This window comes from Candoia aspera, chromosome 13, assembly GCF_035149785.1.
Source record: "Candoia aspera isolate rCanAsp1 chromosome 13, rCanAsp1.hap2, whole genome shotgun sequence".
NCBI classification, from domain to species: Eukaryota; Metazoa; Chordata; class Lepidosauria; order Squamata; family Boidae; genus Candoia; species Candoia aspera.
In genome coordinates, this window is record NC_086165.1 from 6,992,930 (window position 1) to 7,115,954 (window position 123,025).

The following is a 123,025-nucleotide window of genomic DNA, read 5'->3' on the forward strand; positions in this document are numbered from 1 at the left end:
TTGTCTGTCTTGGATAGTGGCTGTTCCAGTTCTTACACCGTATGTTGTAGATGACTCCTGTTTTTTTCTTCTTGGGCTACTGGGCCTTTTGGGTTGCTTAAGATGTTTTGAAGAGTTTTAGTTGGTTTGTGTGCTGGTGATGTTACCTAAACCAGTAATGGAACGTCTGCAAACCAACAACCAAGTTTAGAGAGCGCCAAGGACTCCACAGTTCAACCCTGAGCTACAGATATTCTCTTCTATTGTAACTCTATTTTGTTAGCATGTTGTTCTTTCCCTTGCTACCGACTTGGGATTGGTTTCTCTGAACCTGGGCTACATTCTGGACCTTGGGTTTGGATTTCTGATTTTACCTTATGGAACTTTTTGGGGAATATCCTGTTCAGTCTAATCCTTGGCATGCGTAAACCGGCACAGATCCTACCATGAAGGATGCCACTGACCTCATTCCTTTAAAACACAGATCACAACTGATAAGCACGTGACCACAACCTGCAGAAGCTTAAGAACCCATTTTTCCCCTTAGTAGCACACCCCAAATGGATCCTGGCCCCAACCGCTCTTAAGAGTATGCTCTTTGACATGATGTGCAAAGCCTAGTGCAGCTCTCGAGTTCTGGAAGGTTGTACACTGGGGTGTAGAAGACCACACGCAGCAACAGGAAGTGCGTAAAACCATTCCGGCTTAAAAATCCCCATTCCCGAAACTCACTATGAACTAATGAAAAACACTGTAAGCTTTCCAGCTCTGGTTTTTAAAGCAAAAAAATAGGCATTCCCTGACATCAGTTCCAAAAGGGACTTTTCTAAAACTGTCCTGTTCATAAGTGAATAAAGCATTAATGTTTACAATAAACTCTATGCATTGGATGGAAATAGAGGGGGAGAGAAAGAGAGATGTATTACGACCAAAAAAAGATGTTTACTATGAGTTGTTGGCATAATTGAAGATCTTAGTAAAACAGAATACCCCAAAAGGAATCTCAACAGCACTTAATAGTTTAATTGCAAAATGCTAGCTGTGTAGCATCCACCTGTCTGGAATTTCAGGAGGCTTCTTGGCACAATCTGGAGCTGATAATTAAAATATTATCTGTGATAGCTTATTCAAATAAATCAAGGAATATAGACACTCAGAATAATTTAGCTGAGTATCCTGCTTTCCATACTTAAGACCACCTCACATCAAATACTCTCAAGGCAGTTAGTTCACAATAATAAAATCCAATACAAAAATGCAATAATGATGAAAGTAAGCACCACCACATCTCACAACCAGAGATAATTCAGCAGCTGGGGAGGCAGCAGCTTCCAAAAGACAACTAAGAAAATATTTTTGAAGAGATGCACGCCATGGTGGAGTCAGGAAGAACCATTTGGGTCAAGGGTAGTGTGCTCATCACATTTTTAAAGACTGCAATAGGGGTCAGTGTGATACTTGTAAAGTCACAGTGTGCAGGAGGTTGAACACAGCCTCATCGACTGCTAAGGCTGCTTGAAAGTTGGCACTGTTACCACCGACCAACCTTCTCACGTTCTGCAGCTTGTGCGGCTCTCCACCTTCTGGAATGGAGACCAAAGACACTGGACTACAAGGCCCATCACTCCCCACAACATCAGGGGCTTCTTGCCAGCGCAGTCCTTACCCATTCAGGACCAAGTCTGAGTCGGGTTCAGGAACGAACCCGGTTTAACCCGGGGTGGTCGGAAAGCGGCGCTCTGAACTTCAGGGACTATGCTGGGTGCAGAGGGGGCGGGCACGGCTGCTCTGCAGGACACCCTATCCCATGTTTCGCTGGGGCCATGGCCAGGGTCCGTGCCATACCTGCCAGGCCATGCCATGCCATGCCTGCCACGCCATGCCCGCCACCCCGAGGCTGAAAAGACCGCCAGATCTGCGTTGCAAACTCCCCACGACCGCTGGATGCAGCGCAAACTCTCTCCACCGGGCGCGTCCAGCCGTTGGCCGCCCCGCTGGCCCCGAGCTGCCGGGGCAGGGCGGCGGGGGCCGGCCCCGGGGGGGTAGGCAGGAGGGCGCCGCGCCACACCGCGGGGCCGGGGCACCGCCCGAGCCGCGGCCCGCAGGCCAACCGGCCGGCCGGCCGCCCTCGCGGCCGGGGAGCGAGCGCGGGCCCCGCCGCCGCTGGCGCGAGCGGGCGCCCAGCCTCGCCTCGGCCCGGAGGCCCCGCCCCGCCCGCGCGCGGCCCCTCCCGCGCCCACCGCCGCCATGTTGAGGCGGTCGCTGCCCGGCGCTGGGTGAGGCCTGTGCGGGCCCGGGCGGCGGCGGAGCCCGTGGCGGAGCAGGCTGGTCGGTAAGTGCGGGGCGGGCGGCTCGGCGGGGCTCCCCGCGTCTCCCTCCCGCGGCGCCCGGCCGGCGCGCTCCGAGGGCGCCCGGCGGCGGGCCAGCCTCCCGGGGGCGGCGCGTGGCCGCCCTCCGCCAGGCGCGGGGCCCGCCGCGGGAGAGCCACCGCTGCCCCGGGGCCCGGCCGCCCTGTCAGCCCACCCCGGGGTGGCTGGCCCTGCCCGAGGAGACCCGCCCGGCTGGGGCATGCCCGGAGCCCTTCGCCCGGTGGGGCAGGGGGCTGGCAGGGGGCCCCTGGCGACAAGCCCCCGGTCGGGCCGGGGAGGGGGCTGCGCATCCCCAGCAGCGCGACGGGCGGCTCAGCGCGTCCCGCCGGGCCGGGCTGGCACAGGCGGCCTTCCGCTGTCTCCGGGGAAGGGGTCGCCTGCCATACCAGCCTGGGTCGCCCTCTGCCCTGTCCGGGGAGCCGGGGGCCCCTGGGGGTGGCATGGCCATCCGTGGGCGGTGAAGCTCTGCAGCCGCTGTTGGCAGCAGGACCCCCTGAGTAGCTTCGACATGTAAGCAGGGTGGTTGTGCCAGCCTGGTGCTTCAAGACCAGCATCAACTTTTGTGGCAGATGCCAGACTCCCCACTGTATGTTTGTCATGTTATTATCATCATCGTCGTCGTCGTCGTCATTGGGCCACAAGATTCCTTGGGCACTGTTGTGCCCGGTATGTCCCCAAATCCCATGTGCTGAAGTGCGTCTTCTAACCTGGGGACCTGCTTGTCACCCCTGCATCCATCGCAGCACCTTATCCTGCCATGCTCCTGTCTTTTAAGACTCCCTGGGTCATCGGTTGGCCACTGTGGGACTTGAATGCCATGGTCCGATCAGCATAGTTTTCTTTTGTTTTTTAACATTCTTAATATTCTGCCACCTATAGAAGATCAAGTACAGTTTGCAGATTGGCTCTTGGGTTGGTACATCTGGCACATACCCGGGCTGTACTGATAGTACATATTTATTTTATGGCTTTTCTAGGCCGCCCCACTCCCAGCGGACTCTAGGCAGGATAGACTTGGCAAAGGGGGGCCATGCTCAATCCAGAATTCCAGATCTATGCAGAAAACCCCAGGGGAGCTGTCCATATTATGTTTGTTCTTGTCAGCCTGCTTCTTTTCCACAAAAAACATCTTTTATTAAATGTTTCTCTTCCTGCTACCATGCCATAAATGTGAGTATACTGAGTACTCTTCCCAGCACTGAGTTTTCGAGCTGCAACCCGTAATATTTATGTGTGCTTAGTAGAGGAATAAGAGACCACCATATCATGACTTTTTTCCTCCCACCATAGAGGAAACCTGTTACATAATGGGCTTCAGTTCACATGCTGCTAAGCATTTCAATTAGCTAGTAGAAAATGTCTTGAGGATGCCAACCCCCCACCCCAACTGAAATCTACTCTAGTTCCTACATTTCTGCAGAAAGACCAGCTAGGTCTGATGGAATATTTGCAGTCCAGTATTAAACTTGCTAAGAATGAAATCTTTTAAATGCCACTGGATTTTCCTTACGGGTAAAGTTGTTGAATTAGCCACTGTTTTCTTAAGAACTCAAAGTACGTGCATACAGTATAGGGCTGTTATGAGTCTATTTTAGATAGCTGCACTATATTATCCCAGTATGTGTGATACCAATATTTTGTTTGTTTGTTTGTTTATTTTATTTTTATCCCGCCTTTATTATTTTCTATCAATAACTCAAGGCGGCGAACATACTTAATACTCCTTCCTCCTCTTTTTTTCCCCACAACAGCAACCCTGTGAGGTGAGTTGGGCTGAGAGCGCGTGACCAGCCCAAGGTCACCCAGCCAGCTTTCATGCCTAAGGCGGGACTGGAACTCAGTCTCCTGGTTTCTGGCCCAGCACCTTAACCACTAGACCAATATTAGGGAGAAGATGTACATGAAGCTAAGACCTATTGGAGATTGTTAAGACTGTCTTTAACTGAGCTACAGTTTGGACTGGGAACTTATGATCTGATTGACAATACTGCATAGTTCAAAATTTGGAAGTGCAGTTCTATACATGTTCATTGGGTCTTATTCCCAAGTAAGGAGATTGTAGCCGCAGGGTGCTTGGTATATGTATATTATCTTTTTTCGGGGAAGCCAGAGGAAGTGTTTGTTGAGTTGCCAAGCAATTTACACCTTCATCTGTGGACCAAACCAAGATGTGTTTAACTTCAGCAAGGTGGCAATATCATTGACTTCATGTGGTTGTCATATGAAGATAGACCCATTAGATGCAGCATAATGACCTTTGTCTGAAATACGTTGACCAAATTCACATATTACCCTAAGTAATGGTTTATTGGACAAGCTGTGGTGACTTGGATCATACAAGCAGTAAACCATGGTTCACAAACACAGTGGCTGGCTCACACAGCATGGAAAGCCAGAACCAATTTGAAACCAGTCATAGGGAAGGTTAGGAAAAAAGTCCAAGAAAATATCTTCATGGAGGCTTAGTAGGATATTCTTGGCTGCTTGTGAATTCAACTTTAAAAATACATCAGAAATGCCTTTGAACAAGGAATGTTTGTCCTGTTTATGATTTTATCCTTGAACTATTCCTTTTAAATTTGTGCTGATAAAATATTTTGTACCAGCCAAGCAGTCCTTCACTGGGCAGCCTTTTTCATGTTTTCAGCCTGCTTCTGATTCAGTTTTGTTGTGTTTTTTCTACCCTTCTATTGCTGGGGAAAAATTAGCAAACTGTGAGAATGCCTGGGTTCTCACAAACAGCTATAATGTGGTTTGCTTGTTTTTGGCTTAAGTTGATGTTGAAATTACTCATTATGGATTAGTGTGTAATGTGCAGCCCATTATGACCTATTCATCAAATTGTGCTTATAAAACCTGGCTTAGCTTTATGTGAATACAGCCAGAAAATGAAAATTACCAGTGTTTATTAGGAAACACTGTAATGTTTCTGCATTGTTTGCAGCTAGGTGCTTTCCTTCCATCTATACTGAAAGTATCAGATCCCTGCTCTTGTTTTGCCCTAACATTCATATTCTCTAAAAGACAATTTCACACATGAAAAGAATTTCACAAGCCTGCTGGAGATTTTACATCATTGCACCGGGTTATCTGACATGAACGCATCAATGAAATTGTAACATCCATTTTTTGTGGGGCTTTGTCTGGTGGGAATTTGTGTCTCCTCTTGCTGAGCCATAGGTGTTGGTTGGTTACAACAGTATTGTACTATCCATAACTCTGTTCAATTTCATCTTGATTTCATGAGGTTATTTAGCATTTGGTAGATGGGAAACTAGAGTAACTATGAGGTTTTGAGAATGCTGTCCTGGCAAAGCAGATATAACAAGCCAGTTGGGGATGAACTTGAACTCACCGATAGGGCGCTTGCTCTGTATGCAGAAAGCCCCAGCTTAACCATCTCCAGGCAGGTTATCTATCTAAAAGTTCAGAGAACTGCTCTTGTCTGACTCCAGTTCATGCATCAGGTTAAGCTGTGGTTTGTTTTAAACATGGTTCGTTGAAGAAAACCACTACTGTATATTTGGGTTGACACAACACGCTAAGCTAAAATCAGACGGACTGCATCATAAGTATGGCGTAGTGAGACTAGCCCTGTAGCCACACTGAGATTATAGACACATTTATTTTTGTCCCCAATTTCAGAACTTAGGGTAAAATTGGAGAATGTACAGCAGCAGGCCACAGTCTAGCTGTAGATGTGTCTGTTCAGAAATACCGTACTTGCCACTGGGCTCTGTGAAATTGAAATGGTTAAGTTTGGCTGGACTTGGAATGTTAAGGTGATGCTTTTCAAACTGCAGTGGCCAGAGTCTTGTGAGAATATTTGAACTGAGGGGGTTGTCAAAGACTCCAGCAGCCTTTCTGATATGAGCATAAAAGCTGCATTACATCTGATGTTAATGACAAGATTAGCAATCATAGGGTTTTTTTTTTAAATGAAATGCCAGATGCAGGAGGATGGGAGCAGTAAGTCACTGGCACTGTGGCCCACAGGGTGCTCAGGTTTAAGCTTTCCCTCCTCACCCATTAGCATGGGAGAAAAGGCCTCCCTTTGGCCCCCGTGGGAGTTAATCACGCTGGGGGGTGGTGATAATGAACTTTCAATTGGAAAGTGAAAGTTTAAAGTTCTCTCTCCCTTAGGTGGAGTGCTGAGGGCTGTTTCCGCCCCTCCCCTCCCCTGGCAGCAGGTTTTTTAATTTTTTAAATCCAGCAAGGTTGTTTACTGATGGCGTTGCAAGCATGGCATGAAGTTAAACCCTAAGCATGCAATTCCAGTGGCTTGTGAGTTTGCAACAGGAAAATGGAAGGCTTCCTGGTTCCTGTACTGTCACAGTTGACCGTTCCAGAGGGAAGGTCACAGAGACTGGCTCTTCAGGACCTTTGTACCATCCCGGGCAGAAGATTTTTTTTCTTTAGGCTTCGGCAGGCCCTGCGCGTGCAACATGGAGAAGAAGGAGATAAAGCGTGCCCATTGTTTCACAGCCCTCTGGCAGCCAAGAGGGAATTGCTGTGATGCAGATTTTGGCAGGGCTTCCCCTGTGGCTGTGGACCGACTGCAATAGTCAGTGTACGCAGCGCACTTTGATTTCTTCACTCCTTGGCTTGGCCCAAACGGGCAACAAAAGTCACGCTGACAATGCCAAGAGCAAGCAAGGAACAGCAGAACAGCAATGCAGGGTAATGATAGGAAAGGGATGAAAGAAGAGGAAAGCAGCAAGGAGTAGAGATGTCTGTTCTACTGGTGGGGGCGGGGGTAAAATAAAATGCAGCAGCCTAGCTTCAGTGGGGAAGTTCCAGCATCAGTCTCTACTGCATACATCCAGGCCCGCAACTAGGGTCTCTGTCACCTGGGGCAAACATGGATTCCACGCCCATTTTGGCGCCCCCCCCCCCAGTGCGGTGCCAGGGGCACATGGCCTGCTTCCCCCCCCCCCCAATTGCAGCCCTGCATACATCTTCTAGTAATGTTTATTATTGCCTTGAAAAAGACGCTTCAGGAACTTGCCTGGGAATGTGGGGAGAGATTGCCTTCCCATTCTTCTCAGATGCTTCTCCTGCTGCTGTGTCAGTTTCAGTGTGGAAGATTTAAAAAAGAGAAATTTCAGAGGAAAAGGGAATGGCTTCCTCTTCCCTTTCAGTGACACTGCCTTGTATGGTGCAAAGAAGAGGGTGAAATGAACAGGGGACTGCTGGAACATGCATGGCACCTTCTAGGTATGTTGGGACTGAAGCTTCCAGAGTTCCCAACCAGCATGGCTGAATTCTGGCTGCAGAATTTGGGAATTGCTGTCCCAGCACTTCTGGAGGGCATCAGGTTGGAGAATGATATGACGACTGTTTGCAACAGCAGGAAAAAAGCAAAAATCACTCAAAGGACTAAAACAGTTTATTGTGGCAGGGCTCAAGCTTTAGTAGACTGGAATCTGCTTCTTCGGATGAAGCAGATTTTGATCTACGTGCTAATCCAAAAACAAACAAACTGCATTATAGCCGTGCATGATGCGTGAATTAGTTAACAATTGGCACTCTTATCATGTTCATTCTCCAGCTAGACGATAGAGGCAGTTAGTGTCCCTGAGGACAAGCTGAAGCGTAGGAGCAGCCTTCCTAAAGCAGGACTTTTTTGCAAGCTAGAAATTATAGGGATTGAAAGCTAGCATGTCTGGAGAGTATCAGGCAGGGAACGTCTTTGCCAAAATACGAAAGCTGGTGATGCAGCCCTTGACTTGTCTTCCTAGTGTCACTTGTTAGGACTCGTGACTGCCTGGGTCCCTTTCAGCCCTACAGCGCTACGTTTGTGGAACATGTACATTCACAGTGACTCCTCTGACGAACTGTTTTTGATTTGTAGTTTTCATCATGGGGGACATGAAAACTCCAGACTTCGACGACCTGCTGGCTGCGTTCGACATTCCCGACCCAACCAGCCTCGATGCCAAGGAAGCCATTCAGGCAGCTGGTGAGGAGAATGACAGCCATCTCAAGCAGACAGGGATTGGCATAGACGAAAATACCTCTTTGTCCCATGCGGCGCCAGCTTCGGATGTCCCAGTCGTGAGTGTCATTGTAAAGAACACCTGTCGCCAGGAGTCGTTCGAGGCCGAAAAGGACAGCAGCCACCTTGGACCGGGCCTGTTGCACAATGGATTCCGTGGCTCAGACCTGCCCCTGGAGACTCACAGCTATGGGAAGTTTGATTCGTCTTTCATCAATGGGGATGGCTTGAGGAACTATCCAGAGAAACTGGAACAGGCTAAGTCAGAGCCTTTGCCCACGTTCAGTCAGTTCAGTCCAATCTCCAGCCCGGAGCCAGAGGATGTGCTCAAAGAAAACAGTATTGTAGACAAACCTAAACATGCCCAAACTCCTTATTTCCCACCTCACCCCATGTATATTCCATCAGGGTCATCCGTGTTAGATTTGCTCAGCAGGACCCTGCCCGAGCCAGAGTTTAGTAGGTTTATGTCAACTGGCCCATCTCTGCTAGATCTCTTAAGTAAGAAACTGCCAGAACCAGAGCTGAGCATGTTTGATCAATACTGTAAACGAGATCCAAAGACGGAAATGCACGGGCTTCAAGAGAGTAGGGCAGATGTCACCAGCAAGAGGGAACGGGACAAGAGCCCAGAGAAGTGTGACGGGCCTGGCAAAGATCTTACGGACACGCACAGTACCTTTAGCGAAGGGCTGCCCCTTGACAGCTTCCATGGCAATAATGTGGGGGAAAGCAAAGGCTCTGTGCCCGAGACAAACTTCTCTTCGTCAGTCCCGCCCCGCCAGCGTCTCAAGCCCACTCACTCCAAACTGTCCTCTTGTGTCGCTGCCCTTGTGGCCCTCCAGGCCAAGAAGGTTGCGGGCATCTCAAAGGAGGATCAGCCGAACGTGGCGAGGGACCCTCCTGGCTCCTTCAAGGATGGCATTAAGGGAAGCCCCAAAATGCCGAAGTCACCAAAGAGCCCCAGAAGCCCCCTTGAGATGGTGAGAAAGGCCAGCAAGCAGCCCGAATCTCCCCGGAGCGTGTGCAGCGACAGCAGCAGCAAAGGCTCTCCTTCGGTGGCGACTGGCTCCCCCCCAGCCATCCCCAAAGTCCGGATCAAGACCATTAAAACCTCTTCTGGTGAAATTAAAAGAATGGTCACAAGGATCTTGCCCGAGGCAGACGACTTGGGCAAATCTCCTCAAGAGTCTCCCGCAGATGGCTCGGCGGCCGAAGAGTTCGTCAAACCCTTCCCTTCTCCAGAAGCAGCCTCTTCCCTGGAAGCTGAGCCAGGCAAGGAGTTTGCAAAAGCCACCGCCCCGGAAGCAAACTTGGCAAGCCCCCAAGTCAACCCTTTGAGTGCAGACGTCCCCATCAGCAGCCTCCCCAGCGCGTCACTCTTGGCCAGCAGCGGCGGCGGGACAACGAAAGCAGGCATTGCGGGACAGCAGTCGGGCAAAAAGCAGCAGCCGGGCATTGTGGCCCAGCTCTGCAACCCAGCCAGCCTCCTCCCGAAAGCTGTGCACCTGGCCAACCTCAACCTGGTCCCACACAGCGTGGCAGCTTCGGTAGCTGCCAGGTCGTCCGTGCAGCGGCGCGGCCAGGCCCAGGTGACCGTGCCACTCATGCAGCAGGTGAAGAAGGCCGCCCCACTTGTTGTCGAGGCATTTAACAAAGTGTTGCATGGCGCCAATCCAGTGCCAATATATACGCCCAACCTCAGCCCTCCCCTTGACAGCAGTATTCACGTTCCTGCCTCCGGGTACTGTTGCCTGGAATGCGGTGATTCATTTGCCTTAGAAAAAAGCCTCACCCAACATTATAGCCGGAGAAGTGTTCACCTTGAAGTCATGTGCACTCAGTGCTCAGCCATGCTGCTTTTCTTTAACAAATGTAGCTTGCTCAAACACGCGCGGGATCACAAGAGCAAAGGCTTCATCATGCAGTGTTCACAACTCTTCATGAAACCCATTTCTGTAGACCAAATGTTCTCACCGGCTCCCACGAGCTCTTCAACGTCTTCAAGTCCACCGACCGCACGGTTGGCCTCTCTGCCGCATAAGTCCTGCGCTGCATCAGGAAGTGGGACCGGGAGCATGGCAAATGCCCAGCCGGCACTGCCTCTGTATACAGACCCCTTGAGACTTATTCGTTATGGATTAAAGTGTTTTGAATGTAATAAACAGGCATTGGACTATATTGCCCTAGCAGCACATTATCAGAGGACCTCAGAAGATAATGAGGGCCTGGTAAGTCACTTTTGGACATCTGAGCTAATATTTCCCCCCTTTGGTTTCTTATCACTGGCAAAGAACCTCAAGCACACATTAAGCCAGGAGAAAAAAAATGAGTTGTGCATCTTTCTAGCATCTTAGGATCTATATTGCAAAATAGGGCCCGCAGGATGTCCAAACACCAGCAACATCCTGTTATCTTATCTGTGGAACCTGCCAAATTGAATTTAAAAATTAAAACATTAAGTACCTGAAAACTTACCATATTGTCAAATCTCAAGAAATGTTGGAGAAGAATGCCAAAATCTGAGAACTCCAAGCTGAGGTTGTCAAAACCACCTGAGATCTTGTAAGATTTCTGCCAAGTTTTTAATTATTTTTATCTTGGTGCCCACTAAAAGGTTGCCAAACCTTGATCTATATGCTTTATCAAATCTTAAGCTGCATGTGGAAAATAAGCAGTGGGCACAATCATTGAATGACAAACAAATTCAGTCAGGTGCTCCGGGCTAGGAACATGTAATAAAACCCACTACCTCTTTATTTTCTCAGTACATGGAGGTAAGTGGTGATTTCAAGGATCCTTAAGAATGTTAATTTTGTAGAACCTATTTACATAGCTTGAGAGCAGTTTGGTGTAGTGGTTAAGACATCAGGCTAGAAACCAGGAGACCATGAGTTCTAGCCCCACCTTAGGCACAAAGCCAGCTGGGTGATCTTGGGCCAGTCACACACACTCAGCCGTAGGAAGCAGGCAATCGCAAACCACTTCTGAAAAACCTTGCCAAGAAAACTGCAGGGACTAGTCCATGCAGTTGCCCAGGATAGGACACGACTGAAGAGATTAAAAAAAAAAAATGTATAGCTTAGCCTTGTCCAAATATGCTTGACTTTAGCTACCAGGATTCTTAACCAGAAATATAATAGGTTGTATTTCCTTGGAATTCTGAGAATTGTTGTCCCAATTCAAGGCCAGGGTAGTATAGTAGTTAATGTTTTGGGTGTGAGGAGATCTGGGTTCCAGTCCAGACTCAACCATGGAAGCTCCCTCGGGTACTTTGGGCCCGTGACTTTCTTTCAGCCCATCCTATTTCACAGAGAAGGTTGTGGGGAAAACAAGGTGGAGGGCACACTGGGTAGGCCACTTTCAACTCCTGTATGAAAAGAGGGATATGAATCAAAGAGTGGGTAAATGTGGAGGACCTCAAGGTGCAAAAGACTAGGTTACACTGTGTTTTTGTTTAAAGTTTTTATTAGTACTTAAAATACGGAAAAATAACCTCAATAGAGAACTGTTCATTCTCCACACCTCCCTAAAATTTTCCTGGTGTCTATCAGCTGGGGATGATGGTTGGATCCAACTTACGGAGCCAGGGCTGCATCATGGGAATTTGTTCTCACTTTTATGTAGCAGCTTGCTCTGCTTCTCTTTTTGATACTGTCCATGATATTGGCCAATGTTCATTCAAAACTGTTAGTTAGATCTCGGGATTCAGCTTTCATCAGTAGATGATTCACTGGATGTAACTTGGGTGCAAGCTTTAACTTACAAATTTGCAAACCAGCCATTAAAAAAAAAAGTCATAGTCAGTAAATACCGATAGAAGTATTTTATTGTTTTGTAGGCAAAAAAAATTGCTTTATGTTTTTTTTTTCTGCTATTTAGGCCTTAATAAAAATGGAAAAGCAGAATTAAGACTAGAATTTCAAGCACAGTAGCCTTAATCCTTAGACTACAGTTCTTGGCACACTAACCTGGAAGTTGAGTCTGCTGAAATCACCGTGGTATTTCCACGTAAACGTAGATTGTTAAGGTTACTGTTTGACCCAGATTCTTATATCTGAATATTAAAACAACAGTGGGACACATTACAGCTTCTTTCACTGTCCACTGTAGATCCTCCTCTCTACCTGATTTGCCTGCTTTTAAAAATGCTCAAAGGCCTGAAATCCACAAAAATTCCATTTCTAGGAACACTGGGCCTACTCACAATTGCCACATCAAACCCTGCATTTATATGTAAATTGGCAATACGTTAAAGCAGGGTTCCTCAACCTTGGCAACTCTAAGCTGTGTGGACTTCAACTCCCAGAATTCCCCAGCCAGCAAACCAAAGCCGGCTGGGGAATTCTGGGAGTTGAAGTCCACACAGCTTAGAGTTGCCAAGGTTGAGGAACCCTGCATTAAAGAGGAGAGAAAACGAAAACTTCAGTCTCTGTGCCACATAGCTCAGCCCACCACATCATTACTGTTTTTCAGGCCTGCAACCTAGTTAAGCAGCAGTGTCCTACTGTTCCAGCTCCCTTATTTATTTTGAGTGTTTCCATAATGTGATGGGTTAGAAATATTAAAACAAATAGTTCAAGCCTGAAATAACTGAATTTGAACATTGATGGAGTCAACAACAAGCTCTACCGTGCCATCTGAGGTTTTGTTGTGTTTCAGTTGGGCAGTTCTGCCAACCAACCATGCATGATTGGGCTGCCTGTTTGCCACTGTCTTTGGCCTTCTAGAAGGTGTATTTAGTCACAAAATGGGGTAGAAGGGGATCCCCTATGTTCCTTACCCACCACCGCCTCCACTGCCTCAACCTGGAGAGCCAGTAGTGTAGTGGTTAAATGCTAGGCTTGAAACCAGGAGTCGGCGAGTTCTAGTCCCACCTTAGGCATGAAAGCTGGCTGAGTGCCCTTGGGCCAGTCCCTCTCTCTAAGCCCAACTCACCTCAGTGGTTTGTTGTTCTAGGGGAAATAGAGGAGGAAGGAGAATTACGTACACTACCTTGAGTTGTACAAAACAAAGGTGTGATATAAATCCAGTAAATAAACAGATCCCACTTTTCAGTTAAGTGGATGAAAGGCCAGGCGTGATCTAGCGTACATATTGATACAACCTTGCTTTTAATAGTATGTAATGCAGCTGTTAATTACATAATTCATTCTAGAAAACATCAGCTTTAAGAAGGATGGGAGCTTTGCAGTTCCTCCTCTTCTGTTGGATTTTGCATGGGAGCTTTTCAGAGATCATCCCAGTTCTGTGCTGCTCTCCTCAATTTGTATTTGGGAGAGATACGGTGAGGACCTGGTTAGCACAATCCATGAATAGTAGCGTTAACCAACAGCGGAAGGCAAGTGGGAGGAGATTGTGTTGTGTTGGAGCCCTGATGGGGATGGAAAAACATGCAGGTCTCATAGTTAAGGCACCAAGAGGTGCAGTTGAAATGAAAGGGATCAGCCAGCCCTCCCACCCTTAGTTTTCAGTTGTATGGTTGTTCTGAGCTAGCCCCTTTGAATTCGTTGTTTCAGTTTAGCAAAATGTTCAGGTAACAGTTCCGATGGTTTTGACCAATTTCCTGTTCGTGCTCAGTTTTCCTCTGTTTGTATACGTTGAAAGTTACCTCTTTGTAGAAATGTGGTCTTCAATGAGCTGCGCAAGTGTGTCAGGCTAGCATGCAACTTATTTTTATATCTTTCAGCACAAAGCAGTATTATAATTGTAGTCTTACCGAGGCTAATCAGCTTCAAAAACTCCATCGTTTACAGGAAAAGGTAACAATCTATATTGTGATTCTTCATAACTGGTAACGAAAATAAGATTAAACAGGTAACTACAGTAAGACAAAACAAGTGTTACATTCAAGTGGGTGGTAGTGGAGCAATCCAAGTTTTGCACATAATAACTATATTTCCATGGAGCAGTAAACCAAATTTTGACTTGCTTCCAAAAAACGGGTCTGGATACACATTGCTCTGTTCCCAATGGGCACAGCTAACTAACCCAAATAGGTCCATCAGTAGCTTCCTTGCCCTGTCATAGATGTCAGAACTCCAGTTTGTTTCTGGCTTCTGTCTTGGAGAGGAAAAAGGCAGAATCTCTAGTATGTACAATGTAGTAACCAAAGCTAGATGGAGTTACCTGATTTGTATCTCAGGTATGCAGACTAGTGATGAGTCACAATTCTGAAGACCTTGGCTTTCCATCACAAGCAAACAGAGCAACTGCTCTTTAGTTTCTTAATGTGAAGAAACTATATACCATGATTCCGTACAATTAAATTTTTTGGAATATTTGTGAATCTATTTCAGATTTTTCCACGCTGTTGGCACATTACACAGAGTTGGGCAACCCTTTCCATCTTCGCTGTCAGACAGTCTCGTTGAGGAGCCCATTAGTGGAGAGGTTGATAATCCAACCTGAATTCCTAGTTCATGCACAAACTTACCCATTCCAGCAACATAACCGCCCAGAGTCCCCCGAAGGGAGGAGATGGGCAGGGACAAATTGGATAAATAAACAAACGTGGGATGATCGTATTGTGTGCTTCAATTAGGATGCCAGGAATCAATTTTGAACAGGTGCAGTCACTGAATTCAAAGCTTTGAACAACTAAGCATGAATCATTTGAAAGCGAGGGTAAGAAAAATCTAGTAATGCTTTATGTCAATATGTTAATGGTTTTCAGCACTTGGGAAGTGCTGAAGTTGTATTTAATGATTATTTCAAAGAGATCCATTGAGAGGGAGCGGGTATTTGTGAGAGAACTTGTACATGCATGTGTGTAAATTTCAAGGGATGATTTCAATAAGGAGATCACAAGGCTGAAGATTTTTGTTCAGCTGTATTGACAGGCACTCCGCTAGGCAGATTTGGCAGCAGAGCCATGCCCAGGGAAGCTGTTATGGGCTCCACAGCTGGAAAAAGGAAATAGCATGGGCCAACCTATTGGGACCATGGGAGACTGTGTCCAAGTCAGTGGCTCCTAATATGGAACAAGTAAGACACTGATAAGGGAGCACTCTCAGGGGTGTGAAGCTGCTTAAATACTTCATGCATACTTCAGTTGGGATATCTGTGTATTAAATCAGTCCATGAATGATTTTCTAAGATTAGGGGTTCTTCATACACCTTCATTTAAACGACAATGGAAGGAGAGTTAGGAGTAGACTGTTCCCCAGGCTTGACATTTATTATAACTTTAAGCTAAAATGCAGACATAATGTGGTTGAAATAGAACTACATGTGATATTCTCAAGAGTAGCAGAACATCTGTCTTTTGTCTTTCTTTCCCCCATGAAGTTACATCTGTGAAGCTCCACATTCCAGCTCCAGATTGTTAGAAGCTATAGTCTTGAAAGCTGTTTCACTCCTCTGTTTCTCTCTTCTCTCTGCCTCTCCTTCAGTCCAAATGGCTTTAATATATTGTCTGATGGAGAATTGGAAGCTGTATCATTGATTGGTGATGCTTCAGTTGGTGCAAAGACAAGTTCTAAAAGGTGTTGCCCTACTGTGATAGATAGATGGGTGCTCTTCAGTGGATTAGCATGGCTGGCTGTGTTGTTTGTGTATCACGTAAAAGCAGCAAGGAGACTTCCATCCTTCGCATTTTGGCAGAAATATAATGACCCAGAATCTTTGCTGCCACAGGATCATGCAGTGAACAGTTCTTTACAATCTGAAGGCCCCTGGTGGGTCACAGTGAAGACAATCTGTGATATGGTGGTAATGCTTATGAACCACCTTCATGCAAACTGGAAAGCCATTGTATTTGTTTTGAAACTCAGAAAACTATGGTATAGAAAGGGAGGGAATAAATGGGACTTGTAAAACAGGCGCATGTAAATGCCCTTGATTTAATTCATTCTCCTCAAAATGTATTAGTTGCCTTTCTAATAGCAGCTGTCAGGGAGCTTGCAATAAGAATACAATGAAAAATAAATACAAGGGCAAAATAAAGCAATAAATTTAAGTATCTGTTAGAAGCATCACAAGTGAAAAGCAGCAGAGATAAAACTAATTAAGCCACACATTTTGGACTGGTTTTAAGGAATGTTTCTTGGGTTTGGCTGTATTTTTTATTAGCTTTTAATCAAGGCAGTTTAAGCACATTACTTTTTGTTTGTCTGTGGGAGTGCTTTAGGTGACCTTTATTTTCGGAGTGTTTATGCTACCTTTATCAGCCTGCTTTGATGGGAAAAAGATACATAGCACATAAATAATCATGATAAGATTATTGTAGCACCATACAAAAGAATTAAATGTTGCGGGATTAAAAAAAACAGTGTCGTATGGTAGCAAGAATAAAATGGAAAGAGTGCTGGATATGTTTTTCTGGGAGAGTATTCCAAAGCTCAAGGTTGGGGGTTGAGTTGGATTTTCTGTTTCAGAAAATTTTATTAACGTTCAACAGGCTAAATAGGTGTTATATAACTACACCCTTACTCTGCAAACTGTTTAGGCAAGCGGTCAATTGAAATATCAATTTACAACAGTACAAATGAAAGCGTAATTTCAGTAGATAATGCTCACGCTGATCATTCTGTCCTTAACTCCTGGCCAGCAGGACTCCTTTATATTTTGCTATAATTGTCATGCATTCCAATTTCTCTGTCGAGGTTGAAATTAAGTACCTGATTAAACCGATACGCTTTTTCTCAAACGAGACATACAGAGTGGCGAGGAAGGGATGAAAGCGTGTTCGCTCGGGGGGAATAAATGAACGTGCAGCTTCTTGGGGTTTGGCGTTTGCTCAAAGAAAGGAAAACTTCCTCTAAGGGATTGGAGCTCTCATCTACCTCTCTATGCTGGACACACTTCAGTGTGGTTTTGGGACAAAAGCTGCCAGTCAGAAGCTTTATTTCTGAGTCTCGCCTCCAGCAGACCAACAGCAGGCAGTGCAGGGTTTGGGCAGTGAATTGTTTGCCGTTGTTTCCCTTTTGGTCAAACAAAGGGACCCTTCAGGCATCGCCCACCCTAACCTAGAATTTTAAAGATCACAACTGAGCTGGCCAGCAAGTGACTGCTCCCCTTCTTGCCAGTGAGAATAGCTGAACAAGACAGGGAGCCTCCCTCTATGATTTGCTCAGTGCAAGAGTGAGCAGTCGTCTGGTGGCAATCTTCTGTGCTTCATATTTGGGGGAGATCAAGGGACTGGGAGGGACTCTGCTACAGATTCGCAGCGGTTGTAGTTGGAAGAATTTCAAGAAAGGTAGGGTGATGAACCTAATTATTTAGCTTTGATCAGTAGTTTATTTCTTCCTAACTTGGGGCAGGGGAACCAAGGAAGGGAAGAGGTTTGCTTGTTGTGGCTTTTTAAGGCATCAAAGAGCTTCATTGATTTCATCTGGAAGTAATCACCAGGAATTGACTAGGAAGGAAAGCCTTAGGCACGAAAGCCAGCTGGGTGACTTTGGGCCAGTCGCTCTCTCTCAGCCCAACTCACCTCACAGGGTTGCTGTTGCTGGGAAAAGAGGGGAAGGAAGGAGTACTAGGTATGTTCCCCGCCTTGAGTTATTTATAAAAATAATAAAGGCGGGATAGAAAATAAATAAAAAATAAAATAATAATGATGGGGGTTGTAGTTTCACACATCAGGAGAGGACCAGTTGGGAAGAGCTGCTTCACAAGATATGGTTTTGGACAGCAGAAAAGGCACCATCTCTCTTTTCATTCCAAAAAGTATTTACGGAAGAAAGCTAAACTCTTGCCTTTTCAAAGTTCTTCTAATCCTGTTTTAGGGCTGTCAGCATCTGGGCATTGTACAGAACACAGATGTTGATTGGATCTCAAGAGCCATCTGGAATGGTGGGAATGATTGAGTTGCACCAGGTGGCCATGCTTACATTGAGGAACTACTATTTCTTGGGTGGTGTTATTTTTTTGACTATATGAATCCTGATGCTGGAAAGTAGAGTGTAAGCTGCCCAGAGATGGTTTCAATCGGAATTCTGTATAAGCCTTAGTAAATAAATACAGATAAATAAATGTGCAGGCTAATGGAAGACTGATTGCGTGACCAAAAGGGCAAGACAGAATGAGAGGCTGCTACATGCAAGATGGAAAGGCTGAGTGCGGTATAATTGGCAATGGTGTTAGCCTAGGAGTGGAAGACCCAGTGTCAAGCTGGGCAAGACCGAGGAATTAAGAACAGCACAGATTTCAGTAACATATCTTTAATGCTTGTTTGAAGAAGATACATAACCTTGGAAACTGTAAGAAGAATTTCCCAGCCTCCTTTACAGCGAATCAAATACGGCAGAGCCTCTTTGAAGGAGTCAAAAGAGTTCTTCCCAGGTTTTTGGCCACCTGGGCTGAGTGGCCATTCAAGAGACTGTGAACTCACTCTCTATCTCTGGATCAGCCTTTCTCAACCTTTTGACCCTGGAGGAGCCCTTGAAATAATTTTCAGGCCTCAGGGAACCCCTGCATGTTCAGGCTCAAATCTATATTTGTTTCATGAGTAGGCCTTCATATATGCATTAACAGTGTTCTTAAAATGAAGACTGAAACATCTTTAATGTGAAGCTGGCCGAATTTGAAATAATTTTTTAAACAAATTATGATCTCCCAGGGAACCCCCAGTGACCTCTCGCAGAACCTGAGGGTGCCACAGAACCCTGGTTGAGAAACCCTGCTCTGGATTGCTTAATGCTCCTTCCCCCTCCATTCCTCGCCTCGCCTCCCCATAACCTTGTGCTGCTGAAGGCAAGGCAGGGCAGAGCTCAAATCCATCGATAAAGATGCCTCTTTTTTTCTCCCTCCTAGACATGTCAAGTGTGTCAGATGCTGCTGCCGAACAAATGCAGTTACTGCGCTCATCAGAGAATCCACGCCCATAAATCTCCCTATTGCTGCCCCGAGTGCGGGGCCATTTGCCGGTCGGCCTATTTCCAAACCCACGTCAAAGAGAACTGCCTGCATTACTCCCGCAAAGTTGGTTACAGGTCAGTGCTAAGTCGGAAGAACCCAGGAAAAAGCGACGGGCCGTTTAATGCATCTGAAGGAGCCAGTGAGGGAGGACAACATCAGTTCTCCCTCCTCCTGGAGCTGCTTTGGCATCAACTTGCTTTGCACTAAGGCCACTTGGACATTTCCACACAGCAAAAGCCAGGGAAGGGGCTTTTCCTGACCCTTTGGAAATGCACCTCCTTGGCCGAGTTGCAAGGAAGTTGGCTGAAATAAAACGTACTGCAAATGACAGCTTCCAGACCAGTGCTTCTCAACCTTGGCCACTTTAAGATGGGTGGACTTCAACTCCCAGAATTTCCCAGCCAGCCATGCTGGCTGGGGAATTCTGGGAGTTGAAGTCCACCCATCTTAAAGCGGCCACGGTTGAGAAACACCATTCTAGGCAGATTCCAATAGTCCCACTTAAGGATGCATTGCTGTTTTTTAGGGGAAAATTGACACTGACCATCTTTCTTTTTTATTTGACCACATGTAGAGGAAACTCCAGAATAGCCTATAACAGGTGATTTTGCTAGTCTTAGCACCTGTTAAAAGGGGATCTTGTATATACTGTATTTTTCATCGGCTCTCTCTCTCAGAAGCCTGAAGCTCGCAATGAGTTAATAGTCTCACAATTACTTATTTGTAGCAACTGCAAATTGAGGTTCATTCTGGTGTAGGAATGACCAGCAGAGAAGGAGTAACACTTAGCTCGGACTAATACTTTCACTGTGTCTGCTGTTGGCCCCAGGGAGTTGTTATGGGGGGGTGGATCTCATTTTTTCATACCCTCTTACTCCAGCTGGCCACATCTCCACCTCTAACTTCTCGCCAATATCCCTTTCTGCAGCCGCCTATATCGGTTGATATCCTACAACCATGAACGTTCACGGCTTCTACCAGGTCGCTTGCTGAGGATCCAGCAGAGCAAACCTGGGCCTGTTCCCATTTCCTGACTATTTATAGAAATGACGCTGGCAGATTTTTGTGGCTCGCAGGCTGAGTTTTTCCTCTTGTTCTCCCCAGGTGCAGCCACTGTGGAGTGGTTTTCATGTCACAGGCTATGCTGAAAGTCCACATTCACGAGAAACACTGTGAAGTCTTCCACAAGTGTTCATTCTGCCCCATGGCCTTCAAGTCTGCAGACAGCACCACTGCTCACATTACCAGCCAGCATCCCGCGGAGCCCCACAAGACATCTCAGTAAGTGATCTGTTTGGGTCCGTGGGCTCGCTCTGCACCATTACAGTTCTGGAGTTTCTTTTCATCTCCTAGTCTGCCTCCTCCATCTGATTCCTTGACAAAGGCTGCCCCCCAACTGACCCATGTTTCCAGGAGTCTCTCTGGCCCACGTGTACGTGGGAGATCTTGATTTCAGTTTTGTGAAACGTGAGTAATAGGATCTGCAGGTTCCCCCCACCCCCCTTGGGAGAACTGGCAGGTTACATTACAGTCTTGTTTGCTAATGATTTATTAGCAAATAACTAAGTTATTTGCTAATAAATCATTAGCATAATAGTTATTTATTAGCAAGGAACTATTCTTTGCTAAGTCTGACTATTCTTAGTTGGGCGGCCCATCTGTTCCTGAGACTACCTTTGTGTTTGCACATAACCCAGGAGTAGTTTACTATAGTCAGTGGGTCCCCCTTAATGTTCTGCATGGTAAGTGCCAGCTGCTGCTGCTGCCTGAGCTAGAAGATCTGATGCCGCTGTTCTGTTCCAAAAAGGAGATGCATTTCGGCTTGGTCCCCACTCCTGCTACTGAACAGTTTTGTTAGGTGTAGGAAATGGGTAGTCCACCAAATGATGTAGGAGGGCAATTTCCACCACTGTTTTTGCTAGCTAGGCCTGATGGGAGTTGAGCAATAACCTGCAGTCCAGACACGGCCTGCCCTGCGGCAGCTTAGATACCAGAGGAGCAGAATTAAAAACTGCTTGTGGTCCAGGGTGGTTCAGAACAGAGGAGCAGCATTTGAAGAGCTTCCACAAGGAAGCAGCTTCTCCTTTTGCAAGGGCTCTGATGTGATTCATTCAGGAGAAGATTCATTCAGGCATGTCTCTGTTTGTAGAGCCCCTTGAGTCCGTCGTCATCATCACCACCACCAATTTATTGGCTGCCCAACTCAAGTGGACTCTGAAATACGTGTATTTCCAAGACGTTTTGCTTTTCTTGATTCGTGCATTCCCGAAAGGGCATGTTCTTATTTTTCACATCCAACTGTTTGTTCCAGGGTGATCTACAAATGTTCTTGTGAGACAGTCTTTAACAAGAAGAGGCTTCTGCAGGAGCACTTCCAGCAAAATGCCAACAGGCTGATGGTGGGCGTGTTCAAGTGCCCCCACTGTCAGCTGGTGTATATGCAGAAGCTGCAGTTAATGCAACACGTCAAGGTTGGTAGCTCAGGGCCTTTCCCCCACCTCCACAAACCCTGTCCTGCCTTCCACATTTTAGGCTTACCCATGAAATGTTGGCAGAATGCTGGGAAAGCCTTTAGCCCAGGAGAGATCAGAAAAGTCACACACACCAGGCATATCTATAAAAATAATTTATTTACAGAAAGCAAAACAAAAGCAAAACATATTTAAAGGACTTAGCTCTCATTGAGAGCTACCTGGCTTGCTACATGTCTGTAGAGAAGAGAAAGAGGAACTGAAACACGTCCGGGCAGGTTCCTCCCCCCAGGTGCAATAATTAACATTCGAAAAGGGGGCAGTTGAATTCAACCTCTGCACCCGGCCAAAATGATTAGAGACAATAGCACCTTAATCTGTTAGTAGGAAAACCATTAACATGAAACACTTTTGCTGCCTTTTATTTCCCCACATCTGATGGATGTTCTCCCATCAGCAGGCTCTCTTCTTATTTGGCTCTTAAGATTTAGGTTGCTTAACTGTAATTAAACTGTAAACCATAATCCACTGGATTTACAGAACAAGCTAAGCGTATAAATTGCAGAACATAGTGGCTGGGCTCGCACAGCCTGCTAGTCCAGACCAGACACATTACAATTTAGTATAACGCATGAACCAGGACAGTGTCCTAAAATCACCTTACTCTTTCTTTTTTTGCTTGTTTATTTAGTCCCTCTATTTATTTACATGATTTATTACATTCCACCACAATTCCAAAGGACTCTTGGTGCTTCACAGAATATCCAATAACAATGCAAACATCCATGGTTGGTTTAAAATGAGCATGTAAAACATAGTCAAGCCCAGTAGCCAGCAGTTTGTAAACCTCACCCAAGATAATGTCACACCCCAAACCCCTGCAGAAGAGCTCTTTTTTCAGGTGCTTCTGGAAGGCAGTTCAAGGGGAAACATCCTCATTACAACTGGGAGGCCATTCCAAAGCAGCAGCTCCAAGCTTTGGCTCCCACCACCTCCCAAAAGAGGGGAATCACCAGCAGCTTTTCCCAGCAGATTCAGGCTGAATGCAGTCCTGAAGGTAAATTTAGAGAAAGCGCATGGAACAACTCACCCAGCAATGAATTGCTGAGGATGTCAGTAGCTTCTCTATTTCTAGATCTACCATCTAGATCAGGTTACCAACCAGAGCTGGGTGTTATAATTGCATTATTTATTTGTTTGTTTGTTTATTTATATTTCATATGTTGTCACCGTCAATCTCACTAAGAGCAACTCTGGGCGGTTATGTATATATTATGTATATATCGTGCCAAGTGTACTGATTTCTGGTCCATGTCTGGGCCCAGTTCAAAGATCTGGATGACCTTCTAGCTCCATCACAAATGCAGAGAATGGAGATGCATTTGAAGCCTGTATTAAAACTGTTTAACTCTTGCCTCTTTGAACTGGTTCAGGCCAGAAATAAGCTGGGTACAGCTTTCCCAAATTCTGTGCCCGGGCTAAGGCAAATGTCAGCGAGGGGGCTTGAACAAATGGGCCTGAATATTCTCCTTTCCCTGGGCCTGCACAACGTAATTCATCCTTGCCTGTTTTGATCTAACCATGGTATGGCATTACGGCTAGACTGGCAGATTACAGCTAAGCAAGCTCTTCAAACAAGATGGCAAATTTTTTGAGTAGTGGTGGTGGAAGGGAATGTTTTGGACTTTTCCTTGTTTTGTTTTGTTTTTTAAACCTACAACAAATGGTAGTTGGATGATGATATATGTAACAGTTGCCTATCCTAAAACACTCCCAGACTCACAAGCAAGAGCTTCACAAGATCTGATTTATTTAAGAATAGTATGCAAGTACAAAGAAAGCTGAGAATGGGAAAAGCACGCCAAATACAAACTAAAAAGCCCTCGGTACAAACGAAATCCCTCCCCCCGTAGAACCTTCCCAGGCTCACAATCCCAGGTGCTCCAATGGCTCCTGATGGTGTGGTGGAAAAGTCCTTGAGCAGCGCACATAACCCAAACACATTCCATTAAAATAAACATAGATACAAAGCTTGGCAGAAGGTTTCCCAGCAGCTCCCTCCCAACATCAATGCGCGTTAGCAGCATGGCATGTGAAACGTTACGATGTACAGTGCACATTGAAACAGTGAACATGACAATATATTGGGGGTGTTTCATGAGAAAATTTGGACCATCTCCCTGCTCTGGCCTTTCAGTGTCCATCTGCTTGCTAGTTGAGCTTGATTCCTTGACTTTCACTAGAGCATCCATGGGGTCCCTGAAAATCCCGAGGATTTCACCAGTACTCGGCAGAAGGTCGAGACGACAGCGAGCGGTCCCGTCCTCCCAACGTCCAAGGAGCTGTCCATCGTCAACGGTACTTCTCAGCCAACCTCTTTGCCCACAAAAGGCACAAGTCCAGAATCCAAGCCAAAGTCCAAAACTTGCAGTTGGACTTGCCGGGAGTGTTTGCAGTGGATCCCTGATCGTGAGACTTACGTGTCCCATATGAGGAAAAGCCATGGAAAGGTAACAACCCGCATAAAACAGGAGCATCTGGACCTTCTTCCCACTGTTTAATGTAGTTAAATTGGGGGAGATGGGTGGTAATAGAAGTTGAAGACTAAATAAATAAAATAAATAAATAGTTGCAGCTCTTCTTCCACTTCCTATCCCTGCTGTGGAAGCAGGAATGAAAGGAAGGTGCCTGCTTGTGTTCCTCCCCTTTCTCCTATTCTGGTCGTGGGGTGGGAAGCAGTAGAACCACATTGTCCCTTTCTCTCATACGGCAGCAAGAAGCCCTCTGCAAAATCAAGACCTCAGCTTATGCAGAGTGAAGTCTGGCTGTTACCCCTGTCAGGCTCAGCCCAAGAACAACAAAGAGGCAGTCCGTTCAGACTCCAGTTCTTTATTTGTTCACACCCTATAGACAGAATCTTGCCAGACTAAAGCTACTCTACCTGACCTCAGGGGAAATAACCTGGGAGAGCTCTAGAGTGGGGCCATTCTGAACCTCTTCGTTTTCCTACCATTGCCTCCCAGACTGTCCCTCCGCTTATCTCCTCTACCTCCTTGGAATGTGCTCCCTCCTTCCTAGAACCAGCAGCACCCCTGAAATCCACCACATCCCTCCAACCACTATTTTGCCCAAGTTGAAATGAAACACAGATAGTCCTCGACTTACGACCATTCGTAGCAACCATTCGAAGTTACAACGGCGCTGGGAAAAGTGACTTGCCACTGGTCCTCACACTTAAAACCGTTGCAGCATCCCTGCAGTCACATGATCGAAATTCGGGCGCTTGGCAACCAGCATGTATTTACGACAGTTGCCGCATCCCAGGGTCACACGATTGCCATTTGCACCCTTCCCAGCTGGCTTCTCACAAACAAAATAAATGGGGGGAGCCAGATTCACTTCATGACGTGGCAAAAGTCGTAAAAGCAGGTGCAATCATGCGATGTCTCACCTAATGACCGCATCACTTAGCAACCAAAATTCCCGTCCCAGTTGTGGTTGTAAGTCAAGGGCTACCTGTAGGGAGTCCTCTCCTTTCAGAACTAACCCTTCCAATCCTCCTGCAGAACATGAAGAGATTTCCCTGCCGGCAGTGTGAGCGGTCGTTCAGTGCCTCCAACAGTCTGCACAGACACGTTCGCAATAATCACGACACAGCAAAGAAAGTGTACCCTTGCTGGTGAGTCTGAGAAGGAGGAATGGTTCTTACTCTGGAGCACAGTGTCACAGGGTCAAACCTGCTCCTGCCTGTTCGACTGAAGGATCATGTGCCAGTTGCGCTCGATTGTTTTAGTTTCCAGGCGACCCTGGGACAAGATTACGGTGTTTTCATAATAATGGGAGCGCTTTAGCTCTCTCTGTTGTGCGTTCAGCGTGTGCTCTCCCTGTTTAAGCGAGGGGGGCAAAAGCTGCAGCAACTGACTTAATTTCAAGGCCTGTTGCAAGTGAAGCATTTGCAGTCCTAGCAAGGGCAGCCTAGCACCTTTTCCAGGGCAGCTCAGTAGGTGGAGAAAGGGAGTATCCTCAAGAGAGAAGGAGAGGTTGATCTTGAAGGGAATATGACCATCGGACAGAAACTTGCCCATCCTGGATTCAAAGCAGGCGTTAGGCATTCTTTTTGCAGCCAGGGGCTGCATTTTTTTTCTTTCCAAAGGAATTTTTTTATTTCCAAAGCTTGCAGGTGACACGTGCAGTGATACTGGGGCAGGTGAGACCAAAGTAGCAGGGAGTGATGATTTGGGGACAATTTAAGGGACAGAATAGATGTGTAAGCCTCACCTAAGCCCCCCCCTCCCCATTTGGGGAAACTGAAGAACTGGGCCACTGACAGCCGCAATCTGGAGTGTTTGGGAGGAGGCCTTGGCCAGCCGATGGAATGCAGACAGCCCATCCACAGTTAATGTTGGTAGAGGCCGTGTGTCGCAGCAGCCAGGATGTTTGGCTTGGAAGAAGAGTCCTAGGTTAACCTGAGACACAGCGAGCTAGACGCTTACATTCCGCTCTGAAATCCTTGAAGAAAAGATAAGCTACTCATGAGACAACCAGATAAACTCAGTTCTTGCAGGCCTAGCTGAACTATTCAAACAAGTATTCAGGATGAGAGAAGCGTTCCGTTTTGGATTATGAGTTCTAGATCCTTGCTTAAATGCTCTGCTTTTCAGCTTCCTAAGAAGGCGCCTGCCTGAATCCTGCTAGAGAGTCACTTTGTTAATTTTCTGTTATTTTTCCCTTCAGGTTATGTTTTAGATTTAAGCGCTCATGGTTTCAGAATAAAATAACAACACAAGGGCTGCATCTTTCCTTCCTTCCTTCCTTCCTTCCTTCCTTCCTTCCTTCCTTCCTTCCTTCCTTCCTTCCTTCCTTCCTTCCTTCCAGATTTTATCACCACCCATCTCCCCCCAAAAGGGGGACCCTGGGTGGTTTACAATAAAATTAACATTAAAAAGCATAAACATACAAAAATACAAATACAAATAGCCAAATATAAATAGAAGATAAAAATAAGTACAAAATCTAAGTGGTGATAAGATCTGATGCAGTGAGGAGGGCTCTACGGCGTCAGCCACCCCCAGAAAGAACTATTCCCCTTCCCACCCCAGGCGAGGCGGCACAGCCAGGTCTTCAAGTTCTCCTGGAAAGCCAGGAGCGAAGGGGCCTGCCTACCCTCTGGGGGCAGAGTGTTCCAGAGAATTAATTAATTAATTAATCTCCAGGAAAGCAGATTCAACTTCAATTCGTGGCTTGTTGTTTTTAATATGTCATTAAAATATATTATTTAGTATATTTTAGTTACTCAACAGAAAACAGCTCCTCTAATTTAGGGTGCTTTCTGGCAATTATTCCTGTATACCACAAGTAGTTCCCTTCCCAGTAAAAGCCACTTTCCATCGCTGATTCCATTTTGTGGTTTTAGAGGTCCCTTAATTAACCCATCCCAACAAGAAACAATACTTTCCAAAGCCAGTCTTAGAAAACCCATGTTGGCTACAGAAGATTCCGTTTGGGGAAGGCTGTTCCACATCAAACAGCCCCTGCCCACATCTGTTTCTTTGTTTCTTTGTATCTTTTCTTTCTTTTCTAACTGCTAGTGTGATTTAAATCATGTTTCTCAGTCTGACCAATGGGGATTCTTCCTTTGTGGGGCTAAGATTGCAACCAGGAATACCAAGGCATTATTTTAAACCTCCTTCACTGACAACAGACTAACCCAGAACACAGTGCAAGATTACGTCAGTGGGAGCTCTTTCAGAAATGAGAACATTTGAGCTAGAATGGGAACAGGTTAGTGCTCATCCCTGCTATTCTTCCTGTAGAAAGCATTTTAAGGAAAAGGGGGGGAAAAGGCGTTATCTTCATTGAAGTACAGATGTTGGGCAAGGAGAGAGAGGAATTCTGAGTAGGTGTTACTTTAATTGGTGCATGTGAACAGAACGGTGTAGCAGGTATCTGTTGATCTAATCCTGTGATTTTAAATGCCTCCTCTCTGTGGCCTCCTGCGTTCCTGCCACATGCTAGCAAATGTGAAATTGCAGTTCCTACCAAGATCCCAGACAAAACATTAGCCTTCCATGGCAAACCTTTGATTTCTCTCTAGAAAAGGAGCCATTCTTATCACTTCTGAAGAATGACCCAAGGTCACCCTGGGTATCCCTGGAATCCAAAACTAGCTTCCAAGCTACTTGTGGTAGAATCTTTGTCTCTGTATGTAGCTCTTAGAAGCGGGTCCTGCTCATGGAAGCTTTTGCCGTCAAATCACGTCCTCTGTGCTTGAAGACTCTCTCCCAAACCAGACTTAGCTCACAGGTTCATCTGCTGGGAAAACTGCACGGATGTCCTTCAAGGATGTATTCAGAAGGTTCAGAATAGATGCAAAGTTGTAATTCTGGTCTGTGACCGTATTAAAGATTGATTGATTGATTGATTGATGCAAAGTCATGGTGCACATGTTGGCCTAAGTCTAAGATTTGTTTGTTTGTAGCAAACTGCGTTGTGTAAAAGCACCTTCCCTATCCAGGATTGAGACAAGGATGTCACACTGTGAAAACGTTAAAACTGTAGTATCCCAATTCACACCATTCCAGAAGTAAGAATTCTGCAGTTTCCATTTCCAGCATTTGGGAATCAATTTTGAGGCGTGCCTTCTGTTGAGTCTTATGAAGAGAGACTGAAAGAAGAAAATCAAGTCCTGTTCTCTGTCGTTCTAGAACAGTGTTTCTCAATCTCAGCGACTTTTAAGATGTGTGCTAGGAGGGAATGTCCACAAACCTTAAAGTTGCTGAGATGGAGAAACGCTCTTTTGAGAATTCAGGATGTGGAATCCTGGATTGAAGTTACGGGAAGGCAGATTGCAACCAAATGGTAGAAAAAGGGCTTCCTCATTGCCAAAGGAGTTTGACATTGGGGCCAGTTCCCCAGAAAGATAGTAGGCTCCTCTTCCATGGATATGTTCCTGCAGAGGCTGGATAGCTGTAGGTCTCTGGTGCTCTCGTTCGGACTCCTGTCTTGATCAGGGTGATGGGCTTAATGATCCCAAGGTTCCTTCCAACTCTAGGCTTCTGTGAAAACGGGGGGCCGCAGAGTAAAAACAAGAGATGCGGTAGCGAGGGATGAGAGTGAGAAATCCAATCGTACTGATGGCATTTCTTTCGTTTTGTATTTTGAAGGTACTGCACAGATGAAATTCAGACATTTCCTCAGCCGTCACTGCTGGAGAGTCACATGAGCCTCATGCACGGCATCAAAAATCCAGATCTTTCCCAGATATCCAAAGACTTGACAAAAGTAATCTGCAATGCTTTATTTAAAATACAGAGGTGGGGTGGCTAATGTTCTCTCTCTTTGGTTTGCCTTCCAAGTTGCCCCCCGGTTCTCTTTCCAGGAGGAGCACAGTTCTTTAGATAAGATGCAGAACTGTATCTTGTGGGCTCTACACACAGTGCCAGCTCTATCAAAAGATATTTCTTGTAATGGAAACTCACCCATTTCCACAATCACCTGGGTGTAATTTAACTCTAGCCTTAAACAATCCCTTAATGGTACAGACCAGGGTATTTGGTTCCAGGCAGACCCAAAGTGCACTGAAGGCTTTTATGTCTCAAGGAGAGCTGTCTGAAACCACCTTGTAGTTTAACGTGACCAGCATAGACGAGGCAGCTTTCTTTCAAGACCATCCGTGTAAGGTCCTTCTTAACTAAATGAAAATCCTAGGCTGTTACTGACAAGTGACAAGAGAGTGAGGCCTGAAGAAACCAGATTAATTTTGACAGCAGAGTCATTAAGGAGAAAATGACCAGACAGATTGGAAGACAGGCTTAATGGCTTCTGTGCACTATAAAATAGGGAATGATAGCCTGGAGAATCACAGACTGAAAAGTTAGTCCTTAAGGCACTCTACTGCGTTTGACTTCGCTTATCTTCCTAGCCAAGTGCTGGAGACAACAGTTTGGTTAATTATATTTAAGTTCCTTCCCTCCCAAAATGTTGCCCCTGTCCTTAGAACTGAGAGAACGGGTGAAGGTATTTTCTACTCAACAGGAGTGCAAGTAGAGGCCAATCAAAAGAGGGGGGTCTGCTGTACTCATGACAAAGGGGGTATGGCAGAGCACTCTTTTTTCATTGTCTCCTCCTCGCCACCCATGCCACCTTTGGATGACTACATTACAAGCCAAACACTTCCATTGACCTAGCAGAGACGGGGGTAACCAGGGGGCCTGTAATTCCACTCATTACTCATAATAGCTTGGGGTGCCATGGACAGCTTGGTGGTGGAGTGCAAGCAGGAAGAGATGGGATTCTTATTGCTCTTAGTATTGTTTTGATGGTGGGCTACGGATTGCATCGCAGATCGGTACAATAAGCATACGCGGTTTGTTTTGCAGACAAAATCTCCAAAGAGAGTAACAGCAGACGGTTTGAGTCAGATGGAAGCTACTGCATCAGGATCAGGTGATCCACCAGCAAAGAAACTGAAGGCAGCCCGCTGGAAATGTGCAAAGTGTGGCTTTGCTACAGCCACAGAGACTGAATTTCTGGAACACATACCTCGACACAAGTCAGACAGTTCCACTTACCAGTGCCTGCTCTGCGGTTTGTGTTATACGTCCCACCTCTCTCTGAACAGGCACCTCTTTATTGTTCATAAAGTAAAAGATCCAGAAGAAGAAGAGGAGGAGGAAGAGGAGGAGGAGGAGGAAGAGGAGCCAGAACAAGAGGGTGGAAATGAGGTTCCAGAAATGGAGACAAGAGAGAACGGACTGGGGGAGGCCAATGGGGAGACAAGCCACGGCAGTGCGGAAGGGGACTTTTCCAAGAGCAGAGACTCGGTGCGCAACCCTGTGCCCTGCAGCAAAGAGAAACCCAATTCCCAGAACAAACCCACAAAGTCTCCCCCTACTTAAGAGTGCGCTCGGCTTCCCCAGAAACATTGGTTGGAGCAGGGGGGCACTCTTCAGCGTGCTGTTGATCTGATGAAATGGGCACCGCATTCCATTCACTTTGATTAGTAAGGGAAATTGGAAAAAAGCACCAACTGCCACCATCTCCCTAGCACTGAATGTGTAATGGAAGGGGAGGGAAGAGAGAGAGATAGATTATGGGATGCCCACGGCTGCCTGAACTGCATCAGGCCCTTCAGGGTAAGGAGCACTTTTTCACATTTCCTCCCCCCACCCCAGCAAAAAACGAAGCATTCACCTGCTACGCAAGACTTTTGCCTGTTAGCTCAGCCTCTTTTTTCCCCCTTTTTTAGTTAAGAATGCAGCCCTTTCTCCCCCACCCTCATAGCCCCAGAATGCCAGGAATCTCCTCTGCACCACACCACCCCTCACTGACGGTTCTTCCCTTTCAAGGCAAAAATCCTCCAAGCCTCAAAAATTACCTTTCAGGCACTCTGTGAATATGATTTTGAAGCCTGCCTTTTCTAGAGGACATACACTTTCAGCACTAGTCACTGGCAGGTGTTTTGTTTGATTTAATTCTTGAGAAATAAAACATTACAGTTTCCCCAGCAGTACCCACGTTTAGCTGTACTGTGGCAATGCAGGCCTTTCAAAGCTGGGGGGTGGGGGGGCACTGTGCTTAATCTTTGTTCCAAGTGAAATCAGTTGCATATCTTCTTGAGTATTTGCCCCCTCCCTCACACACAGACACACACAGTGGCTTGGAGTGATGATTATGCATGGCAATGGATTCTAGGACACCCTTCTCTGTTGCACCTACGACCTTTTCATAAAAGTTGGGGGCACAAACGTTTAAATACCTGCCCAAGTACTTATTGATGTCTGTAGTAAGAGTAAGAAAAAAAGAAAAATGGGAGGGTTGCACTTCAGCTGTAGACAGCATCCATGGGTGACCAGGTCATTCCTCTTCCAAGGTTAGCACCCCCTTCCTCATGTTGGGGAGCAGCTTTGATCACTGCCCTGGCTGTAAATGATCAGCATTGCTTTGCAGCTTGGTTGAAGGGTATCAAGAAGCGGGGGGGAGGGGCAGATTGGCTTGGTTGGTTATCCTTGTATTGTCCCAGAAGACTTTCAGTTGTGAAACAAAGATTGCAGTACAGAAGAAGCCAGAGGTCTCTCTTGATAATGCCCTCTGCATTCAGTTACTTTGCTGTTTCAGAAAATGAAAATAATTGGGGCTAACGAAGCACATCCTTTCTCTCCCCACCCCTTTCCAATGTTTGCCTCAGTTGGCTGCCACCATCTCTCAAGATGGCTTTCCACCCTCTAACATCAACTCATTCCCCCATCTGGGGCCTCTCCACCCCACCCCGTGTGCTTTTTCTCATGCTTCGTGTAATATTTACTTTTTTTTTTAATACGGTTTTTAAGTTTCAAGTCGGAACCCTGCTCATTGTTTACTATAAATAATTTAAAAAGAAAAAAATCCCCTATTTATCTTATTGCATTTGAATTGCTCACTTTCTCGTCTGGATGTGTTTTGATAAAACCCTTTGTATTTTTTGATACCGTGTACATTTTAGTCTAGGGAATGTTTTACAAGGTAGCCTAGCTATAGTAACAATAGCAGGGGGCGGGGAGGATATTCCTCCCAAGCCATCACATATCTATTTAATCTGCAGTGGCATCTGTGCCTTGCTATACTGTTTACTTCAAAGTATTTCAAATAAAACCATCTAACAATGAGTGGCTTCCAGCCTCCGTTCTCTGATACTGCAGCTCTTCAGATCTACAGTGGCCTTTCAGTCAAAATGCTGGAGATTCATAATGACATCCCAGATAGGGACTTGATCTCAGTGCCTGAGGCTGTAGTTCAGAATCTATCTGTTTGAGAAGAACAGCCCTGGAGAAGGATCTGCTCTGAAGCAGGTGCCTTCCGCAGCTGCATTCAGACAGCATTCAGCCGCAAGCAAATAACTATATTTTAGCTGATCATGTTGCGTGAACCCAAACTGCGTGGTCATAATGTGTTGCGCAAGCCCAGAAAAGTCAGGTGGAGAGAATATTAATTGGTGATCCATCAACTGACTAAATTTGAGTGTGGGTATAAATATTTCTGAAGCATGAAGAGAAGATGGGGGAGATAATTCCAGGGACACCTTTTTCCACCTTTTAGGACCAGGCTTAATATTTAAGTCTGAGGGCTGCAAAGATTGCAGGAAAACCACATGGCCCAAGAGCAGGCTGGATTTGTGGGGGGAGGAATTCGTTCTTTCACTTAAGCAATGCCTTAAAAAAGAAACACTTTTAAAAATCACAGTACAATGTTCATCGGTTTCCCACTTCAAATAGAGCAAAACTCTGCCATTGCTTTTCACCAGCTCTAGTCATAGGCAACTCAGAAGAGGACAGGATGATGGCCAGATTATTATTGACTATTTTTATAAACACCTGTGTGAAAAATAGTTTGCTTCTCTAACTAGGCCGACTGCCATTCCAACTGTAAGCAGTATCAACTGCAGCAGAATTTGCATTGCAATTCATACCTTCTAACCTTTACCCTCACTTGGGATTGGAAACTAAGCAAGGCTTAGATAGAGTACCAGGGCCGTCATTTAGTCTAGGACAGTGTTTCTCAATGTTGGCCACTTTAAGAGGGATGGACTTCAACTCCCAGAATTCCCCAGCCAGCCATACTGGCTGGGGAATTCTGGGAGTTGAAAGTCACCCTTAAAGTGGCCAACGTTGAGAAACACTGCTCTAGGAGGTTGAAAAAAATTCCAAAGATAATGGCAGATCACTTTAGGATTCTAGCTAAGAAGCCTAATCTTAAAGTCACCAGGACTCTCAATCTATTGTTCAAAGGAGACCTTTATTAACCTTATCTAAGAAATTTGAACTGCATTAATGAAGAATTTGCAGGGGAACTTTGCTGCATTGCAACAAGGCACATCAGGTACTTCTAGAAATGCCTCCCTTTTGCACTAAATGCACCCCTTCCTCTCCAGGACGCCTTCCCCTTATTGCAACTAGAGTTTAAAGGGAACACTTCAGTGCACACATATTTCTAGTCCTGTCCTCCAGTCCCTTACATCTCCCCTTGCAAAGCTAGAAATGGGTCTGGATAAATCACCTGAAGGGGGTTTCCATTGCAGTCTTCATAGGTTTGTATCCTGACTTCCAGCTCTTAGTTTACTTATTTGACTTTTATCCCGCCTGTATTAGTTTTCCCTTGTAGATGCCTTCAAAATGCTACAGCCATAGGATATATTCGGAGATGTGAGGGTTAAGAGGCTTCTTTGGGGCCAGATAATCATGCTGTGCTCCAAAAACTATGCTTTTTTTTCATGGCCTCCTGTGAATAACAAAAGACACCCCAGGGTGGTTGGTGTTTGACCGTAAATAAATGTTGATTGACTAACACGCCAGCAAGAGAGGAAAGAACCCGGAAGCCAGCTGGAATCTGCAGGCTGGGTCTCCTGTTTCTTTTAAAGAAGACCGGAAAATCCCTTTCTGCTGGAGCCAGGTAGGTTGGCTAACAGCCATCCACGAAAGAGAAAGGACTATGCGACGTCTCGGGTGGTTTGAGCCAACCAGCCACTCTCCCTAAGCCGGGCTGACGGTGCAAAGTCACTGCAAAGGCTTCCCTTGCAAACCCCTGCGCTTAATACAGGGAGATGCCGTTTCACTGCCCCGCAAAAAGAACAGCTTCTGTGTTCGCAGCTTTTTTCAGGGTGAGAAAAAAATTCTGAAAAATCTTCCTTAAATCTGAAATCCGATTTTCAGATTAAAGGGAAAACAAACACAGGGAGACTCCACAGCAGTAAAACAGCACGCGCCTCTGTGGAAAAACGCAGCTAAACCTGCCCAGGCCCCGCTCCTCGTGCAGTCAACTCTCATCACAACCGGAAATGACGTCCCTCCAGGCTTCTTAGAGACCTCTCGGGAAACAGCGCTCGTTCGGGCTGGTCTAGCGCCTCGAACTCTATGCTTCCCCCCCCCGGAGCAGCTCAGCCGGATATCGGTCTCAGCGGCCGGAAGTGGAAGTGGGGGACGCTCGGGTCTCCCGGCGGCAGCCTGCTCGCCCACCGCGATGCTGTCCGTGGACTTTCTGGACGATGTTCGGCGGATGAATAAGCGGCAGGTTCGGCGGGCCCCGGGGGCGTGGAGGCGGTCCCGGGGGAGACCCGCTCTCGGCTGTGCGGGGGGCTGCAGGCGTGCCGTCGTCCTGTCGCTGCCTAGTTGAGCGCGGGGTGGGGGAGCCCCCAGTTGAGCGATGGGGGGATAAAAACCGGTGTTCGTGGTGGAAACATCACGTGACCAAGCGGGCCTGGCCCCTTTTGCTGCTGGTACAGCCCAGCCTCCTTCCAGGGGCGTTGGACTACAGCTCCCATCCTCCCCAGCAGGCTTGGCCGTGGGTCAAGGAGCATGGAAGGTGCAGTGCGACGTACCCGCAGGGCATCCACGTGGGGAAGGCGTAGGGGCCAAAAGAGCCAGTGGAGGGGGCTGCTAATATTCTATCCTTTCTATATGTGTGTGTGTGTGTGCGCGCGCGCATATATATTGTTTTGGAGAAAATAGGAAGGAATGTTAAGTATGTTCACCGCCTTGAGTTATATATTAAAAAGGCAGGATAAAAATGTAATAATATGATTAATATGTCCATGGTTGCTTGATTTGCGCAGCAGAAAGAGCAGGCAGGCTGGCAACCCTGGTTAGGAAGGAGACGGAAAACAAACCAGGGGCTTGTCATCTTCCCAATCCAGATCTTCCCAAGGAGATTTTTTTTTATCCCATCTTCTTTATGTATAACTCAAGGCAGCAAACGTACCTAATACTCCTGTGCCTCCTGTTTTCCCCACCACAACAAACCTGTGAGGTGGGCTGAGAGGGAGGGACTGGCCCAACATCACCCAGCTGGCTTTCATGCCTAAGGCAGGCTAGAACTCACCATCTCTTGGTTTCTAGGCTAGCCCCTTCACCGCTACGCTAGACTGGTTCTCCACATTATTGCAGGAAGGGAGCATCTTCTGTCTCCTTTCAGGCCCTCGATGCTCTGCAGCCTCGTTTTGCTTCACATTTCTCCTTCAGGGCAATCGTTCCCTGGGAAAAGTGAGTCAAGAGAGTAAGGGGTTGACAGAGCAGCTGTGGGGCTCTGCTTCAGAGGATTCCCCAAAGGCAAGTTTGGTTTCAGCCATACTTAAGAAGTCAACTCAAATAGCTTGTGCCTGGTTGAAGTCCCCAGTGGTCTTGTTGACTGTAGTAGGACTTCTAAACGGTGGCTTGTCATTTGGAGGGGAGGGCATTACCTTTGAAGATGTGCCTGAGGAAGAGCACTGAACATGGGTGTCTTTGTGTTTTGCAAAGGACTATCTTGAGTTCCCAGTGATAATCCTTGTCCCCTCCCTGCCTCCCAGCTGTATTACCAGGTCCTGAACTTTGGGATGATCGTTTCCTCAGCGCTGATGATCTGGAAGGGGTTGATGGTGGCCACGGGCAGTGAGAGTCCCATCGTTGTTGTGCTTAGGTAAAATGCTTCTGGGAATCTCAGGCTCAACCCCTCTTACTGTGTGAGATTTGGAAGGGAGAGGCAGCCCTAATGGCTTGGGGAGGCATTCAGCTTATGGGGAATCTGCTGGACATGCCTTCTGCTAATGTAGCATGACCTTTGAACGAGTGTGATCTTGACAGAAGGGCAAGGTTTAAGTTTACAGCCCGTATTTTTACAAATACTGTATTGGAAAACAGGTCCTACTTGAGCTACATTGCCACCCTTCTGTCAGAGAATCTGCTTTCCCATATTTGTTAAAAGACAGGCTATAAACTGAAAACATTTAGGTGCCCCTTGTTCAGGGGATGCAGTCAAATAATGGTGTTGATCCCTGACATGGTAAGTTTGATTCTTCCTCGGGTAATGGTTTTGGCTGATTTTTTTATTGTTCTCAAATGCCTCCTGAAAGTCAAACTTCTTGCAAGATCTTAAAATAAGTGATCTCTGATTTGTGGAGTCCTTGGTGCTCTCTGAGCTTGGTTGTTGGCTTGCAGACGATTTGTTGCCCGACTAGGCAACATCTTCAGGTCCCACTGAATTAAGGTCCCTTCTGACTGAAAACATTGCCTAGTCGGGTAATGAAAGGTCTGTAAGCCAACAACCAAGCCCAGAGAGCACCAGGGACTCCACCGTTCAACCCTGAGCTACAGATATTCTCTTCTATTGATATCTGATTTGTTATCGCTTTGTAAAACTATGGCAGTGGCCATAGTTTAAGGAAAGCACATTTGTTCTGATCTGGCAACAGGCAATCTGTTTTGCCAAAACTGCTTGTTCGTATAACTTTCCCAGAATCTTGTAACACCCTAGGTGCAAGGCTGAAATCAATTCTTACTACAAGTTCTTACTTCCTGTCCATTGAGTGCTTGTGGTTTGAGGTCTGTAGAGGAATCCTGGGAAAGGCTCCTACATTTTTAATTTTTTTTCCGGGATGTCAAAGCAGTATGCATAGATCTTCCTCCCTGTCCTCCTTTTACCTTCACAAAAACCCTGTGAGGTTGAATAGGTCAAGAGAGAGCGATTAGCTCAAAGACTTCCATGGCTGAATGGGGATTTGAATTTGGGACTATCCTGCCCAATTTTAAATGCTGCACCGGGCAGGATAATATTGACTGGATAATCAGTACAAACTTGATTGTTCTCCATATATTCTAAGCAAGAGTTCCTGTAGACAGCTGCCTTTGAAGCAGCTGCTAGCCTTATAGGGACAGTGATACAAACAGATTCCAGATTATATCCTCAAAAGACATATATGCATTCAGCACAAAGCCCCACAGTCCGCCCCTCCCTTTTTTTTTACAGAAATGAAAAGATAATTCCCCTGCCTTTTCCTTGCAGTCGAGTTGACATGACATCAAAGAGAAAACAGACAGGGAGGAATAGAACATCAGGCATTATTTGTATACTTCAAACAAGGGGGGAGCTGTTACTGAGTACAGAATGGGCAAGCAGAACTGCCAAGAAATCTGTTGTGGAAGGCAGCTGGCAGGGAAGATGGAAAGACACAATCAATGTGCAGCATCTTGGCTTCTGTCGTACAGGGCGTGCTACCCTCCTCTGTGCCAAAAGATCCAAGGGAAGCCTTCCTGTCTAACTCCTCTAGTAAATGACCCTGTGGTACGTTCCTGCTGTTTCTTCCAACTGATGAAGCCCACTTGCATGGCTTAGGACTTTAAGCCTCCCAGCTGCTCCATGCCAGAGGCCCTCCAGAGCACTCTGTGTTTCCATTAGTTGTTTGTTTGTTTGAAACTTGGGCTTCCCATTTCTTGGGAAAAATCCCATCATAGCTACAGGTTGCCCTTGACTTACGATCACAATTGGGACTGGAACTTTAGTCGCTAAGCTATGGGGTTGTTAAGTGAGACATCGCGTGACTGCACCTGATTTTATGACCTTTTGGCAGCAGTTGTTAAGTGAATTACTGGGTTGTTAAGCGAATCTGGCTTCTCCCATTGATTTCACTTGTCGGAAGTCGGCTGAGAAGGTCACAAATGTCAATCATGTGACCCTGGGATGCTGCAACCATCATAAATACATGCCAGCTGCCAAGCGCTCCAGTTTTGATTGTGTGACTGCAGGGATGCCATGATGGTCATAAGTGCGAGGACCGGTCATAAGTCACTTTTCCAGCACCATTGTAACCTCGAACAGTCGCTGAACGAATGGTCGTAAGTCGAGGACTACCTGGTCTGTTCCCAGTGGTTTCTACACATCCGTTAACATCTGGCAAGAGAGGCATGCTCCGGGTCCTGCCCACCCTCTGGAACATCATCCCTCCAGAGATCAGACTTGCCCCAACTCTCCTGGCCTTTTGCAAGGCATTAAAGACCTGGTTTTACCATCCAACCTGGGGACCTGATAATACAGGTGTTCCTGGTTGGGTTGATCGTGGGATGTTGTGATTTTTCTCAGCTGCTATTTTATGCTGTTTACCAATTTGGTTATTGTTTTTATTCTGTTTTCAATTGTTAGCCACCCAGAATGGTGTGTATGAGATGGGCAGCCCTATCAATTTATTAAATGAATGAATAAATAAAACTAGTGCTTTGAGTCTTTCCCCACACATTTTTTCAAAGCTTTTATCTTCCGCAGCTCACCCCACTGCGTATCTTGCCAAAGCTGAAGGAGGGGGCGAGGCAGCTACCACGGCGCCTTTCTCCTTTTGCCTTTGGATAGCAGAGGAGCTGAGTGACTGCACACACCACACATGCACGGTGCTTAAAGTTCAGCTTCTTTCTCCACAGGGCTGGATCAATCATTTCAAAGGTTAAGGATTTTGCATTGCTTTGCCATTTTCCAAGTAATGTGCTGGTGAGAGAGAGTGTCGGAATAACATGTGCAACAGAGGAGAGCTAGGAACGCGAAGGGGAAATATGCAAGTATTTATTGGAAAGTTTGCAAAGGTTTTTGCTGTAGTGACCTTCTCAGGGTAACCGGTGGCGTGGGGTAGATAGTCGTACACCTAACAGTCTCTTTAACCGTTGAAAACTGACTGGGCTGTTTTCCACCTGAAGGCAAAATGTAGAGCTTGAGGTATTTTTCTTAACCATTAATGCTTTTCCCTTCCAGTGGCAGCATGGAGCCTGCATTTCACAGAGGAGATCTCCTGTTCCTGACCAACCGCATCGAAGAGCCGATCCGAGTGGGTGAAATCGTGGTCTTTAGGATAGAAGGAAGGGAGATTCCAATTGTGCATCGGGTGCTAAAAATCCACGAAAAGTACGTCTCAGGTTTTGGATGGTGATAGTTGCAGGCGTCTGTTGCTGTGTCAGTTTTCGCTGTGTCCTTTCACAAGTGGTGGCTCCATTTCAGTCTTCACCATGGCACAGAGGATCAGAAACCAGCTTTATTTTCATCCATTCCTTCTCTCCTGGTATTCATAATTCTGATCCTTTTTTTGTTGTTTAATGAAACTACACTGTACCTGAGCCAGCAAACGGTTGTTACAATGAGCCCCTCCAGCCAAGATCATAGACCTTGCTTAATGACCATTCGTTTAGTGATGGTTCAGACTTACAGTGGTGCTGAAAAAACCGAATTACAACTGGTCCTCGCACTTACAACCGTCGCAGCATCCCCACCATCACATGATTGTGATTTGGGCACTTGGCAGCCAGTTTGCATTTACAGCCATTGGAGCATCCTGCAGTTACATGATTGCCATTTTTGAATTTCCCAGCCAGCTTCTAGCAAGCAAAATCAATGGGAAACCATGTGATTCACTTAACGACCAGGTGGTTCACTTAGCAGCCGCCACAAAAAGCTTGCAAAATTGGGTCGGATTCACTTAATGACAACTTTGCTTAGCAACCAAATTTCTGGTCCCAATTGTGGTTGTTAAGCGAGGACTACCTGTACACACAACTTGTCTGAGTTTGGAACCTTTGTTTGGAAGGCTCCTTCGAGCTACAGTTTGCTGGTTTAGTTGCAAGTGCAAAACGTGGTTCAATTAAACAAGGGATCTTCCATCACACTTGGTCAACGAGAGCAGAAGATCGAGGAAAGTGACGCCTGAATGCAGCTAACAGAGTTTGGAAATCATGTGGAAGAACTGACATGAATGGTGTTACTTGAGGGGAGCAGATGCTAAACTTGGACTAGCTTTATAATCCTGGATTAGGTATGGGGTCAGCACCATGGCTGTTCTACACTTCCACCCAGCTTCTCTCATTTTTGTATTCTGTTCTTATTGTTATGGTTTGAAAATAGTATTACATTCACCCAGCCTTGAGTTGAAGCTGTGCTGGAAATGAACTCAGACTTCCCGCCTTAAGCATGTAGCGCAAGAGTTATGGCCAAGTTCCAGGGAAGGGATGGGTAACCAGGCTCCAGTTCCCATCATGCTTGGCCAGCTTTATCTCTGGCAAGGGGTTGTGGGGACTTTAATCCAAAAGGTGTGGAATATATAGAAATTGCCACGAAGGTCCTGAAATAAGGAGAAAGAGGGATGATCCCAGGCATCCCCACTCACACTCCCCAGCTGCAACCTCAGGGAAAGAAACCAAGTTAAAACCTTGATCCTGCCGATGGCTGTCATGTGATGTACTCGCCTGGCATTGTCATTCCTCCTCACAATGGGGTTGTGCCCTGCCTTGCCCATAACTGCTGTCCTAACAGTTCGAATTGGATTTTTTTTTCTCCCTGTGCCAGACAAAACGGCGACATCAAGTTTTTGACCAAAGGTGACAATAATGCGATTGACGACCGGGGCTTGTACAAGCAGGGGCAGCACTGGCTGGAGAAGAAAGATGTGGTTGGAAGAGCCAGAGGGTGAGTGAGCAGCCAGCCAGCTGGTGGCACTGCGAAACGGGCATTCCATCCTAGCGTAAGCAGACTCTGCCGAGATCAGCGGTGCCCCCTGCTTTTGCTCGTTGACGCCCCTGTTCGTTTCTGCCCATTCACCAGCTTGGGAAGATGTTATTCCTGGAACTGTGCTTTTAACTGTGTGCCATAAAGCCTGTCTTCCTTCTGCAGCTTGGTTATGGAGAAATTTGGTCCTCTGGTTCTGGACCCCCCTGTTTCTGCATAATGTGTTGTTTCTGAGTTTTATGAAGGCCCTTTTTTTAACCTGCATGTGATTTGGAGGCAGAGGGAGGTGTCCTGCTGTTTATAGAAAAGCCTACATCTTTTGCTCCTTCGTTCCCCTTTGTCAGTTTAGCCTATAATCAGCCCAGAATGTTTTGGCCCGTGTAGTGTCCAAAGAGGATGACTTTGTTTCTCCGTTTTAGATTTGTGCCATACATTGGAATAGTAACCATCCTAATGAATGATTACCCTAAATTCAAGGTAGGACTTTCTGTTCATTTGCTCTCTTGGTGTGATCCATTGCACTGGCGAACCAAAACGTCGTTCAGACATTGCATGGAGGCGGGTGGGTTCAGGGTCTCTCTCAGCAGAGTTCTGCTGAAGGGTCCCAAGCTGGCCCCGTTCTAGGGAGTGCAAGCAGCTGATTCTCAGTGGTGGTTTGGTTCAAATGAGTACTGCCTCTGGCTTTTGCAGGTCTTGAAATTTTGTTTTGCTTGGGAGGTAGGTTGGGGGTTGACGAAGGCCAGAGAACGTTTACAAACAAACAAAAAAACCCACCGTAAGCTTCAAGAGAGGCAGGTGAGGCACAGCACACCTCCCTAACACTTTTTCTGAAGTTTAAGCTCTTCAAGGAACGATGCATTGTCTAAATCATTGGTCTTGCATCATTTAAAGCCTGGGGTCACTCTTTGGGTCCATGCATCCTACCAAGTCCTCCTGTGGTTTCTTAAGTTTCATCTTAGCCTAACGTGTGAACCCTGCATTCTAGTTTGCATATGGGTTATGGGTTAGCACGGTGCTGAATCCAACCACTGGGGGCTTGTTCTAGAAACCCTGATTACACGAAAGCATAGCTTCGTGCAAGACGTGAACTGAGATGGCAAAGCTGTACCCAAATTGTGCCATTTTGGAGGTTTTACTATTTGTTTTAAGTATCTTCCTGCCTCTAGAGAAATAATCCATTACCATCACATTTGGGGGGGGGCAGAGGGAGAATCTTGGATGAATCCTATTGTTGGAACTTTGAAGCCGAGAATTTCCATGAAAACCTTCTCATGCTGAGGCCGTGTGCTATGAAGCAAGGGCCTGGGAAATTCCTCCATTGCATTTGAAACAATTTGAGTGAGTGCTCCAAATGTTTCTGTCTTCTTCTCCCCCACTCCCCAGTACACCGTGCTTTTTCTCCTGGGCTTGTTTGTCCTCGTTCATCGAGAGTAGCCTGTCACCAAGGTCGTCCGGCTGAGGCGGACCTTCCTTCCGAGTAGACAGGGGGATGTGAAGAGTGTCCATTTCGCTGCTTCGTAATCCGAGTTGGGTCTGGCACTGGGTTTCGTTTTCTACAACTGCTGCGTCACAGGACGGTTGATCTCAGTATTTTGAACAGTTTGTCACACTTCAGCATTTTTGTACATCAGTGAATTTTTATATTAAAAGTTTTAAGCCAAAGCCTTCTGCCTTTTTCTGAGTTCACGGGTCCTCTTTTCAACTGACTTCGTTTGCAAGTAGGAAAATCAGACTGGTTTTCAAGATGCCCCCCTGGACAATCTGTGTTCCTCCAGATAAGAATAAAATAATCTGAGGACCAGTGAATCACAACTATAAATTCCAATTTTAAAATGATAGGTGTGTGCCACTTCTCCACTTTTGAGTTGATAGGCCTGGGACCAAATGCTGGCTTTTTCATTTTAGTAAGAAAATGCTGGAGAAGATGTACAGGTAGTCCTCGCTTAACGACCACAATTGGGACGGACATTTCAGTTGCTAAGCAAAGCAGTCATTAAGCGAATCCGACCCAATTTTATGACCTTTTCTCTGGCGGCCAGTAAGCAAATCATTGCAGGCGTTAAGTGAACCATGTGAGTATTAAGCGAATTGTGCAGTTCCCTGTCGAAAATAGCGATCACAGGACGCTGTGATGGTCCTAAATGCGAACTGGTTGCCAAGCGCCTGAATTGTGATCACGTGACTGTGGGGACACTGTGATGGTTGCAAGTGTGAGGACTGGTCATAAGTCAGTTTTTTTCAGCACTCTTGTAAGTCCAAACCATCACTTAACGAATGGTCATTAAGCGAGGACTACCTGTACACCAAATGGGCTGCTCTGATGAGGAAGAGCCAGAGCATCAGGCCTGGGAAAATCAGAGCATCATAACAGTTCTCACTACATTTTGGCTTTGGTGATTATGTGGCCTCTGATGCAGTTTCTCTTACCACCTCCACTTTTAGCAAAGCCACTGTAAAACACAGCCCCGTGGGCGGCTTAATTTTATCTGATTGTCACTGCCATTGAGAAGGATCTCGACACTTCCCTTCAGCTGCTGCTGACTCAAAGGACCCTTTAGCACCTCAGGCATAACTGGGTCATCGTGGGAAGTTAGTGGTTTGTGGAACCCTGGTCAATTGACTCAGCCGCTTAGCCAGAGGCCCTCAGTCTGTCTGTCGGGTTGGTTAAACCCCACCATCACCAGTGAGACAGCGGCCCCGGTCCTCCAGAGCTGACCTGAAGACAGATCAAGAAACGTGCCCTGGACTTCTTACTCTACTCTTATTCCCCCAACAACCTCCTTGCGAAGTAAGCTGGGCCGAGGACAAGTTTAATAATCCGTGCTGTCATTTGTTGGTCAAGCTGCATCTTCCCCCCTTTTAAATCCCAGAGATGCTGCATTTCTTTTGTGCGTCTTTTTTTTTTTTTTGCAGTTCTAATGCAAATGTCGCTAATCAACACCTTTGCAGCACCAAATGGAAATGCTGATATTATTTTATACTCAAGGGACAGCTAGTTGCTGTGAAGAGAGGTGTTACCCCTCAAAAATTGCTGAATAACAATTATCTTTTTTTTAAAAAAAAGCATTAAAGCACTCTTTCTCCCACATCTCCATACACACACATTTCACTTCTAAGATGCAGGATTTCAGAAAGAGCAAAAAGTATTTTCTGCCCACCCTCCAGTCTTCTGGAAGAGGTGTTGCTTTTACATCTTTGAGCCTCCCAAATTTTTAGACCAATCTTTGCTGATGCTGTGCCATCATGTCGGTATTGACTCTTAATGAGCATATAAGTAGATTTCCCCTGGAAAACCCTGTACCCAGTCTGGTCCTTCAGATCACAAATCTTAGCAAAGCAACCTGAACATGTTTGTAGTTGAGTTAAACTTCGGTTTGTATTGGGTTCCATGTTGGTAAGGGCTAGGCTTAAATGTTTTTGCGGGATTTTTACTAGTAGGTGGCTGTATACGTTCAGGGAAGTAACACCAAGAGTTACATCTACCCATCCTTAAAATGGTTTCTCCAACCTCAGCAAACACAGCTAAGAAACAGCAGGAAAGGCTGGGGGGTGGGGGGGGGAATCACTTTTTTCTCCTCCCCCTCCTCCATTTTTCCCCCGGAGCTGCTTGGAGAGGAATGGATGGATTGGATTTGGAGAAATGGATCCTCCTCCTCCTCCAAAGGTGCATCTGGTTGCTTGGGAAGGGAGTTGGAAACAGGTCGAGGGCTGAATGCAGGCCCTCTGCTTCTTGGTGCCCGGCCCTGTCCTGCTGTGCTTGACAGCAGTCTTTCCCACCCCCGGCTGAGTTTCCAGGAATTAAACCTGGATCCTTCACGTGCAGTCCCCCTAAGCCATCATCTGCTTCCTGATTGCACTGGGGAAGTGGGCTGCTTACTGAGCCATAGTTAACTCACCGCTCGGTGTGATTTCACATAGGCATTGGCAGGAATCCTTGACTTTTGGCAAGCATCTTCTCCAGCCCTTCTTAGAGCCTGTTCATTGCCCCTATCAGACCCCACCCCTTTTCAAGCAGACCAGTTCCATGTTTGCCCCACAGATACCCCCATTTCCTGCTTCTTTGGGTTTATCGGATCTCTCCATTTCCTTCCCGGGTTATCTTGTTGAGATGTTCTGGAGCATCCAGTCCGGCTGGGGCGCTTCCAGTAATTGATCCAGGACTGGGAGTGTGGGCTCTCTCTGGCTGCCCAATAATTGGGGTCCCTTAATTCCACTCCCTGCACCTCTTCCCTCTTATCCTTGCGATTAGAGCCCTCTTTTATGCTAGCCAAGCCACCACTGACAGCTAAACCTCCACACACACACACACCCAAAAAACCTGCAGGCCTTTAATCTGCTTCTGCACTCTGCATGCCCACGCGCAGCCTAATCCTGAAATGCAAAGAATCCGTTGCTTCTAGAACACAGTTTAAGAATGAATAATCCTATCTTGCTTTGTTTGATCTTTGGGCAACTCTGCAGCTTTTTTATTCAGAGCCAAGTATGTTCCTTAAGACAATATTCTCCCCAAGGCCCTGCGTCTGAAGCCTAACATGGAATTGAACTGCCCAGAGAGAGCACTGGTGTGAATAAATGTACTGTAACTTTACACGCTGCAAAGGAGGAGGTTGCAAAAATGTGGGCAAAGGAAGGCAAAAGCAGGATGCCAGGAGGGTGACCAAGTGGTTTCTGGCCAGAAGAACCCATGACTGAGAACCACGTCAGCCACAGGTTGGGCCATATTAATTGGTTGCTGCAGAAACAATGAACTCCCTTGTGGCATCTTTTAAGGCGAATGCGTTTATTACAGCGGATGCTTTCATGGTGAGGAGTTGGCTTTACTGATGGCCCGTAGCAAAAATTAAATCTCCCCTGATTCCAGCTCAGCTCCTGGAGCCCAGGTGCACCCAGTCAAGGTTTTTGCTTGGCAACAGTCTCTAAAAGGAAGGGGCTTTTGCAAGATTGTGGGAATGGTGGGAGAGAGGAATAGCTTGCGCTGGGTTCACATTCCCCCAGCCCAGCCCAGCCCAGCCCAGGTTCCCAGCATAAGCCTTCAGGAAATGTTCAGGCATCCTGCCTAGAATGGAGGAGGGGGAGGGGGGCTCCTTTGGGGGTTTCAGGTTCCAGCTCCCGGTTTATAGGGCAACTTCAAATCAAGGAGCTAATCTGGAAAGGACCTAGTGTTTAGTCCAAGGCACTGCCTCCTACAGGTACCAAGTTGCTCTGTGTATGCTCAGAGGCATTCTGTTCTTTTGTGGATACCAAGATTAAGCCGTGGCATTCACAAAAGAGCCAAACTTTGGGGAGCGCTGATCAAATGTCTCTCCTTCAGACAGGGCTGCAACTGGGGGGGTGGGGGGGAAGTGGGGCATGTGCCCCGGGCACCGCGCTGGGAGGGTGCCAAAATGAGTGCTGGGGGGGGTGCCAAAATGGGCGTGGAATCCATGTTTGCCCCGGGTGACACAGACCCTAGTTGCAGGCCTGCCTTCAGACTCTTTTGTCTTCTCTTTTCCCTTCCCTTCCCTTCCATCTTTCCTCTTTCCTTTCCTTTTCCTTCCTTCCTTCCCTCCCTTTCCTTTCTTAGCCCTTCCCTCCTTCCTTTCCCTTCCCTTCCCTTCCTTTCCTTTCCTTTTTCTTCCCTTCTCCCCCTCCCTTTTCCCTTTTCCCTTTTCCCCTTTCCCTCTTCCCTCCCTTCCCTCCCAAGCCACCCGGCCAGAAAGAGGGCTTCCCAGGCTCCTTTTGAAGCTCCACAGGTCGGCGCGGACGGCCCTTCCCGTCGACTCTGAGGCGTCGCCCGGGCCACCTCGCGGCCCTCCAGTCCCCGCCCCTGCAGCCTAGCTACTTAAAGCGGGGACGGGATCCGAAGGAGGAGACGGCGACGACCCGAGACGGGCTGGCAAAAGCCGGGCAGAAAGGCGCCCCCGGTGGCAAGAAGAGACCCATCAGGGCATCCCTCCGTCGAGCCATGGCCAGAGCCGGACTCGCCAGGAGCCGGAGCCTGCGGGTGGGCGGCGTGGCGTTGCTGATCCTCTCCGCCGCCTTCTCCGCCTCGCCTTCACTCGCCGAGAAGAGGGACGGGCCCATCCGGCTCAGGGAGAACCTCTGGGCTACAGGTACCGCTCCTGCTGCTTCCGACGGGGCGCCCGTCCCCGGACGGGCGCCGTTACAGCTGCCCATGGTGCGCATCAGCGCTGGGCGCCTTCGAAGAAAAGCGCAGCTCCTTGCTTGAGGCGAGGGGGCGGGCAGCGGGTCCGATGGGGGCGCTGGGGGCTCTTTGGGATCAGCCGGGCACCCCTAAATCTTGGAGGACGCCTCCAAGAGAAAGGAGAGGATGAGGGCGTGGGAACAGTCCTTTAGGATCCCCGCCTAGCCTGGACGCCGGAGGGGCGCAGAAAAAGTGCAGCCTCGCACAAAGTTGAGCGACGTCGCAGCCTTTCCTGCGCTACTGTGGCGAATCGTGCGGCGAAGCTGCCTTTTCCTTATTTCAGGGCTTCCCTTTGGCACCCTTTTGCCTTTCTTAGGCGGCAGAGACTGCCCTAAGAGGGTACTCCATCGAATACCTGGATCGTTACAGGCACGGGGTGGGGACGGGGTTGTTAAAAGCGCTACCCGGTGCGGGAACGCTCCCTTCAGCACCCGCAGGAGGACAGCTCCGAAAAACACCCTCGTCTTTGGGATCGAAAAACCAATTGATTGCCCATTATTTGAAGCAGGGGGTGGGCGGGGGTGGGCAGAGGAGCTGCTAAAATTTGGAATATCTTCGGATCCATCTCTCAAGCCTGACTAATTGGCCAGGTCTCCCTCCATGGACCCCGGTTAGTACCCTGAAATTGCCAACCTGCTTCCTTAGAAAGCAGGGCAGGAAAGCAGATTGTGTGCTTATATGAGCAACTGTAAGTTCAGGGATCTCTCTTCTTTTTCAAATGGGCATGTTAATAATAATTTTATTCAACGTCATATGTGTGTGGATAGATTGAGCATGGGATTCTTCCTCAATAACTCCAAATTTAAAAGTGATGGAATATTAAAAGCAATAATATTGTCCTTTAAAAAGTTAAACGCTATTTCTCCGGCCAACTGATAAATAATAAACTAAGCAGCAATCCTGCTTTGGGGGCTGCTGGTGGAGGTAGGGAAACAAAGAAGGATTAAAAGAGAAGAGAGCAAGGAAGGAAAGATGGGGAGGGAAGGAGGGGAAGGAAGGGAGGGGTGGGAAGGGAGGGAGGGAGGGAAAGGGGGAAAGCAAGAGGGAGGAGAAGGTCTCTCTAGCTGTAGAACAACTGTGTAGATTGACTCCAAAATACCAGGACATATAAAGGGGTGATTATGGCAGCAACAAAAAGGAAGTGGCCTGGTGAATCTCCCAGGAGAGCTTGGAACCAGCCCCATGTTGATTCATTTCATCTAGAATTCTACACCTGTGTGTAATTTCAGGGCATTTTATGGGGAAGAAGAGTCCCCTGAGCCCCACCCCCCTCCACTCATCATCCTTGGGGAGCGCAGAGCCCAACCAGATCCCCAGAGACTTCAGCCCAGCAGTCACTAGCATCATAGATGGAGCGAAGGATCTACTGACCAGAGAACTTCTCAAAATCCTTTTGCAACAGAAGCTTCTGGAGGAGAGCCAAGAGGATCCCAAAGAGCAGGTGAGATCCCTCCAGTTTCCTGCTTGGAAGGAATGTGCAATTGCCAGGATTCCACAGAGCTAGTCATGATGCCCACCCTTACTTTCTCAGCCTCCAGGCACCTTCATTCACTGCACATCTCTCCTATAACTCCAACTATGCCCTTCTCAGGGAGCTGATCCACTGCCAAGCAAAATGCTGGAGGGCTGGTACTTGGCCTGCAAGCTCCAGTTGGGTCCTTATGGCTGCAACATCTAGCCTAGCTTGTGCATTCTTCTTTCTCCCTCTCCCTCTTCCTCCTCCTCCTCCTCTTTCATCTCCACCTCCCCTGCCTTCTCCCCCTCCTCCCAGCTGTTCATAATCAAAGAATTGCCCAACTATGAGACCAACACAGATCTCTTAAAAGAAAAGTTTTCTTTTCTTTTTTTATTCCTGCCAGAGCTTGTTCCTGGTGGGACTGACTTGAAAAGGAACATGCAGGAAGCTTTGCAGGAAGTCTAAAAGAGGCTGAAGGCTGCTTGGAGTGAATGAAAGGCACTGAGAGAGCTTTCTGAGAAAGCTTAGATCCAAACAGTTGGAGAGCCAACCACATAGGCAAGAAGGGCTTCTCCTGAGCCAGAGTCTTGATCCATCTTGCCCAGGATTGTCAACCTTACTGGCAATGTGGGACTGGACCTGGATTTTCTGCAAACCACACAAATGCAATGGCCCTTCCCTAAAAATAAGGTGAAGTTCCTAGTCCCCATGATCCTGAATGAAATACTGATTTGGATGAGAACCATTCCACCACCACCACCCCATTTTTTCAGCCAAGGGTTTTGCCACTCTTTCCAGAGATAGGAATTGAACTGGGAGTTTTCTGCAATGAAGAACATGAGCTGCATTTTTCTGGTCTATTTTAGTCCTAGGTCACATATCCTCCATGCTCCCAAAACGGTAAATCCCCAGCTGCTTTATCTCACGTCAGTCCACTGTCATAGGCCTCTTTCTTTGTTTACTGCTATTGTCCTATACAACAAACAGTGGAGGCTGGATCTGTCCATTGTGCAAAACCATCCTGAGGTTTCTTTGGTCTGGGGGGGTCCTGGGTTGGAAAGGGGCCACAAACAGCCAAGTGGAAAAGCCCACTTTGGTTCCTCCACAGGATGGGGAAGGCTGCCTCCTTTGGGCCTCCAGAGATGGCTGATGTGCCACCTGTCCTGCTAATTGGTCACCATCTACTCTCGTTCCCCACTGCAGGAAGTGCCGCCATTAATGAAGTTGCTGGCGAAGTACATCTGATGGCAGAGAACCAAGGAAGATGTGATGAACTGTGGCAGAAAGGTAGAGATGTTCCAGAAGGCCTTTCTCAATCAGATGTAATTTTTTTAAAAAGTACTAAGTATGAAAAATATAGAAAACACCTACTGATTCCATGTGCCATGGTTGCTGGGGAGAAGGGGATGGGAGAGAGAGATTGTCCATAAATGCCCAACTTTACATGTTGGAAAACAAGGTTTTCAGTAATGTGTGGACTGTGCAGGTACATCCTGTAGTAAGAATTGTGCTGCAGTATCACTTCAGTGACATGCAGAAGAATTCAAAGATTGCCAAGCTGAACACATTAGCTTTTCCAGATCTTTTGCGTGAGGTCAAAGGAACAAGATTTGGGGTCTGCTGCAGAACCTAAAAAGGAGAGGTGACTGAAGACCAGTCATCCTCATTCCTCTATTAGCTGGGACTCCAGACTCTTTGCTCATTTTGGTAAATATAGCCCACCAAGTAACCCTTGCATGCAAAAAGGCATTTACTTCAAGAGACATGTGCAGTATATCCTGTTGGAAGCCATGCCATGGAGCTACGGTGAAGCTTCATGTCCAGGGGGAGGGTGAGTGATGGTGGGAGTAACTTTGGGGACCTGGTTCCAAACTCTGTGACCAACACAGTGAAGATGGCAGTCTTCATTCCCAAAGTCCATAACCCTCCAAAGACATCAATCATCTCCAAATTTTTATTAAAAAATAAGTTATCTGCAGTAACACTGCTGACAAAATACAACGAGCTACAACTGGGTCATAGAAGACATTTGCTAAGGCACCCTCAGGACTTCCCCAGTGCTCCCTAGGAGAACTGTGCTGAGCCCAGAAATGCACAAGGATAGCTCCCACAGCCAGGAATGGAGTTAGTTAGCCCAGAAGTACTTGAGAAGCCCACTTCTGACTGGGAACCAGGCCACTCTGTTTGGAGATGCCCATAAGGACGTTGGCAGAACAAAGCAGAGACAATGGTCAGGCATGGTATTCATCCAAAGGGGCATTTTGCTAATGCTTCCTGATGAATGTTTACCCAGCCCACAGCACCAGATCTGCTGTTGGTTGCTAGAACACTTAGCTCCTAAGGACAGGAGGAAGACCCTTTTGCACATGTATGTTGCCTCCAGTCCTTCTGCTAAGCCGGATTTTAGATTTAGACTTTTTTTAATTCCACCTTTATTATTTTTTATAAATAACTCAAGGCGGCGAACATACCTAGTACTCCTTCCTCCTCCTCTTTTCCCCACACCAGCAACCCTGTGAGGTGGGTTGGGCTGAGAGAGGGGGACCGGCCCAAGGTCACCCAACCGGCTTTCACGCCTAAGGCAGGACTAGAACTCACAGGCTCCCGGTTTCTAGCCCAGCACCTTAACCATTAGACCAAAAAACCTGAACTCTAGGCTAGGGTGATCCAGGCCTGCAAATCTACAGGTATGAATATTTGTTTTGTTTTGTTTTGCTAGGCATGAGATGAAACCAAGTATCCCAGCAGCTCCCCCCCCCCCTTTTTTTTTTTTTACATCTACAGTGCCTTCCAACAACGTGAAGCCGATTGACAAAGACCTTTGGCCAGATACAACTCTGTAGAGAGGAAATAGCTACCCTCCATTAAACATTTCTGCTCACTCTCAGTGCTGCTCTAGTCTTCCTAAGTCCTGTGGTTGGGGGGCCCGGGAAAGGCTGTGTTCTTCTCAGACAGCAAAGACGACTGCTTTTTCGATTGTATATTGCTGTGTGGTTTGTATGCTGCAAGCCACCCAGAGTCAACTGGAGTCAAGTGGTGCCTAAGTCAAATAAAATAAATATTCAGAGTTGGGGAAAATCTTGGGCCCACAGCATGGGGAAGAGTCTCCATCCAGCAGAAGCAACCCAAGTATTTTGTTGTTGGAGAGAAAGGGCATGTCCTCCAGTCACAGAAGCTCCTTGACACTTGGATTCGAGTCTGTTGGGATAGGGCAGCATCTTCCAGGGCTTCTGAGTGCAACAAGCCAAGGGCAGGCTGTACGCCATACACGTCACCCAACTTTTTCCTCCCACTTTCAGTATCTGCTGCTCAAGGCATTTGCCTTGCTCTCTCTAATGATAGGGCAGGCCCTCAGGGGCAGTCAGGGGCAACCCTAGCAAATGGGGTACCCCAACGGGATCTGCCTGTGCACACTCCCCTCCTGCTAACACTAGGGCCATCTCTCTTACTGGCACCACTCCTTTCCTGGTATGGCTGGTGTTGACACCAGAGCCTCCAGGAGAAGTGCTTCGTGATTGTTCTTCAGACACAAACAATACATTAAGTGAGGCTGATCTACCAAGGCCGACGGTGGCATGAAAAGGCCAGGTCTGGAGTCAGTTCATAAGAGTGCGTCATTGCTTCTGGGTGGCTTGGCCAGGACATTGCACAGTCCATGTCCCTTTTGAAAGACCAGTTCAAGCAAGGCCCATGCCAAGTTTTGCTTTACGTGTTCTTGATGGTCAGTTTGAAATTAGGCTGAGAAGAAACCGTCTGGGTCTGATGGAAGTAGGGGTTGATGTACACCTCGCCCAGCATCCCTTCATCATCCTCTTCATCCTCGGCCAGGTCAAAGAATGCTTTCAGGATGTTTGGCTGGGTGAAGTGCAGGACGATCACCACTGTGCCAATAAGGAAGCAGAAAAGCCCTGGAAGAGAGGAACACCAGCAGCGTGAAACAGGGGCGCCCTCAAAACACCACCCAGCCCTGCTTTCCAACACATGGTACAGATAACCAGGCCAGGTAAAAGGCTAACAAGTAGATTGGCACCACTTGCTGACTCTGGTTAAACTAAACTAGCTTAGAGTTACGGGGTTGGCTTCTGTTTTGATTTAGTGAGTTGTGTGCACCCAACCTGTTGTGATGCACATGAAAAATGAGCGGTGCTTTGATCACACCATCATGGCTGCCACCTTGACTTTCCTGACCACATCCTGTGGACTCCCCTGCTCCAGGTAGATCAGCCCACCCAATGTCAGAGGAGACTGTCACAAGGAAGACCTCTTGTCTACTCAGCCTATTTCACAAGGTCAGTGTGAAGATCAACAGAGAGAAACGGTTGCTACTGTGAGCACCACAGATTAAAAAATTGCATGGCAAGGAAGGGCCAGAATTGTTTCCTCCCTCCCTTTGGGATGCTCACCTGTGGCCAGAGTGAGCCAGAAAGACACCCCATAGGCCAGGTTCAGGGTCGCCAACCCAAACTGGATGATGCACCAGGTGTTCCTCCCCGTGGAGAAGGACAGGAGTGCGAAGATGAGGAAGGCCCCGGTGACGAGAATCATGTAGCCGCCATACACTGGGACCGGCATGGAGAAGAGCATGTTGGAGACAAGCCACGCACAGAATGCCACCCTGCAGTTGCAAAGAAGGAGCCACAGTAGTTAGAACTCGGGGGCAGAGGAAGTCTGGGGTTCAGATCAGGCCCTTTCCAACTGGAAGGGCGTCTGCTGGAAATAGGAACGGCATTGGGCAGAATACTTGGCTCCACCCGATTCCCTGCTGACGTGCTGAGCTCAGATTCCCCCGTCACCATCCAAGTGTGTTGAAAATGCAAGGGGGGTTGTTGTTTCCTTTGGGGTTCTGTTCTTTTGCCCCCCACATTAGCCCTAAACCAAAAGCTCAAGAGGCAGCATAGATTGGAATGGGTCTTTCCCCACTAGCCTTGCAAAGGGGGTCTCTTTTTCTATGCTCTTTGTGGCTCCTGGGAGATGAAATCTTGCCCTGGAAAGAAAATAATGGGGCAGGGACTTGGTGGGAGGGGGACAGGCAAGGGGGCATTACCATGAAGAGGCTCCCTCCAACAGGGGGGTGGGTTCATGATGGGAAATGATCAGAACGTTTAGGATCTGTTTTCACTCAAGGCAGTACAGGTAGTCCTCAATTAACGACCCCAATTAGGACCTGGATTTTGGTTGCTAAGAGAAGCAGTCATTCAGTGAATCTGACCCAATTTTACAATTTTTTTTGAGGCAGTTGTTAAGCAAATCACCGCAGGCGTTAAGCGAACAATGTGGTTGTTAAATGAATCATATGGTTCTGCATTGATTTTGCTTGCCAGAAGCTGGCTGGGAAGGTCGAAAACACCAGTCATGTGACCATGGGACCCTGCGATGGTCATACATGCAAACCAGTTGCCAAGCACTCAAATCATGATCACGTGACCACAGAGATGATGCAACAATCGTGAGGACTGGTCATAAGTCAGTTTTTTCAGCTCCATCATAAGTTTGAATCATCACTAAACAATTGGTCATTAAGCAAGGACTACCTGCAGAACCAGCCACTTAACCTCATGAGTTACTTCTGTATTCTGCCTTTCCCCATACGTGGCTGTTCAACTTCACTGGACTGAAAGTAGTGGAGGAAGAGGTTAGACTGCTGTGAGATGAAAGAGCGTCTGCTTGGGGTTTGGCGGAGCCTTCAGCCCTGGGGGAACCTGGGGATCCTTTAAAAACCCAGCTAAGAATTGTATGGGGAGGGGGAGGGAGAAGAGAACTTCCTAACAATAGGAGCTGTTCAGCAGAGAGACTGTTGGTGGCTTCAAAAGGTGGTGGGATTTCTCTGAGCAGCAGTTGGATGGTCATCTGTCAGAAACGTCAACCTGGCCTGGGGCCCAAACTCCTCCCCTCTTTCTAGTTTCTGCCTGGATGAATCCACCTTTGAGAAAGAGAGTCCTCTTACCAGAGGGTTGCAGACGCATAGTGACCTGCCACACGGTAGACACTGTTCAAGCCGCAGGGGCTGTGCTCAGTAAACTTCTCTGCCACGTAAAGGATGGGACTGGGCAATCCCTTCTGAAGGCCTTCTTCAAACTCCTTGTCGTAGTCGGCCCCAAACCACCACAAAAACTGTTCATTATAATTGATGGTTTCGTTGAGCTGATCCACGGGTTTTCCTGCAAAGAGGCAGGGGCACATATCTAAACATTCTGAAGTGCTTCCCACACCCCTTTCCTTCTGCAGGCTGAGATACATTTTATACACTGGTAGTCCAGTCTGCTGCAGTTCTCCCTCCTGTCTCCCAAGGTCATGCCCACAGACCATTACATTGTGTCAGCCTTCCCTTCCCCACCTCTTAGACCCTTCTCTTTGCAGCCCTGCAAACTCACCAACCAGGGTGACGTTGACTCCCATCAAGCCAACATGCAGCCCAATGTCTGCATGGACCATGGCAGAGCTGAACGATTTGTAGCTGGCATTGGCTGTCACCTTCCCAGTCTCCCAGTCGGAGGTGAAGTGAACGGCTGCAAAAGACAGAAATCTCTCCATGAGTCTCAGGAAGGGAGCGGCTGAGAAGCTCAGTAGCCCAGGGCAGGATTTCTAAGCCCATTCTTAGTTCATCGTCCCGCATCCCATGAATTCTGGAAAGAATTCCTGGTGCGCTTGTGACTGCGCACCAGGAAAAAGGGCTCCATGTCCAGCCAGGAGACTAATGCAGGCTGAAATGAAGGTACTGTAGATCAGTGTTTCTCAACCTTGGCAACATTAAGATGGGTGGACTTCAACTCCCAGAATTCCCCAGCCAGCAAGGCTGGCTGGGGAATTCTGGGAGTTGAAGTCCACCCATCTTAAAGTTGCCGGGGTTGAGAAATACTGCTGTAGATACTAAAAGAAGGAAACCAGGACTTACCCACAATCACTCCTCCAATAAAAAGGCTTGAGATGACCCGAACAAGCCAATACAGCCTCTGTTGACAAAGAGGTCAGGCATCGTGAGCAAAGACTTACAAACCACAGATCCCAGAGCCAGGTCCCCGCTTGCCCACAGGAGAGATGGGGCTAGTCACTCTCTCCCAGCCCAGCCTACCTCACAGGGCAGTTGTTGGGGGCTGGAATGAGAGGATAGCCTGCTATACACCCCTCCTTGAGCTCTCCAAGGAAAGGTGGGATAAAAATGCAATCAATCAAGTGCTTGGATCTCTGGGCATGGCAGTGGCAGTCTCGATCTATGTTTGATCCCCTGGGAGCCCATCAGTGGATCAGCGGCAACTGACCCAAACAAATCATGGTTCCTATATCAACAGGTAATAAGAATAGCTCCCCCCACCCCACCCCACCCCACCCACCTCCAATTCTCTGAAAGGGAAAAATATCTTAATTTTTGATTCTTCAAACAAAGAGGTTGTTCTTGTCCACAAAAGTTCCCCCTTTCCGGATCTTGATCCGATCCCTACTGACTCTCTTTTTGTAGATATGCTTGTATATTTTTGTATATTTTTTCCGCTCCCAATGCTGACAATTACATTAAGCTATGGTCTGCTTAATCTGGTGCATTAAAGACCAGGGGGCAGAAAAACATGGAAGAACCCTACATTTTAGGCTGAAGCAAGCAATTAGCAGGCCTTTTCAACGAAGCCCACTCTACAAGAAGCAAGAAATGCGCTTCTGTAGAAGTAAAAAATTCTTGCCAAAAACATATCGCTTTTCTCCCCACTTTTAGGTTACGGTGTAGATCAGGGTTTCTCAGCCAGGGTTCTGTGGAACCCCAGGGTTCTACAAGGGGTTCCTAGGGGTTCCCTGGGAGATCATGATTTGTTTAAAAAATTATTTCAAATTTGGGCAACTTTACATTAAAGAGGTAAGCTGCATTCATTATTTTTAGTTTAAGAATGCTGTCAGTGCATATATGCAGTGAAACAAATACAATAATTATATTTGTTTCATGGGTATGTAATATACCCATGAAACAAATATAATAATTTTTGAAACTTCTGGCCTATACTTGAACCTGAATGTTCAGAGGTTCCCCGAGGCCTGAAAAATATTTCAAGGTTTCCTCCAGGGTCAAAAAGTTGAGAAGGGCTGGTGTAGATCATTCTAGCTGAAGCAAGTTACTCAGGGCCAGAGAAGTTGTAAACTCCAACTCTTCCCTATAGTTCCTCCTTGCCACTCAGTGTACCCCCATTAACGCCTTCACATGGCCCATTGAATCTCTTACTGAACTAACCCATTTTTCTGGGTTCACCCACTGCACCAAAACCAAAAAACACAGCCAATTGGCTGGATTTGCACAGCTTACTAGGCTGCCCACCAGCTGAACCCAGGCTAACTCTATAGAGTTAACATGGGGGTCTTTTTTATTGGCTGGTTAAAAAGTTGTGGGAAAGTGGTCCCCGACGCTTCCTTCCACACCCACTTGAAACAAGACAGGCTCAGTACTCACCGCTCTGCCTCGAATTCCAGGCAGGATAAGTAAAAAGCTGAAAGCGATAACCAAAAAGACGATGATGACAATGATGAGGTCGACATCAAAGACAAAGGGCTTCCTGGACTGGGGGTAGAAGGGGTAGATGCCATCAAACAAGGTCATTTTTGGCTGGAGATCTGGAAAAGAGATGAGAGAATGGTCAGCCAGATGCTCCCCACCATCACGGAGGTCGTCGAAATCTGGGCGGAAGATGGTCCGTGATCCTGGCAAAGGATTGGGAGGGGGTCAACTCCTCTGAAGTTCTTGAGGTTCAGCTGAGGACTTTCTGTGCCTGGGGGAAGCCTCCGAGAAGCCCAGGGGAGCTCCGGGTTTCCGCACTCTCCACCTGGTGTCCAGGAGTTCGAAAGGCACTGCTACAGCCAGGGGAGTCCTCTCTCTCCAAGCTGGCTTTTCGTGAAGCTGCCCGTTGCCGGAGAAGCCCAGGGCGAAGGAACTTCGGAGCGAAAAGGGCTCCCCATGACCGACTTACTCCCTGAACGCCCTCCCTGCCAGCCGCCTCCAAGCCACCAGGAGGGCCCCCAACCCTCAGGTGGAACCGCTTGCCACGCTTTCCACCCGCAGCAGCCTCAGCCCGGCCGCGGCTCTTGAACAGAAGAGGTCCGGCCGGGGCTCAAGGCTGCAGAGATGGATGGCTGGCAGGGGACATGAGCACTCTTCACATGCCCAGGGGCTTGTGTCCTTCTCTCTCTCTCTCTCTCTCTCTGAATCCAAGGCCAGGGGGCTGGGGAGAAGGAGAGGCTCCGGCCAGACCAAAGCTAGTCGGGCTTTGCGTCCAGCCTGGCTCAAGCCCCTCCCGGCCTGCGGGCAACAGCCGCCGGGGGTCTTACCCGCGAGTATTCGCCTGCGCCTTCTAAGGAGATCGGAGCGCAATGCAGGCGCCCAGCGCAGCGCCCGGCTCTTATATAGCCGAAGCGGGGGTGGGTGGGGGGTCAGATGGGATGCAAATGAGGGGGATCTCCGGCCACGCCCCCGGCAGCTGGCTCCTCGGACCGCCGCGACGGGGCGGGCGGCATTCCAGGAGGGCTGTGACAGCCACAGCAGCAGCAGCGGCGGCGGCGGCGTGAGCAGTAGCGGCGCCGGGATCGCACCGGACGCAGGTGAGGCGGTGGCTTTCCCGGGACAGGTCTCGCGAAGCCGAGCCAGGAGCTCGGAAAGGCCCGGCTGGGGGACCCGCGAGGCTTTCCCGCCAGAGGCAGCCCTGCGCCTGCACGCCTCCCCGCCGCTGCGCTTGCCAACACGCGGCGCGCGGGGGTTGTGCGGACCGAGCTCCTCTCCGCCTCCCCGGGAGCTTCTCCTGAGTCGCGGAGAAGCGTGCCGGGGTCTCCCGCCTCCCGGACTGGGTCCCGGGCTGTCCTGCTTGCCTGCCTGCGGGGAGGAACCCAAGTCCAGCCTCCTGGAATTTGGCGGCGGGTTATTATTTGAGCCCGGAAGCGCAGCTTCTCTGAGGTGGAAAGAAATCTTCCCGTCTCGGGGTTGAATTCGCAGGCTGAGCTGCGGACGGCGTGGAGCCAGGAGCCCGATGCGGGATCCCCTCCGTCCGATTTCATCCTTCATCCTCCGAGTCCCCTAATGTCTCCTTCGGAGTTAGGATTCTTAAGCCGAGGTAGCGAACGCACGTGCGAGCGCACTCATCCTGTCCCTCGGGCTTGCCCTGACATAAAGGCAGAAAGTCCCCATTCCCATTGCGACACCCGCCAGAGTTGCGGACCTTCTAGTCCTGCTGGATGTCCCTTAAATCGGGATTCTGTAGAGTGCCCGGCGGGAGAACAGTGGCATAAAGTGGGGCGGGTATCCGGCGCTTGTTTAAACGCGCCAGAAAGTGGATTCGGAAGTTCTGATTGACCGTTTTGGCTTGACCGGGACTGGCCAGGCGTTTCTGGCGGAGAAGGGCTTGGACTCGGCTGCAAAACCTGAATTCAGTCTCAGCACGGCCCGTTTTAGGCTGGGAGAGATTTTACCTGACCAGATACGTTTCCTGGCTGGGGATGATAGCGATTGCAATCTTAACACATCTGGAGAGCAGCAGCAGCTTAAGAAGGCTGTTGTTGGGGATTTCAGCCTAAACTCTGAACCCATTTGACCCACTCCTCTGTTCTCTTGTATCATTGACAAGTGTCCCAAGGTTTCTGTAACCTCTGCCAGGTTATTGCCAGATTCAATTTTTATTTCTAACTCCCCCCCAACCTCCTTTGCTAGAAGTTATCTGAGAAGTATTTTCCCTAGGTGGAATTGCCCACTCAAAAATCAGGATTACTCACCGCAGCCTTTGCTTTCTGACTGTGGCCACAAATAACCTGCAGCCACAGGTAACAGGAGTGAAAAAAAATTGGCAGGAAAGTAGCGGGGGGGGGGGGGGGGGGCTGGAGAACACATGGCCAAAAGGAAAAAGTGGGGTCATTTTAAAAGAATTGGGCACAAACATCCCTGTTTGTGTGACACCCCAAATTGCCTAAGCGGGAAGCGGCTTCTTATGGGAAGTAGATTATGTTGCATAACAGAGGGAATCCATTTGGGCTGGAGGTAGAATATCTGCTTTGCATCAGAATATATCCCCCCACCCCACCCCCCAGAAAGACCCCTGTCTGGAAATCACAGCCAGTAAATGGAAGAAGGGAAGAGAGATGTCCTGCATGCTCTTTTGCTCCCCAGGATTCACCACAGAACTCCAAATTAGAGGTTGCAATGCTCAGACTTCAGACAAGGCTCCATCCTATCCCGGGGCCGTGAATGTTAGAAAAAGCCATGAGTCTTGAATGAAACGACAGTGCACTTAGGACCTCAGCTGAGGGTGTTTTCAAAGTGACGGTGACAAACACGGGTGCTGTACAAATCTGCTTCTTGTTCAGAAACTGGCATAGTCTCATTGTCCCTGCCGAGAGTTCACTCGGTAGAAAATCCAGATTGCATGAGCTGCCAAATGATGCGTATGGTGGCCCCAGGCTCTACGAAGTCAAATCACAATCAGATCTGATGACATCTGCAAGGAATGTTCTGAATTTGGGGAAATTTGGTTTCAGCCCTTGTAACTACATATGTCTACCCCGGCGTGATTCATGCCCTGGTTATTTTTTTTTAGATGTATTTATCAAACACAATTAAACTGCCAGGTTTTCTTCCCTATACACCCTTCTGGATCACTTTATGTAAGTTGAGGATGTCAACAGAAGAGAATAGTAGCTCAGGCTTGAAGTGTAAACTGTGGAGGGTTGAACTGTGGAGTTCAAATTGAGGGTGTGTGTGTGTGGCCAGCAGGGAGATGTGGGCTCCGTGTGCAGAAGAGATGCGTGAGCAAAGCAGAGCAGGAAATTCAAAGTGTATGGCATCTACCAGCAGCTTAGGCAGTAATGTTAGAGGAGAAGGAAGTCATTTTAACAAGCTGCGCAATCTTGTGGATTTAGAATCCACAACTTTGCATGTCAGTTCTTGTGCAGCAAACCAACATCATTAACGCGCTAGAGGGAAAAGGGATTGGCAGTTGTAGGTGCACAAAAATTAAAACAACCTGATTAGGACTGTTGAGAACCTTAGTAGTTAAGGCACCAGGCTAGAAACTGGGAGATCGTGAGTTTTAGTCCTGCCTTAGGCATAAAGACAGCTGGGTGACCCTGGGCCAGTCCCTCCCTCTCAGCCCCAAAGCTAATGTGGTATAAAGGTAGTCCTCACTTAGCGACTATTTGGTTAACGACCGAAGTTACAACGGCACTGGAAAAAGTGACTTACAACTGGTCCTCACACTAATGACCATCACAGTGTCCCCACAGTCATGTGATCAAAATTCAGGCGTTTGGCAACTGGGCCACACTTACAATGATTGCAGCATCCCAGGTCACATGATTGCCATTTGTGACCTTCCCAGCCAGCTTCCAGTAAGCAGAATCAATGGGGGAAGCCAGATTTGCTTAAAGATCACATTTGCTTAATGACCACAGCAAAAAAGTTTGTAAAATTGGGTGTGACTCATTTAATGACCACATCACTTAGCAACAGAGGTTCCACTCCCAATTGTGGTCATTAAGCGAGGACTAACTGTAGCAGGGAAGGCACTGGATTAGAAGCTGAGTAACTGTGAGTCCTAGTCCTGTCATAGGCATGAAGCCAGATGAGTTACTCTCTCTCTGCCTTAGGAAGAAGGCAAGGGAAAACCACTTCCAGCAACATTGCCAAAAAGAAGATGGAATGGAATAACTTGGAAGGGGGAAAAGCTGGTTGGCTGGCATTCTGGAAGGACAGTTCAGGCTGCAATATTTTCCTGCCTTGTTTGGAGGCCAGTCTTACATGAAATTTAAATATGATCTCTTTTTTTTTAACCCATTAATATGCAGAGAAGAGAAATAAGCACAATAGGTCAAAAACTCTATCTCCACGTTCAGTTGCCATATATTTGCTCTGGGGGAGAGCAAGCAGGGGCTGCTGAAAATATGTGCAGGGCCTGTGGTCAGTGTGGTGGGCAAATCATCTGACTTAGCCAGATGATGATATTGGATGGATAAAGCAGAACCATGAAGGCTGAAATCGCCATAGGAGCCGAACAGAAAGTAAGTTGCTCTACAGAAGGAAGCATCCTGAGTTCGGAAGGAGCACATAGATTCAGATTCAAAAGGCTTTTTAATAATTCCGAAAGCTGAAAGCTCCCAGTCAAGACCCATCTGCCGGGGGTGTTAAAAAAATCAACTGTGTGACCACATCTTAAAGTGGCCAAGGTTGAGAAACACAGATCTAGATCTTGTAAATGATAGGATGAATCAGTGCTTTTTAGAAAACTTTAGGAAACTCTCAGAATCCAGTTAGTTTGGACAGAGAAAACCACATTTTAAGGAGGCCAACACTTGGTCCAGCTATTTGAGTATTTGACAGCAAGCAAAGTCATAGGATTTTTAAGCCCAGGGGTCTTTCCTTTCATATCTGGATCAAGGCTGGAACATTGCACATGCTTGCACCCTACTTGCCCTTTTCAAAATAGACTCCCTATACACACACCCAAACACACACACACACACACCTCCTTGCTACAGCTTCATCATATTTTTCCTTTACTTTTTTTCCCCCCACAATGTTCAACTGCTCAGCCGAAGAGAATGTTTACACTTCAGACATTCTCGCCAGGAGATACTTTATTTTCAAGAGTCCGTTTGCATCACAGCTCAGTCTCTTTTTAAAAAAAAATGTTTGTGGGGTAATCCAGCTGAATCTTTTGTTTGCAAAGACTCAAGCCTTCTCCTTGGCCATGTCCCCACTTGCACCTAACAACAATGCAAAGACATCCCGGATGTATCTTACCTTCTTCTAGGTCTGCGTGAGGTTGGCTTCATCCCACAAGTGAGACAGGCTTAAGGCATCCTTAGCTGTTCTGGCATTCAAGAAGTCTTCTCCCCTTTATTCCAGCAGAGTGCAAGGGTAGCCTCAAGGTGTGCAAAATCAGTTAGGCATTGCACCCCATTTATCTTGGGGAGTCAAGGGTTAGGGTCAGGCAATAGGGAGAAAAAAGGCAGGTGAGAAATTGGCAACGAGGACAGCCAATGTCATCTCCGTTTAGGTTTCTGTCTGCTCAAGGATGGATGGAGAGCCCTCTAAGTCAACGGTGGGGAAAGGCCCTTCAAGGGATTTTTACTTGCCTCCTTAAGTCCGTGTGGTTGGGAAGAGCTGCTGGCTCGTTAAGTGTTATTGAGTCTCTTTCTAAATTCTCTTTCCACCACTGAAAGGTTCTGCTTCTAGTTGTACAACAGCCCCAAGCAACCCTCCCAAATGCTCCCCTCAAACCAGGGCAGACTTGCCCCCCCCCAAAGTAGGCTTTGTCCATTTTGCAACACTGTTCCCCTGCCCCAAACAGACACACAGACACACATTGCCCTGCCTTCCAATGCTCTACGCAACCCCAGCAGCTTCCAGACACCATGGACTTTGGGGATACTGGCCACAGATTATGACAGTGCATAGGATCATAGTGGAGTTGGAAGCCCCACAAGGATCATCTAGCTAGGGTTTCTCAACCAACATCCTGCATGACCTCCTGGGAGGGGGCCATTCGAACATCAAGGCTATTCCAGGCAGAGGGGGTACAGCTTGCAGACTCATGTCCCCTTAACATCTTGTGGGAAGACAGATTCCACCTGGAGTAGAGGCTCCCCAAAGTAGCAAGGATGAATAACTAGCATCTTGGGCTGGGCCTGGAAGCCGAATGGCAACCAAAGGAGCCCTTGCCATCTCAGTGTTACTCTGTTGTAACAAGTCTCACCCTTCAGCAAGCAGGCAGCTGCTTTGTTGGCCAGCTGTGGCTTCCAAATGGCCTTCAAGGCAGCCCCATGTAGAGCACGATGAGACATGAGTTGTCCATCCCAGTCGTAGGTGACAAGTGGGATCCCTCTCTTGCAAACCGGAAGGTTTCTATGTGCTGAGCCAACTGGCAAGTAGTAACATTGGGAGGGGGGCGTTATTGACACTTCTGAATTTTATTGGAGGCCAGTTGTAATGGTATGTGGGAAAGACCTTGGGAGATGGGGGGCCAAGAGATGCTGCCAAGGGAGCGGTCAGATAAGAGACAGCTTAGCCTGCAGCTGAATAGTGGGTGGGACAAGAGGCTCAGAAGAGACCCTCCCTAGTTTCTCAGGCTGTAAAGGAGATGGGGGGGGGAGAGAATTGTACTTTCAGACTTGCAAGATTCTGTCAGTGCAGAATCCCAGCTTTCCAATAAAGTAGATTTAGATCATCTGGTTGTGATTCCTATCTGGTTTACCCTGCGAGGCCAACCCTAGTACCATTTCTGTACTTGGTTTGAAAGGCTTCTCCTTGTCCATTATTTTTCTTAATCCACCACCAGAGGGATTTAGACCTTGCATCAGTTTCTGTACCCTCCATTCCTGGGTACAGCTAAGCACATCCTTCCTCCCTGGATCACCTGTTCCTCAGAGCATCTGTTCCTTGAAGGTCACATTCCTATCCGTGTCCAAGTCTGGACTCTGCAGTTGGCAAGGAAGCAACTTTGAAGCTGCCAAATCTGGATGGTAAATCCCAGAGTCTCTTCCTCTTCCCCCACCCTGAAGGAATTACAGCATTAGAATGCCTTTAGATTAGAGGTCCTATATTTAGCAAAAGGGGGAAACCCCAGTGTCTCCTCTAGAGCCTCTCTGCTTCCTCCTTAGAGAAACCAGTTTTTCCCCTTTTGCATTCTCTTTTTCTTCCCATTTCTCATTTTGCACTCCCCCCACCCCCCGACCTTCTCTTTACAGGTAATCAGGCGGGTTCTATTCCGTAACCCAGTGAAATCAAGTAGATTCTTATCTCCCTGAACGTGGTTGATGCAAGGAAGGCCAATTCCAGCTACTGTAGCTGCTGAGCAGGATTTCAGTGGGGTAAAGATTTCTCTTTGAGATAGTGATGTGCCCTGAAATTTCTGCTCACTCGTTCCTGGCAGTGTGTCTTTGCAAAGCTTGTGAAATAATCTGACCCATCACCTCCCCACATGCCGAGTATTGAGTATTTGTAAGAGCGGTGCCAAACTGTGGCCAGAGGAAGGGGGCAGAGAGATGGGGTGGAGTCCCTTGCAGCCAGTTTAGTGGGTTTAAGAAATGTGATGTCAAATGTCCTCAGGCAAAGCATTTCATATGCTGAGAGTTCACAGAAGTATTCAATTTATTTGGGAAAAGCCAGGTCGGGCTTTTCAACAGGAGGGTAAAGGTGGATGAGTCATATGCCAGGGTCTGCAATGGGCAGGGCTGGAACCAGGAGTGGGTGGGACTATGTAAACAATCAATTAAACATAAACTCCTTTACAGCCTTGCAAAACTCACGTGCTTGGCTATGGGCTTTACAATACTGTGCAGTGGTTCTGAAGGCCTTCCACAGGTTAAATGGAGTGAAAAAGTCCTAAACTCAGCAGTGCTGAGTTGGGGCTTAGGGTGGGTTTTGATTTGGATGGTGGTGGTAGCAAGGTGCTTCAGATACATCACTCACACACACACGCACACACACAAGGATCTGGCTGTCTCACCCACATAGTCAGCCACCTGTGTAGCGCGACTTAGCTCAGTGAGTTTTGAATGTTTTCACTTGAAGGCTGGCCAAAGTGTTTAACTGCTAATGATGCACATGGGAGAGAAAAAACTAACTTAGGAAAAACAGGAGCAGAGACAACATCATTTTAAGGGTAAACTGGGAAATTCTTCCCTCTTTCTATTTCTGCACTGTCTCAAGGACATTGGTGGCTAATCCTGTGCACGCACCCCACCATACACCCAAGATGCTTAACTTGGTAACAGAGTTCAGCTCTTTTCCACATTCCCAAAAGATCCTAAAACGTGAGCTAACCAAAGACGCTGGGTTCATGCCCTAGGCATCCATGCCTAACTGTAATGATACTAAATGACAGTACAGTACACCCATTGTGATGTTGTGATGCAAGCCCCACCCTTTCATACAGTACTCGCATCGCAACACTGCACTGAAGTATGTAAGGGGCAATATTTGCATCACAATCTGCATTTTGTGACTTAGTTCCTCCCTCCCCAGGGACATTTATGGTTTACACAATTACAGAATATTCTCAAATCACCCTCCCACTCCAAAGCTAAGCAAGTTAAAACTACTGTAGCTTGTCGCCTGCATGCATCCATCAGTTCTTTCCCTGATGGGTTAACCGGGTTGTGTGAAACCCGTCAGAGACTTCTCCATACCAACTAAATAACTACAGTTTGGATCAAACTTCTCTTAACCTCCATGAGCATTTCAGACATTCAAAATTCTTAATGATGGGATACTGTTTCATCTGTTTTCCCTCTGAACTCTGTTGGCAGGCAGAACACAGAAAATCCATCTCCTTCAATCTCTCTCCCCACCCCCACCCCACCCCGCCCCCAGTTTCTAAAGAGGGCTTAGAAAAGTACTCCCTAGGCCAAGGTGACCAATCAGCCAACCACTTCTCCATTCAAGTATCCATTATTATTTTTAAAAAACACACACACAACAAGCTACCTCTTGTTATTTCTACTCAGTTCTCTCTAACTTCATAAATGGTTACTCCTTGGACTTGCTTCCCCCATACACATAGACACTTTTTTGTATTTTTTCCCCTAGTAGTTGAAGACTACATTTTCCTACCTCTCCAACACTGGCTGGCCCACTCCTTTTAAAAGAAGGAAAACTGACTGCTCTGTTGTATCAAAACTGCTTCCTTGAACCCCCACCCCCCAAACCCTATAGATGAGTCCAAACTTCAGACCTGCTGGGTCTACCCATCTCCTGAGTACAGAGTTATCCAGCATGTCTCCAGATGTAATGGTATGCGGGAATGACCTTGGGAGACAGAGAGAAGAGATGCTGCCAAAGGGACAGTCAGATAAGAGACAGCGTAGCCCACAGCTGCATAATGGGTGGAGAAAGAGGCTCAGAAGGTACCCTCCCTAATTTCCTGGGCTGTACAGGGGATGAGGGGAGAAACGTACTTTCAGATTTGCAAGATTCTGTCAATGTAGCCTTACAATAAAGTAGAATTAGCTCATCTAGTCATGTTTCCTGTCTGGCCTACCTGGTAAGGCTGACACGGGTTATAGAACTGCCTCCACCAGCCAACCACGCCTAGAAATGCTCTCTGAGTCCTATTACTGCGAGAAAACTCTCTTTGCAGGCACAATTTTATAACTGTAGATAATTACACCCAACGTCTAATGCTAGGCCTACTTCAGCCAATATAGTTAGAAGATAGATCTGTTGTCATTCATATTTACCGTTAATTATAGGAAAAGAGTTCTATATATAATTGTTGGAAGGGCAAGGTTGCATTGGCAGAATGAAATAATAGTTGACATTTTTTAAAGAAGCAAAAAAAGAGACTTCAAATAACTTCATTGCTGCTGCAGAGAAGATACAGAAAAATAAGCATTTTTCTTATAATAATTAAGAATAGCTATGCTCAGTCAATTATATTTCTTCTCAAACTCATGCACTGGAGTCTTAAATGATCGCTTTTCAGAATGAAACGTTGAATTTATGGTTACAATTGAGTAGTGAAATATATTTTGGAGAGGAATAATAATAACTCACTTTGCATGAATAAGGTCCCAGGCTTCAGGTACTAGACCTCATGATGGTACAGGAGAGAAATCAGTTGGAATTATGAGCTTAAAGTTGAAGATTAAAGGGGAAAAAAGCTGCCAGGTTCACATCAATCTTCCTGAACATCCTTTTATCCCAATATTTAAAGCCAAAAATGTCCAGATCTTTGTGCAACCCAAACATGAGCTAATAGAAAACTAACATGTGAATCACATTAATATGAATCACTGCATGTGAATAACTGCCACAGACAGATGCTCCTAGCATGGCTGAAATCATAACATGACAAGAGGTGGATACAAAAGAGGTCAGTTGACCTGCCCAGATCTGAAATTAAGGCCTGTGTGGTTGGCATAATATGTTCCTGGGGGAAACCTCACTCATTTTATGGGCAGCCAATTTATTACCAACCCATCTTCTGTTGATGCTCCACATCAGACACAATCAGCACAATCAAACAGTGATGGAAATTCCTCTCTGGTGAAAACAGCCATTGTTGTAAAAACAGCAGGTATAGCTGAAATCTGCTCTGAAGGAGCTGGATACAGACTTGTGTACATAAAAATGGAGCAAAATGCTTTACGTCTACCACATAGAATTGGGCCAAACTAGAAAGAGGTGTGATTCATATCTTACATTGCAATAATGTCTGAGGGTTGTAGAATGGAAGCCCAGCTGTATTGTGACTTAGGGGTATAAGGACATGACTTAGGGGCCATGACTTGGGATCAGGACTCAGGGACATAGGAACTCTGATCACGCTGATCAGCAGTTGCTCTCTGGCTTTTCAGAAGGGAGTTCTCACAACCAAGAAAGCTAGACTCTCCCAGTCTTATTAACCGGATTTATTGAAAGGAAAAAGGGAATTAGGTTAGAAAACTGGATGTACGTGTTTTAGCATTCCATTCACCAGAAAGTTCGTTAGGGTTCTTTGACCATCTTGGTAACCATTTCTCGAAGCAGTGGGGAGGTTGTTTCATGCTTCCCTGATAAGGATGAATATGCAGACATTCTGAACCTGTAATCTTTTGCAGACTGTTTCCCCACTAGGGTGAGAAAGTGTGTGTGTGAGTGAGATGCCCAGTGAGCATCACAATTACATGGAAGTCCTCCTGCTCCAGGTCTAATACCTTGACCACTGCACTAGACTGGATCTCAACCTCAACCTTCTTCATTGCACCTGTGACAACAGATTCCACCTGTCCACCTAGCCAGCCCTCTGTTTCTTTCTCCGTTGCACTTTCTTTCTAACAGAGAGAAGAGTTTAAACATATTGTAGAAAGAAACTGAAGCTGTGTTTGGCTTTTTAATTTCTCAGGCTAATGTATATGGCGAGAACGGCTCATTAATTCCAACCATTACTTTCTGCTGCAGTTTCTTTTTGCAACTTTCCAGGCTAGGACTTGTAAGATAAAACATATCTGGACCCTCAGTGGGGAAAGAGAGATAAAGTCCTTGGGTGGGGCATAAAAAGTCAGTAGAGAAGGGTGACCATTCCTTCCTCTGTCATCTTTCTCCTCCTAATAGTAGCTCTAGATTTGCAACAAAGAATTGGTTGCCACCATGTTCTTACACCCACTGGCACATGCCATGTTGCTGAGCCATCAGATGTAAAAACATATTTTCAGATCATTTCTTTGGAAAATGATGGCTGGCCCTGGGTGGTGGGAAGATCCAGAGTTGTGCAGTCAATGACTTTATGTCCCTTACTGTATTTATTATCAAGGTGATCAAGGGCAAATCCCTTTCTTTCCACTTTCAGGAAGAAGTCCAACTTCTCCCCCTTCTCAAGAAATGGGGACAATTGAAAAAAAACCCAGTCTTCTTGTTTGGCTTTTGCTGACTTTGACACATTTATGGCACAGTGCAGGTAAGTTAATCTAATTTTTTCCACCAACTGGTTCCCCAGATCAGAACAAATTTCACCACCATCTCCAGAATGGTCACTACCATCATCCACTGAAGGTGTTAGAGGAGCTGTGTGGGAGCAGACCAGCCATGGTTTTAGCATAGCTTTCCCACCAATGCCATCCAGATACTTCTGAAAAATCACATGCAGGATGTGGGAACAATTGTTCTCACCCGTGTTTTTTCTCAGCCTTCAATACTAGAAGCCACAAAGGACTGACATGGCTACCAGCCACTGATGAACATTAGCCAGTCCAGTCTGAAAACACATTTTATATTGCGGATTTTTATGATTGCTGTTTTAATTGATTACTGTAAACCGCCCAGAGTCCCCCAATGGGAGGAGATGGGCAGGGACAAATTAGATAAATAAATAAATAAAGTTGCTTGCCACATTCTTTAGAAGTGCATTACAGTATAGAATTCAAATTCTGTATGAAATCTGAAAATTCCATAGTTCCATTTTGTACTTACACAAAGAAGTTCATAATTCAATTCCCTGATTCTCCAACAATTCCATTGCCAGATTCTTCTGCATCCTTTTATATATTCTTTGCATGAGTTTCTCTTCCAGCCCTCTTCTTCATCTATCATCATCATCATCATCATCATCAAATAGTCCCAAGTATGATAGCCTTCCCTCCCAGGGAAGCTCAATTCAATCCCATAAATTTTTTATTTGCCTTTTGGAGGGGACCTGAATTGGAGTCCATATGACAAGCTTGATATGCATAGCAATCTCATTACATTTGGGATGAGGTTTTTTGTGTGTTTGCTTAACTGATATTTTATTAGATGGAGGCTCAAACACAGATAGTAATGTCAAGTTTTCCATCAGTTAATATAGAGAAGTGGGAGAGGGATATAACCTAGTTAGAAATAGCCTCTTGGCTTTTTCAAGAGGCATTATGGTTGAATTTTGGCAGTCCCCATTGAGTAGAATACAGTTTGAAAGGTACTCACTTGAAATAATCATCCAGTATCCAGACCTTCTTTCTAACCAGAAGGGGGCTGTTATTGGGTTTTCAATGCTCTAATCAAGATAAAGAGCCAGACCAAAACATTCCAACACCTTCTAATGTGTTGATGTCAGTGTGAGAGCTGGCCTTGATTTTCACTGGAATTCAACTTTATTCCCAATCACTTTGTTTTCAGAAGTGTGTTCTCCCTTGCCTGCTTTATTTCCAGGTGCCCAAGAAAATATCCACTGGGAAATTCAACGTTATGATGGCTGGTACAACAACCTCATGCTTCATAAACACAACTCAGCAGGTGAGAAAGATGCAACTGATCTTCCAACCTAGAGGAACTGTTGGTTATTTAAGGCTGAAGTTCTCAACATGAGTCCCATTGATCTTAGTGGGCATTATCTCTGAGCTTATGGATCTTCACCCAGTAGCTGATCATCAGCCTCCAAGCTTGTACCTCAGTTTTAGGTATCCTAAACTATCCTAAATCTTTAACCATGTTATTTTGGAGTAAATGTACGTATATGAGATTGCACTATGAACCCTGTGATTACACAAGACTTCTTCAATCATAAGAATTTAAATATTCTCTCAAGTGACCTGCCCCAGCCTCCTGTTCTCCCACTTTACTGGGATGACCATTTCCAGTCATCACAAGGAAGTGTGGCCAATAAGAAAAACCAGTTTTGCATAAGATGTGCATGTCTCTGTAGATTCAAATTCAGAAATGGACACTTAAGTAAAACAGACACCTCTTCAAACAGAGGATACCTTCAAAGAGATGAATGGAAAGCAGGACCCACAGCAATTCCAGTATCCATTACTCAACAGGGAACTGTCTTCTGACAGCCCTTCATATAGTTGTCCTGTGTGATGTACATCTACAGCAGAGGTGCACACCCCTCATCTGGCCCCTCCTAAAGCCTTGGCTGAACGCTGTTCAAAAATCAGCTCTGGATTATAACATTTAATGTCACCAAAAGGGGAATATATTCAACACACAGGGGAGAGGATCATCCCTTATCCTGTTAAATGTTATTTTCATGATGTTCCAATTAAATGAAATCAAATTAAGTTTTTGTCCTGGTACGTTATTCAAAAGCCAACTATAGACTTCTGCCTATGCCAGAAAAGGGGTATTGAACTTTAATTTTCTTCCAAAAATCACCTGCCCATTATCCTTTCCTTGTTTCTTGTGATCCTTCTGCCATCCTTTGCCCCATTCCCACCTTGAAGTGACACGCTGATTTCCTCTCCTAGGTTCACAATGGTCACATCTGATTATTGATTATGTGCCATCAAGTTGCTTTTTACTCCTAGCAGTCACATAGATAGATTTTCTCCATGACAACCTGTCCCTTACCTGGTCTTTCAGGTCTTCCAATGGTGCACTCATCCATCCACCTTGTGGCTGGTCATCCTCTTCTTCTCTTTCCTTCCATCTTTCCCAGCATTAGAGCCTTCTCTAGAGAGCTGGGTCTTCACATAATGTATCCAAACTAGGATAATTTGAGACTGGTCAATTGTGCCTTGAGTGAGGACTCTGGGTTGATTTGATCGATGATCCATTGGTTTGTTTTCTTGGCTGTCCAAGTTCTTCTCATGATCCTTTTGCCATCCTTTGCCCCATTCCCACCTCAAAGTGACATGCTGATTTCCTCTCCTAGGTTCACGGTTGTCCCGTCTACTTCCTGCTAACTATGCAGACGGTGTATACCAGGCCCTGCAGGAACCTCATGTCCCCAATGCACGCAGGCTGAGCAACGTGGTGGCCCAAGGGAATTCAGATAAGCTTTCTCAGAAAAACAGAACAGTGCTTGGTGTTTTCTTTGGTAAGCAAACATCCCTTACATTCCAATTTGAAAGGATGTCCTGAACAGGTCCAAAGCAAAAGGGCCAAGTGGGGCAGAAGTACAGTATAGTACTGAACTGAATTCTGCATGGGAAGCCAGATAAAACTAAAATCGATGAACCCTATGGATTCATCCATCAGTCAATTCCTTCTCCCAGCATTATTTTGCAAATCTATGCAGTTTTTAAATCTGTATAGTGTTAGTTCCGTTAGTTAATCTGATTTGTTAGTTCTAGTCTTCAGACCAGAAGTGAAGTGATTTTTAGACCTTGTTGATGCTTATATAGTGTTCTGTTTTGGCTTCAACCCTCTGTTGGCCACCTTGAGTCACTGTTGTGAGATGGGCAGCTATATAAATGGTTAAAGAAACAAACAGATTGCACGGGCTGGCCTAGCACAACATGTTAAGCACCAAGAACCTAGCCAAGATTAAATTAGCCAAGCTTTGAATGTTGTGCAGACACATCCAGTAGATTTTCAATAGACCTGTTTAAGTATGTTGCATGTACCAGGTACAGACAAATATATGTACATATTTCACAGCACTGCTCTAATATTTGTTTTCTTGATGTTACTGAAGATTGTTTGCTTTTCTGGGAGTGACTTTCCTTCTTTCCTTCTTTCCTTCTTTCCTTCTTTCCTTCTTTCTTTCTTTCTTTCTTTCTTTCTTTCTTTCTTTCTTTCTTTCTTTCTCTCTAGAGAAGGTATACCTCATCCATTGCAACTAGTTTCTCTAACCTTCCTGATTTTGGGTATCTGGCAGGATTCCACATGCTGTCAGAGATTTCAGAGGCCGACAATCCAGGCTGTCCAGCCGAATTCCTCAACTTGCTGATCCCTCTAGGAGATCCTGTCTTTGATCCCAGCAGCTCTCAACAGGTTGTCCTGCCCTTCCAGCGGATGCGTTGGGCTGCAGGAACAGGACGAAGCCCCAACAATCCCCGAGAGATGGTAACAACATCCTTTGCCATCCGTGCCATGTCTGTTCCTCCTTTTGCAGGTGGTTGTCTGGGAAAAAGGGCAGGTGCAGGGCGGTTCTGAAGATTCCTGTGATGGCACATCATAGGAGAGCAAGCCAAATTCTGTCAAAGGCTGGAATGTTCAGGATTAATTTGTTTGGTTTTTTGCTCTGGAATATATATTTTTAAAAAATGTCTCAAAGGCTACGCCTACATTTAAGAAAACAGGAAGACCAGATGAAGATAGGGGCCAGAAATGAGTAGAATAGTCACTATAGCAACTTTTGCAATCTGGTATCTTCTGGATGTACTGTATGAGACTACCTTTCCCATCATACCTTCACAAAACAGACGGTCCCTTTCTTCTCCAAGCAGAGGCTGGCAGGTATGATGAACCTGAGTTGGAACTGCTTCTGAAATCTAGGTGTGGCTTGTTAAAGCAAGCCAGCTTCACAAAGCATGGTTTGAAGCTGGTTTAAAATTAATCCCTGGTTGAGCAGCAAAACAAAATGCAGTTTACTGAAAAGGAGAATGAAAGATCTGGTCTTCCTTCCTGAGCTAGATGGGTTTGGAATCCAATAAGTGTCAGGGTCAAAGAGAAGACCTCTTGATGGTTTCCAAGCATGAGTAAGGAATATTCAAAAAGCCTGGCATATTTTGGAAAGATCTTCAGCCTTTTTCTACAAGCTGGACACTGTCTAGAACTACTCTCCCAATCTGCTTTTTTTTTTTTTGCTGCTCCTAAAATCCCCCAAAATCACGCTACCAAAATTCACAGCAAATCAGTGAAAACTGAAGGAGGAGCATTTTCTCATTGTTCCCTGGGAGAAAATTAAGGAATATGTTGTGCTGAATGGTTAGATAAGACATCCAAAATGAACAAAACCATAAAAACTAGTCCTTAAAAAAAAGAAGCCCTATCTTGCACCCACATGACCTAGCAGATGCATTCACACAACATGCTAATCTTGGTTAGTATTAACCTTGGTTAGATGGGGGTCTAGGATGTGGTGGGAACCCAGTTCAGTGCATTGCCCATGCTGAGAAAATGAGATAATTCAAAAACAGATTAAGCATGTTGCAGTCTAACAGGAGCAGTTGGTAAGAACACATAATTGAAAGAAATGGAGCATATTTATAAGCAGAGAGGTACAGATTTCAGCATCACCATTAGGTCCAACTTTGCTGGGCTTTGACTACCTTGTGTGAAGTTGCTTTCTTCAGAAACCTTATCAAAAGAGTCAATTCACCCAACCCACCCAGTTCAGAGACTGAATTGGAGTTAACTGATTTCTCTACTCTCTCCATCCCATCTTCCTTTTTGTTCTCCAACAGGTAAATGGGGTGACGGGCTGGTTAGATGCCAGTGCCATCTATGGCTCATCACATTCCTGGAGTGATTCTCTGAGGAGTTTCTCCCAAGGAATGCTGCTTCCTGGAATGAAACGTGGTTTCCCAAAGCAGGCAAAAGGGAACAGCTTGATGTGGAAGGCTTTGGATCCATCTACCGGGAGGGGTGGACCACAAGGCATCTTTGGTAAGGAAGTTTGGGGTCATCAGCAGCTCCTTAAGAGGCTAGAAAAAAGGGAGGGAGGTCGGGATGGAATCCCAGAGCATTTCTTTTCAGGTCCTCATTCAGTTTTCTGTAAAAACAAATACTAATAGAAAGTTGGGTGTGTATTTGAGGATTCTAGAATGCTTGGAGGTCAATGACAACTCAACTGTTCTGTGCTAGAGCTTCCAGAATAGGGGATGACTTCTGAGCACATTCTTCCGTCAACATCTGACTTTACTACCTAATCCTTTCATGGAGGGAAGAAATCTAGAGGTCAGCACAAAACACAGTGGCCTTTTCCCACCTGCATCTTTGCAGAGTGTCCTAAAAATTATATCACCATCATCATCATCATCATCATCATCATCATCATCATCATCATCATCATCATCTCTTCTCTGATATCTGGCCATGAGGATTCACCTTGCTTTTATAGATCTCTTGGGTTCTTTTTAATAATGATTCCTCCTCCTCCTCCTCCTCTTCCTCCTCCCCCCCTCCCCCCCTCCTCCTCCTCCTCCTCCTCCTCTTCCTCCTCCCCCCCTCCTCCCCCCCCTCCTCCTCCTCCTCCTCCTCTTCCTCCTCCTCCTCCTCCCCCCTCCTCCTCCTCCTTCTCCTCCTCCTCTTCCTCCTCCTCCCCCCCTCCTCCTCCTCCTCTCCCCCAGAATTTGGAAATGCCAAAGGAAATGAGAACGTCTTCCTGCAAGCCATGAGCATTGTCTGGTTCCGCTATCACAACCATTGGGCAGAAAAACTGGCCAAGCAGAACCCAGGCTGGTCAGACGAGGATGTATTCCAACATGCACGCAAGAGAGTCATTGCGACTTACCAGGTAAGTCGAGTATGGGAGAGAGAGGAGAGACAGAAAGCGTATTTAGCTTCTTGGATAATCTGCACCTCCTGGCCCACACCTTTGCCCTCCACACGGCCTTTAAGGGAGAGGCATTAGTTCAGAAGCAGAAGACACATTTTACCTACAGAAGGTGCTGAGTTCAATCCCAACCAATCGTCGTTTGGGAATATCGCGCACAGAGCATTGGAAAGTACTTTCTTTGCTTAATATTCTGGCAAACGGCTGTTGTTTTGTTATTGGCCTGTTGTTTTTGTCATGATCCTTCAAGTCGGTCTTGATTCTTGGTGACTACATGGACAGAGTGGTCGGCCAAAGTCACCCAGCTGTCTTTCGTTCTCCAGGAAGGACTAGAGCTCAACTCCTCCTGTTCCTAGTCCAGTGCCTTCAGCCACTACGTCAGACTGGCTCCTTTCCTGGCGATGTAGCACTGGCCTAATACGGCATGTAGTTCAGAACAGCATACATTGGCTCATCTTACAATGTCTCGTGACCTTCTCATTGTTCTCCTAGAATATTGTGCTGTATGAGTGGCTGCCAACCTTTTTGGAGAAGGAAAACATCACACGTTACGAAGGTGAGGAATGCCAACAGAACAGAACAGATGCCAAATGGAAAAGGACAGGAGACTTGCATTGGCTGCGTGAAGGGGAAGGAAGATAAGGGTATTCTTGTGGATATGAGTTCAGCTTTCTGTAAAAACTGAATTGTTTTTTATTGTAAACCGCCCAGAGTCCCCCACTGGGGGAGATGGGTGGTAATATAAATGCAACTAATAAATAAACAAATAAACAAATAAACAAATAAATATGAAGAACTGCCTTAGCCACATCTTCCTTGATTTTATAAGTTTGTGTAGAAAAGGCTGGAATCCATTGTCATTTCACAGCCTATATGTATTTGCAATCCTCTGGGTTTTCACCCTATATAAGAATACTAAATTGCATTAACATCCCAAGATCTTCCGTTTAAAAATCAAAACATCACAGGGGGTGTCAAAGAATTCCCTTCTCTACATCTTCTGAGCTTCAGTAAAATGCTTCGAAGTACCTCTGCACCAGGCTGAAAGACAGAATAGGCAACAAGGTGCCCTCCAGGCTTTCAGGGTATAACCCCTCCCCATTGGCTATGGAAGTTGGAGTCCTGTATACTTAGACAGTACAAGGTAGAGAACACTATATAATAGCTTTGTCCTTTTGCAGTTATCTGTCTTAGTTATTTATAGCCTTTAGATTATCCATTGTAAAATTAATTGTAATTTTATATGATTCTTTTGCATTTTAATACCTGTACTCTCTAATTTTACCTTAATAATTTTATCTTTACCTTATTTCATTCTATCAATCTGACTTTTTATTTTTATTTCTATTTTAGCATAATTGATATGTTATTAGTTCTACGCTGGTCTATAAAAATTGATTGATGGATTGATATATAATAGGGTTCTACATATCCTTGCTCTATCAATACCAGTTTCTGTTCGGCCAAGCACACAAATCCCGCTAAGGCAATCTAGATGGACTGGCTGAATATCTGTGCAGTGGGAGGTATAATTCTTCTGTATTTAATATGCCTTTTGCTCTCCCTTGTACCACGCTTTGTGTTGTAGGTTACAAGCAGCATGTGGACTCCAGGATCTCTCCCGAATTCCTCGTGGCTTCTGCACTCTTCCTTGGCACTAGAGTTCCATCTGGAGTCTATATGAGGTAAGAAAAGCAGTTTTTTGAAAATAATAGTGAAGCCAGAGATAGAGAGATGTCTAGAACTACAGTTTTTAAGCTTCACAAAGTAGTCAGTCACACCTGACACTGTGAAATCTAAGCAGGAAAATTCAGGCAGGCAGGCAGGCAGGAAGGAAGGAGAGGGAGGGGTGAGTAGGTAAAATCCAGACAAGGTGAGCATGCCAGGCATGGCAGCTCAAGGTAGAAACCCTCTTCCATACAGAGCAGAGAAAGGCAGCACCATGGAAAGCTCCATGTGTTTGTTGTTTATTCGTTTAGTCGCTTCCGACTCTTCGTGACTTCATGGACCAGCCCACGCCAGAGCTTCCTGTCGGTCGTCAACACCCCCAGCTCCCCCAGGGACGAGTCCGTCACCTCTAGAATATCATCCATCCATCTTGCCCTTGGTCGGCCCCTCTTCCTTTTGCCTTCCACTCTCCCTAGCATCAGCATCTTCTCCAGGGTGTCCTGTCTTCTCATTATGTGGCCAAAGTATTTCAGTTTTGCCTTTAATATCATTCCCTCAAGTGAGCAGTCTGGCTTTATTTCCTGGAGGATGGACTGGTTGGATCTTCTTGCAGTCCAAGGCACTCTCAGAATTTTCCTCCAACACCACAGTTCAAAAGCATCGATCTTCCTTCGCTCAGCCTTCCTTATGGTCCAGCTCTCGCTTTTCTCCAGCGGATAACAAGGCTGGATTCACACAATATCCAATGCAGTTTCTCTAGTTCTGGCTTAAGGTTTTGCGTGAATCCAGCCATTTTAGTTTATAATGTGTCAACCCAGCCAGCCTTGGCTTATTCAAACAGCCATGGTGAACCAGTGTAAGCTAAGAACTCAACCACTGTCAACAGAGTCTCCTGCTGCACCTTGAAAAACCCAAGACTTGGATGGCACGTCAATAGGCTGTCTTTGCAGATGGAGCATTATCAGAATTATATATCTCATAAACCCAATAGCCATCTGGCTGGCTTCTTCTTTGTCTCTTCCACTCTTGCTGTCTTTCGCCAATGGGTGTAGGCATTGTACTGATCTCCCACAGAGAGCCCTAATCTCATTTCTTCTGATTCTTTTTAGGAATTCAAGTTGTGATTTCCGAAATGTGTCTGACATAAATGGACAGCCCTCTCCAGCCCTCCGTCTATGCAACAACTACTGGAGCCGGGAGGTAAGGACCTTCGGAGCTATACAAGAGCAACTAAATATGCATTCCTAGTTGAAGGTGCTCAAGAGATGGAGATTGCAAGAAAATGTATTGAGTAAGTGGATTCCTGGTGAAATATTCATGTCATATGAAAAATTACAAATCAGAGGTGGATCACTTGGGTTGCATGCAACAGTCCCAAGTTTCAATCTTCAACATCTCCAGGTGGGACTGAGGAGGTCACCTGCCTAAAATCCTGGACAGCCTTCATCAATATAGAAAGTACTAGAATAGGTCATCAAATGTCCTGCTTCATTATAAGGTGGCTTCTTATACCTCTAGTTCAGTTGGTGATTTCACTAAGACAGAAGCCATTCCCAGGAACCCAGGACATATCATCATTGTGAGCATTGCTCCAAAGATCTGACCTAGTGCTGACATGTCTTCTTGGAGCTGACCAGGTATAGCTTTGCAATAGACTAGTACTTCATGCAAAGTGTTTTCTTCTTGGTCAGAATCCTAACCTCCAGACAGCTGAGGATGTAGATGATCTGCTTCTGGGAATGAGTTCTCAAATTACCAAGCAGCAAGACAACACTGTGGTTGAAGATCTCCGAGGTATATCTTTTCATCCATCTATTGGAATGCTCTCTCTTTTGATGGTGCTCAAAAAAAATGGGGGAGGTTTCATTCCTTCTGCAAAGCTGAGGGGGGAAAATGTACTGCAGCCCTCAGAAATTTGGGGTGGACCATCTTGCCTCCTGCTTGTGGGGCTTTCAGCTAATTTGCTTGCCTTTAATGTCATGATTCCTTTGTTCTTTACCTTTTTTCTTTATCTGGACATTCTTCCATTTTGCTCCACTATGGATGTTCTGTCTTGTTCTTCTTCTCAAGATTACTGGTATGGGACGGTGAAGTACTCCCGAATGGATTTTGTGGCGAGCTGGATCCAGCGAGGAAGAGACCTTGGATTATCTACCTATAATAAAGCCAGGGAGTTCTTCCAACTGCAGCCTGCTAAGGAATGGAAAGATATTAACCAGAAGAACCAAACGGTACCATGTCAGAGGAGTTAAAATGGACATGAGATGGGGTGGAAGGCGGATAGAAAATGAGCGGCATCTTGTCCATTGAAATCAGGCCTACTATTGCTTCCCTTTAAACCTTAAATAGATGTAGAAGCTCAAAAGCCATGAAGGATCTTTTCTTTACATACGAGAACAATGCTCGACATTAATCTGACTCTGTGTTTTTCCCACTACTCCACATAAGAAAAATGCTTGACAGCTATTGTGCTATTGCACATAGATCATTAAACCAACTGTGGGAAGATCATGCTACTCAATGGACAAAACTTTGACCTAACCCAACATACATCTTGACCCTTTTTCAATCCCTCTCCAGGTATTTAAGGCACATGGACTCTTCCAACTGATACAGACTTCAGTAGAAAACAGTTCTCCCTGTTATTCGTATTCCTTAAAATTCCCAATAGGTAGGAAACAGAAGCTAATGCAGCTTGGTCCTCTTCTCTGCCTTCTGTTGGAGTGAGCAGGAGGTTTGTTCCAGTTCGAACAGCAAAAGCAGTGGAGCCAATCTGAACCAGATCAAGCCTCTAGCATCCACTATTTACTCTTGAAAAGCCATTCATCCAATTGTACTTATTTTATTCTGGTCACAAGGGTCTCTTCCCATTTTGTACCTGGTACCAAACTAAAAAGGGACAATAATCTCCCCACCTCTTTTAACTGTTCAGGCACACCTTCCACTCATTCAGCCTTAAACCAAATGGTCTGTTTACTCCTAGATCCTTGAATTAACCGCAAACCTGTATGGTGGCAGCCCTGATCACCTGGAGCTGCTTCTTGGAGCGATGCTGGAAGAGGATGAGGCCCTTTTCCGAGCCATCATTGAGGACCAGTTTGTTCGCCTACGAGATGGAGACCGATTCTGGTTTGAAAACACCAAGAATGGGTAAGAAGTTATCCCATCAGAAGATCATTTAATTTAATCCTTCGGTTTCCATCCCTTCTTTCTTTCCTCTGGGAATGTATGGTGAGAGGTTGCCTCACCTTTTTTTTTTATTTTCACAATGACTTGAAAAGGTAGTTTAGGCTGAGAAATAGTGACTGATCCCAAACCCACCCCAAACATTTCATGCTTGAATGAAGATTTGAAGTTCAGCCTCCCAGATCTAACCTGGCATTCTAACCATGTCATTATGGCTGTATTTATGCTTAACACACTGAAGGTCTAGCTGATGCATTCTCCCAAAACGCTAAGCTTTATTAGTGTCAAACTTTGTTAGGGCTTTTTTTTTCCTTTTTTTGTCTGTGGCTTAGCATGTTATGTGAAACCAGCCCCCCAGTTAGTTTAAATTTTCAGATTTATAGATAACGTGTTAATTGAATATGAGGTTAAGCATGCTATGCGGATATAGCCTTTCATAATGGTATGTGGGAAAGACCTTGGGAGACTGGGGGAAGAGATGCTGCCAAGGGAACAGTCAGATAACAGACAGCATAGCCCTCAGGTAGATAGTGGGTGGGGCAAGAGACTTAGAAGATTGATGCTGGCCCTGCAGGGCTAACCAGATAGGAATCACAACCAGATGAGCTAAGTCTACTTTATTGGAAAGCTACATTGACAGAATCTTGCAAGTCTGAAAGTACAGTTCACCCCCCCATCTCCTTTATGGCCTGAGAAACTAGGGAGGGTCTCTTCTGAGTCTCTTGTCCTGCTCACTATCCAGCTGAGAACCATGCTGTCTCTTATCTGACCATTCCCTTGGCAGTGTCTCCTCACTCAGTCTCCCAAGGTCTTTCCCACATACCATTGCATCTTTGTGGTTCTCCATTATTTCTAAGCAGCTGATGGTCCATAATGTCACCATGCTATTCCTTTGATGTGCCTACAAGATTCTGAAGGGGTCTCCATTCAAACAGCCAGTAGAGCTTGTGTTGAGAGATGTTGGCCATTCTAGCTATAAGCTGGCAACATCTGGAGAACCATAGATAACCTGACTCTCCTCTAGATACATTCTTAAAAGTCCTTTTCTCCTCTGTGTAGCACTGATTGGATAAGCACTCTGAAGGATTTGGTGACACCTTGGATGGTGGGCCTCTTGGCCATACTTTGTTGCTTTGGGTGGCAGCTTTTTCTAAGTATTTGAAACAGTGCAGAGCTTATATGCTATTACAAGAAAGGGAAGAATTCCCAGATCGCAGGTGCTCCATCTGTGGCCTAGAGATCCATACCTCCTCCAAGTGGACCATAAAGGGCTGACAAACCAGTGGTCTGTCTCCTCAGAAGGCTGCTTCTTGTATTCTCAAAAGCCTGTGTTGAAGTAGCCAGCTGATAAGACTTGGTGCTGAGTTCCTCTCCGAGAAAAATTGAGAAACATCCCATTGAGTATTGTTCTTCACATTTCATCCCTTTCTTAGACTGTTTACTTCTGAAGAGGTCAAGGCCATTAAGAAAACTACCTTCCATGATGTTCTTGATGCTGTCATGTACACAAAAATTAACCAAACAGATGTGTTTATCTGGAAGAATGGTGGGTGTTTATGTTCTTTGGGGCCGCATGGGATGAGACAGAGTCAAGGCAGTGTTTTACACTAAACAAATAAATTAACTGGTGTCCTTTCCTATCCCTGCTGATGTTCATTTTGAACAAACCTGCATCAAAATGTCATGAAGAAGCTCCACCCTTTCATACTTGCATTGCAGTGTTGCACACAAGTATCTAAGGGGCAGAGCTTGTGTCACGACATCGTAATGCATGTTTCATTACTCCCCCTTCCCCCTGTTGCTACCACTGCTGTGCATGCCTATGAACAAGTCCATCATTTGTACCCATATTAGAAATGTTGGAAGGCTTTCAACAAGGAGGAAGAAGACAATCTGGAACTCAGAAGCTGAATGTCTACATTACATACAGAAAATTCTGGATTCGTTACCTAAAGCGTGGTGGGGGTGGTTGGGAATGAGCTTAAGAGCTTTTGACAAAGCACCAAATGGTAATTTAGGATTACGTGCAAATAGGGCCAGTGTTTTTAGTCAGAGAGAGCCTTGCAGCATTCTCTTTTCTCAGCTTAATTTGTTATTTGAATATTGGCAACCCCAAGTCTTTTGAATGAGGGCAGCTGCATAAATGGTGTACAAAAGGCCACAGCAAGTCTACAGGGATAGTCACTGGCCTCAGAATGGCAAGCAAAACCAGGGGATTGAAGCCCCACCCCCTTTTACATGTCTGCAATGCATTCCATGCAGGTTGAAAAGAAGCAAGGCTTTGATCACCCGGTTGCACCTGCTGCTTTGAAGCCAGTGACCACCCCTGCAGAGACTCCTGCTTTGGATGTTAAATATGGACAGCTTGAGTCTCCAGTAGCATCCGGGTCAGCAGCATTCTTGCCCTGCCTTGCAAGATTTGGCATGCAGACGTTTTTATGGCATTCCTCTTGTCTTGCTTCAAGAGCAGGTTTATTAATTCTGGGGCCAAATACTCAAATCTCCCCAGCTGGTTATTACAGCATGGAGAAATTTCCAGAGTTACAACATACCATCCCCTTGCCTTACCTATGCTTGTTAATCCAGATCAGCTAAGATGTCATCTGCTTACCGCAGGGAGGGAGGTAAAACAGCATACATTCACCTAGGTTCGAGTGAGTCCCATTGCTTTTTGGATGGAGCCCTGGGCTAATTTGGATTTTACCCTGCTAGGCATAGAAACCAAACCAAACCACTGTTGGAGAGAGGTGGGTCTGGTTTCAGACTAGAGGAAAGAAGGAAAATATACAGAGTCCTAAGAAACTCTGCTGGAGGGAAGAACAGAGGCAATCAAACTGAACTGAGGTGGAGGTGTCACTTTGCATTTTTCCACCACCAGATGATCCATGTCCCCAGCCCAAGCCAATGTATTTGCAGAACCTCCCTTCCTGCAAACAGCTGACCATCATAGATTACTTTGAAGGAAGTGCTGCTGGTTTTGGAATCCTCATCGCTGCCCTGTGTTGCTTACCTTTAGGTTTGTTTCAGTCCAGGTTTGGAATTTTCCTTTACATCCCAAGGTGGGGTTCACCTGCAGACATGTCCTGGGAGTGAGATTGCTGAAAACTTGCATGAAGCATCTCTGTAAGTGCAGTGCATCTGAGTGTTCACTTGCAGAGAAAAGAACCAGTAGTTCAAACATCAGTGGAACAAGTGTTGGACCCACAGCTTATTACTGTAGGCCATTCAACTTGCACCATTCTGGCAACAGCTAAATGCTCTCTCTGAAGAAAGTGAAGATTGAGACAATGGGAAACAACATGTATGGACCTGGAATCTTTGGCCAACCCTTGATTTTAGCCCCCTTGGGTTCCACTATGCCCTCTGCTCTTTAAGCGGATCAGTAGAAGGCAATGGCACCACAGGTGATTGAGGCTGTCATAGAATGTGCAGGTAGCAGGACTGTTGTCCATAGTGGTGAAGAATTCTGTGATTTGTCATCCCAATATCTCCAGAGGATCAGCTTGGAGAAAAGTAGCATGAGGTGATCAATGTCATTAGCTAATAGGAAGAATTTGCAGGTCCCCAACAATGCTCACTGTTGGCTCCAGGACTGGCATCTGTGAACAACTCCAGCTGTTGCAACATCAGCCAATGCTTTTCTTACTGGTATTTCTGCAGTGAGTCTCTTCATTGCCTGGGTTGTTGCTGTTTTCCGGAGGAGATCTTTCCGTAAGTTACAGAAGAAGCAAAATCCCACCAGTCATCCAGAAGTATCTGCTGAAGGAATCCAAGGTGAGGAGCAATTTTGCCAGAGAGGCCACTACTCAAAGACTCCATTCAAACACAAGATGGATCAAATGTCCAGTTCCTGGAGAATTTTTTTTCTAATTGTTAATCAGAAGCTATTGCATCTCTCCCTTGTGTTCTATTCACTTACACTATTTATAAGTGTTAGTATAAGGGTTATACTATTGGGTTTAGATTCCTGCAGATGAGAGAGTGATGGAGAAAAGTTATGAACACTTGGGTGTTAGTTATATTGATGTAAATAGATGCATTACCTTCAAAAAAAAATCTACTGTAGGTGTCGTCAGAGATGCTAAAAGGTTCATTGGGAAATGGGAACCTGATGGTTCGAAAATGCAAGGCTAATACAGAGTCCTCTTCCCCCAGCCTTTGAATGGCAAGACTCCAAGTCAGATAGTTCACTTGTCTACATCCAGCTGCAGGAAGACAAAGTCATCAAAGTGCTTGATAGCAAGCTGGCTGTGGTTCGAAGCATAACCCTAAAAAGCCAGCAGAAAGTGGAGACCATCATGTCCAACAACAGAGGCAGCAAAGCTATACTTCTGAAGATTCCTAAAGAATATGACCTGGTATGTACCAAGGAGGGTGACAACCAACTATTTATGTTCTCATTTACATCCTGGAAACATTTCCAACTTGCCTTTGGGTCTTCCAGCACTTCCCAGCCCCCAGGAACCTTAGGAAAAATGAAACAGCATCCAGGATTATCTCCACAAAACCCATAATTTTATGCCAACTATTTAACAGCAGTAGGAATGTGGTTGTTTTAACTGCTCTTTTGAGAGCGTCAAAGAGTTGGTGCTAAATGAATATTTCTGGAAAGGCTATCCATGGTCTGGGCCACCATGGAGAAGCCCCTCTTATAAATATCTAAGTCATTGTTGAATTCACGAGCATCTAAAGTATTCTGAATATCTTATGCAATGTCTTAAAAATTAAAATATGGAAGAGTAGTGTAGAAGAAGGCTGTCTTTTAGGTTCTGTAGTCTTGGGCTATTTACAACAGAGCATTGTTGTGGTTCAATTGTCTCTGAAATGAAAATAGCTGCAGACTTACCAAGCCTGAAAATTCTCTTCTCAGCTGTGAATGTCTCCTTTCTCACTGTTGCTCTTAGGTGTTGCTGTTTAATGTAGAAGCAGAATGCAAGGACTTTCTTGGACATCTGAAAACCTACTTGGAAAGAAATGCGTTGTCTCTCCAAGTATCGGTGATGAGTGAACAGCAGCTGCTGAAGAAGGCAGTAACCAAGCAGCAGAGAAAAGACATTCTGGAAATTTTTTTCCGGCATTCATTTGCTCAGGTCAGCGGGGAAGCTGTTCCTCTTTTTCTTAAAAAAAATCAACCAGGCTGTTTTAATGTGTAAGAGAAATACAATACACACAAAAGCGTCAATGTAAAAGCGTAACAGTACAGTTCTTAAAAGGATGGATTTTGGTGGCAAACCACAACTTTTGGCCCTGAATTCTGGAAGCATTTAAGGGGTTGCAAAAGGGTATAAAGAAATGAGACTTTTCCCATATAACCAACAGCAAAATTGTAACCCAACACATCTGGAATACCCCATGCTGGGGTAAGTTTATAGGAATTACTTGTAACCCCATTGAACCCCAGTGACAAGCTGAGTAGCACAGCATTCCATTGTTAGTTTCCACCAGAGAGAAAGCTGGAACTGAAGCTTGAAAATGTATTTAAGTTGATTTATTTACACATGTGCCCACCAGATTTATGTAGAAATATCTGCACTAGAGATTCTCCTACACAGCAGAAAATCCTACATCTGTTAAGCAAAACTCATTGAAAGCAAAGGACATCTCCCAGAAAACTTAGGTATAAGAGAAGAGAGCCACAATATAAAAAATCTGCATCTCCAAATCCTTTTAGATCTTTTAGATCTTTTTCCCCCCAAAGAGATTAAATAGCTTTAAACACAAAGCTTTAATTTTCTTGATTCCAAATGATTCCTCTTCCAGGTCCCAAAAGATGAAGAAAATAACTCTTTTTTTAAACTGGGTTCAGCAGGGATGAATGAATGAAATTCAGTTCATCAGTTGATGAAAGCAGCAATGCATTGTTGTGATACAGGCTCCCCTTCTTTTGTACATGTGTCATATGAATGGAAGGGACATATCACAATAGTGGAACACTGCTTTTGTCCTTTTGATCAATGCCTTCGGTTCTGCAGACGCATCTGTTATTCATCAACGTTCACCAAAAATCCGAAGAATCTTGTAGCACTTCTAGACTATTTTTTTTTTTAATGCGTAAGCTTTGAGCTCACGACTTTTAATAAACTTTGTTAGCCTGAAAAGGTGCTACCAGACTCCTTGGGATTTGGGGCCACCTTAGAGTAACATGGTTCTCCTCCTACAAGGTCAACATTAACCAAATCTCTGTTCTGTTTTGCATCTATGCACATGGCAAAGGATTTCACAATCCCACAGTGTTGGTAATTACCTCTCTTCTTGAGTTCAGCCCACTCAACTGAATAGTTTTAAAGGACTTGCGCAAATAGTACAAACAGTGCTATCAGCATTTATAGCAGTTCTACCTTTTTAATGTCCTCTTTCCCTCCCTGCCACGCAAAGCCGGGTTACAAATTCATCTTTCCTCCATAACGTCACCTATTGTTTTCATTTTCATCTCACATTTAACTCAGTTTTGTTTTGTTTTTACTCTTCACAACTCCTTCGTAAGTTAAGTTAAAGACAGCGAGGAACCGGAGATTTCTCAGTGAGATTCTTACCCACTGGAATAGTTCAGTGGGATCTCGCTCCATCCATCATCAGTTTGTTTGTTTGTTTGTTTATTAAATTTATGTCACCGCCCATCTCCCCCAGTGGGGGACTCTGGGCAGTTTACAATAAATAGGTAGTTCTCTAACTACTGCCCCCCAATGCTTGCACAGGAATGCTAAGCTCACAAGCCAAAAAGTCACAGAATGGATGCTATCCATGAGACTTATTGCCAAAGCAGGACATCAAAGGAGGGTCGTACCACCTGAAACAACTTCCTTTTATTTGTTGGAAGACGTTGCGTACATATGCTGCTGAATAATAAAATCGGCTATGTAATGTTGCCTAACTGAATGATTTTATCACCAGTCGGAATGACTGAAATGTAGACCAAACTTCCTCTTGTAAGTTAATAGTAAGTCATATTTGCACAGCAGGACTGCAAGAGCAAGAGATATCCTAGTCTTGTTTAGAGTGTCTTGTCTTACTGATGGAAAGTGAGTGGACTTCCTTCCTTTGGGGAATGTGATCATTGGTCTTACTCTTTTAGGTTCTAAACATTGACAGATTAGATGCTGGAGAACTCAGTTTGGAAACATCTCAAAAAGCCAAGGAAGCATTAAAGTGTGAGCTGAGCCGGGCGGAGTTTGCTGAAGCACTAGGCCTCAAGCCCCAGTCTATATTTGTGGACTCCATGTTCTCTCTCGCCGACAAAGATGGGAACGGGTATCTCTCCTTCCGGGAATTCCTGGACATCTTGGTGGTCTTTATGAAAGGTGAAACTTGAGACTACTCAACTGTAAGGGTTGGGATGGAGTTAACTGCAGTCAGGACCTCTGCAATCTGGCGTCAAACTGTTGTGTTCATATGAAACACTTTATAGATCAGGTAGATTAACAGCTGTGTTTCTATAACAGGCTAAGCTTAGATTGCATTAAACCTGGCTAGGAGTTGTATTTTATTCTTTGCATTTTATTTTTGGGTGGCTTTGTATGTTGTGCAAATCCAGACTGTTTAATTTGTTTATGGGTCAGTGACTTGTGCAGCCTAAGAAAATGGGTTAATTCAGTAACCATGTGAAGGCAGCCCTAATATTTAGTACTCAACTAAAATACGAATTTTGATATTACATCAGTTTATCCATCCACTGATGCTGAACAGGATAGGAGACAACAGAGGTCTTTCCCTTCAGTTCCAGAAACAAACAGGTGGGGCTGGTGGGAGGGGGCAGGATCCTTTGACATCTTCCTTGAGAACCTAAAACAAGGACTGGAGGTAGATGACATTATTATAGTAGAACCTCTGGTAGGGACTCACTCTTGGTCCATAGAAGCTGGCAGGATTGCATTAGCCTTTCAGCCAACATGATGAACTTCAGGATAGTGTGATTTTATGGACAGCCATCACCACAACCCATGAACTTTTGAGTTGTTGCAACAATGTCTTTTCTATCTTATCACCCACCTATTTCCTGAATCCTCTCCACACTCAGAACTAAGTCTTTCCTTCCTTTCTGATTGTCAACAAGACCAAGAAATGGGCTTTGAGGATCTCTTCAAATAACCAGGGCCGCGCAATGAACCGTGCTTATGATGCATGGTCTATGTTCTTCTCTCTCTCTCTCGACCAGGATCTCCCCAGGAGAAGTCCAAACTGATGTTTACCATGTATGATATAGATGGAAACGGCTTCCTTTCAAAGGAAGAATTCTTTCGGATGCTAAGGTAACTTCTGCTGGTTTGGCTTTTGTGATCGTAACTGATTCTTGCTGGAGAGATGCTGGAATTTCAGCAGAACCTTCCATGTGCTAGACCACTATATTGTACCTCAGGTCATTTCCTCACCTGAAATGCAGTCTCATCTCCTTAGGACTTACCTCCTCTTATCTCCTGCTCTAGATCCTTCATTGAGATTTCCAACAACTGCCTCTCACGGGATCAGACGGAGCAGGTCATTGAGTCCTTGTTCAAAGAATCAGGATTCCAGGACAAGGAGGAGCTCACCTGGGAGGATTTTCACTACATGTTGCGGGATCACGACAATGCGCTCCGGTGCACTCAACTTTGCGTTAAAGGTCAGCAGAATCCAAAACACCAAATAGCTCACATAAAGCCTCCTGGTTGGGCAGGAGTAGGGAAGCCATACTTCTGGCAGCAAAAATCAGTGGTGACAGCTCAAGATTTCCAAGAAGTGGGTGCCTAGACCTTTAACCCAACTTTCCTGAACATGATACTGTCATGGTGGGTTGGAACTTCATTTCCCAGAATTCCCATGCTTTCTTAGAATTCTGGGATCTGCAGAATTCTGGCATCTGGTGCCATGCTGGGGAAGGCTGTTTTACCCTTTCTCCCTCTAGAACTGCTTGAGGAATTCACTTTTCTCACCAGAATTCTCTGGAATATTGCTAGCCTTGGAATTTCACCTCCAAATTTTATGATTCGGAGTACTTGGCTCAAAAAAATTTTTTTTAAGCATTTAGTGCTGGGGTTTTTTTTTTAGATAAATTACCTCTACAAATGCATACTTGGAGAACAAATCAGTTTAGAAAAGAAATCTCTGATAAAAAAGTATGCTTTAAAAACTGTATTTTAAACCAAAACTTTGCAAGGCTGTTTTCAAAACATCGCAGCTTGAAACAGAAGCAGAACAGAGCTGATTTATGAAGAAGAAAATGTCCAAACCTGACCTGATGAAGGGAACATCCTGATCTGTTTATCCCTAGCACACACATGCATTGGTTTTCCCTTGGAAATTATTCCTAAAGGCAAATTTAATTTATTTTCCCAGAGGCCCAACCCAGAGGAGCAAATCACTCCAGCAGAAAAAATTCAGCAAGTTGGAAGGTTAAACAGCTAAATAAAAATGTTCTCATTTTTATTACTTTGTGCCTCTTTCCCTCTCTCTTTCTCTCTTTCTGTCATGGGTTCCTATTGGAAAGAAAGGAATAAGATGCTCACAAAGTCAATCAATATCTTTCTTCTCCATTCTCTAACACTACTAGGTCCTTGGTGGTCACCGATTTAACATTTTTTCTGTCTCCCTCACAGGAGTTCCAGACAGATTCAGACAAAATGAAATAAATCGTGTTTCCTTCATTAACAAGGATCGAGATAACAAGTAAGCCATCTCACAGTTATTCACTTTCTCATGCTTCCATTCCATTCCATGCATCTGCCTAAGCCTGTACTGACTTCAGATGCTACCCAGGTCCCTCTTTGCCCCACCACAAATCACACAGCTTCTCTGCAAAAACTTGCAGCATGTTTACAGTTCCCATGCCCTACCCAATCCATATGGTCAGGAAGGAACCAGTAATGAAATGGAGATAAATATTCACACAGTGGGGATCAGTATATGTTAATGCATATGGAAGGCCATGAGGGCCAAATTAGACATTCATTTTTAAATGGTTTGTATCGTCATGCTTGCAAAAAATAGATAACAAGAAAGCTTAACCATACCAACTGGAGGAGATGAAGATGGCATTTGCAGAGGGCCAAGTGTGGAAAGGCTTAAATAGATGCCCTATTGTAGTACGGCTGGAAGTTTGAACATTAAAGCTGCTCCAGAGTTATAGTTCCTGAAGTTCCTAAGTCTGATAACCCTTCCTAACAACAAATCCATCAAGTTCTTCCACATTTTAATTGTTGAAATACAACCATCCTGGAAACCTCATGAAGGATCACTTGTGAATGATTATGACTGTTACCTACACATACAGAAACAGCATGTCAGAAGGGAATTTTTTAATACCCTCATTTTACCTTGAGTAGATTTTTTTTTCTTCCTAGAATAACATTTAAACATAGTGAAATTACTTTCAGCTGGCTCTATCGCTGGGCTCAGAAAAGCAGATGGTTCAGGCAGCTGATTGTGGCATGAAAAAGCAGGGGTTTAGAAATTTTGCATTTTTCTTACCAGAGATGAGAAGAGTTGCCTTAGATGCCAAAATAACTTGGCTGCCCTTGGATATTCTACTTTGTGGATATGTGCCACAGTCTTTGGATGACCTGATCTAACTTGAAAGGGCACCATTCAACAACAACTTAAGTCAGGCTATTAATGTGATAAACACAGTCCCAAATACAGGGTACTATAGCAAGAATAAAATGTGTGTCATCAGGACCGGCCCTACCTTAGAATAATACAGTAGAGTATGGTGGAAAACAACATTCTTATGAGGAGTTCTTTCCACCAAAAGGTAGCGAGTAAAGTCAAGTTTGAGCTCCACCCTTGAGAATGGGGGCTGTCTGAGAGCCATCTGCATAGAAAGTTTAAGCCAAAAAAATCTCAAAGAAAGGGCTGGCTGGCATTTTCCATTATGGCTGGGGTATGATCAAACCCTTAGGACATCTTGCTTGCTTCTAAGATCGTAGACTGAGTGTCCTCTGTAAAAGCTGATGATCTGTTCCCTTAAAGTTTATTCCTAAACCAGGAAGACCCCCTGATTCTGGGTGAAAACTGGCTACCGGGCAGTGGAGTTGGACAAGACTTGCGGAAAAGGCCTGGCAAACAGTAAGTGTGTAAAGTGTGTTATGAATCAAAGGTACTCATTCTGAACTTGAAGGATGAACTGTCCATCTTAACCACACAGCATTCTCCCATTATCTGCACACAAAAGAGAGTAAAAAATGGTCAAGTAAGGGGTGGAGGCTTCAGCAAACTTGTGGAATTTATTAGGTAAAGGTAAAGGTTTCCCTTGACGTAAAGTCCAGTCGTGTCCGACTCTAGGGGGCGGTGCTCATCTCCGTTTCTAAGCCTTAGAGCCGGCGTTGTCCATAGACACTTCCGGGTCATGTGGCCAGCATGACGACACGGAACACCGTTACCTTCCCGCCGAAGCGGTACCTATTGATCTACTCACATTTGCATGTTTTCGAACTGCTAGGTGAGCAGGAGCTGGGACTAGCAATGGGAGCTCACCCCGCCGCACGGTTTCGAACCGCCGACCTTCTGATCGGCAGCTCAGCGGTTTAACCCGCAGCGCCACCGCGTCCCTGTGGAATTTATTAGGCATATAAAAAGAGAAATGAAATAATATCTGTGTAGAGTGTATGTTTGTTGATTATAATAAATATATAATATATATACTTTTAATTAGAACCATTAAGAACAATAATGACAACAAACTAAATCAGAACAGAAAAAGAAGAAAGGAAGGAAGGAAGGAAGGAAGGAAGGAAGGAAGGAAGGAAGGAAGGAAGGAAGGAAGGAAGGAAGGACATAACAAGTTAAAAATGCAATAAGAAACGAAAATAGAAGAAAATAGAAAAAAAAGAGCAAGATGTAAAGAAAGATATAAAGACATAAAGAAGTGGCTTCCGATATTCTTCACAGCAGTTATGAGTACACTATATTTTAAGCTCTCTCTATCTAATGTTAGGTCACAACTCTCTTATTTCTGTAATCTATCCTGTCTAGTCATCAAACCATAAATCACAAGTTCGTTTTTTTCTTCATTGTTATGCAAAAAAGTCCATAAGGGGTTTCCAGTCACCAATAAATGTAGGTATTGTCCTTTCTCTAGTCAAAGAAGTCAGTTTATCAGAAGCCATGCTGGATCAGATCAAAGGGCTGTATGTTAATCTAGCATGTAGTCCCTCGGTGGCCCAAGGAGATATTTCTGGGAAACCCACAGACAGATCACAGGCAATCCCATTTTTAGCAAATTCTCTCTCTGTTCCTGGAAATATATCTGTACAAGTAGATAAGTAGTTACATAGGAAGAACCATATTCATTAAGATTTGTGGTAGGATCTGTAGCTATGCATATTTATCAAGATTTGTGGTCACCATCCTTCACTTGATGCAAGTGCTACGCATCAGCAGAGCAGAACCATACAATTCAGAAAGAAACAGAGCCAGAAGCAGGAAGGAACTCATATCTCTTTGCATTGCCTAGTTAACCTCCATAATCCATCTTCAGTGTACACATTTGGAATTTAAACAACTTTAAATTCCTGGAAGCACCTTTCAACTAGCTGTATTTGCATCTTACTCACGTATAGTCAGCATCATATGCTGCCCATTACCAGCATCTGTCTGACTCAACCTTCATTATTTGCCCTGTGCAGATTGTTAAACACTCAGTTCTGTTGTTGATTTGTTTTGCCCCGGGGTCAATTTCTGGGCAATGTAGAGAGAGCAGACTCTAAAGCAAGTCCAAGCATCACTCTTGTCTTCCTGGTGGCAAAGCCCATGAGAGCTATGCCACTGGCGTGAGAGCAGTGGAAATGCAGGCTTCAGGGATGTCCTCAGGAGACTCCAAACACCTCTGGATATTCCACCCTAAATTAAGAACCAGAGGTGCAGAAAACTAAGGTAGATGGATTTGCTTCTCCAGACCAGCTTAAGTTGCTATGGTGAAAAAAATTATCAAAGTATACCAGGAGAGAGTTTATGGGGAAAACAAAAGCAAGCTGGTAAATCCTGAGGCTTTGCATGTGCTCAAAAATACCCTCGTTCCCTGTTCCAAAAGTACGTCTGAGGGCTGTTTTGAGTTCTGGATGCTAGTTTCAGGGCTCTGGCAAAAAGGAAAGTAGATCCCCATACGCCTGACGATGGCTCACTCCCTGCAATATTGAGGAATCCCATTTGAGTAGACCAGGATGACCCTCCTGTGGAAGCCATCTTGCCTTTCTTCCCATGGAGGGTGACAGGAGAGGGTGAGAAAAGCACATTTAGGTCAGCCTCCTTCCTACATGGTATTAATCTCATGGAGAACCAGATGCCAAAAGACAATCATTTTGTCATTGATGAAAAAAATTGTAGGGTCAGAGGGAGCCACTGAGCATTTCCCGGCTCAGTGCCCGTGTCCAAATTAGAGTATTGGCAATACATGGATGTCAACGTTTGGTTGCACACCTCCAGTGAAGGGGAGCCCATCTTATCCCCCAGAGGTCCATTGCTGAACAGCCCTTTCTGCTAGGAAATTTATTTTAGCCATCAATCACAATTTACCTTGCTCCATGTATGCCACATGCATATACAGACGGTATATGCTATGGCTTGGGCCATATGTATTTCTCTGCACAATAATTCTGCTCTTATGGAACTCAGAAGCTTTGCCAGGAATCTTTTTGGGGTGCTGTAGAGCAGATTAAAAAGGAAAAAAAAAAGCGCTTCAGATCAAAACTGCCTTCCGGCAAAAGTTTTCCTGACCTATGACTTCCCTATCCCAGGTTGTACTTCCCAGAACCTCATCTCTACACGGAGGCCCGGAGGGAGCGGTACCAGAGGAGCAAAGTCCATCAGAAGATCCAGCAGTTCAAGAGGTTCATCGAGAACTACCGGCGCCACATTATCTGTGTGGTGATATTCTCAGCCATCACCGCTGGCGTCTTTGTAGAAAGAGCATATTGTGAGTTACCAGCCTACTTAGCACCACCGAACCGGCTGCTCGGCTCAAGAGCTGGTGCAGCCAACTTGATTCAGAACTCCACATCCTCATGCAGTGAGGAAGGAGAGAGGCCCGTCTCCAGGGCGGGCAACCAGTGGCAGCCACCACTGAGCATACCACGTACGTATCTCCTTGCAGCCCAGACTAACGCTGGTGTAAAGCAAGACACTCCCACTGCAAGTAGAGCTGTATTAATGGTTAACGAGGGAAGTTTGTTGCCAAACTTCCTGGTATTGCTTTTATAGTGGCTGTTTTAGTGACTCAGATCTACGGAGTCTGGGTCATAACTTTAGTGGCTAACTGTTGAACAATTAAAGACCTGAGTATCCTCCTTGCAGTCTTACAATAACCTAACCCTTCCCCATTGGACACATAAGTAGAGATCTGGAGGTGAACTCCAAATCTGTACACATGGCTATGTGTTCCCAAGTGCGTTAGACCCCTTTAGATTGTATTGCATGGTCATGCTACTTGTAGGGCATGCAAGTGTGTTTGTCATCTGAGCATGCTGGAGGTGAGATGCAGTTATGGAAGGCACAGGTGCATATCTTGAGGCTGCAGGCCTGTGAGCGGACTTCCTCCAAAGCTTTGGACAAGGACCCCGAGCTTGTCCCAAAGTGTCTGCTTGATGGCCATTTTTATGGGCCGAGGTGGTGGACATGGGGAGAAATCCCACAAAGGGCTCTTCCTCCATTTAATTTCACATCCCTCCAATTGAAATGGAAATGGCATTGAATCCAATTGGGTTGTAACCTGCTCCCACTCCCCTCTTTATTCTGGGTCTACCTCCTTTTTGGAGCATGGCCTAGCCTGCAGGAGACCACCCAAAGGACAAAAACAAGTCTCAGCCCAGAAAAAAAGTGGTGTGACCCCAATTATTAGGGGCTCTGCTGCAATTCCAGCCTCTGGAACTCACTCAATCCACTTGCCTTGCAGATTATGGATTTGCATCACCACCCACTGGAATTGCTGACACCACCTTTGTGGGAATTCTGATCTCTCGGGGGGCTGGTGCCAGCATCTCCTTCATGTACTCCTTCATCTTACTTACCATGTGCCGAAACCTCATCACATTCCTACGAGAAACTTTCTTCAATCACTACATCCCCTTTGACTCTGCTGTGGATTTCCACCGATGGATTGCAACAGGAGCTTTGATCTTTTCAGGTAAATCTGGGGGAGGAGGGACAATGTAGACATACTGCATGTTCAAAAATGGGCCACTAACACCCCTTGCACCTGCCCAAAGCAATTACAGTAGGGTATGCAAATTGCCTCCAATGCCGCTTGATGAATTGAATTAACCGGAATCATTGATTTGATGTGATAGTTCAAGTCATTCTGAATAACCAAATGAAATCATCCCATTTGAGTCAAATCCTTGACTCAGTTTGGGTTTTTTTATTTGTATCTATTAAGTTTTCATATAATAAAAGACAAATTAAAAAGAGGAAAAAAAGGGAAAAAAAGAAAAAAGTGCAAGAAAAGAAAAGAAAAAGAGAACTAAAGTTAAGAAATATACTGTATAAATGACATCTGACCTTCTTTTCAACAGATAATTACAATCTTAATGTAATTCTTCACTCAGTTTGAACAAACAGTTTACAGTAGTCTAGAAAAGGTATATCTGGGTATCAATTTGTCGGATCAATTCAGAACATCGAGTTCAATTCAATGCATCAAACTGATTCAGAAACTCAGTTCAAAGATTTTATTGGAAGGTTTGATTGAATCAAATCACCTTTAAACAGGCTCTTCAGATTGAATCGTTGAATAGCCAAACTAGAACACTGTGATGCTTCATAATGGGATGTGGTACCAGCAAGCAACTAGAGCTGGCTTGGAATAGAGTGGTAGGAATTGATGAAATTAGAAACTCTAGGCACACTTTGAATTAAGACACTGCTTAGTTTTGTAAGGTCAATGTGATGCAGATGAAACTTTTAAAAAATCAATTCCTCTCTAATTTTTCACAGCTGCAGGTGCATGAATTTTGAAAACGCATGACCCAGCAAAAGTGAAAAGAAAATAATTGATAATAGCAGTGGAAATCAGCTCCAGAAAAATCTGGTCTTTCAATTTAGGGGATTTTCTAGCAATCCAGGCTGAGAAAAAACAGCCCAATACTTCCTCTCACCAGTCAATGTCAACAAGTCTCTAAATGTTTTTATCATGGAAATTACAAATGTAACAAGCATATGAATATGGGTGTGGAGTGTTTGTATTTTTTGTTACGCTTTGAAGTTTGTACCAGTTAAGAGATATAAACATTTAACTGTTTGCATCCTAACTGATTAATTACACTGATACTTCGTTTTTTTTATCGTTAGTCGTGATAATTTTTTTACAGCTCTATACTGTAGTTCTAAGGGACGCAGTGGCACTACAGGTTAAATGGCTGAGCTGCTGAGCTTGCCGATTGGAAGGTCAGCAGTTCGAATCTGCGTGACAGGGTGAGCTCCCGTTGCTAGTCCCAGCTCCTGCCAACCTAGCAGTTTGAAAACATGCAAATGTGAGTCAATTAATAGGTACCGCTTCGGCGGGCAGGTAACGGCATTCCGTTTAGTCATGCTGGCCACATGACCACAGAGGAAGTGTCTACGGACAAACGCCAGCTCTTCGGCTTTGAAACGGAGATGAGCAGCACCCCCTAGAGTCGGACGCAACTGGACTTAATGTCAAGGGAAACCTTTATCTTTACCTACTGTAGTTCTATGACATAGAACCATACAGTAGTTCTATGACTAGGGATTTTGATAGTCATAGGAGATTTGAAATTGCGGTTAAATTTGGTGACACAGATACCTAACCTCGCTGTCTTGTGTTTCCTGTAGTTTTGCACACTTTGGGCCATGTTGTGAATGTCTACATCTTTTCTGTGACACCTCTCAGCATCTTGTCCTGTCTCTTCTCTCATGTATTTATTAATGATGGGTGAGTAGAGAGTGTCCTCTCCCCTTTATGAACTTAAGAATGCAAAAAAAAGAGTTACTCTGCATTTTTTCCAGGTGGCTGGAAAAAGAATGGAAATTCTTAACTTTAGACATCTGTGTAGTTTGGAATTAGTTGTGCCATATCAGTAAGGAAAACTCAGCATTTCTTTGATGGAACCAAGCACAGCTTTTCCCAACCATGTAAACTTCAACTCCCAGAATCCCCCAGATATTGTGGCCGTCACTGAGAATTCTGGGAGTTGAACTCCACGCATATAGAGGGCCCAAGGTCCTGAATGTGGAATCAATGTGTGTTGACTTACAAGTTCAGTGTGAGAATTATTTCTCTCCCTGATAAGAGGGCTGAGATTTATAAACAGAAAAAAATGCACCGTTCACAGAAAAGGCAGGTGTCTGATCCTCTCTGCAGAAAGAGCAAAGACAACAGAGAAGAATTCTGCTGCCCTAACGATACCTCTACATAAGTGTCTTGTTTGAAAGTAGAATACTCACTGGAATTATTGAGTTGTAATTTTTTACTTTACTCCTAATAAATACAACCAATCAGATTTCTTGGATTCTTGTTCCTTGGATTAACTGTTTCCAATCCATGGAGGAAATATCTAACAGAGAATCATTTTCAGTGTAGGGAAAATGCTAGACATGATAGAGATTGGGCCAACGCATTACGTAAGCCTTAATAGGATTAGCTTGATTGGGTGTAGTGGGTTGGGTGAATTCAGCCAATTTTCATTATTCAGAAACCCGTACTTAAATCTGAAGCCAATTAGTGGAGAAGCTGCACACAGAAAAAGAATATTATCTTAGATAGCTTTAATGAACACATCAGAGAAACACAGGTTATTGATCTTACACACTTAGCCCTCCCAAGCATAAAGAATCACACGCTTAGGCAGAGTAGGTTAAGAAGTAAAAAGAATATCTTACTGACTTTATTCTTGGTTCGGTGACATCCATGTTCAGTGGAAAAAGATGAAATCTTTGTTCTTCTTTTGCCCCTATACTTAATTCACCCTTAGCCCTACAGCTGCTAAGGGCTGTGTGGAAGAAAGGGGGTATACAGGCACACCACATGGCACCCAGCCATGTGCTTCACTCCCCGTGAAGAAGGAGGAGGAGAGAGAGAAGAAGTAGGAGTGGCAATGAACAGCCTCCTCAATAGCACTGAGAGTTTGCATCCTAGAGCAACAATTCATATGCTAATGAGGCATGCTGGATTTGCCAGGACTTCCAACAAAACTAACTATGGCTTAGCACAATGTATGAACCAGGTTACATTGTGGCTTGTTCTACTAAAAACTACCATTGTTTTGTTTTTCTTTCCAGATCACAATTTCCTCCCAAATACTACTGGTGGTTTTTTGAGACAATACCAGGTAAGAATCAAGTATCAATGGCTTTTGGTGGCCAGACTGCAGTTAACATTTGTGGGGGTTGATCTGGGAAATAATGCAAGTGGCTAGACCTAAATTATTCATGTGGTCTAAAGCAGAATTTGCAGGGGAGGGGTGTTTTCTCTGAGATAGGGTGGGCGCATGAACTGGCTATTTTGTTTGTTTGTTCAGTACATTAAGCCTGTCTGAGAGCTTACATTAGCCTTTGAGTGTGTCGTCATCTCAGCTCTGAAGAAGTGACATTGGGTTGCATGGAACTTTGGGACTTCAGGCATTGGCATCCATTAAAAGCTATGATTATGCCATAATGGCAACATGAGTATTTGTGTCATTTGCACAATGCTGTGTCATCACTTGCCCCATATGGAAAGCTATGGTTTCAGGTTGCCCACCACTGGAGTAGATGGAGATAATGGTAAAGCAAGACAACTCAATGTGCTCTCTTACTTCAGTTGATGTTTCCTTGTTCTCTCCTGGTCTTCTGTAGGCATGACTGGAGTGCTATTACTTGTCATCCTTGCTGTGATGTATGTATTTGCCACTCACTATTTCCGACGAATCAGCTTCCAAGGATTCTGGATCACCCATCATCTCTATGTGGTTCTCTACATTCTGGTAAGTGACACTTAAAGCCTGGGATAATTCAGAAATACAAATACTCCACAGATGAAGGACAATTTGAGGGTCAAATATTTGTCATGGGTGGACCCATGATTTCTGACTCAGTTAACCAAATTGGAACTGAGTCACGTTTAATAGTCCAGTTACTCTGTTTGCAAAGGTGTGTTTGAGAATTGGATTATATTGCATCTTGTTCTTTAACTCTTTCTGTATGAAAGTGGAGAAAGTCATGTGGAAGGTAGGTCAGAAAGAAGATATTCTAGGGCAAGGTCCAGCATACAACTGGTTGAAAGTGTCTATATTTCCAGAAGGTGGGGTGAATATTTTTCTTCCATTTAATTTTTTTTAAGTTTCTGGAGCACCTATAAATTATGTGTCTTCTTCATGCTTCTCCTCTATTGTCCCTCAGAATAGCATGGGAAAAATTAGCAATGCCTGGACAAGATGCAAGAACATTATGTTACCATCTAAGAAATTGGCCCACCTCCTTAGATGCTATTAGAATAATCAGTGCAGGCAGATTCACTTTCAGTTAGTTGTCTGGCCCAGCTTTCCCTAACAATGCAGCTCTTTGAATTCTGAGAGACAAACTTCCAATACAATGGAGATAACGGGTTGGCCAACTAGAGCTAACCCACTAGTTGTCTCCCTCATTTCTAAGAATGCCACTATGGGTAACATGGAAAACCCATAAAGACTTGAATTAGTCTGATCTGAGTAGTGGAAGAAGGTGGTATTGGAACAGGGGTACAGCCAGAAAAACAGGTGTTAAGTAGTTCCATTGTAAGAGAGTCCAACGCTTCAGCAGCACTGCCAAGATGGTCCCAATCTTAATATATGTGAAGACGGACCATAGCTCAATGGTAGAGCCCTCTGTTTTGCATACAGAAGGACCCTCATCTCCAGCTAAGTTGAAAAAGAATTGAAACCGAAAGAGATGTTGCTGCTATTCGTTTTGGGGAAAGTGCAGGTCTAGCTCAATTTGAAGCAGGTTAATGTGATTCTCAGGACTTCCAGACCGAATGCTATCATTAGATGCTTTCGTTCTTTGTGAGTCTTTGCAATTAGAGAATAACTTTCCTTTTCTGTTTGTTATAATGGACTGAATTGATGTGTAATATATTTCCAGGTTATCATCCATGGCAGCTATGCTCTGATCCAACAGCCCCGCTTTCATGTTTACTTCATTATCCCAGCCCTCATCTATGGAGCAGACAAACTCATCAGCCTTAGCAGGAAGAAGGTAGAAATCAGCGTCATTAAGGCTGAAGTCCTCCCTTCAGGTAATATGACTGCCTGCACGTTCCTTCCTCCTCTACCTTGCATCAAAGAGGGTATCTTCTACCTGAGCACCCTCCCTGCATGTGGACTTCAACTTCCAGAATTCTTATGAATGGTCCTGCAGCCTGGGGGATTATGGAAGTTGAAGGTCCTGCATCTAAAGGATGCCCATTCAGGAAGGCTGATCTAAAGGAACTTGCTAAGACCTGTAGGCAACGTATGGCTGGAAAAGTATCTGGGTGGTCCACCCCAGTCTTTGCTGCCTCTCCCTTCTCAAAGATAATCCTCTAGCTCTGGTCTGCCATACCTGTAACTTGCTAGTACAAAGACCATCATAGATAGGATTGCTGGCTTGACTTTTCATAGCAAACCCTTACGAAGCCCCTTTTCCTTGGTTCAGGAGTCACCAACCTCCGGTTCCAGAGACCCCAGGACTTTGACTACAGGTCTGGACAATGGGTGCGGATTGCATGTTTGTCCCTGGGGACCAATGAGTACCACCCTTTCACTCTGACATCTGCTCCCCATGAAGACCTGCTGAGTCTGCACATCCGAGCAGCTGGACCCTGGACAACTCGACTGCGGGAGCTCTACTCCCCAGAAAGCATAGCAGAAATTGGCAAGTATCCCAAGGTAAGGCTGAGTTTTCTTTTGCTTTGCTTTTCCCCCGGTGTAGATTTTAGTAGAGGGCACATGGCAGACAAATATGGCTGATCAACATGATAAAGATGACTTTTCTGGTTCCAACATTGACATTGCATTCCTTCCCACCACCCCTGTAATTACTTTAAAAATATATGTATAGGGAGAATCTAGCCCTTGCTATTCAGGCTCAGTGGAAACCCTCTGAACTCCATTGTCCAAGCCAACAAACTTCATTCTTTACCTCTGTTTCTTTGTAGCTCTATCTTGATGGTCCATTTGGAGAAGGTCATCAGGAATGGAACAAATTTGAAGTGTCGGTCCTGGTGGGCGGTGGCATTGGAGTGACTCCCTTTGCCTCCATCCTTAAAGACCTTGTCTTCAAGTCCTCTGTTGGCTCCAGGATCCTGTGCAAGAAGGTGAGATTGGAAGAACAGAGGTGTGGCTGGGCTGCTGTACCACTCACCTGCCCTTGTGTCAGTGGGAATTAACATCAGGCGATAGGACATCTCTAAGAATGAATTGCATTGCTTGAAGCAGACAGTGGAGGTATAGGCTCTGCTGTGAGTACTTAGTTTCACATCCCCTGACACCTACAAAAGACTTTTGTCTGGCTCATGCATCTGAACTAAAATTTACTTATCATATGGTACTTCCACTTTTCTACAAGACAATTCTCTAATTTTTTAAAAAATACAAAAGAACATACATTAGGGGAAAGAGCATACCCTAAAATAAGGTTTATTGTTAAAACAGCGTGCAGAACTTATATGAGAGACAATTGTTTGCAAGAAGTATACATACCGGGCAAAATGATATATATTTTGGGTATATTAGGAATGTGTGTGAAAATGAGTATAAATTTTCACTGGATTTTAAAAAAATAGAATTCACGTTCTGATACCAAACATGGGAAGAAGAACAACTCCACTATTGATAAATTATAGGCATTATAGGAACAAAGGGCTTTTGGCGTTGATCATTGTCTTTTTCTCATTCTCCCCAGATCTATTTCATCTGGGTGACCAGGACACAGCGGCAGTTTGAGTGGGTGGCTGACATTATTCGAGAGGTGGAGGAGAATGATCGATGTGACTTGGTCTCTGTGCACATCTACATCACCCAGCTGGCTGAGAAGTTTGACCTGCGCACCACCATGCTAGTAAGTCCTCACATGTAGCTTACTAAGGACCCTAGATCTAGGCTCCTTCAGGAAATAAAATTCAAGAGGTTAAGTTCTCACCTGTTAACTTGAAGTGCTATTAGCAAAAGCACGGTGACTGAGTCTTGTCCAACAGCCAGTTCTTCAATGAGTCCAGAGGAATTGGGTATGCACAATTAAAGGCTGTGCAATTAAGAAATGAAGGTGGGATAGGGTTGGGCAAATCAGGAAGCCTCCAACTCATCTTGATCTTGACTATAAAATCACTGAGTGCCTTTAAGCAAGTCATTCCCTATCATCATTGGTCTCCTCATTTTGAGTTTGGGACCCACATTTCTGACTGTTCCCATGAGTCTGGTTCCACACTGAGAATCAATAACTTCAGGGTGACTGGATAAGTGGCTGGTTCCTCAGTGGAACAGAGGTTCCTTCTCCTCCAGATTCCCAACTGTTCTGTTCTGATGACCGATTGATCTCTTTCTAGTACATCTGTGAACGTCACTTCCAGAAGGTCCTCAACAAGAGCTTGTTCACAGGCCTGCGTTCCATCACCCACTTTGGACGACCACCATTTGTCCCCTTTTTCTGCTCATTGCAAGAGGTTCATCCTGAGGTCAGTGACAGCCTTTGCAGGCTGGGGAAGGAGTTGAAGATTGTACTTCTGTGGATTCAGTGATGATCTCTTGTAGGCAGGGACATGTTTGTATGGAATAGAGGGAATCTCAGCTACATAGGTGTGCTTCTTAAGGAGCCCCAAAGGTGCCTTGTTCCAGCTCAAATTATTTGACAGACATTGCAGGAAGGAGAAGGTCCTTGGGAATTTTTACATCTCTTTACAGCTAGTTACAACTTAAGTCAGATGAGAAATGAGATGGGAACTTTGGACAAATGCTTCATTTCCCCCCAAGGCTGCTTGTCCATCTCATTCCTCTAGATCAGTGTTTTTCGTACTTGTCAACTTTAAGATGAGTGGACTTCAACTCCCAGAATTCCCCAGCCAGCATGGCTGGCTGGGGAATTCTGGGAGTTGAAGTCCACACATCTTAAAGTTGCCAAGTTTGAAAAACACTGCTCTAGATGTCAGAACCAGGGGAGAGTTTAATTATTTCCCTCACTTTTTTTTTTTTTTTGGCATCTCTGTGATTCTGAACGTTTTTTTGGTTCTTGTTTTCAGGTACGGAAGATTGGTGTTTTCAGCTGTGGCCCTCCTGGCATGACTAAGAATGTGGAGAAAGCCTGTCAGAAAATCAACAAGCGGGACCAGACTTACTTTGTACATCACTATGAGAATTTTTAGTTCTTTTTTTTCCCCCTAAGACTCTGTTGCTCTTCAAGAATTTATAGTTGGAGGTCACCATGTGTTTCTCTTAACAGGAAGGAGGAGAAAAACAGCTTTATTTTCAATGAGTTCTTGGACAATAGTTTATATCTTACTTCTAGCATTTTCAGAAAGCTGTATTTTGTGTCCTGTCAAGAATTTTAATGCCCTTGTGGTCTTATAATTGACGATGATAATCGAGAACTGATGCTTGGCCAACCCCAGAATGGAGTAGGAACCAGATTCCAGCATGTTGATCCCTATAGAACTCAAGACTCCACATCCTGGAAAAATAATCTGAACAACTATAAAACAAAGTGATATATGATTGGCATTAATACAGTCTTTTCACTGCAAATGCAAACTGGTTCAAAATTAACAGGTGACTAAACATCTTTCAAAGAGCCCTAGATTAGAGCTTTGTAGCACTCACTGTCAATTATTTGTTCAACATTCCTTAATTCATTCCAAGAATTATAGTTCCTAAATTGGACAGAGATGAGTTATTCTTCTTTTAATCCCATTTAACCTCACTGTTTATTATAGTAAGCCTGAACGGGTTCTTGCACTTTGAGTTCTAATATGTGGAGCTGTGAGGCTTATCTTATAGATGGCTCTGATTTTATAGGTGACATTGGTCACAGAGAACTAACCGCGATCGCTAGATAACTATGAACATCAGCCAATATAGTGGAGTGGAAAATCCTGTACAGAAGCATTCACCTCTGAGGACCAGAAGCTGGGTCAAATAAAGACTATCAGAGGACCATCCCATGCTATCTGGCTTGTTGCCCTTGGTAACTGCAGAGCACAGCTTGTATGTTTTTGCCTACTATTAGATTGCAGGCAGACTTCAACGTTTCTTCCTCCATGTAGGACCATTTGTAGCTTCACTGGGTGAAGATGCTTCCAGAAAGACTTAAAAGGAAATTAGCCAGAAGATAAAGTAAAAACATCTCCAAGTTGAGCTCGGCTCCCGATGCTTACATGCAATTTTTTAGTAACAAAAGAAATTTGCTTTTATCTTCTACAGCAGCATTTCTCCATCTCAGCCACTTTAAAATGTGTGGACTTCTGGGAGTTGAAGTCCACACATCTTAAAGTGGCTGAGATTGAGAAACACTCTTCTGCAGGACGTCTTTCAACTTTCCAGTCTAGCTTAAGGTCCTGGAGCTGTTTAGTGGATTCCACCCAAGCGCTAACCAGGTTTCTCCCTGCTTAGGTCAAAAGATACACTAGATCTACTTTTTCTTTTCTACCTTCCAAATATTATTTTTGTGAAAGGAGGGAAAAATGATCCATCCATGGGATAGGAAACCATGGGGAGGTTGCAGGTGTTGTATCTCAACTACTATAAAATTCTGAGGATGCAGTAAGGGGCTTGCACCCCAAAGTTTCACGCAGACACAAACTCAGAAAATGTAGCTACTAATATACATTAGGATTTGATCGCTGTTATGCCACATCACTAGGACAATTCTTAATGGAGTCTTTTAAAGCTGGATTGATGCTTTCAATATCTGTTTTGTTCCGTTTGGTTTAGCTGATGGAGTCCATTAATTGTATGTTTGTATATAGTGCTTAAAGATTTGTTTCAAATGAAACATATATACTCTTGAATCAACTTTTTTTGAGCTTAACACTGAACTTCAGGATTCTCCATTTATTTTGTACAATATACTAATCTCTTCTTTTCATCCACTGGGAATGAATGAGGTTCCCCCCAAAATTCAAACATCCCCCACCCTACTGGTGTTTCAAAGGGCTTTGAAGACCTGGCTCTTTGCCCAGGCCTTTGGCAAGCATGCTGGCTGGGGAATTCTGAGAGTTGAAGTCCACACATCTTAAAGTTGCCAAGGTTGAGAAACAATGGACTAGAGTGAAGATCAAAAGCTTCCAAGAGAATACTGACAAATTATTATAGAATACTTCCATACGTTGACATGAAAGCGTCAGGGATTTGTCCTTGTAAATCACCAGGGGTTGAAGCCAGCTCAAATGAAACTATTTCCTCAAATGTCATGCAAAAATACATATGTTTAAATCAATTATGAGAACCAGTCTGGTGTAGTCTAATGATCCTGGGCTAGAAACTAGGAGACCATGAGTTCTAGTCCTGCCTTGTACACGAAGCTGGCTGGGTGACCTTGGGCCAGTCCTTCTCTCTCAGCCCTAGGAAAGAGGCAATGGTGAACCACTTCCAAACTCTTGCCAAGAAAACTGCAGGGACTTGTCCAGGCAGTCACCAGAATCAAGACTGACTCAAAGGCACAAAAAAAAGTATAAGCCAAAATAGATAATTAACTAACAAGGTAAGATTGTTTGACTTAAAAGAGCCAGAATACTCTAGGAAACTTCTTGGATAGTCCTGGATAAGGCAGCTAGTACCTCTGTTTGGGGGACCACAAAAGTTAGGTTTCCATGGAAATTAATTGCTAGGTGATGCTGTTTAACTTTTCGGAGTGGCAAGGAGGTACCTGAAATGGCCATTACGTAATCTTTTCCCCCACCTGATCCAATTTAGGATGAAGTCATCTATGAAATGAGTCACAGATGATTCTTCTTTTGAGACAGACAGTTGGAGAATGTATGGATTCTTTGCACCAAGGAGCATTTGACTACCAGGGCAAATTGGAAGGAGGGGAGAGAAGGAAAGAGAGAGGACTCTGGGGGCACCTTTTCAGATTAACCAATTGCATTAAAAAAGGAACAGCCTCTTGTGAGTTACCGAACATTTCATCAGACGCCTGGAGTGGCTAAATTGAAAGGGAAGGGTTATTACACCCTTTGAACACTCTTACCTGGCCTATTGTCAGTAAAATGAGTCTTGGCATTTAAGGGGCAAGCAAACTCTCTCTGTCTCTGATAAGGCTTAGATAGAAGTGAGACTTTCCTATCCTCTGTATTTTGCATCCAAGACAAATATATTATAAGCGTTTTTCTCTTTAATGGGACCTTCTGCTTCTTAATTACTCCGTAGTCTTTAACCTTCTGCATTTGTTCAGGAGCACATTTTCTAACAAGGGCTCCTGCTGAATTCAAATCTCCAGTGTTCTCAGCCCTTTGGAGCAGGCCAGTCTGAGAAACAGACATGGCAGGGATCCCAGGAATGTTATCATAATAAGGGAGAAAAACAATCTTAAAAGCTTGTCCAAGGTCCTATACCAGGGTTTCTCAACCAGGGTTCCATGGACCCCTAGGGTTCTGCAAGAGGTCACTACGGGTTCCCTGGGGGATCACGATTCATTTAAAAAATTATTTCAAATTCAATTATTTCAAATTATTAATTATTTCAAATTTGAATTATTTTAAATTATTATTTCAAATTTGAATTATTTCAAATTATTAATTATTTCAAATTTGAATTATTTCAAATTCTGGCAACTTCATATTAAAGAAGTAAGTTTCATTCTTTAGTTTTAGCTTAAGAACTAAATTTAATACATATATGCATTAAATGCTAATTTAAAATGTTAATGCATATCTACAGGCCTACCCATGAAGCAAATATAATGCTTTTGGAACTTCTGGCCTTTATTTCAGCCTGAATGTGCAGGGGTTCCCCAAGGCCTGAAAAAATATTTCGAGGGTTCCTCCAGGGTCAAAAAGTTGAGTAAGGCTGTCCTATACTAAAGAAAGGAAGGCAGAGTTAAGCTGAGTTTCTTTTTCATGCTTCCTTCCAGCTCAGGACTGTGTCAGCTCTTCTCCAAACCCCCCCTTAATGGCTCAGTCATACCTTTCCCAAAGTAAATTCCTTTACAAATGCAAACAATCAGAAATCCAAGTTTCAACTTTGTAATACAGCATTGTTCTGGGAAGGGTTAATTTTCTGTCTGGTAATCTGATGTGGGAAAATGAGCTTCAGCAGTGTGCTTAAGTCCTCCCCCCCAGCTCTGCTCAGTTTGCATATTTGTAGATAAATGCTGTAATGAATGCCTTTCCCAATAAAGTACTCAGACTCAAAAACAAAGTTTAAGTTCTGATTTTATTTAGGATAGAGTACAAACACAAAGAAAGCTGAGAATGAGAAAAGCAGGCCTAAAATCAAACTAAATAGCCCCATTACAAACAGAGTCCCACCCACCTCTTCAACCGTCTCAAATTCACATTCCCAGGTGCTCCTAAGGAGTTTTGCTGATCAACGGGCAAAAAGACCTTGACACAAAAAGATAACCCAAATACATTCCTGCTTAGCGCAGAGAGATAGAGCACTCGGTGCAAGGTTTCTCAGCAGCTCCCTTCCAGCTGGGAACGCGTGTCAGCGCTCTGGCATGCGAACCGTTACAATGTACAGGCACATCGAAACGATGAACATGACAAATGCAAAGGCAGTAATAATCAGCTCTGGCTGGAGCAGCAATATTCCCAGCCCTGGGTGGAGATGTCCACCATTGATTCTGGAACCTTCTGGATGAAAGCCTGGGTGCTCTGCCTTTGTGCTGTGATGCACATTTCAACAGAGGATTGCAGCAGGTTTTCAACAGTGCTTTGCAACTTTAGGTTCATCCCATGCAAGGGTTCTTAGAGCTGCAGCACCAGAGACCTACGAAGGCCATTCACCAAACCGTTCTTTGTAACGTGAGCAAAAGTGAGAGAAGATTCAGTGGGTGTCCAGTAAGCAATCCCCTCAGGTCTACTTCATTTTAATTTAGTTTCAGTACAAACGCCACAAAGTCAAATTTTGTTTTTCTCCTGGTTCCATGCATTTGGGCTGGAGAAAGCTGAGCCATCTTGCCACTCATCCATTCTAACCAAAAGCAAGGAACAGCAAATACCACCCAATATTCTTCCTTTGAAACCTCCTGAGCTTTGGCCAATTCACCCTCAGCTGGTCTCTTCCCTGGCGAAGACATCTGCCATACCACTCCTGTGGGCTCTTGCTCAAGGCAGCTGCTGCCCCTTTAGCTGATGCCAACTTTGATGACTCTGAACAAAGTCACTTCATAAGCCCAGGGGCTCTCTGCAGCAAGGCAGAGCTATAATTATTGTCTAGACAACACAGCTCTTGCTTCAGAGCAGCTCACAGCTGAGCTGTTTCCATCTAGCCCTGCAGAAAGACACCAGATCAGCTCCGCTAATCCTTTCAAATCCACAAGGTGAGGGAAGGGTTAGAGGACTAAGAAGGGAAGGCTGGGTGCTTTCACACTCAAGGTTTGCCTTGTTCCAGTTGGCTTGTCATCCAAAGATAGAACATGCAGATGTCTTCCAATTGGGCTGAATTATATCCAAAAGGGAAGACCTATGATCACACCACACATTGGAAACTGGAGCATGGGGTCAGAGCTGAAAGAAATCCTGCAAACATGGACAGCAGAATCCAACATGGATTATCATGAGCAAAGGGCATTTGCAGCCAGGAAATTTTGGAACATAGCTGAGAACAATACTTACACTCTCATATAAGATCTAATCCAACCCTCTGAAAAGTGCAGGAAAACTTTAACCATCCATGAGAAGTAGCTGTCCAGACTCTTCTTAAAAACCTCCAGCGATGGAGAATCCCCAATCTTTTGTACAGAATTTCCTTTTGGGCAGCTTTTCCTTGTATTTAAATGAAATCTAGGTAGCTGCACCTTATACTCACTACAGTATTTCTGGTTTTAGTTTCTGTGGCCGTGGAAAATAGTTCCTGACCATAGTTTCCTTTTATGGTCCCGACCTGAACATGGCAATCATGTCTCCCCTAAATTTTTTCTCCAGGCTGAACATCCCAAGTTCCTTGAACCTATCCTCAAAGGACAGGTCCTCAGGACCCTGGACCATCTTCTTTCTCCTCATCTGAACCCTTGCTAACTTGCCAAAATCCTTCTGGAAATGTGGCACCCGAATTGTACACAGTTCTCCAAGGTGTGGTTGACAATCCATGGCATACTTACTCCACCATTTTTTTTTCTAAGATCCACCACTGAAAAGAAGGATGGTACTCTGAAGTACACTTTCTACATTTAAAAATAAAAGCAAAGAATCTCAGCAATACTTCCTCCTAACTTAAAAAAAAGCCTACCTAACAGAAGATTTTACTTGTTTTGTGTCAACATGTCACCTGTTGTGGCCTTTCAGCTCTTAGAAAACCTTGAGGTCAACACCCCGCCAGCCATCATTTGTCCATTTCTGGTCTAGGCCAAAGACGGAAGTACAGACATGTTGCATAGGATGTATGGTTTACATACATACATACTATGTGTCTGTATAAACTGGTTGAATAGGGTCATATCTGGATTCATATTCAGTTGCCTGGCTCTCTTCTAAAGAGGCCCAGTCTCCTGTTTTTCAGAGGAGCATCCTCTCTGGAATCCCCATCCAGGCCAAGTCTGCTGTAAAGGCAAGACCTCAAAAATTTGGGAGAACCGTATGAGTCTTGGAATTACTTTTCAACAATGCCTGGAAAGAAGATTGAGAACACTCCAAAGTTTGTTCCCAGGTCACTGTTTCTTCCTAAGAACTCTCCTCTATTTACGTTATATTTAGTTCTATATTTGCATTGTAGCCATGCATAAGAGCTTACACCAACTTCATGCAAATCTTTTTTAGTCTTCTTCCTTCGTGAGGTTTTCCCTCTTTCTTGATAAAAACTATATAATAGCCTAAGTCAACTTTATCATAGATAAGGTGCTACTTGGAGCTTGATTATTTTTACCGCTTGCTCCCAAACCAGGAAGTAATCCTACTGTTTGGCTGAACTCTCTGATGCCAGGAGGAAGTTCCCGGAGCAAGCAAAAAACAACAAATCAGTGCTAGAAATTTAAGTTTCATCAGTAACTGAATTCTTTACACAGCATTACATGACTTCCTTCCATTGAAAAGAAAAGGGTTCCCCATTTCTCTGAGAGGGGTTGGGATTTCTTGCAGTTGTCAGCAGCCAGCTGATGGGCCAAATAGTGTCTGCCTGGCAAAAGAGGGCGGGGTGGGGGCTGATTTGACACGAGGGGGCTCCTTGGACCACAGAAGAATGAAAACTGAGCAGTCTCCACTTCAGTCTGTGGAGTTTTATCTTTTCTGGCTGGAGGAAAGGTCAGCTTACCTTCCTTTGGGTAGTGTGTTAAATGATCTTAGGGCTTCATCCATACATCCTTGTGCAAAGTGGCTGGAAACTGAAGGTCCAAGTTTCATCAGTTGCAGGGTACAAGCATTGGACTGAAGGGCTCAGTCTAATTCTAGAGCTGCAGGTATTCCCAATTCTACTGATATGTAGGATGACAGTTTTCCATCACTACGTGCAGTCAGGGCCTAATTTCAGGTCTAGCTAACATCTCAAAAGCAAAGGTGAGGTGCTTTATCCCTAAAGTAATTTTAGGACCAAGAGCTGAGCTTAGAACCAAACCTTAACTCAAGTGGATGATGCAGAAGTGGAGATGTTCAATCTACTCTGTTGGTCTCTGCCAGAAGCCTTGCAGTCACATCTGGGATTAGCTGAGGGATCTAAGAATTCCACTTAGCTATTATGCTTCCAGATATCTACCTTTTTCTGTTTTGGATTGATCTTTCTAGTAGCGTGAATTCATAAAGAATATAAAACACCAACATACAAAAAAGTATTTTTAAAGATTGTATGATCAAATGGGCAAAAAACTTTGGCTACAATATCATGCTTGGTCAATGGGAGAATATGCGGAATAAAGATGTGAAATTCACACTGAATTATAACTAACTTCTATAAGATGATGTACCGTTGGTATTTAACACCTGATAAGCTGTCAGAGATGTTTAAAGGGGTATCAGATGTATGCTGGAAGTGATCCCAAGGTGAAGATACTTTTTATCATCTTTGGTAGACCTGTAAGAAAGCCATGAAATATTGGGAGCAGATATGTACTATAATCTAAAAGATCCTCAAGATCAATGTACAACTGAGACCAGAAGCTTTTCTTTGAGTTTTGATGGATAAACAACTTGAAACAAAATTTGTGACTCTGGTTGTGTATATGACAATGGCGGCAAGACTTTTGTATGCACCAAGGTGGAAGGATTCATAAATTCCCACAGTGGAGGAATGGATGGTGAAATTAATGGAACTGGCAGAGACAGCACAACTGACGGTATTGATTAGAGAGAAGGGTTTGGCTGGATATGTTTCTTTGTGGAAACCACTTTTGGACTTTTTGCTTGTATCTGGAAAAAAATGAAGTTTTGATTTTGGGTTTTGATGCTCAGGTTGTTATAGGTTATAGAAATAATGTCGATTGTGGTTAGAATTAGAGTAAGAGGCTAATGTATTTGTATCTGTGCTGGAGAAGGTCGGAAGTCATTCTTTCTGTGTTTCTTCCTAATTATTTCTGCACTTTTTAGTTCATCTTTTTTCTTTTAGTCTCTCTTCAATCTTTTCTATATTTTGTATTTTATCTATATTTTGAAACTTTAATAAAGTCTTTTTTTTTTTTTTAAATATTTTTAAAAATGAGGAAAAAATATCACCAGTAAGAAATCATACCTCTTGTGGCAAAGAATTAGTTTTAATTAAAGCATTTGTTCCTCTGAGTTATTCCAAGTTTTTCAAGCCTCTGTTTGCAAAGTACAAGGAATGAGCAATAGGGATTTCCCCCTACTATTTGTGATAGGAAGATGGATAGATGGATGGATGGATGGTGAATGGATGGATAGATGATAGATGGATAGATGGATAGATAAGTGATAGATAGATGATAGATAGGAGAAAGACAGAGATAATTTATATTTCCATCTTTCCATGGAAAGATGTTCTAGGCAGCTAACAGCAAAATAAAATATTGGAAGCAGATAACAGGAACTTAATCAAAAGACATTGATTAAATCTTCATTAACACCATTGAAGCAATTTAGAAGGCCAACAAAATTGCCTTCTGATGGGTCCAGTGGGAAGCAGCACCAGCTCCAGCATGGTATTGATGCTCAAGTAGGTGGAGCATAAATGATTGGGTGGCCAAATCATCCCCCAACATGCCTTTGAGGGTCTGTTCAGCATGCCCAGGAAATACGGTCAACACATCTCCTTTTCTCTTTTCTTCACTACAGGGAGCTGGTCTCTACCAGTTGGATGGTCAAGAGAGCCACGCCAAGTAATGGAAACAAGGAACCAATAACCTGTGGTTTTTTGCCAGTGCAAGGAGAAAGCAAGGATGGGATGCCCAGTGAATAAAATTGGCAAGGCAACCAGGAGTTTTGCAGGCCAAATTTTTCATAGCTATAGGACATGTGTGACCCCTTCAGCTTCAGAAGCTCATTCATCTTCTCACCCAGAGATGTTCAGTTTTTCTGGGCTGAGGCCACCTTTGAATGGCTTTTCAGGGACCACATTCCCAAAAGTTGTAGATGGGGCTGGAAAGAAACTGATTTTCATTCCACATTTAGGAGGAAACATCATTTTTCCAGGCCTTTGGAGAGGACAACTGATGCCCTTTTCTTTCTTTCTGTTCCCCCCGGGTTTATTTTCTTTGCCATCATTATTCTTTTGTCTTGTGCTGTTTTTGTGTTTTTTGTATTGTTCTTTGCTTTAAAATGTTTTAATAATTCTAAACTGCCCAGAGTAGCTGGGAGTCAGGTGGCATATAAATTTAATATGTTGTTGTTGTTTTGAAGTATTTCTTTTAATATTTATTTGTTTCTTATGGTTTTGATTTTGGGGTATTGGTATTGGTTTTAATTCAACCAAGGATGTTTCAGTAGTTGTGCTGTAAGCTGCTGAGAGTCATCGGAATGGGGCCGGGCTAGTCATTTGTTGAATAAATAAAAAATGACAGGATGACTTTCTAGTCATGCATTTAATCATGTTCCTTTACTGTTGAGCTACATCCAGGTCTAACACTGATCCCCAACAGATTATAATGGTCCTTTTGCCAGAAATTCCTCCTTAAATTCTTTTCCCCCTTCTTTTTCCCTTTTTAAAAATCCATTCAATCGTGTCCGATTCTCAGAGACTGCCCGGACAAGTCCCTGCAGTTTTCTTGGCAAGGTTTTTCAGAGGTGGTTTGCCCTTGCCTCCTTTCTAGGGCTGAGAGAGAGTGACTGGCCCAAGGTCACCCAGCTGGCTTTGTGCCTAAGGTGGGACTAGAATTCACAGTCTCCCAGTTTCTAGCCTGGTGCCTTAACCACTGCACCAAACTGGTTCTCTTTGCCTTTGTATCTGAATGCAATATAAACATGTCCTGGCATCATTTTTTTCAGTATCACCTCATTGCCTGCATCTCACGACCAACCCCTAACTGTGATGCTCTTAAGCTGCCCTGTGATACCTGTTTTAGAAAAGGATATTCCTTCACCATCCAAGGAGAGCCTCAAGGTGCCTAAAATCTGCCAGGACTGATTATCTATTATTTAGGAAGGGAGCCTGGTAAATGACAGCAGCTGTAAAACAGGCAAGGCAGGCTAGATAGTGAGATTAGCCATCAATACAAGTAGACCTCATTTAATGATCACAATTGGGACCAGAATTTCAGTTGCTAAGCGAAGCGATCATTAAGCAAATCTGACCAGATTTTGCTATCTTTTTTGCAGTGGTTGTTAAGCAAGTCACCGTGCTCATTAAGCAAACCACATGGTCATTAAGCAAATCACACAATTCCCCATTGATTTTGCTTGCTGGAAGCTGGCCAGGAAGGTTGGAAATGGCGATCACACGACTGCAGGATGCTGCAACAGTCGTAACTGCAAACCGGTTGCCAAGCACCCAAATCGTAATCATGTGATGGCTGGGATGCTGCAACAGTCATAAGTGCAAGGGCTGGTCATAAGTTGGTTTTTCAGCACTGTCTTAAGTCCGAACCATCACTAAATGAATGGTCATTAAGCGAGGACTCCCTGTGGGATGACAAATTTCATGCCAGCATCGGTATCGTTTTCTGCCAGCTCAAGGGTCGGTGGAGAACATTTCAATTTAGCAGTGCAGAAAGTCTCATCAAATAGCTCACTAAGAGGAACAGGATGATGAGTTTCCAGCCATGCCACTGACCCCCCAGCAACCCCCAAAAGTCTGCCACACTTTTTATCCAGCAGTGACATCCTTTGAAATAGTACCTAGAAGACCATAAAAGCGTGATGCTTGTGCAGACTGAACTTCTAGGAAAAAGCTGAATGTTCAATAAAACATTACTGCTCCACGGCCCAAACAGAGGAGGTGGTTTTAGAGGTTTCTTAACAAAAGTTGAACAGTGTCCAGTCCAGTCACTGGAGGGTCATTGCTAGATTCCTGAACCTCTTGTATACACTGCCACCAATTTCTGAGCCTCACAGCTGCCCAACCGAGATGCATGTGCAAAGTTAAAAAAAAAATCTCCCCTACTAATGTCTACCACACAGCAGCGTGAAAACTAGACCAAAGTATCGCAGATTTGTGAGCAGGTTTTCAACATCTTTAGCCCTTTTTCTGCACTTTCCCATATTGCAAAATGGATCACTGGCGAGGTACAGAAGCAACCATGAGTAATGACCATGTTTTGGAAAGATAATGTCTAATCATCATTTATTGGTTCCAGCCCTTGTGGGAATGGACATTCCTGTAAGGCAAATAACAAACATTCATTTATTTATTAGTGGCAAAGCTGAAAACCCAGGTTCAAGTTTTCCCTTAGGCATGGAAGCTTCTTGGTGACATTGGGCCAGTCTTTCCCTCTCAGCTCAATGGCCAGTGCAATGTAGTATTTGACTAGGAGTGGAAAAATCCAGGTTCAAATCCACTCTCAGCCATAGACACTCCCTGGATGACTTTGGGCCAGTCTTCTCTGTCAGCCCAGGAGCCAGTGTGGTGTCGTGGTTACGGTGCTTGACTAGGAATGGGGAGACCCAGGTTCTAGTCCTCCCTAGGCATGGAGGCTGGTTTAGTTTCCATGTCACTTGCTCTCAGCCCAAGACTGGAAAGTCAAAAACATCTGCAATATCTACCAACTTGCCCTGAACCAGCATGGTAGATTACATTCCATAACCTTCAATGAAGAGGACTTCATCCTGAGGTGGATTGATATGGACTGATAAGAAGTTTGTGTGTGTGTGTGAGAGAGAGAGAGAAAGAGAGAGAGAGAGATATTAGCTTCATGTCATATTCTACAACAGCTTGAGTAGGAATTCTGGGAGTTGTAGTACTAACAATCTATAAAGCACTAGATACGCAGGAAGGTGAAGAAAAACAAACAAGATAATCCCAGATGATGGAGTTAGATGACACTTTGCTTTTGTTCGCTGTACCTATCTAATCCCCATACCTCTGCCCTTCTGAAGTTTCTTCAATCCTTGAATAGCAGGGAGCTTTCAGGATGACTTATTATTGTAAGAGTAACTCTTACAATGTTTTGGCTGTCGTACGACTATTTGTGTCTCTTTAATTGCGGTATTGTGGCATTTTTGATCCCCCTCTCCTCCACAAGACTGGCTACTGTTACAGACACTCTACTTCTTTGAGCAGCAAGTATTTTAGAGATGTATCATTAACCTAGATTCCCTTCTCCTTGGATATGTTTTCTACTAGGGTATTTGCATTTACTTACAAATATACAAGTTGAGCCAAGCAGGAAACATAGCTTTGAAGCTTTAGCATTCCGACAGACAACCCAAATCCACTGTTTCCATACCAGAACTTCAGGGAGATGGGACCCAAACTCTGCTTTCTGTCCTTTTATCTATGTTTGAGTGAAAAAGCAAATGGTAGTCTCTTCTGCATAAAGACAGGGTTTAAGTATTTCTGAAGATCTGTGGGAAATGATCTATAAACTTTTCCATAGCAGCTTACCACCAGCAGTTGGTGCCAAGATACTTCAGGCCTGTAGATCTGACCCATTAATTCTGTCTTGCCCAAACTTGTCTCCCAAAAAGTATAAATGATACATTTTAAGTCATTTGGGGCAACCTGCCCTACTGGTGTACCATTAAACTACAGATTATAAACCGTAATGACTGGATTCATATGTAGGGTTAGGACTAAACCAAAGAAGCCACAATATGGGGCAGGATGTGTGAACTCAGCTACAAATTACCCTCTCCAAAGCTTAAACTGCAAGATGCCCATCCACACTGAAATCATCAGGGCTGCTCTTATCTTTTTAATTGCCATAAATCAAGTTGGGGTGAAAAGCATGGGAGGAGACAAATAAGAAATAGTGACCTGCAACTGCTTCAGAAGAATATTGTCTGCACTTCCACAAAAGGTGGAAATGCCAATAAAAAGACCTAGCGTGGAAGCTTCTTGGACTCAGCTTGTCCAGCTTACAGCACCATTCTTGAACAATCTTGGTTTGACAGTATTTTGCCATTGTCTTTCAATGATAGACAGCAAATCTGCATTTGGTTTAGCAAAGGGCTCTCTAGGGACAGCAGAAAGGGCCAAGAAAAGCCATTACTGGTGGTCTGGAAAAACAAAGACTTTCTGTTTTGCTTTCTCCTTCCTCCTGAAACCAAGTTAGGAGAGAAAGAGGGAAGAGTAAGTCATGCTATCAAAGGTAACAGTGCAAGAGCTAACTCCTAGGATCTTCCTCAGATGTGCCCACCTGACTTCACTTAGGTGGACTGAGATGCAGCCATTGTGGTGTCTACCTTAGCTCTTTTGCTGTGGCAGCATCCTTCTTCTGCACTTCCCTTACAACCCTCCATGACTGAAAGATTAAATATTATCAAACAAGGGGCTCTGATAACCCCCTCAAATTTAACAGGGTGCTCCCACAAGCCCCTTCCAGCTGCTAAGATTTATAATGGAAATCAGTAGCTCTTGGGGATATCCACCATGTTGTGCCAAGTTCCAACCCGATTTCACAATTCTGCAAAGGGTGGAATTTCACACTTGCATTTTAAAGCCCTTTCTGCCTTTGGCATCTCATTCTTCAAGGAAAGTCAACAAGGAAATTGGTTGCTTTACAAGAAATTGTCAAAGTCCAACACTGAAGCAAATTTAGACATTGCATGCGTGAGGGTGGATCCCTTCAAGACTTAGCAGTGGAACGAGATGGCCCTGAGGCCTCCGAGTTACCTTGCAGGGTAACTCAACTACTACAACTGCAGAGAAGCACTGCATTTAACTCAACCCCATTATTTCTTTTCACCGCCAGGGCATTGCCCAGAACTAGACAAAGGAAAAAGAGGAAATCTCTGAACCAGTGAGGGAATATATGCCTCGCCTGGGACGGGAAGGGCAACAGCTCTTCCTGGGGGTGGCTGGTGTCTAGAGTTCTCCCTATCATATGTAATCCCCGCCACTTGGATTTTATATTTATATTTATTATTTTTATTACTTGGTTGTTTGTTTGGTAATTTATACATGGATGGTTTTAAATGTTTAATTTGATCGTAAACCGCTCAGAGTCCCCCACTTTCCGGTGGAGATGGGCGGTGATAGAAATTTGAATCATAAATAAATAATTCCAACAACTTGCCCTTGTGAAGGTAGGGTTTTGCTAAGATTCTAGCATTTCCTTAGATACTCGAGAGCAGGCAGGGGTGCGTCCTAGATCACCTTCCTCTATTGAGGTTCTACACCAAAAACAAAACCTTGTGTCTTTTTTCCCCCAACCCTGCCTCTGAGAAATGTTGTGAACTCCAGGAAGATTCATCCAACAAGTTAATTCTTAAAAGGATTTTGGCCACAGATTAGGGCTATAAAAATGGTTAAACCAAGCAGCTTAAATTTAGACAGAAATTAAGTGCTAATCAACCTAGGTCCAGAATGGGGGAGTTGTCAACCTGCAGGTCATGCAATAAATTTCCCACAGCTCCAGCTAGCATTGGCCAATGGTGTCGTTCAGCAGGCTGCAAGTTCTCTGTTCCTGATACAGATCCACAAAATAAGTGTGATGTGATCCACACAAGCAGAAATTTTTTGCATCTGTTGGGGTTTTAGAAACCTAAATTATCATTGTATTACTGATAAACCCTTCTTCTCCCCCTGCTAAATAAATTCACAAAAATATACTAATATACAATATCAAGGGACTTATCCTATAATTCTAGGCACCCTTCCTTGGAATAAATATGAATCTTGTGACTGAATAAAACACAAGCAGAGTGCATCTTACTGAAGCCTCGCAATCAGGAGGGAAAAAACTTGGAAATACTGAAGCATCACCATTGCATGTTTAGATTAGAACACCAGTATCTGCAAATCCCACTGAAAATGATGATTATTGCAAGCAGGACCTGTTGCACCATTACACAGAGGGAGATGGCTACCTCAAATGACAGACCAGACTATGAACAGAGTGGTAGAAATGGGAGTCCACCATCTATAGCAGTGTTCCTCAAACTCGGCAACTTTACGATGTGTGGACTTCAACTGCTAGAATTCCCCAGCCAGCATGATTAATGCATGGGGAGGAAAGCAAGTGACAGCACATGCATTGTGATGTCACCACAAAAACTCCATAATTTACATATTTGTATCTGACCCTGAAACTAGGGTCAAGGTTTGCACTGTGATCTTGCAACACACATTTCATCATCTATGTCTGTTGGGGGGAAATTGCAGTGGATGCCTGTGTCTGCATCTGAAGTGATTCCTCTGACCTGTTACTTGTTTCTGCATATATATTTTCTCCAGGGAGGGGCAGAGGGGCGGAGTTTATTGTGCTGTATTCATAGTGTACGGTTTGCTCTGCATCTAAGTATTTACAGGATGACAAATACATTTTAGAAATAAGTAAAATACTAGTTTGTGATCAGTATGTTTATAATAAATTAAGAACTCATTTCGTTTTAACAGTTTCCTGTACCTTCACATTCCAAGACAATATAAATAAGCAATAAACTACGTATCTCTCAGTGGAACTGATTACTTCCGTGAGAAATCCTTATTTTAGAGACGGGTGGAATTATCGTAAATCTGATAAAGACTTCCTTTAATTTTTTTTAATTATACTTCGTCGGCCACGCCCATTTAATGTTCATACAGTGAGATGGCAAATTAAACATATTAAACATTTCTTTTTTTGTTTAATGTGTCATTTTAATTCTATATTTAAATACTGAGATGTCATCTCTTATAGTGATTTCTAAAGGGATATTCAGAATAGACAGCTGGATTCCTGTGCTCTTCACAGCTCTGAAGTTAATAGCTGTCCAACAGGGAAAGACTCTAAATTCACTCGTTCTGTTCCTACAACACCCTTAATCTGGTTATTAAACTAAATCATGTTCTGGGTTCAACTAATCACTAAACGGCTGGCTTGACAGTACATGCTTAGCCAGCCAAAATCTAACCATGATTACAAGCAGCCAAGCTTAACCACTTGTGCAAATGCGAGGACTTGGTTCTGAATGAAGGATTTGGTACAAACTGTCCATCTTGCTTCAGCAAAGGATCGTTACCTTGTCGTGGTGCTGGAGCTTGAGCACCTCAATGATGCCATGAGCTAAACCGTGAAGGTCCACCCAAGACGGGAAGGTCATGACAGAGAGGTCAGACTAAATGCGATCCCTGGGGAAGGTAATGGCAACCCACCCCAGTATTCTTGCTGTGAAAACCAAATGGATCAGTACAACCAGAGATATGTCGGTATACCATCGGAAGATGAGACCCCCAGGTCAGAAGATGGTCAAAATGCTACTGGAACAGAGGATGAATTCAACTAGCCCCAGACGTGATGACGCAGCTAGCTCAAAGCCGAAAGGATGGCTAGCGGCCAACGGTGCTGGTGGTGAACAGCGAATCCGATGTTCTAAGGATCAACACACCATTGGAACCTGGAATGTAAGATCTATGAGCCAGGGCAAATTGGATGTGGTTATTGGTGAGATGTCAAGGTTAAAGATAGACATTTTGGGTGTCAGTGAACTGAAATGGACTGGAATAGGCCACTTCACATCAAATGACCACCAGATCTACTACTGTGGACAAGAGGACCACAGAAGAAATGGAGTAGCCTTCATAATTAATAGTAAAGTGGCTAAAGCAGTGCTTGGATACAATCCAAAAAATGATAGAATGATCTCAATTCGAATTCAGGGCAAGCCATCTAACATCACAGTGATCCAAATATATGCCCCAACCACAGAAGCTGAAGAAGCTGAAGTACAGCAGTTCTATGAGGATCTGCAGCACCTACTGGACAACACGCCTAAAAGAGATGTTATTTTCATCACGGGAGACTGGAATGCTAAGGTGGGCAGTCAAACGACACCTGGAATTACAGGTAAGCACGGCCTGGGAGAACAAAACGAAGCAGGACATAGGCTGATAGAATTTTGCCTAGACAACTCACTCTGCATAACAAACACTCTCTTCCAACAACCTAAGAGACGGCTTTATACATGGACTTCACCAGATGGACAACACCGAAATCAGATTGACTACATCCTTTGCAGCCAAAGGTGGCAGATATCTGTACAGTCGGTAAAAACAAGACCTGGAGCTGACTGTAGTTCAGATCATGAACTTCTTCTTGCACAATTTAGGATCAGACTAAAGAGATTAGGGAAGACCCACAGATCAGCTAGATATGAGCTCACTAATATTCCTAAGGAATATGCAGTGCAGGTGCAGAATAGATTTAAGGGACTGGATTTAGTAGATCGGGTCCCAGAAGAACTATGGACAGAAGTTCGCAACATTGTTCAGGAGGCGGCAACAAAATACATCCCAAAGAAAGAGAAAACCAAGAAGGCAAAATGGCTGTCTACTGAGACACTAGAAGTAGCCCAAGAAAGAAGGAAAGCAAAAGGCAACAGCGATAGGGGGAGATATGCCCAATTAAATGCAAAATGCCAGAGGTTAGCCAGAAGACATAAGGAATTATTTTTAAACAAGCAACGCGCGGAAGTGGAAGAAGACAATAGAATAGGAAGGACAAGAGACCTCTTCCAGAAAATTAGAAACATTGGAGGTAAATTCCAGGCCAAAATGGGTATGATCAAAAACAAAGATGGCAAGGACCTAACAGAAGAAGAAGAGATCAAGAAAAGGTGGCAAGAATATACAGAAGACCTGTATAGGAAGGATAACAATATCGGGGATAGCTTTGACGGTGTGGTCAGTGAGCTAGAGCCAGACATCCTGAAGAGTGAGGTTGAGTGGGCCTTAAGAAGCATTGCTAATAACAAGGCAGCAGGAGACGACGGCATCCCAGCTGAACTGTTCAAAATCTTGCAAGATGATGCTGTCAAGGTAATGCATGCTATATGCCAGCAAATTCGGAAAACACAGGAATGGCCGTCAGATTGGAAAAAATCAACTTATATCCCCATACCAAAAAAGGGAAACACTAAAGAATGTTCAAACTATCGAACAGTGGCACTCATTTCACATGCCAGTAAGGTAATGCTCAAGATCCTGCAAGGTAGACTTCAGCAATTCATGGAGCGAGAATTGCCAGATGTACAAGCTGGGTTTAGAAAAGGCAGAGGAACTAGGGACCAAATTGCCAATATCCGCTGGATAATGGAAAAAGCCAGGGAGTTTCAGAAAAACATCTATTTCTGTTTTATTGACTATTCTAAAGCCTTTGACTGTGTGGACCATAACAAATTGTGGCAAGTTCTTAGTGGTATGGGGATACCAAGTCATCTTGTCTGCCTCCTGAAGAATCTGTATAACGACCAAGTAGCAGCAGTAAGAACAGACCACGGAACAACGGACTGGTTTAAGATTGGGAAAGGAGTACGGCAGGGCTGTATACTCTCACCCTACCTATTCAACTTGTACGCAGAACACATCATGCGACATGCTGGGCTTGAGGAATCCAAGGCTGGAGTTAAACTCGCTGGAAGAAACATTAATAATCTCAGATATGCAGATGATACCACTTTGATGGCTGAAAGCGAAGAGGAACTGAGGAGCCTTATGATGAAGGTGAAAGAAGAAAGTGCAAAAGCTGGTTTGCAGCTAAACCTCAAAAAAACCAAGATTATGGCAACCAGCCTGATTGATAAGTGGCAAATAGAGGGAGAAAATGTAGAAGCAGTGAAAGACTTTGTATTTCTAGGTGCAAAGATTACTGCAGATGCTGACTGCAGTCAGGAAATCAGAAGACGCTTAATCCTTGGGAGAAGAGCAATGACAAATCTCGATAAAATAGTTAAGAGCAGAGACATCATACTGACAACAAAGGTCCGCATAGTTAAAGCAATGGTGTTCCCTGTAGTAACATATGGCTGCGAGAGCTGGACCATAAGGAAGGCTGAGAGAAGGAAGATCGATGCTTTTGAGCTGTGGTGTTGGAGGAAAATTCTGAGAGTGCCTTGGACTGCAAGAAGATCAAACCAGTCCATCCTCCAGGAAATAAAGCCAGACTGCTCACTTGAGGGAATGATATTAAAGGCAAAACTGAAATACTTTGGCCACATAATGAGAAGACAGGACAGCCTGGAGAAGATGCTGATGCTGGGGAGAGTGGAGGGCAAAAGGAAGAGGGGCCGACCAAGGGCAAGATGGATGGATGATATTCTAGAGGTGACGGACTCGTCCCTGGGGGAGCTGGGGGTGTTGACGGCCGACAGGAAGCTCTGGCGTGGGCTGGTCCATGAAGTCACAAAGAGTCGGAAGCGACTAAATGAATAAACAACAACAACGTCCATCTTGCAAAAAGATGGCATTTCAAATTGCCATGAAGCTCAAAAGCGAGTAAAAACAGCATCTCAAGATGGGATTTTTTAACCCTTCCTCCCACCTTTCCCTACCAGATCTGACATGCAGATCCTTTCATATATTTCCATTAAAATGTACTAAGGTAAAAATACAAAGCGGTTACAGGTGACAAATCAAAATTCTAAGTTTAATGAAGTACAGAGGCATCCTTA

General features: G+C 45.0%; 5 protein-coding genes across 6 annotated transcripts; 4 read left to right on the forward strand and 1 right to left on the reverse strand.

Annotated features, from left to right (window-relative positions):
- The first annotated feature begins 2,220 nt into the window (after positions 1-2,220).
- Positions 2,221-32,320, forward strand: ZNF592 (zinc finger protein 592). 2 transcript variants are annotated; one of them, XM_063314450.1, is made up of 9 exons: positions 2,221-2,311; positions 8,203-10,577; positions 19,102-19,280; positions 20,311-20,487; positions 21,518-21,677; positions 23,921-24,187; positions 25,244-25,356; positions 28,841-28,958; positions 30,056-32,320. In XM_063314450.1, exons 2-9 carry the CDS (start codon positions 8,211-8,213, stop codon positions 30,572-30,574), a joined length of 3,900 nt encoding a protein of 1,299 aa, XP_063170520.1. In that variant the 5' UTR covers positions 2,221-2,311; positions 8,203-8,210; the 3' UTR covers positions 30,575-32,320. The 2 variants fall into 2 exon arrangements, with proteins under 2 accessions (XP_063170520.1, XP_063170521.1); XM_063314451.1 differs by lacking the exon at positions 2,221-2,311 and adding an exon at positions 3,238-3,260.
- A 2,257-nt stretch (positions 32,321-34,577) lies between these two features.
- On the forward strand, positions 34,578-42,596 carry SEC11A (SEC11 homolog A, signal peptidase complex subunit). The gene is made up of 6 exons (XM_063314067.1): positions 34,578-34,718; positions 35,992-36,101; positions 39,195-39,344; positions 40,776-40,895; positions 41,354-41,411; positions 42,318-42,596. The coding sequence occupies exons 1-6, from the start codon at positions 34,668-34,670 to the stop codon at positions 42,366-42,368; spliced, it is 540 nt and encodes a 179-aa protein (XP_063170137.1). The 5' UTR covers positions 34,578-34,667; the 3' UTR covers positions 42,369-42,596.
- Positions 42,597-45,321: 2,725 nt separating this feature from the next.
- On the forward strand, positions 45,322-48,827 carry NMB (neuromedin B). The gene is made up of 3 exons (XM_063313970.1): positions 45,322-45,644; positions 46,618-47,026; positions 48,348-48,827. Exons 2-3 carry the CDS (start codon positions 46,879-46,881, stop codon positions 48,620-48,622), a joined length of 423 nt encoding a protein of 140 aa, XP_063170040.1. The 5' UTR covers positions 45,322-45,644; positions 46,618-46,878; the 3' UTR covers positions 48,623-48,827.
- A 3,298-nt stretch (positions 48,828-52,125) lies between these two features.
- DUOXA2 (dual oxidase maturation factor 2) lies at positions 52,126-57,155 on the reverse strand. Its single transcript, XM_063314094.1, has 6 exons — positions 57,000-57,155; positions 55,467-55,524; positions 54,946-55,080; positions 54,519-54,732; positions 52,978-53,189; positions 52,126-52,482 (listed from the first exon to the last, which is right to left on the reverse strand). Exons 1-6 carry the CDS (start codon positions 57,144-57,146, stop codon positions 52,280-52,282), a joined length of 969 nt encoding a protein of 322 aa, XP_063170164.1. The 5' UTR covers positions 57,147-57,155; the 3' UTR covers positions 52,126-52,279.
- Positions 57,156-68,829: 11,674 nt separating this feature from the next.
- On the forward strand, positions 68,830-103,347 carry DUOX2 (dual oxidase 2). Its single transcript, XM_063314189.1, has 33 exons — positions 68,830-68,958; positions 70,185-70,268; positions 71,632-71,796; positions 72,580-72,767; positions 74,111-74,312; positions 74,996-75,162; positions 75,694-75,757; positions 76,790-76,886; positions 77,979-78,069; positions 78,561-78,663; positions 78,940-79,100; positions 79,853-80,019; positions 81,489-81,601; positions 82,934-83,071; positions 83,716-83,829; positions 84,211-84,413; positions 84,960-85,145; positions 87,128-87,353; positions 88,208-88,301; positions 88,476-88,651; positions 89,625-89,694; positions 90,997-91,092; positions 93,759-93,937; positions 94,913-95,143; positions 96,811-96,910; positions 98,257-98,306; positions 98,812-98,939; positions 100,075-100,228; positions 100,627-100,859; positions 101,129-101,287; positions 101,875-102,030; positions 102,515-102,643; positions 103,205-103,347. Exons 1-33 carry the CDS (start codon positions 68,883-68,885, stop codon positions 103,325-103,327), a joined length of 4,623 nt encoding a protein of 1,540 aa, XP_063170259.1. The 5' UTR covers positions 68,830-68,882; the 3' UTR covers positions 103,328-103,347.
- The last annotated feature ends 19,678 nt before the right edge of the window (positions 103,348-123,025 follow it).

Bases quoted from the DNA above. Each gene is read 5' to 3' on its own strand.
- SEC11A (XM_063314067.1), top strand. From the start codon at position 34,668: ATGCTGTCCGTGGACTTTCTGGACGATGTTCGGCGGATGAATAAGCGG. The intron at 39,345-40,775 runs GTACGTCTCAGG...TCCCTGTGCCAG, and splicing joins GTGCTAAAAATCCACGAAAA to ACAAAACGGCGACATCAAGT. The intron at 40,896-41,353 runs GTGAGTGAGCAG...TCTCCGTTTTAG, and splicing joins GTGGTTGGAAGAGCCAGAGG to ATTTGTGCCATACATTGGAA.
- DUOXA2 (XM_063314094.1), bottom strand. From the start codon at position 57,146: ATGACCTTGTTTGATGGCATCTACCCCTTCTACCCCCAGTCCAGGAAG. The intron at 55,081-55,466 runs GTAAGTCCTGGT...TGTCTTTTGCAG, and splicing joins TATTGGAGGAGTGATTGTGG to CCGTTCACTTCACCTCCGAC. The intron at 54,733-54,945 runs GTGAGTTTGCAG...GCCTCTTTGCAG, and splicing joins AGTCAACGTCACCCTGGTTG to GAAAACCCGTGGATCAGCTC.
- ZNF592 (XM_063314450.1), top strand. From the start codon at position 8,211: ATGGGGGACATGAAAACTCCAGACTTCGACGACCTGCTGGCTGCGTTC. The intron at 10,578-19,101 runs GTAAGTCACTTT...TCTCCCTCCTAG, and splicing joins CAGAAGATAATGAGGGCCTG to ACATGTCAAGTGTGTCAGAT. The intron at 19,281-20,310 runs GTCAGTGCTAAG...TGTTCTCCCCAG, and splicing joins TCCCGCAAAGTTGGTTACAG to GTGCAGCCACTGTGGAGTGG.
- NMB (XM_063313970.1), top strand. From the start codon at position 46,879: ATGGCCAGAGCCGGACTCGCCAGGAGCCGGAGCCTGCGGGTGGGCGGC. The intron at 47,027-48,347 runs GTACCGCTCCTG...GTGTAATTTCAG, and splicing joins GGAGAACCTCTGGGCTACAG to GGCATTTTATGGGGAAGAAG.
- DUOX2 (XM_063314189.1), top strand. From the start codon at position 68,883: ATGGGGACAATTGAAAAAAAACCCAGTCTTCTTGTTTGGCTTTTGCTG. The intron at 75,758-76,789 runs GTGAGGAATGCC...TTTGTGTTGTAG, and splicing joins AAACATCACACGTTACGAAG to GTTACAAGCAGCATGTGGAC. The intron at 83,072-83,715 runs GTTTGTTTCAGT...GTATTTCTGCAG, and splicing joins CCTGTGTTGCTTACCTTTAG to TGAGTCTCTTCATTGCCTGG.